Source organism: Stegostoma tigrinum, chromosome 2, assembly GCF_030684315.1.
Source record: "Stegostoma tigrinum isolate sSteTig4 chromosome 2, sSteTig4.hap1, whole genome shotgun sequence".
In the NCBI taxonomy this organism is placed as follows: Eukaryota; Metazoa; Chordata; class Chondrichthyes; order Orectolobiformes; family Stegostomatidae; genus Stegostoma; species Stegostoma tigrinum.
Window position 1 is genome coordinate 12,206,639 of NC_081355.1, and position 144,179 is coordinate 12,350,817.

General features: G+C 40.6%; 2 protein-coding genes across 9 annotated transcripts; one reads left to right on the forward strand and one right to left on the reverse strand.

The window, feature by feature from the left end:
• Positions 1-4,525: 4,525 nt before the first annotated feature.
• On the reverse strand, positions 4,526-53,619 carry prpf4bb (pre-mRNA processing factor 4Bb). 8 transcript variants are annotated; one of them, XR_007249887.2, is made up of 17 exons: positions 53,479-53,619; positions 41,763-42,989; positions 38,617-38,787; positions 35,594-35,755; positions 33,347-33,428; positions 32,028-32,238; positions 29,873-29,946; positions 27,909-27,999; positions 24,189-24,336; positions 21,025-21,162; positions 19,843-19,996; positions 18,041-18,155; positions 17,090-17,241; positions 15,259-15,345; positions 8,444-8,663; positions 6,164-8,043; positions 4,526-5,848 (listed from the first exon to the last, which is right to left on the reverse strand). XR_007249887.2 is itself a non-coding variant. In XM_048555190.2 (15 exons), exons 1-15 carry the CDS (start codon positions 53,577-53,579, stop codon positions 8,460-8,462), a joined length of 3,117 nt encoding a protein of 1,038 aa, XP_048411147.1. In that variant the 5' UTR covers positions 53,580-53,619; the 3' UTR covers positions 4,526-8,459. The 8 variants fall into 8 exon arrangements, 1 of the variants encoding a protein (XP_048411147.1); XR_007249884.2 differs by having other exon boundaries at positions 6,164-7,404; positions 7,915-8,663; XR_007249886.2 differs by having other exon boundaries at positions 4,526-4,989; positions 5,795-5,848; positions 6,164-8,663.
• An 11,885-nt stretch (positions 53,620-65,504) lies between these two features.
• Positions 65,505-105,398, forward strand: si:dkey-154p10.3 (oocyte zinc finger protein XlCOF6). The gene is made up of 7 exons (XM_048559514.2): positions 65,505-65,608; positions 70,352-71,512; positions 79,009-79,105; positions 81,749-81,991; positions 92,918-93,051; positions 94,542-94,665; positions 98,554-105,398. The coding sequence occupies exons 2-7, from the start codon at positions 70,372-70,374 to the stop codon at positions 98,789-98,791; spliced, it is 1,977 nt and encodes a 658-aa protein (XP_048415471.2). The 5' UTR covers positions 65,505-65,608; positions 70,352-70,371; the 3' UTR covers positions 98,792-105,398.
• The last annotated feature ends 38,781 nt before the right edge of the window (positions 105,399-144,179 follow it).

Genomic DNA, 144,179 nt, shown 5'->3' on the forward strand with positions numbered 1-144,179 from the left:
ATTGTGGGGAACCCTTTCTCCACTGTCCTGTGGGGGAGAACCTAAGGGAAGGTGACAGCATAGCACTATTATTACCAGACTATTAATCCAGAAACTCAGCCAACGATCGAGGGGACCTGGCTTCAAATCCTGCCATAGCAGATGGTGGAATTTGAATTCAATAAAAACCAAGAATTCAAAGTCTAATGACGACCATGAAATCATTGTCAGTTGCGGAGACAAACTCATCTGCCTTTTAGCGAAGGAAATTGCTATCCTTACCTGGCCTGGCTTATGTGTTATCCCAGACGGATAGCAATGTACTCTTGGGCCTGGCCAGTGATACCTGCATCCTGTGAATTAACTTTATTTTTTAAAAAATCAAGTCAGGATGCAGATCACATTGCTCCACAAATTCACATTCTTCCCAAGAGGACAGTGGGGGTCATTAAGTAGTTTTACGGTAAAGGAGGCAGATCCTTGACTAACTAAGGACTCCAAGATTGTTGGGAGTATCTAGGAAAGTGAAGTTGAGGCCACCATCAGATCAGCCATGATTTTATTGAACGGGGGAACAGGCTTATTACAACTCATTTGGGTGGCGAGATGTAAACTGAACACCATTATTCTCAGGATCATACCAGATGCTAATTTCTTTTTAGAAAATTATGTACAGTAGCCCATTTACATGTATTTCAGGCCAAAGTTGACAAACATGGACCATATTTTTGTACCAAACAAAAAGTAAACAAATAAAAGCCCCGGCATAAATCACTTAAACACACTTTTTAAAAAAAAACACACACACACGGGGGGGAAGCCTCCCAGTTCTGATGTTGAGATGTCCTTCTTTGGCGCCTGGTGTTTAGAGGTCTTTTTTTCTGGAAGCTTCCACCGATTTGTAAAACATACAGTGACAAATTCACTTGGAAAACATCTCCAATTTATTGATTCAAGCGCCACAGCAGCTTTCTAAGGGAAAGCTAACTGGTTTCTTTCAAGTTTCAACCAGGCTTTGTTTTACTGCAGAGAGCAGTCAGCTGTTGAGAATAATAGTACACTCCTCTATACCATTCTCTAGTTCTGTTTGCAGTTCCAACCCTGTCCAAATAGCTGAAAACCAATCAGCTTTACTTGTAAACAATTTCTTGGCAATTGTCTGTTAATTACACAAGCAGGATGCTTTCCAGATATGGAAATAAGGGTCTGACAAAGTTGTAGGTACCCAAGAACCAATGCAAATGTTTGGAACTGGTTCTGTCCAATGTATATCAGGTTGGCATAATAGTCCTCACAGAAATCATGAGTCACCACCCTACAAAAAGACCACCAACTTATCTTGTTACCTTTCTATGGGCCTAAAAGGAGCAAGAGTCCTGCTTCTGGATACTTGAAGATGCAGTGGCCGAGCGTTTGCCCAAGCTTGCTCCTTATGAAGTCAAACTTGGCTTTCCATTTCTGCCCGGACTGGCTAGTCAGCTTGGTGTAAGAGTGCCCAAGTAGTGAATGACAGGAGGGAGCCTACTTGTTGCCTGTAGCTCACCAGACACGTTCCAACGCAGCTCAAAGCTAGCAATGGTATGCGGCCTCCTAAGTCTGCCTCAGGCAGAAATGACAGTTGCGTCACCAACAGCCTACCAATTTCCAGTGAACACAAAAGATAACTCCCTCACAGTTCATCCAGTATTTCAGCATACAGAAGCCAATTTAATTACTGTTCACCGTAAGTTCACATTTATACAATTCAAACAACAGCTGCATTTTGCTTTTAATAAGAGCAAGGGCTAATTAATCTAGTCAAACTATATATAGCTTGAAGTGACTTTTGTCACTTGCTTGATAAATACATTGGAAACTGCCTCTACATCTGAGTTTGTGTGGTACAGTCTAAATTTTGTTGATGCTGTTCACTCATGTAAATAATTCAATTCATGAACAAACCGGTTTAAATAGTGGGTCTTGGCCTGAAACGTCAGCTTTTGTGCTCCTAAGATGCTGTTTGGCCTGCCGTGTTCATCCAACTCCACACTGTTATCTCTGGTTTAAGTAATCAGCTTTGTGTGACAGAGCAGCACACACATAAATCACACCATTTATGCTGGAGTATAAAACCAGAACAAAAGATGTGCAAGGTCATACAGGTGACATTTATGAATCACAGCCTCTTAACAGTAAGTGACATTTTGCATTGCAGTATTTTAGATCATTACTACCTGGAAAGTTGCACTAGAGGTAGTCACCCTATAATGCAATAGTTGCATTCTTGTGACTTCACGCTGTAGAAAATTGTGTTTATAGGGAAACTGCTGTGCCTGTACAGTAGAAAGCTTATGTTATCCAACAATGTCCACTATTCATTGTTACATCCAATTCACAGTAACAAAATGTGTTATAGCATAATTATCTATATTTCAGTTGGGATTGGTAGGTATCAATGGGCCATTTGCACAAATACCAAGTTAAAAATCGGGGAAAAACCTCACAGGCCCTGGCAGCATCTGAGTTTATACAGTTACTCACTTCACCTGTGGTTATAAATGACACAAATGTTTCTGCTAGAACCCTTGCAATTCCCTGCCTAACTTGCCACAACATCCTGAGATAAACCTCTGGTACCTGATTGAGTATCAACTTATGATTTAAGATCTCCAGCTCTTCCCCTTCTGTGATGTGAACTGATTCTAAAACATCAATATTTCTGAGCTCCCCAGCCACCATTTCTTTCTCCACAGGAGGAACTGACAAAATACTCATATCTTTCCCATTTCCCAAGATTCAACACAAAGATGACCTCATTGATCTTTAAGAGGCCCTACTATCCAGTTGCTCTTTTGCTTTTAATGTATTTATAGAATCGCTTTAGCTTACCTTAACCTTTCCTGCCGAGGTTATCTCATATCCAGTCTTTGCCTTCCCGATTTCTCTCAAGAATGTTCCTTCACTCTATTACCGTTCAGAAATGAGATCAAATGAGTCTCTTGTTTTTGTTTGTTTCCCATCTCCAGCATTTGCAGCTCTGTTTTATTTAAGCTAAAAATCTTCTGCTGCTTATACTTGGTCCATTATTGTAACTGCTATTCTTCCAGAGACATTCCACCAAATCCCTCCCCCCCCCGCCCACCCACTTCCTCAGTTACAGTTGAGGCAATAAAAGTTCAGTAGGAAAATTAACCATAGCTTCTGAAATCATTTGTGCAAGCAAAAATGCGAAAGCATGCATGTTCTAGTTGAATGCACTGTGACAGAATAGTTTAATTGCTTATGAAATCTGCTAAGGATATCATCCACCCTCACGTGCAACATAAAACACAACAATCCTGGTAAGAAACTCACTAAGATTTTCCCTCATGAAACAGGATGCAGCAACAATTTTTTTTTACAGCTGTGAAGTATGTTTTTTGAAGTATAGTCAAAAGGAATTATGGCTTCTACTGTTAAAGGGGTAGAATATTAAGGTAGGGAAGTGTCATTGCAATTTGTACAAGGTACTGCTGATTCTGCATCTGGAGCACTGAGTAATTTTGATCCCCTCACTTGAGGAAAGATGCAATTGCATTGGACAGTTCAGAGAAGGGTCATTAGGTTAATTTTGGAGATAAGACATGTCTTTGAGGAGATAACAAGTAATTTAGGCCTATACCCACTATATTTAGAAGGACAAGAGGAGATCTAACTGAAATAGAAGACATCACAGGGACTGACAGCAAAATAGAGCAGATGTTTCCCTTTGTGGGGCAATCTAGAATGAGAGGTCTTAGTGTTAGGCTAATGAGACATGAACAAAAATAACAACACTTTTCAAGGAGTAAATCTGTAGAATTCACTGCCCCAAAGTGTGGTGGATGCTGGGGCAGTGAATAAATATGCAGAGATAGATTTTTAACTAGTAATTGATTATAGTGAGCAAGCATTAAGATGGAGTGGAGAGCAACCACAATTGATTAAATAGCACAGCATGCTCAAGGGGCTGACTAACCTACACCTGCTCAGAGTTCTTTTGTAGACTTGAGGTGTAAGTAATTAAACTGTACTGAGAAACAGGCCAAAAGGGATAAAAAGCAGACTCTCCTTTCCCCAGTAATTAACATTAATACAGCAGTACAATGGCTCAGTGGTTAGCACTGCTGCCTCACAGTGCAGGAACCTGGGTTTGATTCTGTCCTCATGATTGTGCAAATTTTACAAATACATTCTCCCCTCGTCTGCATGGGCCCCTTCTGGATGCTCTGGTTTTCACCCCCAATTCAAAGGTGTGCAGGTTAGGTGGATTGGCCACACTAAATTGCCCATAGTGTCCAGGGATGTGCAGGCTAAGTGGGGAAATGCAGGGGTATGAAGGTAGGGGGTTACGTCTGAGTGGGACACTCTTCAGAAGGTTGATGTGGACTCTGAGCCAAATGGCCTGCTTCTACACTGTAGGGATTCTAATGATTGACAGAAGATAACTGAACATACTTTTCAAAAATGCCATAGGAAATTTCCTTCTTCAACTGGGAATTAAAAACTGCACATTTCTCATTGGTAAACTGTAAAAGGAAACAACCACTTTGATACCAAATTCTTTTAATGAAACAGACTCAAAGCAATTAACAAAATATTGTGTTGCCAAAGTGTCAAATTTACAATATTCCAGACAGACAATACAAAATGCACACATTACTGTGGTTTCAACACCTAGAAATGGGCATTCATGTTCACCAAGATGTCAAGTTTAAGATTTCTGGTTCAGTTTTTGGGGCTTGTTGTTTTAAAATGATCAGTTTCCCAAGATTAGTAAAACAGGTGAATTCTTGCAATACATACACATTTCTGCAATTTAAAGTGAATATTTCAACATCCAGCAATACAATTATACTCTTATGCATAACTGTATTGAAAAATAAGCTGCGAAACCAGCATCTTCACTTTCATTCAATACTGAAGAATTCTTTGCTGTCAGTAACTTGTGTTGAAGCTAAGATAATGAATCATCGTTCGCAGGAATAGGCATTTTACATTTGTCATCCCTACCTATGAAATAAAACACAGAATAAGAAGATAGTATTACATGATTCAAACATTAAACAAGTTTACTTATGAATCACCCCTCAACTTGCAACACAGCTTGGTTATAATAAATTCCCTGTACCGAAAAGTGCTTATAGTAAATATTTAACTGGGTCAATGAGAAATGGGGGTCAAAACTGGATATTTAATTTTAATTAGGTCATTCAGAATGATAATTGAAATGTGGATTAACTGCTGTATCAATTTTGATGTACACTAAAAAAATTATATAGACCTAAAAAGATCCTGCAAAAAGAATATCACTAGTGATGCCATGTTTGTCAGAATACAGAAGTCTTAAGCCAAAATTTACTAGAGATTGCATGCAATGTTAAAGTTGGGCTTACAGAATTTTAACTTCTAAAAATCTCAGTAAACTTGAAGTAAATAATTTCCTTCCCAATAAAAGGCAACATTAATAAGGAGTACTTTGGTTTCTGAAATCATTAATCATTGGTAAAGATCCAAATGTCAGGCTCCTTGATATTAAAAGGTAACTGTAGACCGAGCTTGCACTAGCATTCTTTGTCAAATGAACTACCTAAGAGCTAAATTTGATTTAAAGGCTGCACGATTCATTTAAACCTGTAAATAATTTGTCAATCTTTCACTTGAAGGGTAACAATAAAGATAAAATAATGGTCCTTGTCAGCTGAAATTTAGCACTGAAGGACTCCGAAGACACTACTTTAATTGAGAAATCACCAGTAAACAGTGATATTCCAGTTACTTAAAGTCACTGTAAGTGTTGTCTTTAGGGGACAGAAACCTTAATTCAGTCTTCATTTTCTTGCAACATGCATCGTCTCCCATCAGGGTGCACCTAAGAGACAGAGAACAAGTAAAGAAACACCTTGATCCCTTACGTTTTGCTGTGTTTTTTTTAAATGCCTGTGAAAAAATTCTGCATAACAATAAGGAACTTAAATAATTTTCTTGAAAAAACACCTCACGTCTGATGCTCACAAACTTAAAATTTTACATTTTTTTTAAACATACATCACAATTCAACTGCAGCAAAGCACAGAATCCTAAGAAGTGTCAGCTATTCAAAAAATTTCTTTAAAGATAATAGTTGCAAGAAATGCACTTTTCATCTGGTATGAAATGCTTATCTAGGCATGCCGTCAGAAATGACCTTGTGGAGAAGGTGAAGGAGGTGTCTCATTCAAAGTAGGCCCATGGAATAGGCGGCGTGGCCTGTTGCCTCCCAGCATAGCAACATAACTTGCTTTCCTTTCTCTCTCAGCACCATCGAAGGGAAGTAAGAAAACAGTACAAAACATTAGTTATTTGGCAGTAACAGGATAACTGGATCAGACTTCCAAACAGCTTTGTGAATTGTGGTGACCTTTAACTGGCATTACTGAGACACTGATTTCCAATATGCAACATCCACTTAACTGTTACTTCCACGGTAAGTTATAACATTAACTGAACTGATGTGAAGAAGAGACACTAGAAAACTGATCAACTACTCCTTTGCATAAATCCTTTTTTTAAAACCAGTTTTTATTTTTTTTGAAATAGTAAGTGAAAGGCTTACAGCAACTAAAGGCAATTTACGTTGAGTGCATTGATTTGTGACTTGATAATCTTACTTTTTTTACTTTGTACAAAAAAGGTAGTTGGATAAAAATGTCACATTTACATAGAAAATGACACTTGTTAAACATCTTATAAGACGACAACTGGGATAATAAAATAAAATTAAAACTGATTAGATCAGCAAGTCACCACTGTAGTTTTATAGTTGTAGAGAGACTTGACTGCACGTTTGGGCCACTGTGAAATGGCTACGCTTGTTCAAAATGAACACTATTTACCGATGTATTTATAAATGCACAACCAAAATCATTCAGTACTCTGCATGGGCAACTTTAGGTGTGGGAGGAGTGTGCTGCTGTATGACAAAATGCCCCAACTTACCTTTTCTACATATAAGCAAAGGCATTGTGTAATTATTTTAGCTCCTTCACTGGTCATTAAGTGTTAGAAGGCATTCGTACAACACTAAGCTCTGATCCACTAGCCATTAAAAGGTTCCATTTCTTTGTGGGTTGATTTCATAGAAAGAGATAGCAAACGTTTATGCCCATTTTATGAACGAATTGCCCCCAGAAGCACAATGGCTTTACTGAATCAATGACAAACTACCTTGCAATCAGCAACCCAAGGGTTCACAAATCCTGTCAGTCTGAAGCCAATGTTGACTTGCGCCAGTGAAGGGGCTAAGTGCAGAGCTACAATTCAAAGTCATCACAACTCATCTTAAAAAAAACTAAATGCCAAATTAAATGTACAAAAGAAAAAAGGTAAAGAAGCAATTACCGCTTTAAAAAGCAGCTTCTTTGCTCAAGAGTGGAAGATTATGTATGCCTGTATTGAGAGACAACATGATCACAAATAATGAAACCAATGCACATAACGTAGCAAAGGAAATTCTTACTGTAAAACAATTTCTTAACTTTAATTTTTAAAAATTCAGCAAGTGTCATATTTTAGCCATCTACAAAGAAATATAAAATCCCAATTTTTTCCATTTCAATGACTAAATGAAACTGTTTCTGTTTATTAATGGACTATAGGTACAGATTTACTAAAACAGAATTTTATGGCATTGACAAATTTCTACCACAATTCTATAACAGTGTCAAATGGTGAAAAACAGTACACTGAAGGTGCTATATCATCAAGCTTCCCTGCACTGAAGTCTATAAATTGGCATAGTTTCAGCACTACATTAGCAAATTCACAAGCTAGTTAATATCATCACATTCGCCAGCATGCAAGGCATTCTGCCATGATGCTAATACTTCCCATTCATGAGCTGTGTTTATTTGTGACAATGAATGCTAATACACCAGTAATGTTGATGGTTTAGCTTACCTTCAGTGTACTGAAAGTGGTACACAACCTGCTTTAAATGATGTGACCATCCCTGCGAGCAGGCACAGGTAGGGACAGACCCCTTCGGCACTGAGTACACCAAGGGCATGCTGGCCTGCGTACACACACCTAGGAAAATGTGAATATAAACATCATTTTACCTCGGCCATTGTTACACAGACAAGGATGGGCTAAGCCTGCACAAAAACAAAAAAAAAGGTGTATTTTGAAGAACTGCAGCCAAAATTCTTCTCCAAAATCACCAGTGCTTACAAGATCTTAAAATAACTTTTCTTTATAAACAGTTTGTGTGCAGCCTTAGCTGTTAAAACAATTCAACAAAACTACAGTGAAAGTATGAAGAAAACATCTGGAAAAAACAAATCAATATATTTACAGTGACTCATATTCCTACTAGAAATAACATTTCTCTTTTAACTTAACTTCATGCATATTTCATGGTAAACATCGTGTTTCACATATACTAAAATACTTTTGACTTTTCCAGTCTTTGTTTAATTGCTCAAACCCGTTAAATCCTCCGATTAAATCTTCTCCTGAATGAATGGGTGTTGCAGTGCCTGGTTAATGCTGACACGTTTAGCTGGGTCTAACATAAGAATCTGCTCCAGCAAGTCTTTGAGCTGGTGAACTTTTTTACGCTGGTCTTCTGGCAAACGCTGACAACCAATCATGTCAGACAACAGGTCCTTAGTAGAGTTAATAGTGCTCATAACAGTGACTTTCTCCTAAAGTAAAACAAAAGAAAACCAATCTTAGTTCAAATGCATATGGTGTGTCAATATTTGCAAACCTTTTCATGAATTAGGTGAAGCAGGATATTTTGGGACATTCAAAAAGATAGTGACCGGTTCTCCATTCGACCTTTGTGTCTCCCTCAATAACCTTCAAATGCCTTGTCAAATAAGAATCTGTCTGCCGCTGCTATAAAAATATTCAATGACTTCACTTCCATTGCCTGAGGTACAGGCTTCCAAAGCCACAGACCAGAGGAGAAATAACTGTTACTCGGTCTTAAAAAAGCAACATAATAAAATGTGAGGCTGGATGAACACAGCAGGACAAGCAGCATCTCAGGAGCACAAAAGCTGACATTTCGGGCCTAGACCCTTCATCAGGGAGGGGGATGGTGTGAGGGTTCTGGAATAAATAGGGAGAGAGGGGGAGGCGGACTGAAGATGGAGAGAAAAGATGATAGGTGGGGAGGACAGTATAGGTGGGGAGGTAGGGAGGGGATAGATCAGTCCAGGGAAGACGGACAGGTCAAGGACACCCATTTTTTAAAACAGCACTTCCTAGTGCTGGACACATCCACAAGAAATAGCCTTTCAAGATCCACCTTGTGAAAACCATTCTATATCTAGGATCATTATCCCTCAACTGTCCATAAACTCAAAGAAACAAGCCCATTCTGTCTATTCTTTGCATTCTAGGCGTCAATCCAGTCAACACCCATGAACCACGTCCAATGCATTTAATCCTTCCTTAAATAAGGATATTAAAATGTGTACAGTATTGAAGTTAGGGGCAGTATGGTGGCTTAGCGATTAGCACAGCTGCCTCACAGCGCTAGGGACTTGGGTTCGATTCCAGCCTCAGGCAACAGTCTGTGTGGCGTCTGCATGGGTTTCTGCTGCATGCTCCAGTTTCCTCCCACAGTCCAAAGATGTGCAGGTTAGATGCATTAAGTATGCTAACTTGCCCACAGTATCTAGGGACATGCAGTCTAGGTGGATTAGCATGGGAAATGCAGGGTTACGTGGACAGGATAGGCAGACGCTCTTCAGGGAGTCAGTGTGGACTCAATGGGTCAAGTAGCCTGCTTCTGCTCTGGTCGAGACTCTGATATCCAGTTACGTTCTATACAAGTTGAAGCACGATATCCTCACTTCATGTTCAATTCCTATTGAAACAAACAATAGCAATCTTTTAGCCTTCATTTACTTGCTATACCTGCATACTTCTCATGACTCAATACTCTCCATCTCAGAATTCTGGGGTCATTCCATTTAAGTAAAACTCTGCCAGTGTCATGACAGTTGCCCATGCATGCACAAATGGCAGTAATGAAAACACAGCAACATGACAAAACCTGTCATCCTGCAAATCCACACTGCCCCCTCCCCCCCCAACCCCGCCATTCCCGCAGGCATAGATAGCTAGCTGTACGGCTCATACTTCAGTTTTCGGCAGTCAGATTGCTAATGCCACCTCACTTGGGCATTTGATGAACAGCTGCTTTTCATATCCTGTTAAGGCGAACTTCTCGCATTATCCACCATCAGCCAGCTTTTTGATGGTCACTCAAACCATGTTGATCATCTGATTTTTCTGCATTGCCTCCACGACGTATTTTCCTACTTAGTTTTCTGTCATCTTGCAGTATATTGCTGTCAAACCTTTGCGCCCTTCATTGTAAAAAGTTAAAGCCCTAGCACATATCCTCATGGGACGCTACCTGTCACATCCTATGAATCAGAAGGGGACCCATTAATTCTTACTGATTTCTTCCAGCCAGCCAATCTTCCTTGCAAGTTAACATGCTTCTACTTGTGTTCCTTGTCATGCCTTCTAGAAAATCAAAGTACAACACAACTACAGCCTCATCTTTATACAAAGCACATTACCCCATCTCAAAAACAACTCCAATATAATTGTTAAATATGATTTCCCCTTCACAACACAACTATCTCTGGCCAATTACCGGAGGTTTTTTCCAAATACCCAATTACATCCTCCTTAGTTATTAATGTAACACTTTTCCTACAACAGGCAACAAAAGCTGACTGGCCTAGTTTCCTATTTTCTGCCTTACTCCCTTAGAATTGAGAATTTTAGAAAATTAACATCAACACATCTAATTCATTAACTACCTCAAGTCCAGAGGATGGAGTCCATCAGGACACAGGGACTTGCCACCCCACCACTACAGCAGTTTTCATCATTACTGATTATAATTAGTTTGCAGTTTTTAAAGCATTATGCTCAAAAGTGAACACAGTGAAAAGTTGAATACAGTTAGCCTGCAACACCGTAAAATTTAAAATAACCACTAGTTACACACTGATTTGTAAACTTAGCTGTACATAGGTCAGAGAGACAAGTATAATGTGCTCTGGATAACATAGCTGAATAATAATGAAGCAGAACATACTGAACTTAGGACAATCTGCTACCTTGCAGTAGATGCTTTTCCGCTGAACCTCTAAATTAAAGTCTCATTCATTTCATTACAAGGATACAGCAGCTCAAGTACCAACCCATGCTTATGCATTCTTCAGAGCATGCTGAATAGGGTACAGTGGCATTTGCTTTCTGCCAGTGTTCCAATTAAAAGGTTCATACTGTATTCTACATTTTCAACTTAAGGGGCCAAAACACCTTTTAATTATTGATAACAGGTAAAATCTATTTTCTTTGCAGATCCTACCATCTGCAGCGTATCATTCCACAAGTTTCTTTTGCTTACAATATGTTAAAATGTACAACAGGTCACAATCCGAATGATAACCATGAGAAATCACACTCAAATATGTTATAACTATTGTATTTTTGCCACAATAAAGCAACATTCATATGTACAAACATTAATGGATATGATCAGGACTAGTCAAGGCCTCATGGGAACCCATTGAGCAAGCAAATGTTCCTGGTTCAGATTCTGGGAAGATGGCACTTTGTGCTCTATTCAGAAGTGGAAAGGCAGTTTGTTTTATTTTAAAATTTTATTTCATGATACTTAATTTACCAATGTGGTAATTTAGCAATTTAAAATACTGTTCACAGCAGTATTTTTACAGAAATAATATTTTTCTGCTAAGGCAGGCCATATGGAACCTAACAGCAGTTTTAACATTCATTCTAATGTAAACTGATGCTTCATTTAAAGTCTTTCACTTAAAGTGGCTGTTTTCAGGAATGTAGCCACAACTTTACACGAAGACTCCCTGTATATTCGCTACGACAAGAGAATGGTCATCATTTAGTCAATAAACTCATTCAATGTCAATATAATTATGCCTTACACAGAGTACAGGAACAGTGGTGCATTTCCTCACTCAATCTAGTGATCAATACAAGTACACAAACCAATTTTATAGCATATTCCCATTTGTAATAACATCTACTTGACACTTACCTTACACAACTGCTACTGGCTCTGCTGTTACTTGTACCCTTCTGAAAACCACAGCTGCTACCCAAAAACACCCCCCACAAACAGATTCCAATCAGCATTAGTTGCATTTAAAAACTCCAAATTCAACCTCATGAGTTAGTGAAGATTTGGCATATTGACACGTTTTGAAACATTATGCATGCACAAAGCATTAGAATGCATTTCACAGTTTATTATTTTTGGATGAAGAAAGTAGAAAGGTCTCATACTCAGAAATCAGACAATAAATCATGTTAACATCTGCAGTTTCTGTAGCACTCGGCTCAAAAATAAGTTGTGAAGAACAAAAATGGAAACAAAATTTTCCTCTTTGTATAAAGGAGTCGTGGACTGCTTTAGCTACTGTTGTAAGCACACTAGTATTCTCCATTTAGCTTCATTTTTAGCTGACTACTGAGATTAACTTTCAACTTTAAAAAATTTCAGTCTTAAGTAGAAGAGACGTATTCATTTCTATTTATAATTTTTTTAAACTTAAAAATACTCATTTTTTAGTAATTTTTTGATAAAGTAATCTGACATTTTCAATATGTTGTGGCTGTGCATGAGACTGAACAGAAAATAAACTCCAATGTAACACAGTGCTAAATAAAATCTTAAGACCAGAAGACATAGGGATGGAAGTAAGGCCATTCTGCCCATCAAGTCCACTCTTCCATTTAATCATGGCTGATGGGCACTTGAACTCCACTTCCCTGCACTCTCCCCGTAGCCCTTGATTCCTTGCGAGATCAAGAATTCATCAATCTTCTCCTTGAAGACATTTAACGTCCCGGCCTCCACTGTGCATCATGGAAATGAATTCCACAGGCCCACCGCTCTCTGGCTTAAGAAATGTCTCATTTCAGTTTTAAATTTTCCCCCTCTAATTCTAAGGCTATGCCCACGTGTCCTAGTCTCCCCACCTAACAGAAACAACTTCCCAGCGTCCACCCTTTCTAAGCCATGCATTATCTTGTAAGTTTCTATTAGATTTCCCTTCAACCTTCTAAGCTCCAATGAATACAATCCCAGGATCCTCAACCATTCATCGTATGTTAGGCCTACCATTCCAGGGATCATCCGTGTGAATCTCCGCTGGACACACTCCAGCGCCAGTATGTCCTTCCTGAGGTATGGGGCCCAAAATTGGACACAGTATTCCAAATGGGGCTTAACTAGAGCTTTATAAAGCCTCAGAAGCACATCGCTGCTTTTATATTCCAATCCTCTTGAGATAAATGACAACAGTATATTCACTTTCTTAATCACAGACTCAACCTGCAAGTTAACCTTTAGAGAATCCTGGAGTAGCACTCCCAGATTCCTTTGTACTTCAGCTTTATGAATTTTCTCACCATTTATAAAACAGTCCATGCCTGAATTCTTTTTTCTCCCCCAGAGTGCAAGACCTCGCATTTGCTCACGCTGAATTTCATCAGCCATTTCCTGGACCACTCTCCTAAACTGTCTAAATCTTTCTGCAGCCTCCCCACCACTACCTGCCTATCCACTTATCTTCGTATCATCGGCAAACTTCGCCAGAATGCCCCCAGTCCCTTCATCCAGATCATTTATATATAAAGTGAACAGGCCCCAATACTGAACCTTGTGAGACACCACTTGCCATTCCGAGGAAGAGCCTTTTATCCCAACTCTCTGCCTTCTGTCAGACAGCCAATCCTCAATCCATGCCTGTAGCTCATCTCGAACACCATGGGCCCTCAGCTTATTCAGTAGCCTCCCATGAGGCTCCTTTTCAAAGGCCTTTTGGAAGTCTAGATAGATAACATCCACTGGGTTTCCCTCGTCTAACCTACTTGTTACCTCTTCAGAGAATTCTAACAGGTCTGTAGGCACAACCTCCCCTTACTAAATCCACGCTGACTTGTTCTAATCCGACCCTGCACTTGCAAGAATTTAGAAATCTCATCCTTAACGATGGATTCTAGAATTTTACCAACAGAGGTCAGGCTAATCAGCCTATAATTTTCCATCTTTTGTCTTGGTCCTTTCTTAAACAAGGGGGTTACAACAGCAATTTTCCAATCATCTGGGACTTTCCCTGACTCCAGTGACTTTTGAAAGATCACAACCAACGCCTCCGCTATTTCCTCAGCCACCTCCCACTAATCTTGCCACTATTCTAAATTTTCATACTAGCTGGAATGACCTGGAGAAGCTTAAATCACACACAAGACAACATGGAATGTTTTCATAACTTTCCAATTGGTAATTACTAACAGATGTTTCTAAAGACGAGTGAGTCACCTATCCACACGCATGACAGAAAATTTAAGGGATACAAACAGATGACAAAATATTACAAAAAGAACCTTCCAATTTTCCTTTTGTTAGTTTCCATGGATACAATTCTGAGTGCATTGCAAAATGAAGTGGCCCAAATGAGACTCAGAGCATCTCTCTCGTGTTTGCCCTACCTGATGTATCAATTGTTCATCTTTTTATATCACATCTTTGAATTCAGTGCTTATAGTGGTGTAACAGGCAACATAGTACTCAAGGTCTCCTACCATTTCAACTGAAAGGTTTGCCCGCAGTTAGCAACACAAGGAATACACTCATCTGAATTACATGTTTTATAGCTATAATAAAAGCAGCAAGTTTGTGCTACAGTCTAAGGTGAGGAATGTTTTTTCTTTATTCATTAATGGGATGAGGGCATTACTGACAAAGCAACATTTATTGCCCATCCCCAACTATCCAGAGCTAAGTTCACAGTCAACCACTTTGCTGTGGTTTGGAGTCTCATGTCAACCAGACCAGGAAAGGATGGCAATTTCCTTCCGTAAAAGGACATGAGTGAACCAGCTGGGTTTTTCCAACAATCAACAATGGATTTGTGGTCGTCATTAGATTCTGAAACCCAGATATTTTGTTGCACTCCAATTCCACCATCTGCCAAGCCAGGATTTGAACCTGGTTCCCCGGAATGTTATCTGGGTCTCTGGATTAACAGTCTAGCAATGACACCACTAGGTCATCACCTCCCACTATGGAGGGTACAATTGAAGCTGACAAGCTGAAAAAAACAATACTTTTAAATTCAGGGCTTCCTCGAGTCTTTTCCTTAAAAGATCAATCCTTTTGCTTGAAAATACCTAAAGAACTATGCTGAGACACATTAGAAGGTGTAGAATACAAACCCTTTCTGTCACTTTATCCACTTCAATGTACATGAAGTTCAGATTCTGATCGAAGTGTTGGTCCTTGAAAACACCTTTTCTAATCATCTGAAAATAATGAAGTATATTTCACATAATTGTACAAATGTGCAAGCAACCGAAGATACATTTTACCACTCAAAGCTGCTGATCTTTTACAGATTGTATAAAAATATAGCAGTGTCACTGCATAGGTCTATGCAAAGGTTTCCTTTCCCCACAGTCTTGTGCAAACCTATAGCAGTATGAATGGCAAAGGAGAAAGTTATAGAAAATAAAGACTAACACATTTAAAAAAGTTTAGCTAAAGATAATATGTCAAAGTAGAAACCATCTCACAGGAAACAAAAACTGATTCAAATGGTGTCATTGCATCAGTTTCAAAATCTGGCAAAATATATAAATTATAAATATACAAGTTTCCCTGATAGTGATTTTACAATTTTGATAAAGCTACAGCCCCAGAATGGAACTTTAAAAGCAAAACAAAATCTGAAGAGACTTGGTCAGTTCCAGTGAACATCACAAACTAGTAAAGAATTCAACAGGAAAATCACTAACATACCGACCTTGGGGCCAGCCTTCCAAACTCAGTGGATGTTGTCCAGCGTCCACCGAAAATTCAAAATTCCAAGCATGCAGAATCCTGCGCACCAGTATCCAAGTACCAATAAAGCTTTTAAAGTTAGCAATGAGCCAGTAAGACTTTTGGCTTTTTGACAATAAAAATAAAGATGGATTTCAGACAATCCAACTGTTTAAAGCACATTAATTGCTGGGTCAAACTCCTAGAACTTCCTAATAACATTGTGATTAAATTAGATTAGATTCCCTACAGTGTGGGGGAACAGGCCCTTCGGCCCAACAAGTCCACACCACTCCTTACAGCATCCCACCCAGAACCATCCCCCTATAACCCACACACCCCTGAACACTAGGGCAATTTAACATGGCCAATCCACCTAGCCTGCACATCTTTGGACTGTAGGAGAAAACCGGAGCACCCGGAGGAAACCCACACAGACACGGGGAGAATGTGCAAACTCCACACAGACAGTTACCAGAGTCTGGAATCGAACCCGGGTCCCTAGCGCTGAGAGGCTGCAGTGCTAACCACTGAGCCACCGTGCCACCGTGTAGTTGTATCTACATCATACAGACTGCAGCAGTTCAAGGTAGCAGAACAGCACTCTTCTAAACTGAAACTTGCCCCATCAAAGCCTCCCAGAACAGATACATCATAGGGTTAGAAGTAGCACAAAGGCTCCACTAATCTCAAATTCAAAGTAAAGCTGCCTTGACACCATCCTCAAAATACTCCCAGGACAGGGGCAGCACAGGGATACATCCAAAGTAAAGCTTCAGGGCAATAAAGCTGATCTTGAAGCAACATCCACATTCCATGAATGACTTAAAAATAAAACAGGTGCAGTGAAAGAATTTTCAGTTTTAAAAGCAAAAATATCAGTTTACTCCCCAAATCCTTCTACATGTTCTGTATCAGTCTGACAAACTGAAATACAGCAGATTCATTAAGGCACATGCATTTACCCATATGGTAGTGTCCATACAGAGAGCATGCACCAGCTCCTTGTCATTATAATTTAACAATATGAAGCTTAAACACTTTATCCCACGTAGAGTTTCTATTTTAAAATATAGCTTTCCTTATCAATTTGACATGATAATTAAAAGAATTCAGTACCAAAATATCAAATGTTAAGTTCAAATGATCAATAAAGTATAAAATACCAGCAAGTTAAAATTCTCATAACCGAATAAACAAATATAGGTCCAAGATTTATTCGCCTACCTTGTTTGGCATTTTGCCCTTTAGGTCCATCATAAGTTTCAGCATATGATTATTAGTTTTGCCAGGAAATAGAATTTTTCCTGTGTAAAGTTCATAAAGTGTGCAACCAACAGACCACAAGTCTATGGCATAATCATAAACCTTCCCAATAACTGTAAGAGATAAACAGAAAGTGCTTAAGTTTGGATATTTGTATGTACTGAAGTATTCCTGCTTATGTTCAGTGCATTTTGATTAAAGTATTAAAAGATAAGAGCAATTATGAAATTGTTTTAAGTGTACATAGTCATTGAACACAAATGACACAGCACCAAGTAACTTCAAAATAATGAGACTTTTGGATTATATGTATAATGCTTAAAGCAAATTAGTGATTCTAGCTAAATCACCAGAGCAAAACACAAGGCAGAGAGAAAAACAAATTTTAAAAGAAAATCAGCTCAGACTGTTCCCTTAAAGTGATAACAGACCAGCAGCAACTTAGATTTAAAGCTCTTTCATCAGTAAAATGTCCCAAGGTATTGGAAAATACTTTGTGGTGAGGACAGAGAAATTCAACAGATCAAAAGGAAGTACAGTTCTGTTAAAAGTTTAGTGGAGAGGTCAATTGTAAAGATGCACAATGAATTCCAGCACGTAACCACAGCATGCAAGCTTGCATCTATAAGTTACCAGAGTTATGCTGCTGAACTCTAATTTCTTGCTCTGTGGTGTTACAGCCTGCTTGGACTGCTCAACTACCAATAGGTTCTATTATCACAGCTATAGATTTTATTTTGAATACATGTGAGTGTGTTTGCGTTTCAGGAGGAGGGGTGGTGCTCTCAACAACTTAATTCTTGGCCACAGTAAATGCAGATCAAGAAACCAAAAGGGAAGAAATGCAAGTAGCACAGCTAGATGCGGAAATTCTTATCTGCTTCAGGTGTTAAATAAACATTTAGAACTTACTAATTTCAGGGGCTCGGTAAAATCTGCTGACGAGGTATGGCGTTATATCATTATCAGCTACATGTGAAGCTGAGCCAAAGTCACACAGCTTCAGGATGGTTTTGGATTCATTTACCTGTAAAGAAACAACAGTTACTGTATCTACTTAGCAATTAATTTGTAAGGGTGTCCAAAAATTTCAGATCCATTTTTGATAGCACAAATTGCAGTAACTTTTACAAGAAAAAATTTCAGTATTTAACAACATGATTACAGATGTTGGAACTATTCTAGTGACACTATTTTCAGAAGAAACAGCTTGCAATCTTACACAGCATTTATAATATACCTGTACACCACAAAAGTTTCAGTGCATTTCAATAAATTACTTTTGAAATGCCTACGGATTTCAGATGTTTACTTTATTTCTGCGAAAATCAGTTGTCACCTTGATCTGCTTGTGATCTTAAGGACATCAAATCAACGTAAACTGCTAGCTGATAGCTCCGTGGCAATGTACTTCAGGTGTAAAATGAAGACAAGATTTACTGAGTACAGGGATTCAGTAAAATCTGACAAGGACTGCTGTTAAATCTCAAAGTTACATAATGTTTACGTCATGGCAAACTTTTATAAAAGTCTCATTGGTACATAACAATTTCACAGTAGTATCAAGAATCTGCATCATTGAAAATCAATGTCCATACTACCAGAGATTATCTTTCTGGGTTTTCCATTATATTTTAGTTCTGTTGCCTCAGTGAACAAACACATTGGATAGAAGGATTATTTAGGCAAAGAGAATGATGAAAAAAAAATCAAGAACTCTCTCCATAGAAGAGGTCCATATCCTAATGTTCACTCACTAAAGACAAGGCCACAGTACAAACAAACTAAAACACTAAAAATGCAGTGAATCTGGAAAAGAAAGGCATGTTTGCAACTAAAATGCACACATCCCATAAACCTTAAATCCTCACGGTTTTGCCCCAAACTAATTTAGGCATTGTTATCCTGTTTCTCTTTTCCTATCCATGCATTTTGATTTCCACCACACAAGTATCTACGGAGGAATCCAAGAATTTAAAAGATTTTCTCTCCCTCCACACCCATTACCCAACATTACCAAGATATCCAAGATAACAAAGTGTAGAGCTAGATGAACACAGCAGAGGATCAGGAAGGCTGACGTTTCGGACCTAGACCCTTTTTCAGAATTTTTTTTCGCCCCTGGAGGGGGGGGGGGGGGGGGGGGGGAAGAGAGAGAGAGAATCTAGGTCCAAAACATCAGGCTTCCTGCTCGGCCTGCTGTGTTCATCCAGCTCTGCGCCTTATCTCAGGATTCTCCGGCATCTGCAGTTCCTACTATCTCTCTCATTATCAAGATATCACAGCCTTTTCACAATGACAACACCCGCAAACTGGTGCAGCAACACCTCCTATTCCGCCACAGAAGCCTATAGCCTGATGGCCTAAACATGGCATTTACCAGTTTTAAATTCTCCCCACCCCCATCGACCTGACCACCTGTCCATCTTCTGTCCCACCTATCCACACCACCCATCCCACTGACCAATGCCGACCACTGCCTACATGCACTCACCTATAACCATCTCCCTCCCTTCCCCAGCCCCACCCTTCCCCTCTATTTTCCAGTTCCTTCACCCTCCCCAATCCTGAAGGAGACCCCCGACCCGAAATACCAACTTTCCTACTCGACTGATGCTGCCTGGCCTGTGTTCCGCCAGCTCCATCCTGTGTTGTCTTTTCATGCAATACGCTATTTTAAGCTTGTATTAGCAAAAAAAAAATTTTCAATTTACCAAAATGTTGTCAGGTTTGATATCAGCATGAAGGATGTTACATCTCTTCAATAGTTTCAGAGCTAGGAAAAGCTGCTGACTGTATGATCTTACAGCCTTTATATGAAGGCCAACGTCCTTCCCATATTTTTTCAACACTTCACGTAAGTTCATACTGTGTGAAAGGAAAATAAAATATTTTAGTACTCAAACTGAATAAATGTAAATGAAAAAAATACTGGTGTCACTCAATAATTCAATTTTCTGAGCACAACTTATTTTGAACAAAATCAAATTTGAGGACTCTTTTTTTTAAACTTTTTTAATTTAGTGAATAAAAGGCCAAAACATTTTTTTTCCTAAAAATATGCTAAGTGATGCTCAAATGAAGCTGAAATACTACAACATACCCACTTGGGCTTTCTGTTCCAATTCACAGAATCCACAAGAGAATAAACTTTGATTCATAAGAGACAGATATCAAACAAGCCCTGTGTTACCATAATACCAACACTACATTCAATTGTAAATTGTGCACTGAAATTACAAAAGTAATTCCATTTTAATTTCTCCTACAGTAAAGACGGTCAAATTCCACTTTCACAATAGCTTTGTCATACAAACACCCAGCAACGGTGAACAGCATGCTTTTAAAAATTCACAGCTTCCTTTTGCTGGAGGAAGTTAAAGGATAAATGCACCAATATCAGCTTCTAAACAAGAATGGAGTTAGATTTGTTTTGAAACTGTAAAATGCTTAAGACCATTGATTTAGTAAATAATATGCTACACTATATTGGATGGCCTTTCAGTATCCACAGTGAGCACTGCCTTTCATTCCCCGAACTCTGAATTCACTCGTCAAGACCAGGAGGATGAAACCACATACTAAGTTCTTTAAATATAAAGCATCCTCCACTTACCACAAGGATCACCTCTAGCTACCACTAAGAAGAATGATGAAACAATGCTACTAAATTTTGGCTTCAATAGTACAATGCAAAATCCTGTTCAAACAAAACGGTCATCCAAGAACTGTGGCCATGTTTTGTGCTGACCACAAATTTGAACAACATTGATCACAGCTGTTTGCGTGCCTGCCTCCATTCCAATATCTGATATTTATTAAAAAGTATTTGTTATAGCAGTCAGTGGTGGGTGAAAAAGACATATTAGGCACAGGGTTATACAGCAACCAGTTACCTCAAAGGCTCAAAGACCAAGCAGAGATGTTGCTTGTGGTAGAAGTGTCTAAAAAGTCTCAGGCAGTGGAACTTATCATCAGGATCTGCATCATTCAATTTCTTCAGGAACTCTAGCTCCTTCAAACCAGTCTTTTGCCTGTCAACATAAGGATCAATCCCCATTTTATTTAACAAAAGAAAATGAACTGCAATGACGTGAAATATATTTTACAAGGAAGACAGAAAAATACAATACACTTGGAGATGCTAGTGTTACAGATGTCTACAGTTTCCCTAGGTTGGAAAGGAGACAGAAAGCAGTCAAAGGTTCTGCTGGGAATGCACAAAAAACGTTGAATTAGGATTGTATGGCACTGAACTGTGATATATTTTACAAGCAATATTAGTTAACACACACCAAAGCTCACATTGCAAGACCAGAACCATGTAACAATCTTATTTGTAAAATCTAAGTATTGCTGAAATAGAAAAGGGAAACAATAGAAAAGATCAAAAGGTATTTGATTTTCACTCATCAGGGTGAACGCGAGATTACCAAGTTCGAACAATCACAATTTACACTAGTGAACTACTATAGCCAGGGCTACCTGTGCCAACAAGAAGGCAAATAGCGTCCCAACGATTCAAATAAGACACAAAGCACAAACATATTAGCTTTGTTCATATAGAACAAGTCCTGTGCATCAATGCCTATTGCTTTTACCATGGCTCATTTTATGCGTGCTAGGAGAACAAAAGACTGTGTTAAACGGGCAGTTAGTGCAGCTATTAGTGTACATAGGATTATTTGATGAAGCCTACCTAACCACAGAATCACATCTAACTGTAGGCATTTTGTTTTAGGTTTTACAAATGCAGAAATTCCTTATAAAGTGGCTACAAGGGCAGGTGAGAAGTTAGGAATATGGCACTAAGTAACTCACCCCCCCCCACCACCGACTCCTCAACGCCTGTACAGCATTTACAAGGTCAGGAGTGTAATTAAATATTGCCTGTTTGCCTGGATGACTGCAACTCCAACAATGCTCGAGAAGCTGAAACCATCCAGGACAAAGTAGCCTGTTTGCAAAGGACCAAGACCATAAACGCCCACACCCTCCACCACCAATGCTCAGTAGCAATGTGTACTATCAGCAAGATGCAATGCAGGAATTTACCAACAATCCACAGCACCTTACAAACCCATGAACTGCACAGCAGATACACAGGGAAAATTATCACTTGCAAATTACCCTCTGGGCCACTCGCCCTCCTGACTTGGAAACATATCATTGTTCCTTCACTGGCACTGAATCAAATTCCTAGAATTCCCAGCCCAACAGCACTGTGCATCTCCCAACAGCACATGGACTACAGTTGTTCAAGGTAGCAGCTCACCACCTAAGGGGCACTATGGAATGGGCAGTAAATGCTGACCCTGTCTGTGACATCAACATCCCATGAGTGAATAAGTGAAAAAAATTTTTGATTGCTCTCTGCGATCACCTGAGAATTTTCAGGGTGTTCAGTAACCCTATGGTTAACTAAGACACCAGCAATTTTTAACAAATTTTAGGCTAGCCAGCTATCCTGCTATCCTCCCCACCATCAGCTTTGTTAAATAGTAATTGGCATGCACAACTTTCCAATCCAAAAGAAAAAGTGCTCAAGGCACGAGAAACTTGGAGGATGTTCCGAAGAGTCACTGGACTCAAAACCGCTTCCTGCTTTCTTCCTAGATGCTGCCGGATTTGCTGAGTTTCTCCAGTAATTTCAGTTTTTATTTGGAAATTCTTAGTTAGGGCATTTACAAAGTTCTATCCTACGATGCTTTTTAGACCGTGGACTGGAATCCACCTGGTTCTGAGGATCAGCCATTTGTTGGGGTCATTAATTTTGCAACTGCTGCTAATTTTGCACGGGTTAATTTTGATTTGTCCCTATCCCAAAAATAGCTTTCAAAGGTTATCAACCTTGTTGACCTCTTCTCCACAGCAAATATTAAGACAAATTATTCAGCATGTCTACAATTTCCTAATCACCAGTTTTCAATGGGCATATTGCTCCTTGTTATCCCTAATGCAATTGAGAACATTTTTGGCTACGGGGCGGGAGGTAGAGAATAGAGGATGGGATGCTTATCTAACTGGATTTCAGCGTGCAGTGAGGATGCCAGGGGTCTTTTTTTTTGTTTAAGTATACTTATCAATATATAAAATAGTGAGAAGGATATTTGCAGCATTCAGGAAGACAGACTGGGGAAATGGCCAGCTAGTACAGGTATAATTATTATTGTTAAGTATGTAATGAAACATTTGAAAAGAATCAATACGGGCAGGTAGTGTAATCTAAATTCTACGATGGAATGCAAAACTTAAAGGCCAGCGGGGGGGTGCAAATATTCACAATTGTCAAGGTGAAAACAAATTATTTTCTCCAGCAGGTGATTCAGAAATCAAGTTAAAGGTAAAAATAACTGGCAAAAGAACTAGTGGGGAAAATGAAACAAACCTCTTCAGAGGGGTGGGTCACAATGTGGAAAGGATGGTGAAAATTTCATCAGAATTTGCCAGAAGTAATCTGGCACGCACAGGAAGCAGACCTATTTGGGAGGGTTACGGGGTGTGTTGCAGTGAGACACCAAATTGGGAAAAAACCTCTTTTGAAGAGCCAGGACAGACCAAACAGTCCACATGTAGAAGATCCTATAACCTGCACAGTAAACTTTTCATTTAAGGTTAGTTACCCAATATTTCAAAAATAATTCGTTTACTATTACACCTAAACCCAATTCTTCCTTCTGTCAACAATGAATTCTAGTTTATTAGTCTGTACAGACTTTTTGGGGGGGGGGGGGAGGGGGGGGGGGGAAATCTATACAAACATTTGGATCATCCTGCTCTGCGTGGTTGACTGCCAGAGTGTTACATTTGTCTTTTGTAAACAAAATCCCTCGATATGAAAGAGGAATTAGCCAACAGATCGCTCCCGCCACACTTTACCCATCAAACTGTTCTCACGTTTTTGCATTATTCTTGTTTTTGATGCCTTCACTACACTAATGTTGGCTAGATATTGCCGCAATTAACACAGGTCACACTTGAGAATGTAATATGGCACTATATCTATCAGCACAAGGCAAGAGTTTGACAAGATCCAAACTTCCCATCAGAACAGACTTACATGAGTTCATTGTTCCTGATGATTTTGACTGCCACCTCCTGGCTAGCTCTTGCCATGTCTCTGGCACGTACGACATTACTGAAAACTCCTTGACCAGTGTAGCCATATACACTGTAACGTTTATCAAGAACTTCCCCAATATTTACACCTGCAAAACAAGATGAAATTTACAATTGGTCATAAATTAAGTAGTAATATTGGTGAAGGTGAGAACTTTTCTTCAAAGTGACTAACAAATGCCTGGTAAGGTTGACGAGATCAACAGCTTTCCTCTGAACAGACTGATTTATTTTTGAATGTGTCATAGCTTTTTGTTAATACTTCCTCCAACTGACTTATTTTGTGTTCTTTCTTCAGCAGCTTCTCTCCCCCTATGTCATTACTCACCATAGGAAGCACCTGAAACAGCTATGTTTCACAGGTGGATGAATTTCCCCCAAACCTTTCCTCCCTTTCAGGAAAAAACTCATTACCTAATGTCAACATGGCTAAGATCTAGTTTGAATTACGCAGAATGTCATGGAAAACATAGGTAGTCTTCCACTGTCAATAAACATAACCAATCAAAACACTTTAGCATCTACAAATGCCAATTTTAATGGTTTGATTAAAGGACTGTGGTTTGATATTTAGAGCAGATACTGTTGCTTTTCATAATATGATCAATTGAAATGATTGGTATGGTCTTAGTTCAGTTTAACCCAAGACCTATAGATCTGTTCTAATTCCTTAATATCATTCGCAGCACGGTTTTATACCACTTTAGAGCCTGAATGCTCATTACCAAAGTATGGTCAAATGTGGGGTTGTGCCAGAGAGAAGTCACCATGGGACTCTTCTTATGTGCCTCCTGGAGGCCAGCTTAATAGCAGTCCTGGCAGATGCCTGGAAGGTCTCTTACTTGCCCTCTCAGCTGGAACTGGTGTGAGACTTGGAGAGCTGAATATGGGAAGAGAAAATAATTTAAAATCAACAGCAGCTTGCAGCAACTACTCACATCCCATCCCAATAGAAAACTATTTGCTCCCTCACTGCTACAGCACTAATTAAGACAGCTAAAGACAGGCAAATGTAAATTCGTTAGCAGAGAAGTCTTAACTATCAGTAGTTCAACAAGAGTTTGCCCTTGCCCTGAAAATCTTCAAAAACAGATAGTTTGGTGGTGCAAGTCATGGAAGCTGACTTAATATCTATAACTGCAGAAGTAGTGAACCTGTAAAAGATCCATACAATGTAGGACTGCCAGACAACATAGCCTGCCTCAACTCTTAGCACAAATTAATTCTGATTTACAATGATAATTCTGAATTACTTGAAACAAATCCAAAATTTCACTGGCAGTAGATGAGAATGTATTTTGAGCAAAGCTGTTCAATTTTAAGAATTCAAATAGTAAGAACTGTAGGTGCTCTGATCAGAGAGACAGTATGCAGCTGGAAAAACACAGCAGGCCAGGGAGTATCAGAGGGGCAGGAAAGTTGACATTTTGGGTTGGGACCCTTCTTCAGAAACTTAAGCACTTCTATGTTCATCAGCACAGCATCAAGAAAACAAAATCTTTTCATTGAAATCATTGCCTGTTGAATAGTAACAAGGCAATTAGCAACAGAATCAGATACTTAACAACAGAGCTTAAATGTTTTGTTCATGTACAGAAGGAAACAAGTTTGAATTCGTGAAAACAAAAACACAACCTAAAGGACAGATCTCAAACTGGAGGAACATTTTTCTTTCAGTCTTCAATTAAGATGAATATAATACAAAAGGTTCAAGGAAAACTAGACAATAATGAGATGGAGAAACTCAGATCAGACAGAAAAGCAGTTATGGCGACTTAATGGGAATTAACAAAACTCAAAAGAATTACCTAGATCTTAACAGAGCTTGTCATTAAAACAGGCAATGAACAAGCCTGCATTAGTTTAGAATCTTTCAAAGATTATAATTCAGGGTGTCATAATCAGATGGTGGCAAGCATTAAATATAAGCAATAACAATAGAAAGTTCTAACAAACATCGTAAGATCTGGCAACATTTGTAGAGAAAGAGTCAATGTTTAAACCAGTCTAACTCCCCCTTTGTCAGACGTTGCCAGGCCTGCTGAGTTTCTCCAGCACTGTTTTTATTTCATATTTCAGCTATCCACAGTATTTTGCTTTTATTTTATTTAAAATATAGATAGCTACTACTCCAGAAGTCAGCAAAGGCTCATCAATATCACTTACACAAATTTTCCGAGGCTATTTGAATAAATTTGTAGAAGAAACTGACATTCTATTATTCAGGGCACTTGGACTGCAGCAAGCTTGTGGTATATATTTTCTAAGCAACCTGTTCGGAGATGTTATTACACCCCCGTGGAGCAGATGGGACTTCAACCTGAACCGCATGTCTAGAGGTGCATCTACTACCCTGCACTATAACTGCCCATAGCTGATCAGGAGCTAGTGGGTGGTCCTAGATTGAGAGAGAAGTGACATTGTCACACTGGCAGAAGTAGCACATAGTGTTCTCCCACAGACAACATTAATGGCCTCAGTTTTCATTGGTTAAGAATGACAGCAGGTGCAGATTAAGAAATTAGGAGGCAGCATATTTTATCAGAAAAATGGCAGATAGGACCGAAGGACAAATCAACAACCCTACATTCTAAGACTGAACTTCTGAGTGTGACTGTCTCTACACTCCAACAGATAGTCAGAGGATGACTACCAGCATAGTAACACTGAATTAACTGTACAATCCAAGTTTACATAGCATACAAAACAAAGTTGATAGAATGCAACCATGTTTCTCTGAATATATGAATAGTGAAAACAAAACTCTACGTAGCCAACACAATATCCAACTTGTGTCTGCTTGATCCTGACCAGCGAAATGCAGATGTGGAAAAAGATCAAGCATTCAATACTCTGTACCACTACAAAAGAAATTACACTGGAGATTAAGAATCTCTGAATATATTTATCAGGACTATTTTACTTGATTTGGAAAAATAAGATTATTGTACACACTAATTCAAAAATTGTTGTAGAAACGAAGCAGGTCTAACAGCATTTGTGGACAGAAAACAGAGTTAATGTTCTGAGTTCAGTGACCTTTCTTCAGCACAGGACTTGAAATGGTGGCTGCACTTTGTCTCCACAGCTACTGCCAGACAGACCTGCTGCATTTCTGCAGCAATTTCTGTTTGAATGTTTCAGATTTCCAGCATACCTAGTTCTTTGTATAGTATTCCTCAAATAAAACACACAGTCACTTTCACCCAAAGTTTACTTCCAAAGCAAAGGAATAAAAAAAAAGCAGGAAATGCAGTAAGTACTCAGGTCCGGCAACAAGAAATCAAGAACTTGCAATTTATTGCCTTCACGACCTCAGGATTTCCCAAAGTTTTCCTGTGAAATTATGTACTTTTGATCACAGTCACTAATGTAACAGAAGGAAATTAAACAATAGGATAAATTAACAGAAATCTTCTTTAGCAATGACAGTGTTTTGAGGGATAAAAAAATCAGAATACCAGAATTGTCTCGTCTTATACAGCTTTCACCTCCACCTGACAGGCCAGGTGGGGCCTCTGATTAACGTGGCAGCATTTCACCCAGTACAGCAATGAAGTGACAGCCAAAAATAGGTGGTTTGCACAGAGTGCACATCACTTCATTAACGTTTCTTAGTCACTTTCCAATACTTATAGGGAAATTACTTCTAAATACTCACGATAGTAGCCTTCTGCATCAGTCCAGTTATCCCGGAGATTGGGATTTTCTTTGAAATCCTTTCCAAATCCAGCAGCTCTCAGATGAGCACTCTGAAGACAAACATATATGCTTTAGGTTTCAAGGTTTTATTAATCATCTATGCTACCAAGCAGATACAATTGAGACTCATGAAATCTTTCCCCAATAATATGCATTCCCAGTACAAGATTATGTTAGTAAATACTTTGAAAAACAATGTTGAAAACAGTGTAGATTTCTGAAAGATGTATCATCTTGATCAAATGTATAGAACTTTTTCCCAGGAAGAGAAGAAATGCTTCATTTTCAAAAACTGATTTGCTGAAACAATGTCAAGGTGATACCTATGGAGTGTAACGATGAAGTAAAATTAAGATAATCTAATCGCTGTTCAAAAGAATCATGATCATTGATCTCAAAACATTTGTAGCAGAGAACTGTGTATCCTAACCACTTTTCTCTATTTCACACTCAAATCTGTTCCTTTTACCAGTGTAGCAGTCACTCCAGACAATCAAAATATTATCACAACTGTTCACATTCTTGAAGGATGTTAGTGGACAATTTCAACCCGAGTAGAAAAAACCCACCCTTAATTCTCTTCATGTGACCCCACATGTCTGGTAACATCTTAAGGAACTCAAAATGCAAATTTTTAATTGCCTTTATAGCTCTCGTGATAGAGTGCACAATACTACTGAAGGTTGAGAGAAATTATCTGCACAGTTTTGCACAAGTTTATTACCACCTTTTTTTGGTTTGTATGTTATCAAACAGCTGTACTCATTTCTTTTGCTATTTTTGATTTCACTGTGTATTTGCACATTAAGGACTATCTGTAACATTATTCCACTTAAAATCCCACGATTTAAGGATTGGTATTATTTCCAAAATGCATTGCTTTATTTTTAAACATATTGAACCACATATGCTTTCTCATGCTAGCCTTTCTACATTTGCCATGGTGCATGGAAGAGTTACCAAAATTGTCTATAGTGATTTTGTGAAGCTGCATGGACATTGCATTTTGTGGAGGATAATTTAGGATAAAATATTTAGGCTCTTTCAGAGGGGGGGAAAGATATAATCCAAGGACTACAAAGTGTTACTCATTGGCAGGTACATGACAGGAATTAAGGTATCTCTAAAACTTGTCAGAAACAGTGGGTACCTGATACTGCATAGTAAGTTAGCAAGTTTCTAAGTTAAATTTTAGTTCAATAACAAAAAATAAAGAAATGCCCCTAGATACATTTGAAGAAAGTTACTTTACTCAATGATGCATAAAACATGAATTTGTTTCTCTGATACATGTTACTTTGGCAGTTAATTAAAATTAAAACATTTGGGTTGTATTTACTGAGAAAACTGGGAGAGATTAAAATATAACAAATTCTGCCCCAACACTTCACAGATTTTGCTTCAAAATAAATTAGGTGCGAACATCTTTCGCACCAGACAAACGTAAAGACAGAAACCATGCGCAGGAGATTTAAAGAGGTAAGCCAAAAGGTCAAAACAACTGTGGAAGAAATCATTTTGGAAACACAAAAACCAGCCCAGTTACAAGCATAAAGTTTTATTTTGTACATTCTTGACCTACAACTTGGATGTGGCATTCTCTTGAAATTTCAAACATCAGGCATGACACCCACTCTAGCTTACCAACCAATAAAACAACAAGGTTTTTGCAGGGGTCACAACTTTAGATTTGGTAGCAACGAAGACTTAGGCTTTAAATGCGATGCTTACATTTGAAGTAAAATGGTCAGGTTGGAAATTCAAAAGATTCTGCTCAACATAATCTAAGAATCGATATTTGAAGCACTATAAACTATTAACTGCTAACATTCATCATTTACACTCAGAGGTGAACGGGAACTGGCTTGACCACAACACTAGGCAATGCATGAACACTTTAAAATAAAGGTAGAACATACATACATCAAAGTAAGCAGCAAACATGTCATCAGATTCAGTAAACATATCTGGAACCGTTGGCTTTTTCAAAGTAGCTCCTGCAAATAAAATTAAGTTCAGACAGGATCTTCAAATACAAATCTAACATGCCAAATAGTACAAATTCACTTGCACAGAGAGCAGAGAGAGAAAACACAATCTGTATATTTAAGCCGTCAGGAATAATACCAACTCAAAAAATATATGCGTCATACTTTAAAAATCAAATTGCTGGAAAACAGACTCAAAAAGGATGTTGGAGGTAAAATACAGATGCAAAGGACTTAAATTCTTCAACACAGGATTCACATCTCATTTCTTACTGCTGGGTACAGAAAACATACCATATTGCACTGATTGCAACTGGGTACACTTCCAGTGTCACTGCTTTAAGTCATGCACAAATTAGAAGTTCTGCACTATGACTTTCATTCGAAACCTTTTTAATGTGCTTCCTGGAATACTGTAAGAATGATTTTTCTTGCAATGAATATTTGATCAAAAGTAACAACTGTGATTTGAACAGGGAGGGATGAGTTTGTTACTAATTGAGGGTGGACCTTTCCTGTGCTGCTTCCTAGAAATTTCCAGCACAGATTTCAGCCAGCAAAATGCTTTGTGTCAACAACAGCCAACTCATTATTGTCTGTAGAACGTCAGACAGAAAACTATATACTACCAAGTAAAGTGGGCAGATCCTTAGATAGCTTTAATGGCCTGAGGGCATTCATGACTGATTACTGAACCAACTTCACTGACTGGCATGCTCACCATTTGTCTGCACCTGGTAAAATTCTTGGTCATGGCTAATTTTACTCAGTCACCTTGTTGAATAAATCATGTTAATTATGCTGGGTTTATTTGAAGCCACGTGCAGCAAGTGCTTTCTCAGATTAAATGGGAGCTGTCTCTTTGATGGATACTTCATCGACTCAGTGATGGCATAGTCTTAAATGACTAAACCCTCAGGTCGAGAACGAACCAAGTGATACAGGAAACAATGCTTACAGATCTGTTTCAGTCACTCGCTAGACTGCCAGACCGGAGGTAAAACCCTGAATGCAAGCTGAACCTCTAATTGCTGCAGAAATGATGACAGCCTCTCTGAGGTACCCTTCAAAGTTTCATTTACTGACATAGCTATAATGAAGTGGTCATGTAACTATTCCTGTCTATGATTCCCTAATAGACTAAGAAGGATTTCATGCCAGGCAGCAGTTTCCAGTTTCTGCACTAGGATCATCCAAACGTGGATGACAGTTTAGCAGCCAAGATGACCTTTCAGAGAAAGTAAGTGGTTATCTATGTCTGCACAGATGAGAACTTAATTTCACTGTAAAATCATAATTAAAGAAGAAAGATGCAATGGGAATCAGTAGCTTCAAAAAAGGTACACTGCACATGACGGATATTTTAAATCTGGAAACCAAAAATCAACCAGCTCTAAACTGGAGATCAACCTAATTAACTTCTTACGCCCTGGCTGACTATAAAGTAATTATATCATGAAAAATTATCAAAGAACCCAACACAGCCACAAATTAAAAACAAATAATCCAGGCTTTTCTCTCAACCCAGGAAGACAGTGGGAGAAGATATAGAATGGTTCACAGTAGTAACTGAAATAATTTTTGGTGCCAAATTCTATTCTTTGTCTGAACTGAAGTGCTGCTCTCAGCCAGGGCACGAACTTAGGAGTGCTGGTTTCAGTGCCCCTAGATTGGATGCCAGAAAATTGGGTCCCAGTCACAAGCAAACTATCAATCTATGCTGAACCAATATAACAAATGTCATCCAAGACAGTATTGGACTTGATTGGATAATCCCACAGTACAAAAACCAAATAAAGCTCAAACTTGAAGTACTATAAATTTGGGGAAGGTATGAAAAGGGACTTGGCCATCACGGAACTAGAGTTTGGTACGAAGCCAATATTGTTAGAGTGCAAAAGGGAACAACTGAGTTCAGAGGGGGAAAGTAAATAAGTTGTGCATGGCAGCTTTATTTGTCTCACTGTCGAAAACTGAGTTGACACTACAAACTTGAAGTGAAGCCAGATGTTAAATGGGGAATAACGCTCAGGCCGCAAAACGTTAAATAATACTGCAAATCCAATCCTAGTCTCATTTCTGAATCCCACCTTCTTTTTGTTCTAGTGCCATGAGGTTGCGTTTAGCATTTACAGAGGCCTCAAAGGTATCAACATTCTCCCTTTCATACTCCTTCACATCAGCTGCTGCTCGCTCAAAAATGTCGTCAGGAGAAGGAGAGCGGCTTCTAGTGCTGCTCTGAGGACTGTTTGGTTCAGACAATCCAGACATGTTGCTGTCTTCATTTGGGTTTCTGTATTTCTACAAAACAAGAGAAATGAGTTTCAATCGCAAATGTTGCCTCATCCTCAGGTCTTATCCTTTAAGGTTATGCTATAAAAGCAAGACAACCAGCAAAACTTGAACATGCAAGAAATGAAAAGAACTGCTTATCATCAACATAAAATATATATATATATAGTCTGTAGATTGAACTCATTACTTCTGCATATGATTAGATTCATAAAAACATAAGTAAATTTAGAACTTAAGAAATTTGGGAATAAACCTCCAACACCACAGTATAAAACTACCAAATGCGTTGTTTCATGGTGACAAGCTGTAAAGTTTTCAGATTCAGCTCTAGATGAGCTGAAATCAAGACATGTTGTAGGGGAGAAAGATTCTTAATTTTTAAAATGATTTTGGATAGATCACAGAAAGCAGTATCAAGTACAAGTCTGATCTCTATACTAGAAACAGGATGTTGAAGTACTGGAGAAAACACAAAAAAATTCAAAATTGCCATCAGAATTCAGAGGGTGCAAATATCATTAGAAAATAAGTTGGGAATCATTTTACTGGAGAAGAGATCAAGAGGAGACATGACAGAACTCAAACTATGAAAGGACTTGAAAGGGTGCCTGTGGAGAAACCACTTTTGCTTGTGGGGTTATAAGATACCAATTAATAGATCAAATTTTTAAAAAATGCTTTCACTCTTCAGGTAAATACAATGTAGAATTCATGAAGCAGGTAGTATTGATGCATAAAAAGTCATAATACATACAGATCAGAGAAAAATGAAATCAAGATGGAAGGAAGTAATTGGTGACTGAGGATGGTCACTCAAATGACATATCAAAATTAATTTTACCCCACTCCCAAGTTAAACCACTGACATTTTCACAAATGCACAGCTCACATCATCCATCAAAAAAGGATTTAACAAGACAAGATGCAACTATAAAAAGTGCCATCTCCTAGCTTTTAAAATTTAGAATTTTGAGCCATTCAATGCACAAAGTGTCTCTTTGAAGCCAAGAGAAGCAACAACACAATTTTTAAAAAAATTACTATTTCTAGCCAAGGAAACAGACGATAGATTCTGTTTTGATTTAAAAGTAGAAACTAAAACTTGATACCATACCTGAACAATTGCCAATCTCTGTTCACGCCTTTGTTGGATAACGGCTTCTTCGTCTTCCTCCTCTACATCAAAATCCTCAAGACTAAAGACAAAACACAAACTAGTGTTACATAAACAAAACAAAGCTAAACTCAAGTTTAAAACAAGACTTGGAAATCCCCATACGATTTATCTAATATTCAGTTTTGAAAGCAACATTCTTCCAACTCAGAATGGTGTAGGGTTGAGGGGAACTTTGAGATGGCTCCATGTTGCAAGTTTATTAACGATGTGTAACTTGCCACACCCTAGACACAATTAACTACATCTCCCAAATTCGGCATCAGTCATACAGCTTGGAATGGCATTTCTGATTTAGCGACCAAACATTGAGGAAATGGCGAACATATCAGCACAAATCCTCTGAGGCACCACCTTACAACGTTTTCCAATCTGAGCAGCGACTTTTAAACATCTACCCAGTTTTAAATTGTTCTCAGCTATTTATTCTGCTCCCTATCCTTTGATTCCACTTTTCAACCTTTGTGTTGAATCTATTAGGTGCTTCTTTAACAAACACCTTCTGAAAATTCAAATATATTATAACTACTACTCTAGTCTACTCTTATTTCTTCAAGTACCTCAAGAAGGTTGTTAAAGCATGATTAATCTCTTTTTGAAAATCTTTCCATACATTTAAAAATGTATTGGTGATGCTAGATGGTGGCAATACTGGGCAACGAAGATCTCATTGAAACTTGGCTTGATAGATTACAAAGTACAATTTTTGCAGTTGGTTAGTCACTGCATGTACTATACAAGGCTACCAATGTTCTTTAACCCCAGAACAAATTTATCACACCAAAGAAAGAAAAACAAAGCCATATTTATGGCAGTTTAGAGAGATCTTAAAATAAATTAGAAACAAAGTTGCAACTGTTTCCCAGGAATGTCTTTTTAACAGATACCCAATTCCAGAGCAATAAATCACTATCTCAACTCATTAATTTATAACTTGATTAATTCTTTCTATTTGTCCTTCCTGGACTGCTGAAACAGTTAGGACTTTACAGTTCTGCTAGCAAGAAGTCAGCTGAAAAGATCAGAACTGAAGGGAACAACGTGGCATCCTCTATACAAAATCTCTCAAATCAGATTTCTGTTAGAGTGACTGCTCTCCTGACTAAAACTCCTCTTTCTGAACTACACCCTAGGTAGAGCCCTGTGGTTCGTTCACTCATGAATTCAGAGAGACAGAGCTGGACAGCACGGAAACAGACCCTTCAGATCAACTCGACATGCCTATCAGTTCTCCTAAATTAATCCTTAGTCCCATTGGCCAGCATTTGTCCCATAACCCTCTAAACCTTTTCTATCCATATACCCATCTAGATGCCTTTCAAAAATGTTTAATTGTACCAGCTTCCACGACTTCCTCTGGCAGTTCATTCCATACACATACAAACCTCTGCATGGAAAAGTTGCCCCTTAGGCCACTTAAATCTTTCCCCTTTCACCTTAAACCTATGCCCTCTAGTTTTGGACTCCCCACCCCAGGGAAAAGATCTTAGCTGTTCACCCTATCCAGGCTCATGATATTAACAACCTTTATAAAATCAGCCATCAGCCTCTGAAGCTTTAGGAAAAATAGACCAGCCTATTCAACCTCTCCCTATATCAGCATTTTATCTGTTAACACCACAGATATCCTAAGCATTTGACTGAGCCACATGCTTTGTTGAAAATGTTTTCAGGTTGCTGTCCTAAACGATTGACATTTTAAAACAAAAACAGCTGCCCTCTCAGAACTGAAACCAATACCCACTTCTTTTTAAGAATCAAATGCCTAAAAATGATAACATCTTGTACATTTTAATCACAAAATCCATTCATAAAACCAAGTAAATAAGCAGAGGGATGCTACATTAAGCTACAAATACAAAAGCTAACTCAATCACAAAATCTTACTTTTCAGTTCTATTAAAATAAATTGATAGTGGAGGAAAGGCCCAATATTTCACTAATAGTCACTTATTTTGTGATTTGCGAGCTAAAATTTCTCATCCAATGGTACCACATTTAAGCTTCCCTGCAAATAACAGTTATCCTGCGTAACTGAACAGTGACCACCTTTTCCCAATTCAACCACTTACGTTCAGCCTGCATTACCCTGGGTGGAGTTACATTTTGGCCTGTCTTACATATATCCTCATATTGCATAGTGTTCTATTATTGTAGTACACTTTTAAACAAAGAAAAAGCGCTTACTTTTCGTCAGAGGATTCTTGTTCAACTTTCATTCCTTCAGAAAGACTTCCTTTAAATTTGTCTTCTTTGTCCCTGCTTCCACTTCTACGTCTGCGTCGATCTCGTGACCTCGATCGTCTTCTGCGAGATCTGCTTCTTCGATTCCAGTCTCTCTCTAGAGACCTATTAGAGAAAAAGGTAAATAGGTATGCAAACTTACCAAGTCTCGCGATGTAACGTGAAATTCCAGAAGCCATATATAAGTGCAATCATAACAGTAAAACAAAAGAAATTTTTAAATGCACAAATTCTCCAGTTAAAATGCATCACAAAGTAAATTCCCAAGAAAATAGCACAAACGTTGTTCCAAACTTTTTTTGAGCATGGCAGATTTATTTTTCACCAACTGCTGGATCTCCGTGAATTAAACTTTACCTTACTGCTTGTTCCCAAGTGTATCCACAAACATCCAAAAATTATGTTCAATGTAAGCAAATGTGCACTATCTGCTAGACGTACTGCAGGAGTTCAAAGATTTTGAGTACTTTCCAAACCCACAACGGCTTCCATCTAAAAGGATAATGACAGCAGGTACGTGGGAACACCACCACCTGTAAGTTCCACTCCAAGCCGCACCATCCTGCTGTGGAAATGTATAGCCATTCCTTCACTTTCAATGGTCAAAATTCTCCCTGACAGCATTGTAGATGTACCTTCAAGTAAGCAATTGACGACCACATTCTCAACAGCAACCAGGGACGAGCAATAAATACCGCTCAGCAAGCAAAGCTCACTTCCGAGAGTGAACAAAAATAAAAATATCTTTTCCACTGCTAGGTTTGGTTCTAGCAAGGATCATCACACCAACTGCGAAAGTCTTAATCTTTTGGTGGTAGTAAAAAGGTGGAATGCACTGTGTTGCCAAAGAGAAGAAAATGACTTTACACATTAGTTTCCTTAATGACCCAAGACTGTGCCTAGACACACGCCAATAAACTCCCCAAGTGTACAGCAAAGAATAAGCAGATGTCACGTACTTGTAAACAACATTTGACAAAGTGTCACAGGAATCTCAGTAAAACGGGTCAGTTTAGAGATCAACTCACCCAAAATCTAGACCTGCACACAGAAGATATTACACACACAAGGAAACATTGGCATTGAGAAAAGGGCCATAAATAATTAATGATTCAGGCAGATCAACAGTCCTGACAGATGAAGGATTGAAATTAACAGTGAATTGTGAAGAACTGGGAAAGATAAACAACAGAACTATGAGCAGAGTAAAATAGTGGTAAGGTAATTGCTCTTCTCAAGACCGCAAGAAACTACAGAGTTGTGAACACAGCCCAGTCCATCACAAACCAGCTTTCCATCCACTGACTCCATCCATACATGCTGCTGCCTCAAAAAGCATCCGACATAATCAAATATACCTCCCATCCCAGTTATACACACGTCCAAATTCTTCAGTCGGGCAGAAGTCAAGTTTTAATACACACGAAATGATTCAGGAACAGCTTCTTCCCTGTTGTTAACAGGCTTTTGAACGGACCTCTCAAGTATTGTTATCTCTCTCTCTGCACCTTCCCTCCGGCTGTAACAGTATTCTGCTACTCTAATGCACTTTGCATGGTACGATCTGCGAGTATGTCATGCAAAACTCCACTTTTCTCTGTATCTTGATAAATGCAACAATCAATTATGGTTCACATATGCCAGTAATTAAATGCAAGACAGCAAGAATTATTTTTAAAGAGAATGACAGTTTACAAAACCTTAGAATCTACAGTAAAAATAAAAATCCAGACAAGGCCAAACCAATACAACCTGTGGTTAGATCACAACAGCCTCCTTTTTCAATCCCACTCGAGGAAAGTTATCAAGTTACAGAACAGAGTTTTAGTTGGAAGAGAGTAGAAACTAAAGTTATGAGGCTGTCAGATGGAGTGTTAAGAAGAGCTTTGATCAGTTGAAAAATGCATAACCATTTTCACATACTGAATTGCAAGCAGAGAACAAACTCATCACCAAAATAACTAAAAGGAGTTGTTTTGTATGAAAGAATGTGCAGAACGTTATCAACGTACCTTGTAAGCAGCAAGCCAGAAGGTACCACATGTGCCACACCCTTTATGATACAACACATGCATGGCTGAGCACAAAGTTAAAAGGAACTGAGAATTCAGATATGCAAACTATGAACAGTAGAAAAATTTAAAGCAGTCAGAACTAGAATGCCTTGAGAGAACAGAATGAGAAGCAGCAGTAAACGAAATTAGACATTTTTAAAACAGGTAAGTTTAGTCTAGTGCATAAAACCAGATGAGGCTTCCAGAAAACTGCTGACATTATCTTCATTTATAAAATTCTGAGATTGCCATTTCAGCAACTACGACCAATTCAAACACCCATTTCCAAAGCATAGAAGGTAACAGGGTAGGTAATGCAGAAAACATTTCCATTGTGCAGAAAAGACAGACGTTCAACTAAAACAACATCTTTGCATGCTGGGAAACATTTTAACCAATTAACCTCAGGAAAGAATACAAAATGAAAATATCTCTAGAAAGAACTGTAGACAAAAAACAAACTTAAACTGAAATGTTTAGTCTATTATCCAACATGCACTGTATTCAGAAATTTCAGTACATTTCAAAAGAAAATTTAATTTGCACCTAATTCAAAAACATGCTTTTTGCATCAAGTGTGAATCAAAATTGATGAATCTGGTAAAAACAGGAAATGCGAACCATCCCCTCAGTGTACCCAACTAGGGAAGAGCTTGAACAGAAATGCTCAATTCTTTGGATTAATCAAGCTTTCATTCTGTAGTTTAAAGAATTAAATCTTGTAATCCAAGTGTCAGATGAAGCATTTCTGTTGTTGCAAAGCCGATTATTAAAATTGATTTTAACATGCTGGTTATGACAGAAAATTACTTTAAATCCAAATTATTCATCCATTCCTGTATCTTACAATCCCAAGGTACAATGTGTCCTCAAATACCCACAAGTTTATAATTTCCAGTAAAATTTAATTACCTCCTCCTTGATCGACTTCGTCTCCTTGGAGATCGACTTCGTCTGAGGAGTGAACGAGATCTCCTCCGGATAGGAGACCTGCTGGCTCTTCTCCGGGCCGGAGACCGCCGAGAGGAGCTTACATCTCTGGATCGCTCTAGTCTACTTGCTGGTTCATCTCGTGACCTTGTTCTAAAGTTGACAAACAAGAATACTTTAGTAACAAATGCTGAAAAATTGTTAAAATATGAACACAAATATTCTGTGTGGGCTGGCTCCAAAGCCACAATCAAACCTTTCTGTTACAAGGATATAACTTGAGAAACGCTCACGCAAGGCCACTTGCAGTCAATGTAAATGCTTCAAATTGTGGTAGTGTACTCTAACTTGAAAATGCATTAACAGCAACCATATTAAAACACCAATGGAATTTTTACAAAATTAGGCCCCAGAAAATAGAACTTATACAGTTAAAAATGCTAAGTTCCAAACTTCTAGAATTCCTGCAAAGAATGCAGGTTAACAAAATTCTCTCTCTAACACCAGAATGCTACGGACTGTTATTGATTTACATGTCATTGAATGGGAAGGTTTTTCAGAATTATAAGCGGTCAGAAATGGCACACTGTTGAGCAAAACAAAAATCAAAACATTAACACAACCCAATTCCTTGTAAGCTATAGCCAGTGTCTCTACGCTACTTATGAGCCTTCAGTAATCTGCATGCACAGTAACAGCTAGATCGTTTTGCTCAAACTCTTTCAGAACTGCTCCTTTTAAGTGACGTGTATTCAGCAAAGGAGCCATGCAACAACCATGACACCTTTTCCCCAAATTAAACAATTAACATTCTGCAACCCAACTTACTAATACATTTAAATACCTGCATGAAAATACATAGATTATATTTTTATTTCCTGATAGGTTCACCCTCCGCAGGTTGAAGTTAATCAAGTTGGCTTAGGAAAGGATGATCTCTCCTCTAACTCACTAGCAGAATATGGTCACGTGGAAGCTTATTTTCTATGCTACGTTGCTGTTTCACTAGTAATTAGAATTTAAAATGTCACGGTTTCTTTTCTCCCAGCAGAGTCCTCTGCACGACAAGTGAACCTGCGTAAACATTTGCAGGTACATTAACACTTACATCAAATTAAACCAGAAATAGTCAGATCCTTTTCTCCATAACTTACTAATTCAGTGTGGGGAGTTGATGGCCTAGTGGGTACTATCACTGGACTGTTAATCCAGAGACCCAGAAAACAGCCCAGGTTCAAATCCTGTCATGGCAAATGGTGGAACCTGAGTTCAATAAATACCTAGATTGAGAATCTAAATGATGACCGTGAATCTATTGTTGATCATCAGAAAAACCAAATCTGGTTCACTAATGTCCTTTAGGGAAGGAAGCTGCAATCCTTACTTGGTCTGGCCTACATGTGACTGTAAACTCTCAGCAAATGTGGTTGACTCCTAACTGCCCTCTGCTGCCTAGCCAGCGACTCCCTCATCCCATAAATAAAAGTACATGGCAAAGGGCACCATTTTAACATGATACAGGTTGCCAGTCAAACAGCATCTGGAGCACTGCCCTCTATTTTAGTCTACCCCCTTTCCACACCTTGATTAATGCTAGCTTGTCCTTGGAAAAGGTTCTGAGGAGTCACAAGAACAAAGGACAATTCTTGGATTAACTATTCAAGACAGGACCAAGATCAATGGTAATTTACAGCAGCAAAGCAGGAAGCAATCTGATCAAAAAGTATGACAATTCTGGGCCAGGATATTGTGCCCGTTGAGAAGGATTATTTCAGCTTAACAGATTGAGGATGACAAGGGATATAAATTTAGTCCATGAAAGAACAAGAATAGACTCTGTCAGGCAGGTCTCTTTTTCCTGAAGGATAACGAGTGTCTAGAATTCACCGTCACCAAGAGCATAGGTGTTGCATTTCTGCATGCCTTGAAGGACTGAACCAGTCCTTAAAAGTGGCAATAATCTCGATACAGAATTAAATTTTTTAAAGAGTTAAGTGTCATAGGTCAATGTGATCTGCTGGAACAGTTCTGATCGCTTGAGGGCCTGGAAACAATTTTTCAGAAGAATATTTTCCTTGGTATTCTGTGTTATGTCTATTTTCAGAAACTTTTATCTGAGAGGTGAGGACAGGGGATGAGAAAAGAAAGGAAGCATTTAGTCTGCACACACTGGCCAAACTGTGGGGCTGGCTCAATTAAACAGTTGGTCTCTCCTGCCTGGCAATTTTGTACATTCACGTGTTCCCTTCACTAACGGTGTCCAATCACTATGTATAGCCAGAAATTTCTGCCCAACTAACTGCAAATTAATGCTTTTATCTCAGAGAACTCAACATTTCCACTGTAATATTAGCTTGGTACAGTTTTCCAAATTCATCCGTATCATTCCTGACAACATCGATACCTGATAAATTCTAGCTAGATGTTCTGAGGAAGGGTTACTCGACCAGAAATATTAACCCTGATTTCTCTCCACAGATGGCACCAGACCTGCTGAGCTTTTCCTGCACTTTATATTTTTGTCTCAAACTCTAGCTAGACTTTGGACTACAGAATTAATCTCCTAAGCAAGCAGTTGTCTAATTTATCTCCTTGTTTGAGACATTTCAGACACACAAATGTTGACTTCATTACCCCGTCAGTATTTTCAAATTAATAGTTGCCGACAGGCAGGAAAAGACCAACAGTTTAAATCAAGCCAGCTCCAGTTTGATGGCCAGAGCATCCAAACTAAATGCTTCCTTTCTTCCCTCACCTGTCAGATACAAGTTTCTCACGATAAACAAAATATCTAGGAGGTAAGGAGAAGATTCCGCACGTTATTTAAATTAAATAGCATTTAAATCAGAATACTATTCTGCTACACTGGGCTTTTGCAGTAGATTCAAGGTCAAACACATGAGACCTCAGCGCAAACTGTCATAGATGCCGTACAATCCAACTGTCCCTGAATTTGTGCTGCTGTGTGAAAGTGTTAACCAAGTTGACAGCAACAATTCTGCAATGCCCTGCTCAATTATAACAGAAAACAGTAACAATGGAAATGGCTGCACATGATGAAAACTGATGTATTAGCAAGTTAACTACTATTGTACATGTGACCTTCCCAAATAAGGGTGCTGCATTACCTTGGAGACAAAGCTCTTGTGCGTTCACTCTCCCTCCGCCTCTGTTCTATAGATCTACTTTTAGCTCTTCTTGGTGGGGACATATTCCTTGAAGGAGATTGACTCTTTTTAGGCGCACGGTCATTAATAATGGGCGATCGGCTATGTTTGGATGATTTTTCTCTATGTTGTTTTGGAGAAAGGCTTTTCCTTTTGGGAGAAAGTGCATGTTTCTTGAGTGGCGATCGATTCTCCTTACCAGAAGGAACATCCTTGGATGGAGACTTCAGAGATTTTTTTTCCTTCTCCATTTCAGATTTTCTAGATCTCTTCTCGCGGTCTTTGGATTTGGATCTTTGACTTCTCTCTCCTGACTTGCTCCTTTTCACTGGAGGAGATTTTGATTTTTTAGTCCGTTCCTTAGTTTTGCTTTCATTTGTTATATTCTTACGATCCTTTGACTTTGTCCCATCTTCAGCTGGAGTTGATTTTTTACTCTTTTCTTGAGATCGTCTTTTCACAGACGTTGGAGACCTTGGTTTTTCTCCAGGCTTACTGCTTTTGATGGGACTCCTTGAACGCTTTCGCTCGTGTGATTTACTTCTTGTTTTCTCTTTTTCTTTTTTGTGTTCCGAACTCAGCCTATTTTTCTTTTTCTCAGATTTGGTATGCTTAGTCCTGTCTTTTGATCTGCTTTTACTTCGTCTCTTTGAAACAGGCTTGGATTCTACGGGCTCTCGTTTAACTTTGTTGTCCCTAACAGGCAAGATTTCAGAAACGTCACGATTGGATGCAATTCTTTCACCATTCCGAGTCTTCTCATGGATTTCCCCCTCTTCCTCAGAGTCAGAAACATAACCCTGCAGAATTAAACCCATACCAGATTGAACCTTCCCTCCCATTAGTTCACTGTCCAATTCGGCTTTTATCATCGCCCTTTGTTTTTCTAAGTCCTCCAAAAGAGCGTAATCATCTAATTTAGGTCTTTTTATTGTGTGATCACCATCCTTCTCAAAGCCTTCACTCTCTTTCCTTTTATGCTTTTTATGCTTGTGTTTGTGTTTATGTTTTCGCTCCTTGTCATCTTCTGAAGAATGCTTATGCTTCTTGTGTTTACTCCGATGCTTGTGTTTCTTCTTCTTGTGTTTAATAGATTTGCTTGCGGCTGTATTTGGATCTCGATTTTCATCCGACACTTCCCCATTCTCTTCATTTCCACTTTTTTCAGAAGAATCTGCAGCTTCCTGACTGCAAAAAAAAAGATGATGTTTAACCAAAGCAATGAGAAAGATGCTTAGCAGACAGAAAAATAAACCCAGACAGTTGGAGCTTACTTTTAAATCTAAACCATCCATTGCAATAGTTTGGCTGTGATTTTTTTTTAAAAAACCCCCGGACAAAAAAGCATCAACAGAACCTAAGGAACACTATTCCATAACCAGCCTGCACACCATCACAGCCAAACACTAGCAGCTCTCCAGTGGTTTCACAGCCCTGAACATGCCAATGGGGATTCATGTACAGCCAAGGAGGATCCCACATCCAATCTTCAAGGTTTCTTCAACATTTGCTAAGGGTCTTAACTTCTAGTTTGCAACAGCATACACCAGGAATTTTCTCAAAAATAATGAACATGCATCTACACTGCATTAGCAAATGAACTAGTAACTGAGAATGAACAGTACTTCCACATTCGCACTGAACACCTCAATGCACAAACAGCTTAAATAAACTGTGGGCGTTTTGAATTCAGTTCCTCTGCTGAGATTGAAACATGCACGAACTCTGTTTGGAAACAACCAGAATACCTTGCCTGTACCCCAATCCAAAAGCTGTTATTTATTTTTCTGCGTACTGTACTTAAAATTACACTGACATTTCTTTAGCATGTCTTGTGACACTGCCATGCCGTACGTGATTGACCTGAAATAGTACCATCAAGCGGACTTCATTTCTTTTCCTTGTAAGTTGTCAATTAATTACTATTGAAAATGAAATACTGAATTTTAATATGGGCTCATTTCTGAACAATTAAAATACAAATACAATAAAAGGTAAATCAAAGAAAAAAAACAGAAAACTAAACCCCAATAAGCTTGTGTCCTTTTCTGACAAAGTTAAAAATAAAGATACAGGAGCAGATTTCAGTCATTCAGCCCATCGAGTCTGCCCAGCCATTCAATCATTGCAGATGTTTACGGCTTCATAACCACCATGCTACAGTACAACAGAAAAAATTTCCAAGGCATACAGGAAAGAAAATAATTAGGACATAATGTAATTTCTTGAACTTGGACAAATGAATAAAAACAACCGTAAAGTTCAACTTAGAAAACAGAATGTGAAAAGCTTGATCTGCTTTGTGTGTGACTATTTTCTATTGGTGCAAATCTGGACTGAGCAGTTCATATTTTTGGTTAGTGATACAAAACCACAAAACTTTGGAACGAGACAAGTTCTGAAGCTTGTAAAACGAAAAAGAGATTTTTAAGAAGTGGCCGTAACCTTAAGCACACTTCAATTACACTGTTTAATTAGCTTGAACAGTAGACGATCAACATCAACTGATTTTCCTCATAACGTCAGGACGAAGGATAACTGCCGATTTAAACGGAAATTTACTGTAACCTGTATACACCTCTCTTCAGTTTTCCCACACATTCCAGGAACTTAATTTGTAGGACCATAGAAATAGGAAGAGTAGGCCATTCTGTCTCTTGAGCCTGCTCTGCCATTCAACAGGATTATGGCTGATCTGACATTCCTCTCATCCATTTTCCTGCCGTTTCCCTCATTACCCTTATTTCCCAAATGGTCAAGGATCTAAGCCTTAAAAAAGCAAGGTCTCTGCTACAACAGGTCTGTGGTAATGAGTTCCAAAGGCAACCTTCAGAGAACTCCAACTTATTGCAGTCTTCAATTGTCACCACATGATTCTAACACTATGCCCTCTGGTTCTAGCCTTTCTCAAGAGACGAAGCATTCTCTCAGAATTTACCCTGTCAAAGCCCTTAAGAATCCGACATGTTTCAATGAGATTGACTATAATCTTCTTTCCAATGTGGAACAGATCAGGGAACAGCTGTTTGGCAGGTACAGTGTTGTGGATCTTTAACTGCGGGATTAGTTTTTCATTTTAAAAAGGGAATTTAAAAGATTCATGGGATTCTGTGAGTTTTGCAGACTGGAACTGTGTAAACAGCAAGATGTTGAATTCGAAAAAAACAATTCACAGTTGCTCCAAATTTTAGGCACTCAGGAAGGATGCTAAAATACTTTAAGTACAGAAAAGATTCATAAGAATGCTACCAGAAATAAAAAGATTGTCAAAATATATAGGAAAACATTTGGAAAGGAGAGAAGACTGGGTATTGCATCTAGAAAACAAAATCGGTCCCACGAGCATATAGTGAACAAATTAGTTTTGAAGTAACTGATTCTATTAACACCTTTAAAATTAAGAGTCATACAGCATGGAAACAGGCCCTTTGGCCCAACTCGTCCATGCTGACTAGGTTTCCTAAAGCGAACTAGTTGCAGTTGCCTGTATTTAGTCCATACCCCTCTAAACTTTGCCTATTCACGTACCTGTCAAAATGTCTTTTGAATGGTGCAATTGTACTCACCCGTATTGCTTCATCTGACAGCTCATTCCATCTCTAGACCACCTACTATGAAAAAGCTGCCCCTCAGATCCCTTTTAAATGTTATGCTCTTACTTTAAACCTATGCCCTCTAGCTTTGAATGCTCTATCCTGGAGAAGACCTTGGCTATTCATTTTACCTATGCCCTCCATTTTTATAAACCTCAAAAAGGTTGCCCCTCAACTTCCTATGTTCTAGGGTAAAAGGTCCCAGCAGGTCCAGCCTCTCCATATAACTAAAGCCTTCCAATCTCTAACATCCTTGCAAATCTTGTTCATTTTACTTTGGTGTTAAAAGCTTGCCAGAACAGAAAAATTCAAGTGAAGAACCACAACCCAGAAGCGCAAATGTTTTTTATTGCACCAGACTCTTACTGAGAAACCAATACACGCTGTTGTTTTGCTTGGTCTTGAATATGGCCTGTCCTCTATCTTTTACACATTAGACTGCTTTAGATGTGGGAATACTGCTCATTCGTCTTTACAGATACTTTGAATGTAAGAACTGCCTATAGAAAAATACAAAAATGATGGTTAACAAGTAACTTTCAACACGATTAAAAAAGCATAGAAAAGAATGCTACTATGTATCTTAAACCACAGGGTTGAAATTGATGCAATTTCTTAACAATGCACTTGTCAGTCAAGACTTAAGATTGCTGTGTCCTGATCTGGTCACTTCCAATTTATTAATGTGCTTTGGGAAAATATAAACAAATTAAAAAGACAAATCATTCCCCATGCAAAGAGAATCAATGAAGACATATTAGAAAAACATGAAAAGATGAACTTGGAAAGACAACAACCTCACTGAAAACACAATAGTAAGTAGGTGCTTAAGGTAGCCTCAAAGCATGATTTCAAAGTAACTCAATGAAATAGGCAACAGGGTACATTAAATTGTCAAAATAAAACATACCAGGTGTACTTCTTAAAGACAATACAGCCGCCAAACAAAATCACAAAAAAGGGAGAAAGTATCCAAATGAAACAAAGACCAGTATTATGGCACTACAGCAATAAGTCCAAAGAAAACTAGACTCTCATGATTGCTTCTCCTTAGATTCTTATAAACTGGAAATAGATTTCAGATTTTTAAGAAAAATACTGATATCGTATCAGTGATCTTCATCAGTACCCCACGACTTTACTTATATTAAGACATTTATGCACATCAGACCAATCAAGGCTGCGCCAACATACAATGCTTTTCTAAACTAAAAACTACTTCTTGCCTCTGTTCCTATATCTGTATCTGCCAAGATGCATCAAACATCATTACTGTATACAGCTCAATCACCACCTCTGGCAATGCATTCCAGGCAAAAAAAAGGTGCAGGTCAGGTGGTGAAGCGGCCATGCTAAACTGCCCCTGTAGTATCCAAGGATGTGCAGGCTAGGTGGACTACATTAGGTTAGATTAGATTCCCTACAGTGTGGAAACAGGCCCTTCGGCCCAACAAGTCCACACCGCCCTTTCGAGCACCCCCCTATAACCCACGCACCTCTGAACACTACAGGCAATTTAGCATGGCCAATCCACCTAGCCCGCACATCTTTGGACTGTGGGAGGAAACTGGAGCACCCGGAGGAAACCCACAGAGACACAGGGAGAATGTGCAAACTCCACACAGACAGTTGACCGAGGCTGGAATCAAACCCAGGTCCCTGGTGCTGTGAGGCTGCAATGCTAACCACTGAGCCACCGTGCCGGTAAATGTGGGAGTTGGGTCTGGGTGGGTTGATCAGACAATCAGTGCAAACTCATTGGACCAAATGGGCCCAAATCTATACAGTGCGGATTCTAGGATCTCCTTTAAAGTTACTCACTTTTACCTTGAATCTATGTTCCCTTGCAAATGACATTTACACCCTAGAAAAAGACTAACTATCCATGCCTCTATTTTGTAAACTATCAGGTTACCCCTCATCCTTCAACATTCAAGTGAAAACAAACCTAGTTTTCCAATCTGTCCTCACAGCTAATAGCCCAAGCCAGGCAACATCCTGATAAGCCGTTTCTGTACCCACAGCAAAGCAGTCATATTCTTATCGAGTGGTAACCAAAGCTCTAAACATTATTTGGAACGTGGCCTAAATAAAACTGTGCAGCTGCAACATGACTTATCAGTCTTCATATTCAATGCAGCCCGCACCCCCAATGTTGGTTATTTCCCAATCCTCTCAGATCACTTGAGAGACTAAAGAGGATAGAAAAATTCCATGCAATTCCCTCACCTGTCTCCTCAGCATTTTGGGATGGATCTGATCAGGTCCTCAGGACTTGACTTCCTTAACTCTCTTCAAAAGACACCACCTTTTTGTACACTGACATGCCCAAAAATACAACATACCCCCTCCCGAGACTCACCATCCACCACGTCTTTCTCTTTTGTGAATACCAATACAAAGTATTTAGTAAGAACTTCACCTCCAGTCCCATAAATTCATTCATATCTTTGAGTGGACCCACCCTTTTCCGAACTACTCTCTTGATCCTTATACAAGACTAAAACACTTTGGGATTATCCCTAATCCTGTTTGCTGAAGATGCTTCATGGTCCCTTTTAAAAACTTCTAATTCCTGAGAGTTTTTCCTGCTCTTTGTATTCTTTGAGGGCTAGGCCTTCTATTTCCTAAATATTACATGCATTTTATTTTTTCCTTTGACGAAGCTCTCAATTTCTCAGATCATCCAAGGTTCCTGAATCTTGCCATACTTATCCTTTATTTTCACAGTAACATGCTAGTCCTGAACTCCAATCAACTAGCCTTTGAAAGATTTCCACATGCCAGATGTGAATTTACACTCAAACAGCTCCCATCTACATTCCCCCATTCCTGCCTAATATTGTGGTTGTTAGCCATCCCCCAATTTAGTAATTTTACTTGAAAACTACTCTTATCCTTATCCAAAAGTAACTTAAAACTAGTAGAATTATGATCACCATTCCAGAAATGCCCCCAACTGAAACTTCAAATACCTGACCAGGCTCATTCCTCAATATCAGGTAGAGTAGAGACCTTCCCTGGCTAGACAATTTACATATTGTTTCAAAAACCCATCCTGGACACACCTAACAAATTCTTCCTCATCCAAGCCACTAGCGCTAAGTGACTCCCAGACAATGGAGGGGAAGTCAACATGACCCACAACAACCCTGTTGTTTTCACATTTTTCCATTATCTGCACACTTCTGTTCCTGTATCATTCGCTGGCTATTGGAAGATGTAGTACAATCCCATGAAAGCAACTGCACCCTTCTTATTCCTGAGCTCTACTCATGTGACTTGCTGGATGAGCCCTCCAAGGTGTCCTCCCTCATTAGGGAGAATATCACAGCTGTAATCAGTAATCCAAACTACTTCCACCTCTTTGACATTCCTTTCTATCACACTTGAAACATCTAAATCCTGGTAGGTTAAACAACCAGTCTTGTCCCCCCTTCTCAACCAGATCTCTGTTACAGCTACCATATTATAAATTATGTGTATTAATCCGAGCTCCAATTTCATCTCCCTTATCCATCATAGCCGCACATTGAAACAAATACACTTCAGATTGCCAGTCCTGCGGTACTTGATAATCTCCCTGTATGTTGCTTCGCTTAGACTTAAAACCCTCAGTCTCAGACTCTTCGGTCATTGTATTGGCTGACCTAATGCTGTGGTCACAGGTAAGGACAGTGATTTCCTTCCAATAAAAGGACATTAGTGAGCCAGATGAACTTTTACAATAAATTGTCAGTGGTTACCAGACTAATTGCTGATTTGTAATCAAATCCAATGGCAGAATTTAAACCCACACCCTTAGTATATTAACCTGGGGTTCTGGATCACTCATCCAGCAACATCATTACGCTGCCATCTCCTCAGATGATCTGGATTTTAAAAAATCTTAATGCCAAGCTGGTTGCAATAACAAAATGCTTGATGCAAACCTCAACTGTAGACAAGTACTCAAATAAGAGAGAATCATAGCTTTGTGTTTCCTTTGAAATCCGATGGAGCTGTGCTTATATGCAAGAAACACTAAAACTTGACATTTCTAAATTTAATTGATTAACCTACACAAAAACTGTCCAAACTAAGAGCTTATTTCTGGCAGCCAGCATCATTTAAAAGTGTTTCCATTACAGTATTGTGGAGTTATTCACAACGTTATCCAAGTGAACTACTCAGTACTATAGTTAGAAACAGGGATTTGACTACCATTTTAAGGTAGATCTGAGTGCAAAAGCTACAGAAGCCTGAGATTACTTGCATAATCCATCTTTAGCTTCATCACATCCTCCATCCACATTTCTCTTAAGCACTTTATCATTCAACCTATTCCAATGATGTAAATAAACTTAATTTTCCATTTCCTCTGGCTGTCTAAATAGTGTGTACTGGTACTCCACTTGTTTTATAAATAAAATCTCAATTTCACATCTCAATTTTTGCATCTTTCAAGTACAGGATATGTTCTCGCCCCACTTCCCAAAAGTCACTCAACAGCATATAATCAGTAGCTAGGTTACTAATAATCAATAAGATTTGCCATATTGCTCCATGTCTATAAGCAGCACTAGAAGCAAGAGATGTTTGTAGCCTTTACATTTTTCCAGGGTACAGAAAAGCAGTCATATTATCTTGTTTTTTTTAAAAAAACATATCATCTCAACTAACAGGAATCAAGTGTAAACAGAAACTTTTGAAGCTCCAAAATTTTCACAATGTAACTAATTCAGCCAGCAGTATCCCTATGCTGCATGCCATAAAGGTGTGTTCATTTTGTAGCCTAAAGAAAATCAAGATCAGAACGTATCCCCACTTGTCTCTTGATGATCAAGTTCGGCCTAGTTCAAACTCCAAGGAATAGATAGAATGGGGTAGAAAAAAAACTTAAAATAAATGCTGCAGCTTCCAGCAAAATTCTCTATGCATCATGAAATCCTAAAATCAAATATTGGTTTTCCATATTAACACTAGTTAAATATTCACCAAAGTCACCCACCTTTCTAAGTAATGGAAGTTCATTAGGGCCTATTTCCAAGCAGGAATGACCTTTATTTCAAGGGTTCCAGATTCATGACTGTTTGCAATGAGAAAATGGCTTAAAAATTTACTGCCACTAAGATTTTGTATATTCACCAAACAATTCAAAAACAATCCACAAACTTTAATAAATTAAAGCCTAGGTAAGCTAACGACACAGGAAGTATCATAAGGTCGGAAATAATCTAACATTCTGCCCATTATTAAAAAGGGTGCAAACAAACAAGCAGACATGAAGCGTTGCTTCTATTTCAGTCAATGGAAGCATTCAGTTGTAAGCTTGAGCATCAACTCTACAACAATAAATTCAGTATCAATGTGCCAACATGGATTCATATTGGGAACATCCCATCTGTCCCAGCAATGTAGCTAAACTTTGTATTGGTTTCATTGTTTACCACTTTGCCTTAGTTGCACTACAGTAGTTCGTTACCTTCTCAAAGGCATTACATGGACAATAAATGCTCACATACCACGTAAGGATAATTTTTAAAAATCACTCAAGGATAATATCAGAGCTAGGAGAAAGTAAGAAATAGGTGAAAAATGGGGCCGCGAGGGGCAGAAGACAGTACTTAGGAAACTGGGTTGACTCAGTGTTCCATGTTGGGTCCACCACTTTAGCTTAAAATGAGCAGGAATCCTGGAGGAATGGAAAAGTGATTAAATTTTCAGACTGTCCCAATCCAGCAGGTAAATTAATTAGGAGGCTGCTCAGACACTATGGAATTAATCTAATGTCATTTGCAAATAGGCACAGTAATAAGTTTGAAACTCAATTGCATATTAACACACAGCACAGCGAATGGGGAAAAAAAATACACAATATATATTTACATCTACTGCATTTAGAATTATGATGGATAATTTGAGATTGATCAATTTCTTAAACATCAGTAATTATTTGGAGATGTTTTATAAACAAATCCTGAATCATGTCAAATATCAAGTACTGAGACACCTGGGGATATTAATTCACACAAAGAAACTGAAGCATCTCACCAATGAATTACAGATTATCTGACCAAAGTGTTAACCAATGTCAGTCAACGGAAGAACCTTGCATACCAATCATATTAAAATCAGCAACCTGTGTTATACGAGCAAATGGCCATTAAGTCCAAGTTTAATTTTCTTACTTTACACTAAGATTCCTGTAAAGTCAAGTTAAAAGAGGTTGAAGCAAATCTAAAAAAATTACATTCCACAGTAAAATGTTAAATTCATCATAATTAGTGTTTCTTGTATTCTGAATTTTAAAAATACATAGAATGTGGTTTAAAATGCAGAGTTTAAAAAAAAAGAGCTTCCATAATTGTAGAAGCAATGTTTGTAGTTGCTTAGTAGCAGTGAATGTATTGGTGAAAAGATAGATATATTTTTGATTTCTGGCCTGCACTCAAAAGCAAACTCAAATGCCAAATTTCAAACAAACAATCACAACAATTTATGCTGAAGAACAAAAACCAAACTAACTGACTCAACCCTGAATATTCCATTAGCAATGCCTCAGTCAAGCAACAAGGAACCATGCACTCAAATTCCAATGTTAAATAAAAAACACTGGAGGCTCATGCATGTACATTTCATTTATAGATTATGGTACCTCACTTCTAGCAAGTGTAATTGAACCACATTCCTAGTGTGGCCAATTATCTTAGTTTGGTTGTTAGTGCAGGTATTTCCCTATGGTATAAATTGTTGAGTTTTTTTTTTAAATTTGGCAATGGGTTTATCCCAACAAGTGCTACATTTGGCAGCATCTCTTCAGCAATATTGAAGCCGTTTCTACACACAAACTATATATGCCATGGTATAGCTAAACATTAAAAGTATTTGAGATATTTACAAACAAAAAGGGAGGTAAAGTAAAATCAAAAACTCAAATGCAAGTTGAAATTATTTCCAGTGGAAACTAGAGATTCACAGGCTTGTTTGTTAGAGTATTAAAATGTCAGCTTGACTTCTTCTGCAGTAGTCTTTGACCAAGGTTATGAACCCCAAACTGCAATTAAAATTAACAAGAGACTGTACAGTATACTACAGGAGGTGTCACCTGTCAGGTTAAACATCAACAAGGTTCTAATCAGCCACCTCCAATTGTTAGGAAAAAATACGAGAAATTCTTCCAGTGTTCTAGCAAATAATTGTCATTCAAACTACACGAGCAAAACAGATTATCTGCTCATCACTGCTTAAACAGCTGCCATCTTCACATACTAACAGCAACACCCAAACTTCAAAAATAATCCATTATTTGAAGTACACTGAAATATTCTCAGCATGTAATCTGGCAATATTTATCCAAATTGACTTGGTTCAATGCATGGATGATTATTCTGCTTTGTCAGTGTTCCCATTTATATAGGAAAAACGCTATAGAAAAAAATGTTACTCAGCATGGTTTAGTAGGCCAACTTGGCGATCCAATCGAAAGAGACAGCCAAGTCACTTTTTTTCTTGTTTAAACTTAAATTGGAAAATAGGTAGTAAGTCAAAGTAAACGGCAAGAATGATTAATTCAGATTAGCAGGTGGGAGGATTAGAAAACAATGATTTTGTTTAAACGCTGGAAACCCTCAGCACGTCCAGACAACGTCTGTGGAAGTGGGATTAACGAGGAGGAATCCATTAGTGGGAGGGATGGAGAGTAATGAGAGATCCGGGGAGAAGCGAAGGGCGGAGTCTCCCGTTCTCCCCACAGAACAAACCAACTCCGTCAGCAGTTGCTCACATGCTGAGCGAGGCCCCAACACAGTACCCGCTGGCTCTCAGCGGTGGAAGGGACGGGAAGGTGGAAACTTCGTGGCCTTAGAAACAAGGCGGAAGAGCGGCGCGGGAGTCCAGGAGCCTGCGGTGGGAGCCGAGAGAACGCCTGCCGCGGCCGTGTGTGTGTGTGGACACCGAGGCCGCTCGTTATTATTTAAACCACAAACAGCGCGGCCGCCGCGTACCGGCTCTCCCACTCACACACGAGGCTGACCGGAACGTCTCGTTGTAACGGCTGCCGCTAACTTAATTCTATCCGCATCAGTAACAAACGTTCCCCTTACTCATCCTCCAAAGTAGCCGTCAGTCGCTCATTCCGGCGCCAGTCCGCCTCTTCCTCCTGGCTATGAACGTCCGCCATTTCGCCAGGGCCGCCTTTCACCATCCGCTCGCTTCTAACACTATCCCACAATGCCGCCGCACACGTCCTCCACGTTCCCACAATCCCACAGTGTCAGTCCTCCACGTTCCCACAATCCCACAGTGTCAGTCCTCCACGTTCCCACAATGCCCCTGAGCACAATTGCTTTCCCTTGTTCAGAATGAACTCTTGGGGAGGCTGTTGTAGGATGAAGGAGTGGTTAAAATCTCATTTAATAATTACTATTTTTTTCCTTCTCCATGAATGCATAGGTTAATTTAGAGACTCCCATCACAATTAGATAAACTAAAACTTGGAAATGTGAAATTAATTGATAAATTGGGCCATGAGGGATGGAGCAAGCCTGTCAAAGGTTGTGAAAAGAAAAGACAAGCGACGTTTATATAAGAAAAACGCGAGCTATTTAATCGAACCAAACAAAAGCAAAGAAGGAAAATTGAGATTATTTTCATGAATAATAATGAAATAGATAAAGATAGCATTGGCAATTCTGTTTGGAGGTGTTATTGTTTATCTAGGCAGGTGACGTTAGTAAAGATTATTTTCATTTACTTCAACTGAGTTTGTAATGACAACTGAGACTCTCCAGGCTATCCCCTCATACCTTGTAGTATAATGCATGAGTAAGCTATCATCAGAGAGAGCTACAAGAAGCAATCAAAAAGAAAAACAACAAATCCTAAAGCTCACCTGAGGTCCTCAAATTTGGCAGTTGGACTACAATCCTATAGATTTGTTAGGAAATGCAAAGCACCCACCCTTTTCCAGGAATGCAACAATTGTAACTATCTTTTATGGGATAACACAAGATCAAATATATGCAATGAAACCTGCTGATACCACCTATCCATCTACAACCACACCCTACATACTTCAGCTCATATATACAAACATGCATTGGCATTCTTGTAATAGTACTGAAGATTTCTACCCTAATGTTTGCCAGCCAAACTTCCATTAAGATATAGTGCTGGCATCAACCTGATCATATGAAAAACTGCCCATGTAGATGCCTACAAAAAGCAGGATGTATCTAAACTGCCCAATTAATGTTCCATCAGATTACCAGTAAAACAATGTCAGGTCTCAGCTTTACTGCCAATACCAGCACTTACTGAGCAATAAGGTGTCCACTGGTGCTCAGTTTGAGTACCTCCAGAGTAACTCAGCTTCTTTTCTCATGGCAGCCTTGGTTCAAGCATGGATAAAACAGCTGCACTCAGGAGGTGAGTGTGGCTACCCTTGATATCAAGGCAGTATCCAATCAAGTGTGGCATCAGAGCCTTAGCTAAACTGAATGGGAATCCAGGAGAACTCTCCACTTTGAAAACATACCAAGCACCAAGAGTGATTGTGTGGTTTTGGTGGTCAGATATGTCAGTTGTGGACATCACCGCAGAAATTCATCAGAGTACAATCCTAGGCTTAGCTCCCTTAATCAATGCCTTTTCTTCCATCGTAATGTCAGAAGTGATGTTCACTGATGACTGCACAATGTATAGCATTATCCATAACCCCTCGGATACTTCAGCAATCTAAATCGATAAGGAACAAGGCCTGGACAATATTCACTGTTGAGGTGACAAGTGGTAACATTGGTGCCGTATGAATACTAGGCCAATTGAATCTCACATCTCTTGATGTTCAATCAATCCTCATCATCAACATCTTGGGAGTTTATCATTTACCAGAAACTGAAGTGGATTACCCATATAAATACTTCAGTTTGAAGAACATGCCAGAGGCTGAGAATTCTTTGAGCATTGGAGGCTGAAGGGTGACCTTACAGAGGTTTATAAAATCATGAAGGGTATGGCGAAGATAAATGGACAAGGTCCTTTCATTGGGACGGGACTACATTGCACAAGTTTAAGGTGAGAGGGGAAAGATTTAAAAGGGATCTAAGAGGCAACTTTTTCACACAGAGGGTGGTGCATGTATGGAATGAGCTGCGAGAGGAAATGATGGAGATTGCCACAATTACAACACTTAAAAGGCATCTGAATGGGTATATGAATAGGAAGGGTTTAAAGAGATACGAGTCAAACACTGGCAAATGGGACGAGGTTAATTTAGGATAACTGGTCAACATGGATGAGTTGGACTGAAGGGTTTGTTTCCATGCTGTACATCTCAATGACTCTACGACTCTAAGTAACTCAACCTAATGTGTCTCCAAATCTTGTCCACCACCTACAAGGCAGAAGTCAGGATGGAACATTCTCGACTTGTTTGAATGTGTGCAGCTCCAACAACACTCAAGAAATGAGGTCATCCACAATAAAACAGGCCACTTGTAAGACACCCCATCTACCATATTCAAGTTTCTTTTTCTCCGTCACCAACGCACAGTGACAGCAGTGTGTACCAACTATGAGGTGCACTGAAGCAAATCAACAAGGCTCCTTTGAAATCATCTAACAAACCCAAGACCTCGACCATCGAGAAGGAGAGGAGCAGCAGTCACACAGGAATACCACCACCTGCAAGCTCCTGTCCAAATAACACACCATTCTCACTTGGAACTATTTTTGCTATCACTTCATTATTGCTGGGTCAAAATCCTGGTACTCCCTGCCTAATAGACTAATATTGGATGTCCCATTCTAATTCTTCCAGTACTGATCCAACATTCATTAAACTGAAACATTCTCCATCCACTGATGCTGCCTGTCTGCTGAGCATTTCCAGCATTTTGTTTTCATTCCAGATTTCCAGTATTTGCAGTATTTTGCTTTTGGAATATATAACTCACTGACAGCCCACAAAAAAATCGTTAACAATAGGTGTAACAACCCAACATCATATCTGTAATTAGTAGCAATCGTATAGATTTTCATCGAGTAATTATAATCAGAATCCTCTTGTACTACACAAACAGTATTCAGGTTACTTAGTAAATGTGACATTTAATATGATTTATGACTTCTTGGACTTTGGTTTGAAATCAAATTCTATGTGAGGGTGAACACTCTTAAATGAAAGGCTACAGATTTGGAACATACGATGACACAGAGCAGCCTAAGCAAACTAAGAGATTACTGAAAGAGCAACAGGTTTAGCAGTTCAAACAAATTTTATACTGGATTAAACCCGAGACCAACGTTTGTAAACCAATACCTGAATTTAAATGTAATTGAACAAGAATTTTTATAGAAATTACAACACAGGAGAAGGCTATTCAGTCTCAGTACCAGTTTACTACTGGTATTCCCTGATATACTCTCTCTTCCCAAGATTATTTTACATTTCTCACTTACAACTATTTACACATTACATTTTAAATGATGTTGTCATCTCCGTCTCATAGTCCCAGATAGTTCTTATGTTAACCTTTTGTTCAAAAGAAATTGTCCCTCCTTGGTGCTTTAACCAACAGTTCTCTGTTCCCTTTTTCTCCATTTGCCTACAAATGCAAGAATATTTCACTATTTACCAACAACAAATTCCACAGGTTTATTCATCCCTTAACTGGCTGCTTCTCTCAGTAACACTCTTGCACTCATCACACTACTGTTGTTGCCTGCACACTGGAAACCCTGGGACCAATGTCAATATAATTCTTGTTGATCACCTCTCCGATCTTTTGCCCAGCCTCCATCAACCACTGCCCAATCTCCTTACCCCACTCACTCTCTCTCCCAAAGCCCACATTCTTGAAGTTTCTCCATTCTGCCCCTCTCTGCATAAGTCTCCAAACTCCCCTTTCCCCATCTCCATTTAGTCAATACCCTGGGTGGTCTTGCACCATTGTTCCACAGCTTCACAATTCTCTCCGTCCTCCCCTTGGCAACTTACACATCCTGTCTCCAGATACTTCGAAACAGGAAATGTTGTGAGTAACATCACCAAGACAGGGCTTTCTCTGTGCTAGGCTGTGGCCAGCTCGAAGCAGAGTGCAGTATGAAATTTAAAGGATGAAATTCGCCATTGGCCTGAGAGATTCCTGCTCTATTTTGGGACAATCTCAAGGATTAGCAATCCCTGTTAAAAATAATATAAATTCAAAACTTAATACATTTGACAAATGCACAGTCGCAACCAACAAAACCAATATAATGCTATACTGCAGAGTTGAAATGGTAGAAGGCAAGAATGAGGGCTTTGGGAGAGAGAGGGAGTGGGGTAAGGAGATTGGGCAGTGGTTGATGGAGACTGGGCAAAAGATCGGAGAGGTGATCAACAAGAATTATATTGACATTGGTCCCAGGGTCTCCAGTGTGCAGGCAACAACAGTAATGTGATGAGTGCAAGAGTGTTACTGAGAGAAGCAGCCAGTTAAGGGATGAATAAACCTGTGGAATTTGTTGGTGGTAAATAGTGAAATATTCTTGCATTTGTGCTAGAGGAAACTGCAGTCAAATTCTGTTGTGCTCTGGTGAGGGTGCATCTTTGGTCCTATCTCCAGTCTTCATCTTAGAGAAACAAGAGACTAGGTGCTGCACACGGCACAGAAATTTTTAACTGATTTGGAATGCATGATAAATACAACCCAACATTGATAAAACATCGAGCACTGTCTCACAATACAGCATTTTAATATTGAACCAAGTTAACTTATTTGTACCTAATTTACTTGTAAATTATCAGTATCAACACACTTGCTGTATTTTATTTCCAACATTGTTGGTTTTTATTTCATATTTCTCATTTATATTAAACTACCTAGTTGCCTGTTTTCCCCGGTGGCTCACCACATTAAATGAGTAAGCAGCTGAGCTTCATGTAGGAAGGATCTAAGTACTGTCCTCAGCAATTGTCTTAATATCTGTAAATTAGGAACAAGAAGAATTCTAACGATTCCAGGACAAAGTTAAATTTAACTGTGAGGCAATTTTTCAACACTTGTTAGGTTCAGACAATAATAACAGCAACAAGGATAAAAGAAGTCAGGGAAGCATTAACACCTTCAGCAGAGCAGAAAGGAAAGAGAGTTGCAGAAATAACTGCACTGTTGTTCTCATCTTAACAAATGTGTGAATGTTGCAAGAAGATTTATAACTAGAGAAGGGGAGAACTGATCTCTACTAGGTGTTATCGACTGACATAAGCTAGGTCTGCCATTGTATTGAGTTCCCTTTGGGGGTTTTAGAAAATATATTTATCATTTTGTGTGAGAATTGCACAATATTCAGGTTAATGCAAGCTAACATGACTTCCTGTTTGAAAAACACACCAATACAGCACTTTCTTTTCATTACTGATTATCAATGTAATATTAGTTTCACCATTAAAGTGTGTGTTATGCTAGGGCCCTTGGCGAACCAAAAATAACTTTAAAAATGTCAATATTGTTTAATATGCTGGAAAAAGTATTGGGGGAATTCAGCTTTAATTGGGATAACAGAAAAACAACTGTGTGTGCACAATCTCTTGGAGTGTGCAACTGTTTTAAAGTTGCATATCAATACTTTATTTCTGCCTTGAGTGCAGGATTGTGAACTGGTAGGTTCAGAAATGATGGTTGTCTCTGTTCCCTGAGCAACACAGGAGACATCACTGTCAATAGAATTGTTGACAAAAACTTTGATTGGTTGCTCAGGCTTCCTGATAAACATTAGTAGCTAATGTCCGTCCTCTGTTCGAGAAGAGAAATAGGGATAAACCAGAAAACTACAGACCAGTGAGTCTCACATCAGTGCTTGCGAACTTATTGGAGAGAACTTTTAGGAATAGGATTTATGTGCATTTTGAAAATCGTGGCCTAATTCGTCAGTCAGCACGGCTTTGCACAGGGCAGATCATGTCTTATTAACTTGATTGAATTTTTAGACATTGGGACAAAGGTGATCAGTGGATGTGATCTACGTGGATTTTAGAAAGGATTTCAACAAGGTTCCTCATGGTAGGCTCATTCAGAAGATTAAGATGCATGAGATCCACAGTGACTTGACCACATGGATCCAGAATTGGCTTGCCCATAGCAGGCAGAGGGTAGCGATGGAAAGGTGTTTTTCCTGCCTGGAGGTCGATGACTAGTGGTGTCTCACAGGGATCCATATTGGGGCCTTTGCTGTTTGTGATATATATAATATATATCATAGAATCCCCACAATGTGGAAATAGGCCCTTTGGCCCAACAAGTCCCACTCAGACCCATACCCCATAATCCATCTAATCTACTCATCCCTGAACACAATGGGCAATTTAGCATGGCCAATCTACCTAGCCTGCACATCTTTGGACTGTGGGAGGAAACTGGAGCACCCACGCAGACCTGAGGAGAATGCGCAAACTCTACACAGACAGTTGCCTGAGAGTGGAATCCAACCCAGGACCCTGTCAATATGAGGCAGCCACGCTAACCACTGAGCCACCATGCCATCCCTAGCCACCATGCTGCCGCTTGGATGAAAATGTAGATGGGTGGGACAGTAAGTTTGCAAACGATACAAACATTGGTGGAATTGTGGATAGTGTAGAAGGTCATCAAAGGATACAGTAGGATGTGGATCAGTTGCAGATATGGGTGAAGAAATGTCAGGTGGAGTTTAATCGGGGTAAATGTGAGGTGCGCACTTTGGGCAATCGAATGTTAAGGAAAAGTATACAGTTAATTGCAGGACCCTGAACAGCATGGGTGTACTCAGGGATCCTGGGGTACAATTCCATAGCTCCCTGAAAGTGGCCATCCAAGTGGATAGGGAGATAAAGAAGGCGTATGGCATCCTTGACTTTATTGGTCAGGGAATTGAGTACCAGGGTCAAAATGTCATGCTGCTGTTTTACAAGACTTTGGTTAGGCCAAACTTAAGGATTTGCACTCAATTCTGGTTGCCACATTACAGTAAGGATATGTAGGCATTAGAGAGGGTTCAGAAGAAGTTTACCAGGATGCTGCCTGGATTAGAGGGTATGAGCTATTAGGAGAGGCTAGAAAGGCTTGTGTTGTTTTCTCTGGAGCAGCAGAGGCTGAGAGGAAGCTTGATAGAAATCTATAAAATTATGAGATGCTTAGATAGGGTTGACGGTCAGAACCTTTTTTCCAGAGTTGAAATGTCTAATACTAGGGGCACGCATTTAAGGTCTGAGGGGGAAATTTCAAAGGAGATGTAAGGTGCAAGTTCCTTACACAGAGATTGGTAAGAATCTGGCTTGTGCTGCCAGGGTGGTGGTGGAGACAGATACGATAAGGGCTTTTGATGGACTTTTAGATAAGCACATGAATGTGCAAGGAATGCAGAGACACAGACCAACAGCAGGCATAAGGGATTAGTTTAATTTGGCACAACATTGTCAGCCAAAGGGCCCATTCCTGTGCTGTACTGTTCTGTGTTCTATGTTCTAACAATTATTTTGGGAAAAGGAAGATTCACACTTAACCATTTCAATGTAACATTCCAAGTTACCAAATTGGGACACATCTTGGAATCCGTCTACAATTGCTTAAATTCACTTAAATTTTGGAGGCTCCCGTGATACACTGCTAGTGTCCCTACCTGCAGGCTAGAAGGCTCAGGTCATAATGCATCTAAAATGGTTGATTAAGAAAGCTACAATTGTCCTCATTAACTTCTGCAATCGCTTAACCTGTGGAAATCAAACTTTTAACCTCCAATTAGATTAGAACTTTAAGTTAATATGAACAATGTTTAAGAAGAAACAGGGGTCAGAGCAGCTTGGAAAAACTGGAAATGCAAGTGACCCAAAGTTCCGGAAAATTTAACCATTATTTATGTGGTGTCTGTCTTGACTGCTGCAGCTGGTACCTCAGGGTATCTGTCACCTTTGTTAGTATAGGACACAGGTTAAGGTTTGTTTGCCATAGCTGACCTCTAATTATCATTTGAGGAGGAGAGATCACAGAGATGTCTCAGAGAAGAGCTGCATCCAAACTAACAAGATGGCTTATTGCATAATAGCAATAACTATATTCTGCATTACCAGTCAGGGATAATTTCTAAGGACTGTTGGGCTACCTAATAACATATCTGCTCCCTCGGAAGGTTAGTGTCAAACTCCCTGCCTCCAAACAAAGACCGTGTGTGACATCATCAAATAGGGCAGAACTAATGCAGCTTAAACATTAACTCTTTCAGAACCACTACCTCAGACAACGATTTAAGTATTTTTGTTTTCTGGCTGGTCATGCATGTGTAGGAAAGAGGGTATGAGCTATAAGGAGGGGCTAGAAAGACTCAGGTTGTTTTCTCTGGAGCAGTGGAGGCTGAAGGGAAACTTGATAGAAGCCTATAAAATTATGCGATGCTTAGATTGGGTTGACAGTCAGCCCTGAGAGAAGGGGGCTGGACAGACAGACATCAGAGGCCAGAAAGGGGTAGAGGATGGGTAATGGAGTTGGGCGTGGAAGAGATCCTTAACTCAAAAACATTTACCTCACCTCACTAAGTCATGAACTTTTACATTGCCTGTGGAACTGGAACTTGTCTTCAACTTGTTGAATCAGGAATTTTGGAACAGCAGGCATGTTCCTGGAATGCATATACTATTAGCATGAGATTGGATCATTTAATTAGTGGAAGGCAATGATCATAGCCATGTGGCACTGCTAAATATCACAAACCAGCAGCTCAGCTCAATACCTTTGTGATATTGGAATCAATGCCGATCAAGAGGCTAACTCATTGCTAGTTTAAGTCAAACTCTGCCACAATGGAAGATGGTAGTGTTGTTGGAAGTCAGTCATCTCAGCTCCATAACATCTCTGCAGGAAATCCTCAGGATAGTGTCCTAGGCCCAACCACCTTCAGCTGCTTCATCGACGACCTTCCCTCCATCATAATGTCAGGAGTGTGATGGAATTCTTCCCATTTTTGTGGATGAGTGCAGTTCGAACAACACTCACGAAGCTGGACACTATCCAGGAGAAAGCAACCCACTTGATTGTCACTTCATCCACAAACATCTACTCCCTTCATCATTCATGCTCAGCAGCAGCACTGTGTACAATCTACAAGAGGGACTGCAGAAATTCACCAAAGATCCTTAGATGTACTTCCAAACCCATGACCACTTCCATGGAAGGTTAAGGGCAGCAGATACATGGGAACAGCACTACCTGCATGTTCCCGTCCAAGCCATTCACCATCCTGACAAATTTATATCACCGTTCCTTCACTGTCCCTGGGTCAAAATCCTGGAATTCTCTCCCAAACAGCACTGTGGGTCAGCCTACAGCATAGGGACTGCGGCAGTTCAAGAAGGCAGCCCACCACCACCTTCTCCAGGGCAACTAGAGATGGTGAATACATGCTGGCCAGCCCGTAATGCCCTTATCCCATGAGTAAATTTTTAAAAATGCACCGTCTTGGATCTGTTATTGTCTCTGACCACCCTGTTGATCTTGAAACTCGTCTTTTCGATGATTCAGCTTTCTCCTCTCTACTGAGTGTTTTCTCTCCAAGATTTATTTCAGCCCTGCTTAGCTTCAATCATTAAGTTGTAGTCAGGAGGAAAGACGTAGCCAATTTTTCACCCAAAGATATGGACATCAAATTGCAATAAAAGTATTGTTTTCGTCAACTGGTTTCAGTAAAGACATTACACAAATATTAATTTTTGAGTATCGTCATTTCATTTGAGAGATTTAAAAGTATACACCGGAGTATTTGATCATGCACAGACATACCCACCCAGAAGGACAAGGACAATGGACAAATGGCAATACCATCATGTGCAACTTCTCCCAGCCACACACACTTCCTGGCTTTCAAGTATATCACTGTTTCTTTACTGTCTAGGGGTCAAAAACCTGGAACTCTCTAACAGTGCGAGTATACCTTCTTTTTCTTTGACAATCCCTCAGCATCCAGGACTACACGCTTTCACTCTGGAGGGGTGGGTTCTATGGTGGCTGAATAGTCCAATCCTGAAGCTACAAGTTTGGCCACAGGCGATGTTGAGGAGGCAGGTGGGTGAGACATTCTGGATTCTGCAAGCTCTTTCCACGGCTTGTTGTTTGGCCTCCAAATGCTCTACTTGGTGAAACTCACAGTGGTTGGCACCTTCCAGGATGCTTCTTCTCTAGTTTGTGTGTTCTAGGGCAAGTGATTTCCATGTGCCGGTAGAAATGTTGAATTTGTTTAGGGAAACTTTCAAGGTGTCCTTGTAGTGCTTCCTTTTCCCTCTTAGTGATCACTTACCATTGTAGTGCTCAGAGAAGAGTACTCATTTAGGATGTCTTGTGTTGGTCATGCAGACAATGTAGCCTGTCTATCTCAGCTAGTCGTGCATGATCAATACTGTGATATTGCCCTGGGAGAAGATGCTTACATTGGTATACCTGACCTGCCAGTGGAAACTATTATCAGGTTTCACAAGGGCAGCTCTGTTGATAACTCTCCAAGGATATGAGGTGTGTACTATATATGGTCCATGTTTACGATGTTTCTTCACTTCATGCCTATTGACAATAAATATGGCCAATCTCTAATCTCATCAATATTGTTTTGTTTTGCTGAATAATTAACTGCATTGCTGAAAAGAGAGACATGTCAACCAAAGATGTTCATTTTCCACTCATCATGCCAAACACAAGAATGACAAATTTAAAATGATTACAATTTACACTATGTGATAAAAGGGCACTGATTGGTTACTTAGATTCCAAAATGGCTCCAGTAGATTGGAAAGTAGCTAATGTAATGCTTTGCCTTCAAGGAAAGGAGGAGACAAAATGCAGGAAACCATAGATAACAAAGTGTGGAGCTGGATGAACACAGCAGGCCAAGCAGCATCTTAGGAGCACAAAAGCTGACGTTTCAGGCCTAGACCCTTCATCTGAAAATGATGAAGGATCTAGGACCGAAACGTCAGCTTTTGTGCTCCTAAGATGCTGCTTGGTCTGCTGTGTTCATCCAGCTCCACACTTTGTTATCTTGGATTCTCCAGCATCTGCAGTTCCCATTATCACTGCAGGAAACTATAGGCTAGTTAACATAACATCTGTCATAGGGAAATGGCTAGGATCTGATATTAAGGAAGCAAATCAGAATGCGATCAAGCAGAATAGGTTGGGCAGGCTTTGTGAAAGGGAAACTGTATTTATTGGAGCTTTCTGAAGAAGTGACAAGGAACAAGCATACATAATAAGGTGTAACTGGCCTTCCAAAGCATTTGATAACGTGCCACATCAGAGGTTACTACATAAGAGTACATGATATCGGAAGTAACATATTAGCATAGAGAAAAGATTGATTAGCTAACAGGACGCAGAGATTAAGGGTGATTTTTTTTCAGCTGACAAACAGAAACTAGTGAAGTGCCAGAGGGATCCGTGCTGGGGCCTCAATTATTTGTAATAGCATGTCAATGATTTACATGACAGGGCCAGATATGTGGAAGCTAATTTGCCAATGACACTAAGATAAATAGGAAGCTGTGCACTGCCTTAGTGAAGCAACCAATGTATGTAACTGGGCTGCAGCTAGCCACGCAATAGAACAGCCTTGAGTTGCTAAATTGAATACGCTGTTCCATTACTCGCAGAAGACAATTCCACATATTTTCCGAGTCATCCTGTTTGAAGAAACATTACTGTATTACTCATCTCTGGAGCAGACCGGATTATGAACCCAGATCTGCACTCTTAGAAGAAGTGATACTCCCACTGCACCGAACCCTCTAAAAGACAAATCCAAATTACTCTGCCACACTGGGCGCAACTGTATTTCTATAAATCATTCTTGAATAGCCTGGATAAATGTTGGGATTCTGAAGGAAAAGATCCTTTGTGAAAGGCCAACAAAAGCAAACCGTTTGCAGAAATCAATGCAATATTTGACTCGACCAAAATGCTGTAAACCAAGCTACTTGCAGAAACAAAGTCCCGTTGCGTCCTTGAGGAGGGGACGTGGAAAGGAAGATGGTGTGTGACGTCATACGGCAGGGCCCGACTGCCCTCTGGGAATTGAAGTCCTTGTCTTGGAGTCGGTGACGTTACAGGATTACAACCCACCAGAACGCATGCGCCAGGCTCGGCTTCCGGGAGTTCAGCGGGGAATGTTTCTGCACTCTGAGAGCAAGTGCTAATGTGAAAAGTTTTCATTTCGTGACCTTTGGCTCTACCTGAGGTTTGTAACCCATTAAATTGACTGTTGACAAGTTTATCGGCAAGAATTTAAACTGTTGTCGTATTTTCTCTCTTTATCCCTCTCTGGATGCGAGGGTCAGCATTTCCTGTTGCCCTGGTTACTGGTAGTTTTCCGCATGTTTTGTTGCTGGGAATACTGTTTAATATCTGCATCATTCTCTTACAATACTGTAAGCACAGCTATCTGCAGAATGGTTTTCTTTAAAATATGTTGGCATTGACGGACAGCTTTTTTCACTAAAGGTAAGAGACCTTTTTTCAGAAATCTATCAGACCAAGTCGTGCAGTAGAACTCCAGTCTCTTTGCAAAGGAGCCCTGTTTATTAAAACATATTTTTAATCAATCTGTTCAGACATTTTATGACACATTCTGTTCTGTTGTGTGGCACTATCACCATGATAAATGGGACGGATTTCAAAAAAATCCAGGACCTCAAGCCTGGGAATGCATGAGGCCCTGTGGGCCACCAGCAGCAGCAGCATTGTACTCCAGCACAATTTGCAACCTCACAGTCGAACGTATTCCCTGTTGAACCATTACCATTAAGCCAAGGGATCAACACTGGTTCAGTGGAGAGTGAGGAAGGACATGCCAGGAGCAGTACCAGGCATACCTAAAAATGAGGTATCAACATGGTGAAGCTGCCACACAGGACTACTTGCTTCCAAAATAGCATAAGCAGCAATTGATGGACAGGATAAATGATCACACAGCCAACAGATTCGATCGAAGCTCTGCGGTCCTGCCATATCTAGTTGTGAATGACAACTAAATAATTCACTGGAGGAGGAGGTGGCACAATATTGCCATCTTCAATGATGGAAGAGTCCAGCAAATCAATGCACATGCGGGGAAAGCATTGTGGTTCAGTGGCAAGCACTACTGCCTCAGCACCAGGGACCTGGGTCCGATTGTACCCTTGGGCAACTGTCTGTGTAGAGTTTGTACGTTCTCCCTGTCTTTCTGTGGGCTTCTTCTGGGTGCTTTGGTTTCCTCACACAGTCCAAAGATGTGCAAGTTACATAGATTGGCAATGCCAAATTACACATAGTGTCTAGGGATGTGTAGGTTAGGTGAGTTAGCCATGGGAAATGCCAGGATAAGGTCGGGTTATGGGTCTGGGTCTGGGTCTGGGTCGGATGCTCTTCAGAGGTTCAATGTGGACTTTTTGGGCTGAGTGGCTTGTTTCCACACTGTAGGGATTCTGTTCTATTCTTAGGGTTGAAGCATTCACAATAATCTTTAGCCAGAAATACCAAGAGAATGATCTATCTCTGTCTCCTGCAGTAGTCCCCGGCATTAGCGGCACAGTCGCTCGGTGTTGAGCAGTGCAGTCGCTCGGTGCCAGGGACCAGGGTTTGATTCCATCCTTGGATAACTGTGTACAGTTTACACATTCTCCGTGTGTCTGCATAGGTTTATGCTGGGTGCTCTGGTTTCCTCCCACAGTCCAAAGATATGCAGGTTAGGTGGATTTGTCATGGTAAATTGCCCATGTGTCCAGGGATATATGACTAAATCAATTAGCTGTGGTAAATGTAGGGTGACAGGGATGGGGGTGGTGCTGGGTCAGAGGGTTGATCCAGACTTGATGGGCTGAAAGGCCTCTTTCCACAGTGTAGGGATTCTATGATTGTAGATCCCAGTCCTCAGCCATTTTGATTCACTCAACACGATAGCAATGGTTGGAAACACTGAATACTGCGAAGGCTATGGGCCTTGACAACATTCCCGCAATAGTACTGAAGCCTTATGTTCCAGAACTGGCCGGTCCCCTAGCCAAGCTGCTCCAGTACAGTTACAATGCTGACATCTATTTGACAATGTGGAATATTGCCTAGGTATGTCCTGTATTCAAAATGCAAGACAAATCCAACCTGGGCCGGTTACTGCCTCATCAGTCTACGCTCTATCATCAGTAAAGTGGTGGAAGGCATCATCAACAACTTCCTGCTCAGATACGACCTGCTCGGTGGCACCCAGTTTGGGTTCTGCCAGCTCCTGACCTCATTTTAGCCTTAGTTCAAACATGGACAAAAGAGCTAAATTCCAGACATGAGGAGAGAGTGATAATCTTTGATATCAAGGCTGCATATGACCACGTGTGGCATCAAGGAGCCCTAGCAAAACTGGAATCAATGTGTATCGGGGGGCGGCAAACTGTCTGCTTGTCAGAGTCATACCTGGCATGTGGGAAGATGGTTGAAGTTGTTGGAGGCCAGTCATTTTAGCCCCAGGACATTTCTGCAGGAGTTCCTCAGGGTAGTGTCATAGGCTGCTTCATCAATGACCTGCCCTCCATATTAGAGATGTTTACTGAAAATTGCACAATGTGCATCACCATTTGCAACTCCTCAGATACGAATCAGTCCATGTTCAAATATAACAAGATCTGGACAATATCCAGGCTGGGCTGATAAGTTGCAAGTGACTTTCATGCCGCACAAATCCAGGCAATGGCCATCTCCAATAAGAGACAATCCAACCACTGCCTCTTGACATTCAGTGGTGTTACCATTACTGAACCTCCCTTATCAACATCCTTGGGATTAACTTTTACCAGAAGCTAATCTAGATTTGCCACATTTTTTTCCTCTATTCATTCACGGGATGAGGGTGTTGCTGCTTAGGCCAGCATTTATTGCCCAGAGGACAGTTATGAGTTAACCGCATTGCTGTGGGTCTGGAGTCGTACAGAGGCTAGATCAGGTCAGGATGACAGTTTCCTTCCCTAAAGGACATTAATGAACCAGATGGGTTTTTCTGACAATTGGCAATGGATTCACGGTCATCATTCGACTCTTAATTCCAGATATTTATTGAATTTAAATTCCACCATCTGCCATAGTGTGATTCGAATCCAGGTCCCTAGAACATTAGCTGGGCCTCTGGATTAACAGTCTAACAATAATACCACTAACCCATTGCCTCCTCCATAAACATAATAGCTACAAGAGCAGGTCAGAGGCTAGGATAACTGCGGTGACTAACTCATCTCCTGATTCCTCAAAGCCCGTTCACCATCAACAAGGCACAAGTCAGGAGTGTGATGGAATACTACCCTCTTGCATGGATGACTGCAGCTTCAACAACATTCAAGAAACTTGACATCTTTCAGGATAAAGCAGCCGACTTGAATAACAACACATCCACAGGCATCTACTGTGTCCGCCACCCACACTCGGTAGCAGCAGCGTGTACTATCTGCAACATGCACTGCAGAAATTCAGCAAAGATCCTCAGACAGTTCCTTCCAAAACCATAACCACTTCTATCTAGAAAGACAACTGCAGCTGATACGTGGAACATTACTATCTGCAAATTTTCCTCCAAATCACTCACCATCTTAACTTGGAAATACGTCACTGTCCCTTCACTGTGTCTGTGTCAAACTCCTGGAATTCCCTTTCTAAGGGCATTGTTGGTCTGCAACATAGTCATACAGCACAGAAACGGACCGTTCGATCCAATCAGTCCATGTTGAACATTATCCCAGACTGGACTAGTCCCACCTGCCTGCTCTGGCCCATATCCCTTTAAACCCTTCCTATTCATACATCCATCCAAATGTCTTTTAAACATTGTAATTGTACCTGCATCAAGATGGGAGCTCGGATACCACCTTCACAAAGGCAGTTAGAGACAGGTGGTGAATGCTGGCCCAGCCAGTGGTATCCACATCCCATGAATGAATAAAGGAAAAAGAACAGGTTGGACTTGAACCCACGTTAACAGATAGAACTATCACTGCCCACAAGGTCCCATCTGAGTCCCCTTATATGTTCACAGATCATATGACACCTTTTACAACAAGAAGTAAAATTAGAAGCTCAAGGGGAAGGGCAGAATACTTGAAATGGCTTATCTTGGGTAGTTCAATGACCAAAATATTATTTCTGTTTTAATTCTTTAAAACTTTATGTTCAATTTGTCCCTTGGAACAGCTATTGTAAAAATTATGTTATAAATCATAAACATTCTGTCATCTTCACCACAGGCCGAAAGCATGGGGTTGTATTGAAGTTATAAATTGAACTGTGAATCCTTTTATTAGTAATGGATCTTGTATACTGTTGCGAATGGTAATAAGAGCCTGGCAGTACCTAGACTCTAACAAGATTGGGCCTAGGCTGTGGCACTGGCCTTGAAGGAAATGTCTGCCAGTATCTTTTATGTACATGATTTTAGGTCAATCTGGGGATAAAAGTTTGTCTTGACAATGATGAACATACACAGGAGCAACCTGAGTAACCCACTTTTACTGAAAGTTTCATAAGCCGAGGAAATATACAGCATTGCACTGTGCACCATACTTTAACTGAGTGTGGGGTGAAAGAGAAACAAGGCCTGTTTAATCCTAATGATAAATTCTTTGTGATTAATAATGGAAAATCTCGTGCTGTAATCATGCCAGTATCCTTGCTGAAGTTATTGATGCAAGGAATTTTAATCCCTGATTCCTTTGTCATTTTGATTTATTTAATTGCCTCATTTTCAGCAGCTACTATAACTAATATCATACTTCATAATCTAAAATTGCGAAGTTAATTGTTTCTTTAGTATATTTTCTGTCATGAATTGTATTTTAAAAGCTATATTCTACAATTTGCCACATTGTAAACTTTGAAGAAGGATTTACACAGCTGTAAAAACTATACCTGTAGTTAATGAATTTCACCGTTTTTACAGTTTGCCATATCAATTTGTGATCTTTATTTGCAGATACTATCACTTTAAAGAAGATGAATGAAGCTAAATTTGTGTACCAGAACATTCCACCAGTGACTTTACATTTGTCAGAAGAGACTACCACATCCAGTGTATGTGTAAGCAATATGGAAAATGTTGAGAACCAGTTCAAAGATTTTGTGGAAATATTCCTTGTCGAAGTTTACAGATGTAAAATCTGCACATATGCCAGCAGCCTGAAGGTCAAAATGAACTCCCACATTGAAAATCTTCACAAACCCAAGAGCAATGATCGGCTTTCTAAGAAGGTAACGAGTACATGTCACACAGAACATGACTCCTCATACAGTACTGATATAGAAATTGACACTGAAAGTAAAGTGGCTGAGGACATTATTGTGGACAATCTAGAGAGGATGTCATTTCTTCTTCCTATGTACAGGATGCTTCACAACATCAGCCCAGTGTCCTGTGAAATGGGACTGAGAGGGCACAATGATAATCTTCACTCTGCTGATGCATGTGAGGTCAGCACACTGTTTGAAGTGGAGTCTACACCTTTTCAGGTAGATGGACCTCACTCTGTGGTATCAGGGCCTGTTGGAACTGCTGTGCCTGAAGATGATGAGGAAGCTCAGTCAGAACACCTTATGTCACTCGGCCTTTGCCGGATATCCAATAGTAATAAAACTCATACAATGAACATGGAAACCGGTGATGAAAGTATCATTCTAAAGAAGCAAAGGCATCTTAGTAAAAAAAAACGGAGTGTAAACCGATGCTCCAATAATACCGGAAACTCTCAAACTGGCTTGAAAAATGAATGCTATATTTGCAAGATGTGTAAACTAGACTTTAAGTCAAAAGACATTTATAACCTCCACTTGAACTGTCATGATAGTGACTCAGGTTTTAAATGCATGTACTGCAGCTCCTGCATGACTGAGTGGACCTCGATGGAACAGCATCTCAGGAGCCACAATGCCAAAGGGTTGAGTTACAGTTGCTCATTCTGTAAAAAGGTTTTTGCCAGGCGGAATGCTTGGAAACTGCATGAAGTCACTCATCAACAAAAGTCAGGCCCCTTCTACTGTTCAAAGTGCCCATCTTTTTATTCATCTGAGCATGTGAGAGACTTGCATTCTGCTTGCCATTATGAAGAGGCTTTTAAATGTACAGCATGTGACTTTACTGGTAAGTTTATTTATTCCTGACTCCTCATGAAATTGACAAGAAGTTCCTGACTCATTGCATTTTATTTGCTGTCAGCTTTCATCTAGATTTTATGTATTGACATGTTAAATATTTTTTATTCGTTGCTTCTGATGAAACAGTACTAAAATGTGTTCTTAAAAATAGGAACTTCCAATTTTTTAAGTAACAGTGCTTGGAGAATGTCTCTTCACAATAGTTTACTGCGTCAGTATGACTCAGGTGCTCTGAATTTCTTTATTATGTTTTTGAATAATTTTGAGTATTCACTGGGTAAACAGACTTTGAGATATCGTACTCAACTTGCTGGTCAGATACTCCCTCATTTGATGCCTTCATTGTGTCCAATCACTTACCTCAGATACTGTAGTAGTTAGGTAACTACAGTTGACCTTAGCATTTGAGAGGAGCAAAATCACCTAGCATTTCCTCTGTTGCTTGCTTTCTAGTAACTCTTGTTGAGAAATGCACATATGTGGACACAGGGCTGGGTTTCTTGACTGTGATTTTTGCAGCTGTCTTTTTCCTCTTCAGTACCTCAACACATGATCCAGATTCCCAGATGAAGCTTAGTCATGTGGCAGCACAACCAGAAAACAATGAAGATCTGTAGGGCCACAGCGTAGCATGTCCTGCTGCATTGGTGAGGGGTATGGGAATGGTGAAGAGAATGGTTGTGTATCTATCTCAGACATCATAAGGTTCTTCATAAAAGCAATAAGACAAGTCATAATGCCCATATGCTGGATCTGCAGCCTTAATCACTGATGAAAAGTATTGCAGAAGCTGAGAATACAGAGTTGAAACAGACAAAGCTGGAAACAAAAGACAACAGACAAATTTAATGTTTGTGTTTCTGGTAAGGATCTAAATCAAAGCTGAAAATTGTTATTAATGAATAGCTTTTGGAATGAAACAGGACATGGAGGAGGAGCTGAGGAAAAGAACTCGACATATCAACACACGATGAGCTGAAAGGCCATTTTCTGTGTTGTAGCCACAGCTGGATTTTATTCAATTTTGATTTATTCATACAGTGAAACATGACAAATGCATGCTTCCTAACACAACTACAGAAGAGTCAGGAATTGTCTCCTTATATGTATTTAAGTAACAACCAATGTGTTCACCATCTGCATATAGATGACCACAACTGACAAGCAATTAACATATCTGTTCAACCACAATGTGCTTTGGTACTCGCCTTACCTGTATAAGTTAATTTAATAGCCCATGCTACAAAAGTTGTCTATTGTAATATGGCCAACAACATGAAAACATGACTGTTGACCTTGCCTCTGCTGGTAACACTTCCACCTAAATCATAAGGTCACAGATGCAAGATCATTCCAGAGACCCGAGTATAATCTACACTCGAGTGTGGTGCTGATCGAATGCTACACTGTCAGAGGTGTTGACTTCTTTTGGGCTTCTTAAGCAGAAGCTTTGTCTGCTGTCTCGAATGTAAAAGATCTCGTGCCACTATTTGAAGAGAAATAGGCATCTGATCAATATTTATCTCTCAACCAACATCGCTAAAAAGAAATTTTCTGGTCAGTTTTTATTTATCCGTGGGATGTGGGCTTTGCTGCCTGGACCAGCATTTATTGCCCATTTCTCATTGCCCAGAGGGCATCAAAGAGTCAACAACATTGCTTTGGTCTGGAGTCATATGTAGGCCAGACCAGGTAAGGATGGCAGATTTCCTTCCCTGTGGGACTTCGCTACATCTGTCTAGATTCCAACAGTATCTTAATTGGGTGAGGAAGTTTTAAGAAAATCCTGCCCTTGTGAAATAAATCATACGAATGAATATTTCTTCTTTAAATTTTACACCATCAGAATACTTGATTCTTGTTTATAATCAATTACAATTGCTTAATGTACAATAAGAGTGCACAACTATTGTCACAGCTTGTGATTATTTTATTGGACCTTTAATTCAGAGCCTTTTGACTAATAATCCAGTGAGCATGAGCTCAAATGCCGCCCTTTGAGTTTCAGAATTTCAATTCAGTTTTAAGATTTGGAAATAAGAAGTCATGATGCTGTCAGATTGTCATAAAAATCCAATTGTCTCAATAATATAAGGAGTGACAATAATTTGCATTCCTTACCGAATCTAACCCATTTCTGACTCCAATCTCGCAATAGCATTTTTGAATTTTAACTGATCTTTGAAGTGACCTAAAAAGTGTAAAGGTTTCAGATGGTGTCACTGCTGGACAAATTGGATCCCAGAATGAGATCTGGCTTGATAGCTCATATATATTTGCTTAAAATGGGAGATGAGCCGAATGAAGAGGTGAGCAAGTTGTGAGGTGACATCAGCAAGGTAGGCCCAGCAGCGGACCATGGCGCCTGAGGATCAGCGACTTTGATACTAGCTGGGATTAGCACTGGTGGAGGTGAAACTGTGGCGGAAGGGCGCAATGATAAAGGCGAATCAGCTCAGCAGCAAATGATGGCCCCTGAGGATTGGCAACTTCAATGTTAGTTGGGTCTGGCAAGGAGGTGGTGGCTCTGTAATGGCTTGGAACTTGCATTTAGACGGACTTCTCTTGAAGCTGGTTCTTTTCATTTTCTCTTGGTCTTAAAATATCAAAATGCCACCAGATTATGATGACAGATAAAAGCTTTTCACTGTATTTTATTTTATTTCACTATAAAATGCTCATGACAATAAATCATCCCATTCCATCTCCTTTCCTTCCCTTGTCGTATTTTTTTGAATAATGAAGCAAATGTTTATTGCAGAAAAGGAAATAGAAAACCAGCTAAGGCATCTAATATAGACTATAGTTTGAAAAATCTTAAAGCAGATCTCAAATAAAGTTTCACCTTTTCCCCAGTGCCATCACTTTTCAGCTGTTCAAATCCAGCGAAATTACCCTTCTGTATAATATCTTTAAGTTGGACTTAACTAATTGTCCTAGGTTCTGACCTATCACTCATGAAGTCTTTCACATGAATACTGACAAAATTTAGACTGCCCTTAGTCTTTTAATAATTTCCTTACTTCTAGCCAGACACCTTTGTCTGGAAGTTTCACAAGTTAAACTTTTATACCAAGGTGACTGAACTTTCCCTGAATTGTCTCTCACTCTATTCTAGGAGAGGAACTATGTTAACTTCAACCCCAGTCAGGTCTTATCAAAAAGTATCAGAGATAATGGGAACTGCAGATGCTGGAGAATTCCAAGATAATAAAATGTGAGGCTGGATGAACACAGCAGGCCAAGCAGCATCTCAGGAGCACAAAAGCTGACGTTTCGGGCCTAGACCCTTCATCAGAGAGGGGGATGGGGAGAGGGAACTGGAATAAATAGGGAGAGAGGGGGAGGCGGACCGAAGATGGAGAGAAAAGAAGATAGGTGGAGAGAGTGTAGGTGGGGAGGTAGGGAGGGGATAGGTCAGCCCAGGGAAGACGGACAGGTCAAGGAGGTGGGATGAGGTTAATAGGTAGCTGGGGGTGCGGCTTGGGGTGGGAGGAAGGGATGGGTGAGAGGAAGAACCGGTTAGGGAGGCAGAGACAGGTTGGACTGGTTTTGGGATGCAGTGGGTGGGGGGGAAGAGCTGGGCTGGTTGTGTGGTGCAGTGGGGGGAGGGGACGAACTGGGCTGGTTTAGGGATGCAGTAGGAGAAGGGGAGATTTTGAAACTGGTGAAGTCCACATTAATACCATATGGCTGCAGGGTTCCCAGGCGGAATATGAGTTGCTGTTCCTGCAACCTTCGGGTGGCATCATTGTGGCACTGCAGGAGGCCCATGATGGACATGTCCTCTAGAGAATGGGAGGGGGAGTGGAAATGGTTGGCGACTGGGAGGTGCAGTTGTTTGTTGCGGACTGAGCGGAGGTGTTCTGCAAAGCGGTCCCCAAGCCTCCGCTTGGTTTCCCCAATGTAGAGGAAGCCGCACCGGGTACAATGGATGCAGTATACCACATTGGCAGATGTGCAGGTGAACCTCTGCTTAATGTGGAATGTCATCTTGGGGCCTGGGATGGGGGTGAGGGAGGAGGTGTGGGGACAAGTGTAGCATTTCCTGCGGTTGCAGGGGAAGGTGCCGGGTGTGGTGGGGTTGGCGGGCAGTGTGGAGCGAACAAGGGAGTCACAGAGAGAGTGGTCTGTCCGGAAAGCTGACAGGGGAGGGGATGGAAAAATGTCTTGGGTGGTGGGGTCGGATTGTAAATGGCGGAAGTGTCGGAGGATAATGCGTTGTATCCGGAGGTTGGTAGGGTGGTGTGTGAGAACGAGGGGGATCCTCTTGGGGCGGTTGTGGCGGGGGCGGGTGTGAGGGATGTGTTGCGGGAAATGCAGGAGACGCGGTCAAGGGCGTTCTCGATCACTGTGGGGGGAAAGTTGCGGTCCTTAAAGAACTTGGACATCTGGGATGTGCGGGAGTGGAATGTCTTATTGTGGGAGCAGATGCGGCGGAGGCGGAGGAATTGGGAATAGGGGATGGAATTTTTGCAGGAGGGTGGGTGGGAGGAGGTGTATTCCAGGTAGCTGTGGGAGTCGGTGGGCTTGAAATGGACATCAGTTACAAGCTGGTTGCCTGAGATGGAGACTGAGAGGTCCAGGAAGGTGAGGGATGTGCTGGAGATGGCCCAGGTGAACTGAAGGTTGGGGTGGAAGGTGTTGGTGAAGTGGATGAACTGTTCGAGCTCCTCTGGGGAGCAAGAGGCGGCGCCGATACAGTCATCAATGTACCGGAGGAAGAGGTGGGGTTTGGGGCCTGTGTAGGTGCGGAAGAGGGACTGTTCCACGTAACCTACAAAGAGGCAGGCATAGCTGGGGCCCATACGGGTGCCCATGGCCACCCCCTTAGTCTGTAGGAAGTGGGAGGAGTCAAAAGAGAAGTTGTTGAGTGTGAGGACGAGTTCAGCTAGGCGGATGAGAGTGTCGGTGGAGGGGGACTGGTCGGGCCTGCGGGACAGGAAGAAGCGGAGGGCCTTGAGGCCATCTCCATGCGGAATGCAGGTGTACAGGGACTGGACGTCCATGGTGAATATGAGATGTTGGGGGCCAGGGAATTGGAAGTCCTGGAGGAGGTGGAGGGCGTGGGTGGTGTCACGGACGTAGGTGGGGAGTTCCTGGACCAAAGGGGAGAAAATGGAGTCCAGATAGGTGGAGATGAGTTCGGTGGGGCAGGAGCAGGCTGAGACGATGGGTCGACCAGGGCAGGCCGGTTTGTGGATTTTGGGAAGAAGATAGAAACGGGCCGTGCGGGGTTGGGGAACAATGAGGTTGGAGGCTGTGGGTGGGAGGTCCCCTGTGGTGATGAGGTCGTGAATGGTGTTGGAGATGATGGTTTGGTGCTCGGGTGTGGGGTCATGATCGAGGAGGCGGTAGGAGGTGGTGTCGGAGAGTTGGCGTCTGGCCTCGGCGATGTAGAGGTCATTGCGCCATACTACCACTGTGCCACCCTTGTCTGCGGGTTTGATGGTGAGGTTGGGGTTGGAGCGGAGGGAGCGGAGGGCTGCCCGTTCTGCGGGGGAGAGGTTGGAGTGGGTGAGAGGGGTGGAGAGGTTGAGGCGGTTGATGTCTCGACGGCAGTTGGAGATGAAGAGGTCGAGGGAGGGTAGGAGGCCTGGGGGTGGTGTCCAGGAGGAGGACTTGTGTTGGAAGCGGGTGAAGGGGTCAGTGGAAGGAGGGTTGGGTTCCCGGTTGAAGAAGTAGGCATGGAGGCGAAGACGGCGGAAAAACTGCTCTATGTCCAACCGTGACTGGTATTCGTTGATGTGTGGTTGTAGGGGGACAAAGGTGAGCCCCTTGCTAAGGACTGACCGTTCGTCCTCAGTCAGTGGGAGGTCTGGGGGGATGGTTCATCCAGCCTCACATTTTATTATTAAGGTCTTATCAAAAACCTACCATACAAACTTTCAATCTCTAAATTTCTGAGCTAAAATCAATCCTTGATTTTTTTTTTGAAAAAACAAGCTAATGCCATTTAATGTTTATTCCCTGTATCATAAACCTCACAATATCAACAATCTTCCATTAACACTCCAGGGTACCTGCCCTCTGATACATTCTGGATTAGGTCATGTTTCTGCAAGAAACCCTTCTTTTAAAAGCCTTCACAAAATTAACCACTATCTATATTCAACTAGTTTGAAATTTAAATCTAAAAATGATAATATATATAAATCCACAAGCCACCCACTTCTATCCACTCGCTTACTTGCTTATCATGGCATCTAGAGATGGCTAAAATGTAAAAATTAAAAGTAATGATACATTTACCAAGGGTTTTGGGAGAAATAGAGGGTTTAATAATCATTAACACTTTGAGCAGAACGATCAGTTGTATTTACATTTTAGGTCAGCCCTAAGGAATCTGCTTAAACAGTGATGTACTGAAACCTGTACAGAGTATTTTTAATCATCGTCCTTTGGCTTCATGTGAGTAATGTCACTGGTGATCTGTGAGTGTAGTCTGTTACGTTTTGAAGTATCAGATATATTTGTATAAGGAAACTATTTTAGTTTTATTTGGGCTTGTAAATTTACATACACCTATTTATACAGAAATTGTCTTTACCAACATTAATAAATATCCAGATAACCTCAGCTGTTTTTTTTTAAATGAATAAGTAGTAGTTAAATAATATGGCCAGATTAACTATAACCATACAGTATCTTCATGCTGTGTATAAAATTGATTCATAGCTGGAATATTACGTAATGTCTGGCTTACCAGAAGTAATGCCACGGTGGTTTTGCTGAGTATCTATATATTGAAAGAAATACTGGACATTTCAGTGTGGTGGTGTGATCATCAGAACCAGATTTACTATCAGGCAGGTCTTTTGTCACTGCCTCCATGAAGTTATTGGAGCTATTCTGAATAGTGTGGGTGTTCTCTCAGTCAGTGACGTTGGTGATCTTGGCAACAAAGAGAGATGATTGTGCAGCCATCTGTTTCATTAAAAAGTCATATCTACCTTTTCAAGTTTATTCAATAATATTTGAAATGCTTTGGGATATTTTTATATATGCTGACGGTGTTAGAAATGAAAATTGTTTTTTTCTCCCTATTTCTATTATGTGAATTCATTGACACTTTCCATAATTGTGCAGGTTATAGCAATCCTGCAGTACTACGTTCAAGTTATTATAACTCATTGATGAGATATGACAAAGACAGACAGATTGTCGCCCTATATTAACAAATCCAGTGGGGATTGCCAGACAGTGAGTTGCCCAGGAATCATGGATACCTTCCTCCACTAAACTGTAACACCACATAGAAGTATACCTTTTATTTGCCTGCCCTAGCTGAGAACTGTTCAGCACAAATGTTTTAGGGAAAATCAGATGTAAATATTTCTATCACCATATACGTTTTCCATATGCAAAGCAGGAATACTTTTCTCCTATCTCTCAAAAAAGCACTGCCTTCACCTTTGGGGTATTGATTGAAGCATAAGCACTGTAATGATTTACAACAAACAATATTTTCTTTTTTTTTAGATGAAGCATGGAGTAAGGTTTATAAACATCTGTGTAACCATGACAATAGTATTAAGCCACATGGATGTACCGACTGTGGCAAGAGATTCTTCAGAACGTAAGTGTTTCATTTATTTAGTGGTGTAACTAACTAGACTCAGCATACGTAACTTGCTGGATGTATAGTCTGGATTTTTCTTACCCTTGAGCCAGGAACAGAATGGGAATTGTGGAAAAATTGAATACATGGTTAAGCTGCTTGTTTTAATAAAACATCTGCGAAAACTTGCCACTTTCCTAATAATGTTAAGTTCCCCCAAAAGCAGGGTATTTGCAATGAAAAATCACGTGTTCCTGTTTGTTTAACAGTGCAGTTCGAATACTGCACGAACTCTGAAAAGATCTGACATAACGTGTGCTCTGCATTTCATTTCTGGCATTTAAACTTCTTTGCACAATGTCAAGACTTAACTGGGAAGAGTATGTTTATAACTGTGCCCCACTTCACAAACTGTCACAAATGTATAAATCTATAAACTTATAATGAGACCAACCCAAATGACCAATTTGCCTGACTGCTGTACAGGACAAATACATGCTAGATTTTGTCAGTAATACAATAAAGTTATTTTTCTAACACACTTTAATTTGATCAAGAGCAGCGAAAATAAAAGATTGCTAATCTACAATGCAAATTAAACTGTAGTTGAACTTCATAACCCCAAATACACACGCACTCATTCACGATTAAGATAGACAAAAGACAAGCCATTTAACGCTTATGTATTGTTTTTGCCATTCATAGTATACAGGGTTAACAAAATTCTGAAGATCACAATTTCAGACCACACGGTAGGATGTTATCTTCTCACAATCCTTTGATTTTAGCGATGACGATCCACTGTTGTCTGAAGGGTGAATATCATCCTTTGATTCAACGGTTGATCTGCTGGACTTAAGTCTTTTCTTGTATGAATTCTTCCATCGAAACTTTCTTGGTTTGTCTGTCTTTTTGCCACATGGTGTGAGAGTGGGAGGGATGGATGTTTTCTGTCTTCAGGCTGAATGTGTCTCCCCCTCTCTTGCTCCTGGCTGCTCTTAATAAATTGCAGCTCAACCAATCAGATGGTGTTGCCATGCAGAATTTCCTTAACTCACAAGATTTTTGCAGCTGCTCAGTTTCAAATTTGCCTTGTTATAGCTCAATGTATGCAGCATTTTTTTTTAAATTGTCCTGGTATTTCAGTTGTAGCAGTACAACTTCCATTTCAATTTATAGCCCAATAAAACTAATTATTGGCCTGTTACAACTACTTCAAGGTACACAATACCCATTTGTTAATTGCAGTAAAAATCAGCTTAACATACTGCTGATGACAAGGCAATGAACACAATGTGAGCCATCACCCAAGACCTACAGCCAGAAAGGCAGTCAATACTACTTTGTGCATGTCAGATCATATGTCAGGGAAGACATTATTATCCATGAAAATACACCTATTTCTGTGGCTCACAAAATGCATTCTGAACATCTGTAAAACACAATCCCTGTTTTAAATAAAACCAAAAAATGCTGGAAACACTCAACGGGTCATGGTGCATCTGTAGAAAAAGAAAGACAGGGCTAATATTACACACCAATGACCTTATATCAAAAGTAGAAAGAACTCAGAAAAGAGGGAAGTTTTAAGAGGAAGGATAAAAGTGGGGAAACCAAAGGAGAAGCCTCTAATTGGCTAGAAGACAACTGTTTGTATTTAATTTATTTATGTTCAGCGGTGCATTTCATCTTGTGATTTGCTTCAGTTGGGACTGCACAGAGTGATTCATTTTTGGTAACCCATTTGAACTTGCTTTTTGGGTAGGAAGTTTCCCAAGTCTGACATGCACATTGGCTCACTGTTTCCAAAGAAAGCCCAAAAAAGATGTGATTTTCAGGAATGCATCCACAACATTAAGTGAAGACTTGTAGTAAAACATGTATCCAGCAAGGAAGTATTTCAGAGTAGCGTAATCATCACAAAAAATCACTGCCCAAAAACCAGAACAAAATTGGGACAAAGGTTATGACCAGAAACTGTTGGATTCGGTGTCAAATCTTGAGGGCTTTAAACTGCTGTTTTGGACAAGAAGTCCTAGACTGAAATTTAAGTAAAGCCCCATGAACTCCATAAAGCCCACACAGAGATTATTTAAGAGATCAACTTCTTTGGGCCTCAACTGATTTTGACTCTTCCACAGATTTGACCTCTTGAGAAAGCTACAATGGCTTCCCAGCTCACGAACACTGTTAAAATAGCAGTCAGATCCTAATACAGCCATATGGAGTAGAATCTGTATATTTAACAAAGAGTCACCTCTCTCCCACTGTTTTTGACCTCATCAGAAGGGCAGGTACGATTGGAGCATTGGCGACCTTGTTGCCTTGATGATTTCATCTGTCTGCCTAACCTTAACTGTCTCAGATAATATTAATTTCTTGCCAATGTCCACAAACTGATATGAGGGGTAATAGATTCTCTGTGGAACCACTCCAGAGCAAGGATATATGTCTTTAGGTGGAACAAAGACAAAAAACTGAAGGGAAAATTAATGTTTTCATTGAAGTGAATCCAATTTTTAATGAGCTTAATGTTTAATCATTGGACCTGTTACTTCAATGAACTGTAAGTCTGTTCAAAATACAGCAATTTAAGTATGAGCAGGGTGATGTGCTTCTTTTTTTGCAGCATGAGATGGAATTATTTTCTGCTTTTGTCAGAGTTGAATTGAAGGAACATATGGCGAGGCATAATGAGGCAAGACCTTATCTCTGCCAGTTTTGTGGACGGTCATTCAAGTATAGAAGGCAGATGAATAAACATCGCAGACATGTCCATCAGACGGCAAAAGAAGAAAGGAGAGAAAATGAAAATGATCCAACAAGTAAACAGCATGTGGAGAAGGAGCCTCAACATAAGTCAAAAAAGCCAAACAAAGAATTTCACTGCAGTATTTGTACCAGGTATTCTCACCATACTATGCAATACTAAATGCTTTTAAATAGCATCTATTGCCTCTTGAAACAGAGGGAATATTAGCAAAGGAAGTTCTGACATACTCACCTGCATTTTTATTACCTTGGGTCACAGTTCCTCTCATCGTTCCTCCTGACCTCCAGTTCTTTTGCTACATAGAATCCAACAATTGCAAATCTAAGCTGCCCTCATGTCCTCCTCCAAGTCCTACCAACCCATTTCCACTGACATATGTCATTCTACAATACATTCGATTTAAAATTTTTAGGCTTAAACTCCCAAGTCTCTCACACGATGCCCTGCAAATTTCAGTATTTGCTTTTGAATCATAAGTTCTGTTGATACTGTTTTCCTTCTCGTCCTCCCTTTACCTATCACTTGTATTCGAGCTGTTGACTGCCTAGGTTTTCATCTATGGAACTCCTCCCTAAGTCCCTCTGCTTCTCCTCCTTCTCAAACTGCATCTTTTTGGCTGCTGCATGTGCAATGCTTCTTGATAAGCGCGATTGTTACTGCATGTGAAGTAATAGCCCATGGTGATATCTGTAGTGCTTTTTGGTGAGCATGTGCACCGAAAAATCATCATCAGAGTTCATAGTCCATGCTAAAATATATTATTTAATAAAGTCCTTCAGCATGCAATCCTTATTAAATGGGAGATACCTGTACCAACATTTGAAATTATAATTTAAATGGCTATCTCAAATACATAATTTTAATCACGATAATATTAATTTCTCAAAATGGCATGCTTTGCATTGTTTCACTATGGCATCCCTCAAGATTTGTTTTTATTATTCTCTTCCTATTTTCATCTGCAAGCTGCTGTTTGGGAATGCCATCTGAAAGCATTTCAGGTTTTCACATGTGTGTAGAATTCCAACCGAGGAATTATCCATTGTCCATGTTATTAATCAATCATATGACTGTATCCATGAAGAAGCACTTTGACCCGCAGTTTTGAAAACATTGTGAGCAATTTCTATTTCCAGACATCAGATGTGTTATCACCCATTTTGTACCTTAGTGCAAAGTTAACATTACCCCCTTTTTAACAGTGAGATCATTTTGTCCTTCTCTGTATCTGACCAGTTGGAGGAATTGAGGCCAAAAACGCCTTTTGAAAGTGGCCAGACCTTGTACATTTTTTGTGCACAAACTTGAGGAGGAACTGCACTGCAGTGATATCACCAACTAGCACAGTTACAGTTCAGAAATCATTTTCTCTCGCAAGATATGTAGATAAAAATTGTTTGAATGTTCAAACTGCCCCAGATTAATTAGCCTGAATGAGTCAGGTTCTAAATCAGGCCTGTTAAACAAGAATCAAGATTTGCACTTGCAAGATTTGGTGGCCTTATTTCAGCTAATTGGTGCAGGGTCGTTACTGTGTCTGCTGTCAAAAGATAATATACATTTTTTCATGTCGTTAAGTCAAAGATTCTGATTCTGACTCAGACATAATGAACTGCCGGCAAATTAGCCTCTCTTTTCTGGAGATGTTAATTATTCAAATAATTAGTCTACAGAACTTCTGAAATTATTGATTTAATAATTTTACCTTTAAGTTAACATTATCTTAACTTGTTGAATAATTGCTAGAGATAAAATTTATAATTTACTCCCTGTCGGCCATGCTTCTCTCCAGTGCTTCAGTTTCCAGGAAAGGAAAGGCATCATTGTTCTTGGTGACTAAAAACAGTGCAGTCAATTACAGCAACACTTCGAGTTGTCATTTCCTACTGAGATACACTAGCAGTTTCTCTCAGAATTCGGTCAGATACACGGAGGTGCTCAGTGATGGTGATGTGCTCCCCTTGGTGTGGGAGCTGGATGTCACCTGGAGCAGCTGCATCACGGCAGTGTTGGCCAATTCTCTGGAGTATGATGCTTGTTTATCTTCTGAACTCTTATTTCTTTGATCGTGTTCTTCTCCAACAATCTGATTACGTACCTCTTAAAGGTAAAAGTTTTATCATTTTAAAAAATGGCAAAGCCTAAATGAATCAATGTATTCAAACATACCGATAAGTTGCCCTCATCCTTTCAGAAACTGTTCACCCCAATTCTGTCATTAAAATCCAATGTCTGTCAAGGTTACTAGTTTTTCTTGTTCTGTATTTTGTGGGGTTGGACTTTCTGGGTGTTTTTTCAGGTTCTTCACCATGCAAATCCTTTTAGGCCCTCTAGTGATTAGGAGTAACAGTCGCTCGTTCACATTCCCCTGCTATTGACAGCATCACAATCCAGTGAGTGAGAGGAAAAGAGCCTGTGGACTTCCAATAAAAGTCACTGGCAATCCTTCAAGGAACATTTTGGTAAATAAGAACCAGGTCAGGAAAAATTATAAACTACGCTGTGCCCTCAAAAGGTTACAATTCCACTGTAATGATTCTCCTAGTTTAGACACAATTATGCAACTCAGCCTGGCATGCTGGGTGTGGCCATGTCTTTTGTAAATTTTACGCAATAAATGGTCAATGTGAAGTAAAGTTGCTGTGAGTGGTGCTATTTAGTTCAATCTCAGGATGCAATTTTACCTCACTTCCAGCTTTTGTTCATTTATCTGGGTCTCGTAGTACTTCGTAGGTACGCAGGGTCACACAGGGAGGAAGGTTAGTCACATATTGTAATGCCGGTTTGGATAAGCACTGCAGTAACTTGAATTCAGAAACGCAAGACCATAAGACATAGGAACAGAAGAAGGCTATTCAGCCCATCGAGCCTGCTGTGCCATTCAGTGAGACTATGATTGATCTGATAATTCTCAATTCCACTTTCCTGTATTTTCTCCACAACCTTTGAATTCCTTACTGAGTAAAAACTATTTATGTCAGCTTTAAATATATTTAATGACCCAGCCCCTCCAGCGTCTAAAAAAAATCCACAGATTCGCAATCCCCTGAGAGCAGATCTCCTAATGTGTATCACTGTTGCTGATCAGAAATGCCACTCTTAATGTTTTTCACTATACAGCCCTCTGCTTTTAAAAAATTCCACAAATTTGCTACCCCCGAGAGAAGATATTTTTCTAATGTGCATCACTCTTGCTGATCAGAAATGTCACTCCTAACACTTATGATTATGTTGATAGATGAAAATCGAGCTGAATTTAATGACCATTTAACAATTAGTACAGAAATGTATCGGAAGAAGCAATACTTTTGAAATTATTAAGGCATAAGTACAGTAAATCTTAAATTTTATCCCTTACAAGCTCACACTCAAAGATTACTATTAATTTTTCTAAAGTTATTGTGTTATTTAAAAGAATTCTAATTCACCATCATGGCATACGTTGTAGAAAAATGTCTAAGCACTGCATGGAATGAATTCTACAGTATTACTAAAAACATACACAATGAATCATAATAAGAAATTTAGGAGAGGGCACAAAACCTGGTTGAAAGAATGAATTTTACAACAGACAGGTTGGGTTGAGTGGTCTGTTTCTGTGCCATATATCCCTATGTAAAGAAGTAGGAAGGCAGAAGGATTTCAAAAGAAAGAGATCTGTGAATGTTGATTCAAAAATGACGTGAGGGGTAGACCAAACAACTACAATCAGGTCAGTCTGACCGTGCCGGTGGCTATGTATCAGAATCAATGTTGAGAAATAGGATTAACTGTTACCTGGATTGGCACAAATTAGTCAGGGAAGGTTGTCTCTTACAAACTTAATCGAATTTTTCAAGTAGCAAGGAGGATTGATGAGAGTAGTGCATGTTGTCTGCGTGGACTTTAGTAAGGTATTTGGCAAGACATGACAGACTGTAAAGAAAAATTAAACCTTTGAAACAAGGAAATGTGGAAATTTGAATCCAAAATTGGCTCAGATAGAGGAACCAAAGGGTAATGGTTATGGATGTTTCTGCAAATGAAAAGTGGTTTTCAATTTTGTTCCACGGGGCTGCTTGTTAGGTGATTATTGTAGTCTAAATTACTGAAGAATATCACAACAATGTGGAAGACATGATTGGCAAATTTGCAGATGATACTTAATTTGGTTGGGTAATTGATGGTGTAAAGGATGACTGCAGAATAATATAAATGGTTTGGTTGAGTAGGCAGTTAAGTGGAAAATGGGTATCGTCTTGAAGTGCAAAGTTATGCATTTGGGTGAGGGCAGGTGAGACAAATGAAGCAAGGGAATACAGTGTAAAGAGGTGGGCATTTAGAGAGTTGGAGGAAATGACAGACCTTAGAGTGCCTGCCCACAGGCCCCTGAAGGTTGCAGAGTAGTTGGTTAAGATGATAAATAAAGCATGTGGGATACTTAGCTTCATGTCAGGTCATGTCACAGTTGTATAAGACTTTGGATCGCCCAAATTTAGAGTACTGTGTACAGTTCCGGTTGCCACATTAGCAAAAGGATGCAGATGCTTTGGAGAGGGTGCAGAGGAGGTTCACCAGGATGTTGGCTGGTATGGAGGGTGCTAGCTATGAAGAGAGGTTGAGTAGATTAGGATTATTTTCATTAGAAAGACTGAGATTGAGGGGGGACCTGATTGAGGTCTACAAAATCATGAGGGGTATAGACAGGGTGGATAGTAAGAAGCTTTTTCCCAGAGTGGGGGACTCAATTACTAGGGGTCATGAGTTCAAAGTGAGAGGAGGAAAGTTTAAGGGAGATATGCGTGGAAAGTTCTTTACGCAGAGGGTGATGGGTGCCTGGAACGCGTTGTCAGCAGAGGTGGTAGACACAGACGCATTAGCGTCTTTTAAGATGTATCTGGAATGGTACATGGATGGGCATGGAGCAAAGGGATACAGACCCTTAGAACATAGATGACAGGCTTAGACAGAGGATCTCGATCGGCACAGTCTTGGAGGGCTGAAGGGCTTGTTCCTGTGCTGTAATTTTCTTTGTTCTTGCTCTTTGTTCATTGGGTGAGATATTGAATACAAAAGCAGGAATGCAATACTGGAACCATGTAAGACACTGCCGAGGCCACAAATGGAGTTTTGTGTACAAGTTCTGGCCACCACATAACGTGAAGGACATGCACTCGAGACCACACAGAGGAGATTTACTAGAACATTGTCAGCACTTGAAATTGTAGGTATGAGGAAAGATTGAATAGGCTGAATTGTTTTCTTTAGAACACAGGAGGCTCAGAGGTGACTTAAATGACGTGCACAGAATAGTGAGGGACCTGGATGGAGTGAACAAGTCAGATCTGTTTCCTCAAGCAGAGAGGTCAATTACAGGGTGCATAGATTTAAGGACATGAAGATGGTAGCTACCTAGAATTTAGCACCCACTGTGGTGGTTGAGGCAGAAACATTCAATGCACCGAGAAAGAGCCTGGATCCACACTTCAAGTTCTGTAACCGGAAAGGCTAAAGACCATGTACTGGAAAATGGGACTAGACTGGGCAGCTAGTTAATTTAGCCAGTGCAGACATGAGGGCTTGAACGGCCTCTTTCAATGCTGTAACTTTCTATGAATTCTTTCTACTCTGAAACGAATGACCTGTTCGATTGCTATTTCTTTATTTCAAATTATCCATTCTCCAGACTCACTTTGTTAGCTTTTATTTTTCCTTTTCTTTTTAATGTAGAAACTCTGGCCATTTGTTGTTATGTTTCTGAATTACTTTCTCTTGTACTTTAAATTTTCCCTCCATATTGATTTTTTTGCTTTCTAAATGGATGTAAGTTTGCTCGCTGAGCTGGAAGGTTCATTTTCAGACGTTTCGTCACCATTCTAGGTAACATCATCAGTGAGCCTCCGGTGAAGCGCTGGTGTTATGTCCCGCTTTTTATTTCTGTGTTTAGGTTTCCTTGGGTTGGTGATGTCATTTCCTGTTCTTTTTCTCAGAGGGTGGTAGATGGGCTCCAAATCAATGTGTTTGTTGATGGAATTCCGGTTGGAATGCCATGCTTCTAGGAATTCTCGTGCGTGTCTCTGTTTAGCTTGTCCTAGGATGGATGTGTTGTCCCAATCAAAGTGGTGTCCTTCCTCATCTGTATGTAAGGATACGAGTGATAGTGGGTCATGTCGTTTTGTGGCTAGTTGATGTTCATGTATCCTGGTGGCTAGCTTTCTGCCTGTTTGTCCAATGTAGTGTTTGTCACAGTTCTTGCAAGGTATTTTGTAGATGACGTTTGTTTTGTTTCTTGTCTGTATAGGGTCTTTTAAGTTAATTAGCTGCTGTTTTAGTGTGTTGGTGGGTTTGTGGGCTACCATGATGCCAAGAGGCCTGAGTAGTCTGGCAGTCATTTCGGAAATGTCTTTGATGTAGGGGAGAGTGGTTATGGTTTCTGAGCCCGTTTTGTCTGTTTGTTTGGGTTTGTTGCTGAGAACTCGGCGGACTGTGTTCATTGGGTACCCGTTCTTTTTGAATACGCTGTTTAGGTGATTTTGTTCTGCTCTGCTTAGTTCCTCTGTGCTGCAGTGTGTGGTGGCTCGTTGGAATAATGTTCTAATGCAGCTTCGTTTGTGGGTGTTGGGATGGTTGCTCCTGTAGTTCAGTATTTGGTCTGTATGTGTTGTTTTCCTGTAGACGCTGGTTTGAAGTTCCCCATTGGCTGTTCGCTCTACTGTGACATCTAGGAATGGCCGTTTGTTGTTGTTTTCCTCCTCTTTTGTGAATGTTATGCCAGTAAAGGGTGTTATTGATGGTCTTGAAGGATTCCTCTAATTTGTTTTGTTTGGTGATGACAAAGGTGTCATCCACATAGCGGACCCACAGTTTGGGTTGGATGATTGGCAGAGCTGTTTGTTCGAGTCTCTGCGTTACTGCCTCTGCTAAGAACCCTGATATCGGAGATCCCATGGGTGTTCCATTGGTTTGTCTGTAGGTTTTGTTATTGAAAGTGAAGTGGGTGGTAAGGGCATAGGTCCTCTAGCTTGATGATGTTGTCCTTGCTGATGAGGTTGGTGGTGTCATCACCCTCCCAACCTGATCATTATCAACTCTTTGCCCAACTGGTCTTCTCTCTTTAGGCTCTATCCCATTGTTTACTCCCTACCCCATCCCCCTCCCCTTCTTGCTGCATATAAACTGACGTTTTCCCAGCCACCATCAGCTCTGAGGAAGGGTAGCGGATCTGAAACATTAACTCTGTTTTTCCCTGCATAGATGCTGCCAGACATGCTGAGCTTTTCCAGCAACTTTGTTTTTGTTGCAAAGGATTGAAGATCTTCCAGAACACCTAGTAAATAATTACGTTTCTGTAAGAATGTCCCAGTGATTGATCCACACAGGTCACATAGGAGAATACCTGTATTCGTTGAAGAAACTGCTGCTTAATGTAGCATGTCATCTCATTTGAGTTGAGGCATGCAGCAGCTATTTTTGTTGTTTAGTGCATTCCAGTAGAGGGCAGCAAAGGATAACGTTTTCGTGCTCTCTTCATTCGTCCCTCCCAATTCAATATGAACGCAAATAACAAGGTGTAGAGCTGGATGAACACAGAAGGCGAGCAGAAAGGCTGACGTTTCGGGCCTAGACCCTTCTTCAGAAAAATGAGCGCAATCACTTTTGTCGTAAAATTAAAAGTTGCCGGCTGCCTAGTTACCTGAATGGTTGGTTCCACTCCATAAAAAGTGGTAACAAATCCATTAGAGTAGTGAGAATGTGGAGATATGCATTTAAGGGGAAGTTAGGTGAGTAAAGAAGAATAAATGATGTTAATTGGGCAAAAGTTTTGCACCCAACCAGTTGAATTAATCAAGTGCAAGAAAGAGATAGGCATAGATGGGACTGCCAGTAGGTGGGATTGGGTGGGAGAAGACGTGTAGATCATAAATGCATGAGCTGAATGGTCTGTTTCTGTGCTGAATTTGGGAACATTTTTCATGAACTTCAATTATTGTTTAAGTTTTGAAGTGGACGTAACCAAAACCTGTTAAAACTTTTTTTTTAATGGATAGATTTCAAAGTTCGTCTGTCCCAGAAAAGTGTCTCCGTGTCAAAACAAATTGTGCTTTCAAATTCTGATGCTGAGACTGATTTTTGACACAGTTATAGAAAATAGCTTATATATTGTAGCTCACAGTTGGTTTGACGTTGAATTTGTGTATATAGAATTAGTCCTCAATAACAAGACTAGACACATTTACCTCACACATGTTGTCAATAAAGATGTACTCCTTCATCCCCTCCTAATCTTTTCTGCCTTTTTGGAAGATGCTTACAATAACAGTTCATCAATGTTAACAAAGACTCATTTTCATCAATTAGTTCTGCCCCTAGCTAGGAGCCAAGATGCTGGTACCTACTGTCAAAATGGAAAATTGGCCCAGTGTGTCCAGTCCTGTATAAACAGGAAAACAGAACAAATCTGGCTAATTGCCACCTGATCAGTCTGCTCTTGATCATCAGCAAAGTGATGCACAGGGTTTTAATAGTGCTACCAAGTGGAACTTGCAAAGGAACAACATGCTAAATGATAATAAAACATGACGCTGGATGAACACAGCAGGCCCAGCAGCATCTCAGGAGCACAAAAGCTGATGTTTCGGGCCTAGACCCTTCTTGAGATGCTGCTGGGCCTGCTGTGTTCATCCAGCCTCACATTTTATTATCTTGGATTCTCCAGCATCTGCAGTTCCCATTATCACTGATACAACATGCTAAATGAGGCTGATTCTGCTACCTCGATGATGTATGTCATGTTTGACTCATATCTTAATTTGTTTTCCTCTTATCGTAATTTGTTTTCCTCTTGGTCCTAATTGAATTACTGTCTTCTGATCTCACTATTTCACTTTATAAAGTAGCAATTACGTGGCTGATGCATAGGGACTTCTGCCAGATTTCTTTTGGCTATATGTTTTATTTTAAAAAAAAGTTGTTTCAATTACACAGGTGAAGTAGTGTGTTTGGGCTCCTTGATCTTTGCCTCCATACTGGTTATTCATCAAACTTCTATTTACTTAATAGATCTGATGATCAAGATACATCACCTACAGGACAGTTTGCATTGCAGAGTTAGTACAAAGGGAGCCAGCCTTGGCTCAAAGTTTGTACTCTTGTTTTGGAATCAGATAGCCATAAATATAAGACCCCGTTCCAAAGACTGGAGCACCTATCCTAGACTGCACCTCAGTCCAGAGGGACTATTGCACTGTTGGTGGTACCATCTTTCTGACGAGATACAAATCAAAGCCGTGGTGACTATCATTTAGACATATCAGATCCCATTGTCGCATTGAAGAAAAGTAGGGCACTCTGCAGATATTCTGGACAATAACTTATTTTAATCATGTCTATCTGGCTGTTATTACATTGATATTTGTGGGATCTTACCGTTTGCAAATTGGTTATCATGTTTCCTTCACTGGAGGATGTCTGATTCAAAAATATTTAAGAAGGTATGATAGAGGTACTCCAATCATGAGGATACTGGACTGAATGGATAGGGAGCAACTGTTCCCATTGTTAACAGAATTGAGAACTAGTGGGCACGCCCTTGAGGCGATTGACAAAACAAGCAATGGATACGTACTTCCATGCAGCATGTGGTTAGGATTTGGAATATATTGGCTGAACATGTGGTGGAGATGCGTTCAGTTGAGGCTTTTGTGAGGGAATTAGACAGTTACCTGAAAAGGAAGAATCTGCAGTGCTACAGGGAGCAGGCTGAGAATTGTACTAAGTGGATTGATTGTTGGAGAGCTGACATGGTCACAATGGATGGAATCATCATCTTCTGCACTATAATAGTTCTGTGAAATGACTGTACCAAATCATCCACTTTTATCACTTTTATTTCACCCTTTTACTTCTTCCCTCACCTTTCCCAAAGCCTGCACATACTCTTACAGTTCTTTGAATGCTATTCGTCCTCTGATCGAGTGCCTTATTTGGGAGGTAAATGCGGGAGTTTGAAAGATTGTTTGATCATCATAGAATGGTAGAATCATAGAATCTCTATAGTGTAGAAACAGGCTCTTCAGCCCAACAAGTCCACACTGAACCTCTGAGCATCCCACCCAGACCCATCCCCCTATAACTCACCTAATCGACACCTCCCTGAACACTGTGGTTAATTTAGCTTGGCCAATCCACCTAACCTGCAATATGGGGGGAAAACTGGAGCACCCCGAGGAAACCCTCACAGACACAAGGAGAATGTGCAAACTCCATACAGACAGTCGCCCGAGGCTGGAATCGAACCAAGTCCCTGGTGCTGTGAGGCAGCAGTGCATACCAAGATGCATACTCCCATGTCATCTCTGAAATTTAGCTCTTTTGTTCATGTTTAAACCAAGACTGTAATGAGGTCAGGGCCAAGTGCCCCTTGCAGAATCCAAATTGAGCATCACTGTGCAGGTTATTGATGAGTAGGTGCTGCTTGATAGCACCTTCTATCACTTTACTGATGATCGAGAATATGCTGATGGGGTGATAATTAACCATGAACAAAAACAGAAGTTGCTGGAAATGCTGAACAAGTCAGGAAGCATCCAGGAAGAAAGAGGTCAGAGTTAACATTTCAGGTCTGGTGACCCTTCCTCATTAACCATGTTGGATTTGTCCTGTGTTTTATGTACAAGATGAAGCTGGGCAATTTTCCACACTGTTGGGTAGATGCAAGTGTTGAGCCATTGTATGCAGTGATAAAAAGATTAAATCCAAATATTATTGGATAGGAAAGCATATTAACTTAGCAAGCTATTTACAGATAGGATGTGGGAAAGTTGATTGGCAATGATATTTGCATGTATATTTTTGAATTATTTAAGTATTTCGAGGCATAGAGATGCTTTATAAATGCAAGTTGTTTATGTAGTGCTGTTTTTGTTAGTGCTAATAATTTAATTGTTTTATCCAGTAGGGTAAGAGTTAAATAAAGCCATGCACATTAATGGCACTAAACAATAGTAATCCATGAAATGTGAATGAGGAGTGCAGCAAAGTGCTTTGTGATGGTGACAAGTCTGTTTCCTGTTGGACAGGAAATGCTCCTCCAAGTTGGCACTACAGAGACACATGGGAACACACACTGGTATAAAACCATTTCATTGTCAGCACTGTGATTATAAAACCAGGCTAAAGGCATCACTGATACAGCACATGAGAGTTCACACAGGTAAGAATCACAAGTGTTTTCTGTTGCTGAATACATGCTGTAAAATTTTGTCAACATTTGTTCAAGGAAAAAAAATGAAATGATTTGAAGTGTGCTATTCTGTTTTGTTAAGGTGTGAGGTGCTATCAGTATTGTCTCTCTAGTTTCCCTTATGTTTTCTATGGATCTGGAAGCCCAAGCAGCAGGACCAATATGCTGTCAACTGTGGTGTGGCATATTCAGGAACTGACCTGTAAATAACTACAATTACCCCTCTCATAATGATTAGACATTACTCCCCACTCCCTCTCCTTTCAGAGTGTCAGAGGTGTGGAAATGGTTGAGCCAATGAACAATGGCAAGTGGAAGGTCAAACGTATGACACTTAGCGGTTTAAAAGTGTAGCTGCAGGTACCTTGGGGACTGTTATTTACCGGAATGGATGTAGAAGGAAGTGCAGTTTGAAAAGAATGGTGCGTACACAGGTGACAAGGACACAAAGAAATTGTAAAGAGTGGCCTTGGTATTAATTGTTTTGAAAGACGACAAAGTTGATGGAGAATAGGTAACGAGTCAATTCAAAAACAGTATGAAATTTGAGTACTTTTTCGGAAACAATTTTTTTTCTCTTTGTTTTATTCATGCAAATCAAGAAAGGTGCAATTAACAGTTCTTCACGTTGTGATTTGCCTCAGTAACAATGATTGCAATTCAGAAAGTAGTGTTTTAGTTATAAAGTGCTGTGAAAGCTCAGCTGCTCTCAGTTGTGGGTGGGAGCTTGTAGGTTAGGGTTCCTTTGTGCCTACTACTTTTGTTCTCAATCTAGCCATTTAAGATCGAGCATTTGGAGGGTGCTATCAAAGAAATTACAGGGAGTTGCCATAGTGTTACTTGTGGATATTACATGTTGCAATCATGTGGTGCCCCAGTGCTGGAGGGAGTGACTGTTTAAAATGGCGATATCAATGAAGTGGCTATTTTGTCCTGAATGGTATTTACTCCTAGAGTGTTATAACTGCCCGCATTCAGAAAAATTTGAAGGATTGCTATATTTGCAAATTACATTCCATAACTGTGATGCATTTCTTTCAGGAAGTGACATCTGCTGTGTGTGAGCTGTGGAGTTACTGCTCATATATTTCTTGTAAATATTCGGGTATGTCAGTGCCAGATCTTTGCTGAGCAGTGAATATTCAGGTTCTGAGAGGTTACTTCTGCAGTTTGATGCTTGATCAGGGATGGTCATCAGGGAGGTGAACATATTGAGTACAGTGTGATTGGTTACTGTAATACTTAGTCTGGTCAAAGCTCAGGAGAGCACAGAACAATAAAAATGAAGTCAACAATAATGAAATGCAAGAAGCTGAGTCTACATGTCAAAATCTGCTGAGATTGAAAGTTCTATGTGTGTGAGGGAGAAGAAATGGAAGAAATTATACTTTTAAATTGCACAAGCACATCTGAATGAGGTTGTTCTATAAGCCAAGTTATTTTTTTCTCCCTTTCCAAAGGTGAGAAGCCCTTCAAGTGTACAATCTGCCAATATGCCTCCATTGATGCCAGCTCTTTAAGGCGACATTCCCGCACACATTCTACTGAGAAACCTTACAAATGCCAGCTCTGTTCTTATAGTTGGTGAGTAGATCCATTATCATAATTCATTCCTGACCTTATTTACCTTTCCCATTTCAATTGCCCTAGGATCAAGAACAGGGACATCAAGTCGAGTGATGGAATAGAAACCGTAGCCTTGAATGAATATTGGATTGTAATGGCCGATGAAATCGAAGACTGAAGAACATTTTGACCCTTAACATTGTTGAAAATTTACATTTCCTTAGAGGGCATCAACTGATCAGAAATTCTGTGTGGGACAATCTTTGATAGTCCATGGTGAGAGTGTAGCAAGAAAATATATCAGTTTCTACAAAGAGACGTAACAAACCCTGGCCATTAGGGTGGCAGTTTCAGAAATCAACTGCATCATTCTCTGAGATAATGGGAACTGCAGATGCTGGAGAATCCAAGATAACAGAGTGTGGAGCTGGATGAACACAGCAGGCCAAGCAGCATCTCAGGAGCACAAAAGCTGATGTTTCGGGCCTAGACACTTCATCAGAGAGGGGGATGGGGAGAGGGTTCTGGAATAAATAGGGAGAGAGGGGGAGACAGACCGAAGATGGAGAGAAAAGAAGATAGGTGGAGAGGAGAGTATAGGTGGGGAGGTAGGCAGGGGATAGGTCAGTCCGGGGAGGACGAATAGGTCAAGGAGGCGGGATCATTCTCCGTTTGGGTGGAATCCACCCCAGCTGCTGTAGGGAGCTTCCTTTCTCATTACAAGATTGCTTTGCTTTAATGGTCAAACATAAGTGTTGTTTCTCTTCCCCTCCCTTCTGGTTTCAGTTTACATAGCTTTTCCTTCACTGTATTCAGTTTTCGTGTTCATTTCTAAAACTGAGAATGACTTGACTTTCTTACAAAAATTAAGAAAAGTCAGGCAGCTGTATGATTAACATTGAAGCAAGAAGGAAACAAGAGGCCAGATTCTGGCATTCAGTTCCTGCAGATCTCAGCAATAGTATTGATACATTGCAGGAAAATGGTTAGATCAACAACACTTAATATTTTCCTGGATAGTTTAATTTATACTTTGTTTGAGAGGTGTTTATTAAATTTGCAAATTAAATACCATCCTGTAGTTAACTATATTGTGTGGAATGTCATTGACCTCTGTGGATCAATGTTCAGACATTGGCCTGTGTTGAGTTGGCTGATCACAGTTGGGTGTCAGTGGAGGTATTTTATTCAACATTGTTGTTAGAAAGAAGTTAGGAAACATTTATGGACTCTGATTTGCCACTATTCAATAGCTTGAACTAGAGTGTATTTGCCCTGCTAATACTCTGCTGATGAATTGGCATACTCTTCCAATTGTTAAACTGATTTAAAATGAGACTGGTTACTGTCAATACTACAGACATAAAACTCAGGTCTAAAAATTGCATATTTAAAATTATTGTTATTTTTTTAAAAAATGCTGAGGAAAGTAGTTCTGGAACTCTTCAGCTTTCAGTTTGATTCTTTATTCAACAGTAAGATTTATTTTCACAAAGGCCTAAAGATCTTTGTCTCTAACAAGTGGATTGGATTTATCTTTTTAATTGGAAGAAGCAGCTTCAAGTTTGATCCTGGGTCCCCCTTCCAGGTATATTTTTAATCTGGGCAGCACATAAAATAGGTCAGCTGCCTAATCTACCACATTTCCGCCCTCAAACTAATCTTCATAATACACAAGGTGGCCTGTCATAAAAATTGGCTCTAAGGAGGGGTCACCAGACCATAAATGTTAACTTTGATTTTTCCTTCACAGATGCTGCCAGACCTGTTGAGCTTTTCCAGCAACTTCTGTCTTTATTCATAAAAATTAGCAGCCTGCCTGCAGTAAGGAGATAAAAAATTGTGCTAAATGAATAAGTAAAAGACAATTAGGCTTGTTGGTGAGTCTTTTAACTAGGATAATACACTGTCCTCTCCATAATATGGTTGGCAGGCTATTTTTTAATGGCCTGGCTGAAAAAAGGGGAAAGGGAGCAGATTAGGGGTGTGTCCTGTGCACATTGGGAAATGTCTCTCGCCCCCTTCCAAACAATAACCCCAAACTCCCTCCCTGTTGCAAAATCCCAACTGCCCCAAAACTTCTTTCTGAGAAAGGCACCTTCTCCTCTTACTCCTTCCTTCACTACTGGGTTCTGATGTTACCAAGTCCGTTGTAGCTCCTGATCGTGGGATTTCCTGTCATCTGAAGGATTGGAGTCCACTGTCAACCACTTTAGCCCACGCCCACCCTGTTGTGACTGTGGAATGGAGTTGCAAAACAGTAGCACCAAAAATATGCAATTATCAGTTAGTAAATGGGAAGTTACATTTTCCCCCAGATACAAGGACCCTTGCTGTTTGCATTTTGACTCTTTTTGCGTAACCATCTCTTGTTTATGTACTCTGTCCTTTGTCAATTCTGATTTAAGTTGCACTCTTGACCTCGTGAGCATTTGCTGCAATGTTTTACTTTCTGTTTACTTTGCTGTCTGTTTTTGTTCTCATATTTCTTTGTTTGATATTCATTTTTCTCACTCTAACTCTGTAGCCCTCTTCTGTGTTGATTTTGTTTAGTGTGTCTTTTCCATTCTGTTCTCCAAATAGAAGATCTTCTTTTATCTTCTGCTCCGGAAGCACCAGCAAAATGAGAGGCAATAAAAATGAATATATTATAGAAATGGTTGTTAATAAAACAAGATTTATATTGGGGGAAACAACCATATAACCCGAAGCATCTTTGGAATGAGACCACGTTGTTGCTTAGCAACTGCAGAATTTTTTTTTACTGTTACTTCTGAATTTACTTTAATGATTCTCCTATTTTTTTTTATACACTGCTGATTACAGCCTTCATTTTCAACTTCCCTGACAGAATCCTTACTGGTGAGAGTGAATTTTTATATGGTTTTTGACATGTTGGTGCGCAATTCTGTCTTTGGACTTCAACGAGCTCTCTCAAAACAAAAATTGCTCATGTCTTAAGACAGAAAATAGCGGATTTGTCTCTTCTTGAGGTTTTCTTTCCAATCTTACTTTCAAGCTTACCTGTGACTTTTATATGTGGAGGTGGATTAAAATGAAAAAAAAAGCGAAAAGTGACCGATCAAATGATAAGTAATGCTAGAAATTATTTGAACTGAAGAATAAGCCAGCATTTTGAATTCAAAAGGGAGAGGGTTTGTTTAAAGTTTTTCAAAATGGAGCTGCTTCTATTTAACTCTGAGGTTTGGATTTTAAAACTGTTTAATTTCAATTATAAATTTTATGGGGTGTAGCATCCCTACATTCATTCAAAATGCTTATTTGCTTTTATAGTAGCAAATAAAAATGAGTCCAAAACTTTGTGAATCTTTGGAATTCTGCACCCCATAGGGCTGTGGAGGTTGAATCATTGGGCATGTTCAAGTCAGAGACCAATAGATTTTGGAATCTGATGGCAGAAGGGATATGAAGATATTACCGTTTTCCTGTGCTGAGGGTAGGTAATCAATAGGATCTAATCAAATGCTGGGGAGAACTCAGTGCACTGAATCACCTTGCTTGTTCTCATGTTCACAAAAAGCAATAGAACGTATGAAAAAACTGACCTTGTTATCCACAACGTGGCTAGTAGTATAAGCTGCCATTTTTCGGGTTGCCGTGGACTGACCATTCAGCCCACCAATGCTGTTCTTTCATTGTCCAGGTGCACAGAGCTTTCCAAACAAGCAGACTTGGGAACAGGCTTGCTCACGAGTGCAGGGCAATTTTGAGTTGCCATGGAGCTTTGGAATGTACCCCAAATACTGTCAGTGGGGAAGATTACAAAAACCAGGCAAAATGGCATTGCTTCTGTCCAAAGTTCCTCCGTATAACATAAATTATATAGTACAAATAACTGTTGAAATGATAAATTTAATCAGTTTCGATTCTCCTTCTGTTGTGCAGCATCCAAAAGAAGAGCTTGGATCTTCATGTGCGCCGGCATCACACAGGTGAGACCTTTGGATGCCATTTATGTGTCTACTCCTCACCTGACAAACAGCTTTTGCAAAAGCATCTGAAGAAACATCAGAAGGAGATGGAAGAAACTTTAAGGAGCATTCAAACAACCCCTCGAGGGGAGCCATTTACAACAGAAAATTTTGTGGGAGCCCATGACATCCTGCAAACTAGCAAACCTTAAGAAACTGTGTTCACATATCTGTAAACGAGAAGTTTCTCCCAACTGTTTTTAATAGGCTAGCTGGGCTAGCTGTTACCATCTCAGGAACTGGCAATACTAACTAAATTCACTGATGGCTTGGAGTGTGTTCCAAGATTGTTCGCATTCTGAAAGGAGCGTTGGTATGTTAAGAGTTAGAATCTGCCAGTGAATTGTGAGAAAGTTAACTGTACAGTCTCTTATGCTAACAAAAAAATAGTGTCTCTGTTTTCCAGCCGTTTAGACCTTTTCTATTCAAGCATGCTCAACCCCAGCATTGCCCCACTACTTATTTACTTTTCAAGGAAGAGTCAAAGCGGTGGGTTTAGTTTTATAAGGACTGTATTTGCACAAAGGCTGCCCCAAAAAATTAAAGAATAAATTAAAATTTAAAACACAGACCAAAGAATGAAGAAACCTCTTGATCAAAACCACTGCTCTATACGTTTAGCATGTTGTTAATAAACAGTGTGTGCCAATGCACGTGCTCTTCAAAAGAAAGAAGACATGGTTAGGAGCAATTTTGACCTTCTCTGCAGCTTTTCCGCCACATTTGATTTCATCATGCATTCTGATAGTCGAACTGTTAAACTTTGCACTGTTACAATCAGCCAGAGCTGTGAAATGTTTCCACCAACACACAGCCTGCAATTGAATATGGATGAGTTGCATGAATGAAATTGCATGATTGCTTTTAGGTTTTGCTAATCTCATTATTACCCAAACCATCAAATGCAGTGAAGTTATTAATTTAAGAAAATAAACTTATACAGGCACTTGGAGTTACAAAGCAATGTACAATGATGTGCTAGTAATGCATTTTTACCTGAAGAAGAATAGCTGGAAATTACATTTAGAAATATTATTTGAGCGCTTAATGCATTGGTATAGTGGTATCAGTCTTGATTTGGTAGTAGCTTAGACCTCTGACCTCTGAGTTAGAATGTCCTGTGTTCAGGTTTCGCCAAAGACACTTAAACATATAATCTAGCATGACACTTCAGGACGCTACTGAGAGAACACTGTCCTGTGCTGTCTTTGATGGATCAGTTCCTTGAAGAATAGGATTGCAAACAGATGCAAAATTCAGTGTTGGATGTGATATTGAACTGTTTGACCTCAATATGAAACTTGGCCCATACTTCCAAAGAGGATCAACCTGTAGTACAGTTGATCCTTAATACTTGGCTTGCAATCCAGAGAAGTGCACAGGGAAATGGTAAGAAATGTGGAAGTTGAAAACCATAGAGTTGTAGATCAGGATGAAATGTGGAGATCTGATGTCATATTTCAGATAAAGAGATGTAAAAATCCAGTGGCAAATGATATAGTGGTCTGAGTCAATGTCTTAAATCAATGTGCCCACGAACACTACCATGCAAAACCATTGTGTTTTCTCCTTTTAAAAGTTTTAGAAATGTTTCATGTATTTGTATAGGTTGGTTTTGTTTGAAGCTTGGCTTTCAGTTCTGTAAGACAGTATTTAGTATTCTGAAGGCAAGTTATATTTGCATACTAATTTGCTGATTTCAGCATCTTCTTTGGAATACAGAAAGAAACAAACTTCATCTCCTGAGAGTCCGTGAATTTGGAGTTGGCGAAGACCCAGCTCTTTTGTTGTTTCTCATTTCTGAAACAACTGAAGCCTCTTGTCTTACATTAGTTCTCTCTGCTCTCAGTGCACAGTTGACAGCACAGAAGAAACAAAATTATGGTGGTCTCTACATGACTGCAAGCCTCCTGATCTATCACCGGAGTCTCTCCTAGTGGTCTTCAGAATGTGCTAAACGGGATGATTGTGCCTGTTCCCTATGGCCTTTCTGATCCATGTGGCTAGATACCACACGAGGCAGTGAATTCACCCATAGAGCCATCTAGGCAGGCTGGTGCTTATTGTAAATTTTCCCCAGTCAGCCTTCAGCTGCTCAACTAAGTCAGCAGAGGAGAGGGATAGAACCAGTAGCAATCTGTATTTTACAGATTAATGTTCCCAAAAGAGGCTATTTAGTCAAATGAGATATTAGAAGTTAATTCCTTCTGTTTTTGGGAAATGATGCCTGGTGAGAATATTTTGTCTACAAAGCTGGAAAAAGATATACAACAAGCAGTTATTGTTGCAATGTTCAATATCTTTCATAATATATTCTGAATGTATTAACTACTTTCTATAAAATTTGGAGCTAAATAGTGTATGGATTGCATGGTATACTGCTAATACACTGTGATAAGAAGGTCCTAGTTCAGTATTTACCTTGAGTTGCACAATTTGATCTTATCTGGAATGAGTTTATTTTTTCATGCAACAAAACAGATGCTGGGAAAGCCACATGTATTTTCCATTCCTAAATGGGTGCTCAAGAAATGGGAAACACACTTATAAAGTGACTTTCAGAAAATCCTAACTGCTTTACAATTAATCTTAAAATGATTTTGAAGTTTATGGTGGTTTATTATGCACTCGCTACTATAAAATAGGAAGCATTATAGCCTACTTGCGCAAAGCAAGCTCCATGCAAATGATTATCAAATAAGTAACCAGATATTCAATTTTAGATATTGACTGAGGAATAAATTATTTTCCAGAACACAAGGAGAATCCTACTTCAGACACTACCATGGAATCCTCCATGTCAACTTCGGTGCAGAAGTTTAGGCTAATGTTCATATACGTACTGAGGGTAGCTGCACAGTCTCGGGTGCCATCTTTTGTATCAGACATTAAACAACCTCACCACCAGTTAAGAGGAGAGCAGGATTGTTAACCCTGATAGCTAGCTGACCATCTGTGCATCGGAATGACAGATTATCTATTCACTATCACTTTATTGCTAGTCAGAGTTTGCTGTGGGCAAATTGGCTGCAGTTTCTACTACATCATAACAATGACGACACTTCAAAAGCATTTTCTTGGGTCTGAAGCATTTCAGGATGTCCTGAGGTGTTTTACAAACGGAAGCCTTTTACTTTTTCTTTTACTAAAGAGGGCTGACAGTATCTCAAAAAAATGTTTTTTTTAAATAGCCTGAATAGCTTTGATGGGCAATTCAAAGGACACTGTGATACTGGTGACCTCTTCTCCCTGAAGATTTTGACTTCTGTTGGTGTACAATTCCATAGGCATTAAGTATTAATTTTCCTAAAAAAATTTTGTTTTCCAAAAAAACTTGAAGGATTTCTCAGATATGACAATTCTAAGGAGGTGGATCACATACCTGCTTTGTCAACCATTCACTTAAATGGAAGTAAAATTGTGTTGGATCTCATTCCTGAGAATTCTGTGTTGTTGTGATTTCGGGTAGAGTCTCTGGTTGTTTCTGCTGCTTAGATCCCCAACGAGGTAAGATATCACAGAATCCATACAGTGTGGAAACAGGACATTCGGTCCAACAGGTCCACACTGCCCCTCCAAACAGCATTCCACCCAGACCCGTTCCCCTAACCCTGCATTTCTCATGTGTAACACACCTAACCTAACCTAAACATCCCTGGGCACTATTAGCAATTTAGCATGGCCAATCCACCTACCTTGCACTTCTTTGGACTATGTGAGGAAATTGGAGCACCTGGAGAACACCCACGCAGACACTGGGAGAACATGCAAACTCCACACAGACAGTTGCCCAAGGTCAGAATCACATCTGGGTTCCTGGCGCTGTGAGGTAGCAGTGTTAGCCACTGAGCCACCGTGCTACCCCCGTAAGATGCTGAGTTTTAGTAAACTTCAAATTAAACAAAGAACTGGAGATCTGAAACAAAGAATAAATACCTGGAAAAACTCAGCAGATTTGGCAGCACCTGCAGGGAGGAAGCAGAGCTAATGCTTCTAGTCCAGTGACCTTTCTTCAGAACTGATAGTAGTCTACTATGCTTATGCATCATAGTGTGTCAATGGTTAGCAGGGACCCAGGTTCGATTCCACTGTAGGGACCATGTGGGGTTTGCACATTCTCCCCACGTACGCACAGGTTTCCTCTGGGTGCTCTGATTTCCTCCCACAGTCCAAGGATATTCAGATTAGGTGGATTGGCCATGCCAAACTGCCCAGTTGTATCCAGGGATCATTAGCCATAGGAAATGCAGTGTTACAGAGACAGAGTGGAGGTTGGTTCTGATAGGGATGCTCTTTGGAGGGTTGGTGTGAACTCAATGGGACGAATGACCTCTTCCACATAGTAGAGATTTCTGTAATTCTATGACAAGGTTTTTGGGTTAGCTGAAAATAGGTTGGTTGCGCTGAAAGCACCTCTAGGCTTGATAGGGCCTGCATTGTGGAGTGGGTAAAAGACACGCAGGGAGGTATTCATGTACCAAAATTATTGAACGCAATGTTGAATCCTAAAGTCTGAAAGGTCCTCAAGCAGAAGTTGAGGTTTTGTCTTCCAACTTGCACTGAGTCTTGCTAGAGCACTGCAGTAAACCTGAGACAGAAATGTTGGCAATGAGAACACTCTGGTGTGTTGAAGAGGCAGACAACCGGAAACTTGGGGCCATTTTTACTGACAGAATATAGATGTTCCACAAAGCAGCCACTGTCCACGTTTCGTCTCCTCAGTGAAGAAAGTACTGCATTACGAGTGGTGAATAGAGTAGATTAGATTGAGTGAAGTGCAGATAAGTCATTGCTTCACCTGCTGTGGGGCCTTGGGCAGTAAGGCCGTAGGAGATAATGTGATGCGACTTTTACAATTGCATGTGCCATGGGGCTGTGGGAAGATATTCAGAGTGAAGGAGGAGTCCAACCTGAGTGTCCTGGAGGGAGTGATCCCTGTGGAATACTGAGAGGGGAGGTGAGGGTTACATGTGTCTAGCCATCTTAATGCTGTTTGGCCATGAAATATTAGCAAAAGTCAAACCGGAAGAGGGGAGAGACAGTTGGATCAGATTGAATATCACCCTGTGATGCATTAGCAGGCAAGTTGTCAAGAAATTATCTAACTTTGGTCAGGATATTTTAATTTCCTTTCTTCTAGCCTTAAGAATTATTGAAGAGAGGCTGGCTACTAACTTTTCTAAGATTAGTTTATCCATGGTAATAGACAAAATGGTTCTGATGAAAAGTCATGTCAATTTGAAGTATTAACTCTGTCAATCTGCACAGATTCTGTCTGATCTGTTGACTAGTTCCTGCAGCTTTTATTTCCTTTTCAGATTTCCAGCATGCACAGTATTTTGCTGTTTGTACGTTATATAATTATGCAATTCTTACGTATCTGCACGCCTTTCTTTCACAGTTGAACAGGAATGCCCATAATCTGAAATTGTGGTCAGTTTACAAGGGAGGTTAGCAGAGTTACCCCTGGGTAAGAAGTAGCAGGGGTAGTGGTAGTGCCACTGGACTACTAATCCAGAACTCTAGGCAAATGGTCTGGGGGTATGGTCGATGGTGAAATTTGAATTAAATATAAATCAAGAATAAAAAGCCATCCTAAAGATCACTATGAAACCACTGTCAATTGTCATTTTTCTAAAAAAAAATCCACCTGGTTCACTCATGTCCTTTAGGGAGGGAAATCTGCTGTCCCCATCCAGTGTGTCCTTCATGTGGACTCCAGACCACATCCCTTGAATGAATAATGAGTTCCTGTTCCCTTGGTGTTCTGTCTTATCCCTCACTACCACCACAACCACTGTCCATAAATTTACCCCCACCTGGATCCCTGAGACAGTAACAAAGTCAGGAATAAATAAATCCAATTAGTAATCATCAGAAGCGAAATGTGTGAGCATCTGGTTTCTGAAAAAATGGAAATATCTAACAGGCCACAACATAGCTAGAACTTAACATTGCCCAATGTGTTTCAATTGCATGTTAATTATGTGGTATCAGCAGTGTTTGTGTTTGAAGTAGGGGTAATTCATCACCCTAATTGATCAGCAATGTTCATGAAGATTTGTGACTACAATTGTTTGTTTTCTATTGAATGGGTACATTAGGAAGCTAACGACTTGATCTGATTAACAATTTATGTGAAAATGATTTCTACCGATCGATAGTGTTTCTAGAAATCAAATCTCGTGATGATATTTCAACTTGATATATTGTATTAATACCCTGTAACTGGCAGGAAAAGCACGTTTGGAATCAAGTGAATATTTTGAACTACTCTGTATGTCTGAAAATGTACAATCTAACTAAAGTGATGTTTGACAGAATTTCTCATTTTCAACTGAACAAGGTGATTTTTTTAATCAGGAGAGACAAGGTAAAACCCAAGTTAGGCAGTTTTTGTTTGAATTCCTTGTTTGCACAAGTTGCTGTATTGTTTAAACAGCGCAAAGAGCCCTTGGTGAATTTGTACTGATGTGCAGCAAGGAACATTGTACAACAGCAGTGTTGACTGACTGGAAAGTAATCCAGCTCTTAATAAATAGGTCTCAGGCACTTAGTGTAAAAGTTGGGAGTATGAAGTTTGCGGAACTTGTGAACTGTAAGCAGAAGGAGCTGTTCAAGGAAAATCAGGGAGCTACAGAAACAAAAATGAATTTTAAAAAAAGGGACTACAGGAAGTTTTAGACCACTATCTTTCAAAACGCTCTTCCACGTCATACCCAATATTTGCCATGAATGTAATGCGCTTTTGGCGATTTTGAAGGCTGTGTACATAAACTATATCTTTCTAATAATTTTGTTGTGTTTTTTGTTCACATTATGTCAGCTGGACCGTTTCAGCATTTCTGTTCTTTAATCATTTTTCAGTCACTTCACATTTCCTATTTAATAAGATTCCATTAAAGCATTTCTTCCCAATTTTTTTCCACATTCCACCAAAAGAAAATAGGCCTCCAACATATAGCATTCTATTCCCCCAATACCCTTTCAAACCTATCTGATGTATAATGAGTAGAATGTATTGTAAAATTGCCAATAAATCCAACTCCAATGATGTTCGCTTCATTCTACAATTCGTGGAATGTACCCTGGGAAAATGCTGTACTCTGGGTTTAGCCTTTTGGTCAGCTGCCTACCTCTGTTTAGGGTCTGAGTGCAAACAGGCAAAATGCATGGATTCATCCCTCTTCTGAAGTTCTGAAGAAGTCATCCCAGACTGGAAACAGTAACTCTGTTTCCCTTTCCACAGATGATGTGTTTCTCCATTCTCTGAGCCTGTCTCCCATCTGTCATACTGTCTGAATAATTCAGTGGTGCTTTCAGACAAAAGAAGGAAGCAGCGAACAGAAAATAGAAACAAATATAAAATGAAAAGAACCCAGGAGGGAATAAAACAAAACCAATAAAGTGAAATTTACTCCATGTAACTGTTGTGTAAATCTAACTTCGGGCTGAATGTTCTTTACTTTGAAATTAATTTCACTGCACTCCCTGAGCAGATTGGCAAATGTACAGGCACCTGACTATAGTTGTAGGCTGTGATATCCAAAGATTGACAGCTTTTAGTAGCCTGCTGTTCACAATTAAAAATGAGCCATATGATTTTTGAAAAAAACAGATATTTCCTGATAACTAGGATAGGGAAGATGTTGTAAAGGATAAGGATAAATTGTTTGATGTTGTTATGTTACCCACTCATTTGAGTTTGTCTTTTTATCTTTGGCTGACTGCATTCTATTCCATTGAAGAAAATAATGTCACTATTTGAGATCACTCCCCAAGTAGCTTTTCTTGGGCATTTTTCTTCCAGCCTGTGCTAAATTATGCCATTTCCTGAATTCACCTTCAAGGAGTCCTTGAGCTTTAATCTTTCTCTGTTGCCCAGGTAGTGCCAAAGTGGCCTAAAAGCCCTCCCCTTCTTCCTCTCCTACAGGCCCAACCAGTCCCCCTCCACTGACACACTCACCAGCATAACTGAACTCGTCCAAACCCATAACAATTTCTCCTTCAACTCCTCCCACTTTCTACAGACTAACAGGGTGGCCATGGGAACCAAGCTATGCCTGCCTCTTTGTAGGTTATGTGGAACAGTACTTCTTCTATAGCTACGCTGGCCACAACCCCCACCTCTTCCTCTGTTACATCGATGACTGTATTGGCACTGCCTCGTGCTCCCACAAGGAGCTTGAACAGTTCATCAACTTTACTAACAGATTTCACCCCAACCTCAAGTTCACTTGGCCCACTCTCTCCTTCCTGGACCTCTGTCTTCATCTCTGGTGATGACCTCGAAACTGATAACTATTTCAAGCCCACCGACTCCCACAGCTATCTAAAATACACCTCCTCTCACCCACCTTGCCGCAAGAATGCAATTCCCTACTCACAATTCCTCTGCCTCCATCACATCTCCACCCAAGATGGGGCATTCCATTCCCAAACGTCCCAGATGTCCTCATAGTTCAAGGACCACAACTTAGCCCCTTCGATGGTTGAAAACACCCTTGACTATATCTCTTGTGTTTCCCACACCTCTGCCCTCACACCCCCTCCCCACAATAACAGCAAGACAGAATCCCCCTTGTCCTCACATATCACCCCACTAACCTCCGGATTCAGCGCATCATTCACCGCCACCTGCAATCTGACCCCATTACAAAGGATATCTATTCTCTCCCCACCCTTATCTGCCTTCCATAGGGACCGCTTTCTCCATGACTCCCTCGTCCACTCCACACTTCCCACGAGCCCCACCACCCCCGGGCATCTTTCCCTGCAACCACAGGAGGTGCTATAACTGGCCCTACACCTTCCCCCTCACCCCCACCCCAGGCCCCAAATAAACTTTCCACATCGGACAGATGTTCACCTGCACTTCTGCTAATGTTGTCTATTGTATCTGCTGGTCCCGATGTGGCCTCTGCTACATCAGTGAGACCGAGCGGAGGCTCAGAGACCACTTTGTAGAGTACGTGTGCTTGATTCACGACAAACAACAACACGTTCCAGTTGCAAGCCACTTTAACTCCCCCTCCCACTCCCTGGGTGACATGTCCATTCTGGGCCTCCTGCAGTGTCACAATGATGCCACCCGGAAACTGGAAGAACAGCACCTCATATTCTACCTTGGAAGCCTACAACCCAATAGCCTCAACGTGGACTTTACTAGCTTCAAAATCTCCCCACCCCCGACCTTATCCCACGACCGATCCTCTCTCTCTTCCCCACCTCCTTGACCTGTCCATTTTCTCTCCCACCTATCCGCTCGTCCTACCTCACTGACCAATCCCTGCCACTACCTTCCTGCTATCACCTACTACCATCCCACCTACCTTCCCCAGCCCGACTCCAACCCTCTCTATTTATTTCAGAGCCCACCACTTCTCCCCAATTTCTGAAGAAGGGTCCTGACCGGAAATATCAGCCTTCCTGCTCCCCTGATGCTGCCTGGCCTGCTGTGTTCCTCCTGCTCCACGCTGTGTTCTGCCAAAGTATGTTTTGTGAGCGCTTAACTGCCCTAGGGATTTTATTGTCATTCTGAGCTTGAAACAAAGAAGTCTTACTGCTGTCTGGACCTTTCATGAAAATGCACTTGGAGTGCCATGTACAGTTTTGTCTCGTTCCCCAGGAAGAATATACTTGCCATTGAGGGAATGCAAGATTCACCAGACTGATTCCTGGGATTACATGATTATTCTATGAGGACAGATGGAGGAGATTGGGCCTATAATTTCCATATTTTAGAAGAATAAGAGAAGATTTAATTGAAGCATACAAAATTCTTATATGTTCAACAAAGCAGGTACAGGAACAATATTTTCCTCAAATTGGGAGTACCCAGAAGCTTGGGGTACAGTCTCAGAATAGTGGATGTGCGTTTGCTCGCTGAGCTGGAAGGTTAGTTTTCAGATGTTTCGTCACCATTCTAGGTAACATCATCAGTGAGCCTCCGACGAAGCGCTAGTGTTATGTCCCGCTTTCTATTTATCTGTTTAGGTTTCCTTGGGGTGGTGATGCCATTTCCTGTTCTTTTTCTCAGAGGATGGTAGATTGATTTGGAGCCAATATGTTTGTTGATGGAGTTCCGGTTGGAATGCCATGCTTCTAGGAATTCTCGTGCGTGTCTCTGTTTGGCTTGTCCTAGGATGGATGTCCATCCTAGGACAAGCCAAACAGAGACATGCCCGAGAATTCCTAAAAGCATGGCATTCCAACCGGAACTCCATGAACAAACACATTGATTTGGAGCCAATCTACCATCCTCTGAGAAAAAGAACAGGAAATGACATCACCAACACACGAAATGACATCACCAACCCAAGGAAACCAAAACAGATAAATAGAAAGCCGGACATAACACCAGCGCTTTGTCAGAGGCTCACTGATGATGTTACCTAGAATGGTGACGAAACGTCTGAAAACGAACCTTCCAGCTCAGCGAGCAAACTCACATCCAGAACCTCAACCTGAGCTACAAGTCTTCTCAAAACTCACTCGTCTCAGAATAAGAGGTAGGCTATGTAGCACTAAGATAAGGAGTGATTACTTCATTCTGAGGGAGATGAATCTTTGGAAACTTCCGTACTAGATGTCTATGGAGGTTCAGCCATCAAGTTTATTCTAGACAGAAATTGATAGATTTCCAGATATTGGTGATATCAAGGGATATGGGAATAATAGAAGAAAAATGGTGTCAAGGAATGTGATCAACTATAATCTAGTTAATTGGTGGGGCAACATCAATGGACTGATGGCCTACCTGTGCTCCCATTCCGCATGTTCCTATGAGTACACCATCTCAGTTGGGCCGTGATGCTGAGTACTTCGATTCCAGATAATTCTGCTCTCTGGAGCACCTTGGGTTGTGATTATAACTAGACTGGATGCCAAACCACACCAGTTTTCCTCGCCTGGTTACAAAATACTGGGGTATTGATTTTCCACAGAGATCCCTGGCTGTGGTGAGGTCACATGGTCAGCAGTAAGGGAAACACAGGAATCGGTGGAGACATTGAATATTTCTCACAAAGCAAAGCCATAGAAGATGTAGGATCAGAAGTGGGACATTTTGCTCATTGAGTCTGCTTTGCCATTCAATGAGATCATTGTTGATTTGATAATTCTCAACTTCACTTTCCTGCCTTTTCCCCATATTGCTTTAATGATTAATTTATTGATTATTGATTTTTGATTACCTTGACAGCTTTCTGCAGTATGAATTCAATAATACCTTCTGAAATAAATGAATTCCTGTGTTCATCCAGCTCCACACTTTGTTATCTCGGATTCTCCAGCATCTGCAGTTCCCATTATCTCTCCTTGTCATCTCTATCTGAAACGGATGATGCCTTTATGCTGACCTTATGCCCTCTGGTTGTGGATTCTCTCACACAGAGAAGTGTATTTCTTATTATGGCCCTTATACACTCATGACTGGGAGGCCCAATTCAGCACTAACTCTATTTCCAAATTTGCTGATGACATGATCGTGGTGTGTCAGATCTCAAACAATGATAAGGCAGAGTACAAGAAAGAGACAGAGTTTAATGGCACAGTGAGAAGATGACAATCTCTTTTTCAATGTCAGCGAAACAAAGCAACTGGCCATCAACTTCAGGAAGTGTAGTGGAGGCCACATCCCTGTCTGTATCAATGGTGCTGAGGTGGAGATGGTTGAGATCTTCAAATTTATAATCACCAATAATCATCCTGTCCATTCTCACATCAAAACTGCAGTCAAGAAAGCGCACCGACACCTCTACTTGCTCAGAAAGCTAAGGAAGTTTGGTATGTCCGCAATGGCTCTTACCAATTTTTATGGATGCACCATAGAAAGCCTCCTAGCCAGATGCATCATAGCTTGGTACAGCATCTGCTCTGCCTAGGACTGCAAGAAATTACAGAGAGTTGTGAACACAGCCCGGTCCATCACGAAAACCAGCCTTCCACCCATTGACTCCGTCTACTCTTCCCGCTGCCTCAGGAAAGCAGCCGACATAATCACTCCCACCCCAGTTATACTCTCTTCCAACGAACAGAAGATACAAAAGCTTGAAAGCACATACTAACAGATTCAAGAACAGCTTCTTCCCCACTGTTGTCAGGATTATGGATGGACATCACAAATATTAGAGTTGATCTTCCTCTCTGCAGCTGTAGCACTATATTCTGCGTTCTGTTCTATAACCCTGATGTACTTAAGTAAGATACGATTTGTTGGAGAGCACGCAAAATAATACTTTTCACTGTATCTTGGTATGTCACAGTAAGAAATCAAGTCAAGGGGAAACAACATCTCTACCTCTACCATGTCAAGCTCCTGAAAAATCTTTTATTTTTCAGTGACTTTCCCTCTGCCTCCATACCTAGGATCAACTGAGTGAGCCTTCTCTGGACTATCTCCAACAAGGGGATGTTCCAATAACTCCATTCCAATGAATTGGCATATACCACAAAGTGGGTGGGTTGAGGTAGCTGATGGGTTGCCAGAAGTTGGACTGCCATCTCATTTCATAGCACAAGGATTCACGAGATCACTTTCTTATTGGCAGATACTATCGCTCAACAACGAGCCACCTAGCCTTCTTTATCTAGAGGTGAGTCATTGCTAATCCATGCTGCGTTCTAAGGACATGCCCCTAATGTTTTCTTAAAATGCCAAGACTGATGTAGAGCAGAAGGCATGAGTGTGTTATAGGCCACGTTTTTTGGACTTATGTGGATATTACTATTATGCATTGGACAGACTAGCACTTAAGGAAGATTTAGCCCTGTGTCTGCCAAATGTTGGATGAGTTAAGTGCACTGCTGATTGCCAATGTGGAAAAAAAAATTACTTGAAACAATCCAGTAGCAGAGAAAATGATGCAGCCCCTTTAAAAAAAATTACTGAACACATTCCTCTCTTTGTACACATGTAGAAGTTTGGTATAAATTATTGTGTCTGTGTCCCGAATTCCGTAAAGGAAGGATTAAGACACAGCCAAGTAGGTGCTTTTTTGATCTGTAGATGTAAATGGCCAGTCAATAGAGAAATAAATTCAGTGGGATGTCCATTGAAATTGTGGATTGACTAAAACTCCAATAAGTAACAAGCTGCAGCCAGAGTCCAAATCAGCTCCAGAGAAAAGCAAAGTACTACATATGCCAATATCGTAAACTATAAAATGTCTGAAGGATATTCAAAGGACACCAAACATCCAAGTCGCAATGCATGCTTTAAATTAAAGTAAGATTTTCAAAGGTTTAATTAGAATATCTGGAAAAGGGAAATTACTGCTTTGAAACCATAGCCTGGCTGCAGAATGGGAGCCTGTTGAACATCTTCTGAAATCAGCTTCAGGCTGACTCACCCTACTGTAATCCCTACTTCTCCTACTGAAGTGCACAGTCATGTAACTTCTCCCATAACATTTTATATAAATATATATGAAAGTAATTGCCTGTAAAAGTTAGTTCATGGCTGTTATGGCATTACGGTGAACTCGTTCCTCAGCTTCATTTGAAAAAAGATACAAAATTATACAATTTACAATTCTCACACACCATCTTGCAAACTTAGATGGGTCAGAGTAAAAATATTTTGTGATTGATTTGAAAGCAGCATTTTACCTTATTGGAGAAGGAATATTAGGTACAGAATGGGCTGTTGACTATGTCATTGCTGCTGACATGGCAATTGTGGTTTTAGTTATAATTCCATGTTGTCTGCAACGCACCTCGTTCCAGAAAGCTATCTCAGCTTCAGTAGCACAAAGAAAAATTGGTCTATATTTATAAATATATATTTCTATATTTGTCCAAATTGGTAGAGTATGCATCCAATTCTATTGTCCAGGCATAAACAATGAGTGGTTTGACCAGAAACTGTAAAACTGACTTGTGAAATGTTCTTTGGTCTTAATGAAGCCCACGTAATCCTACTATTAATTTATTTCAATCTTATGCTCCTTCTCCTGAACATTAAGAGAAAACAAGCAAGACTAGACTATTCACCACAGCCTACCTTCTGACTTAACACTTTCTGAGCCACTCAACGTAGAACTCTTACAGTGTGGAAGCAGGCCATTCAGCCCACACCAACCCTCTGAAGAGCATCCAACCCAGACTGACCCCTCTATCCCTGCATTTCCCATGGATAACCTCCCCTGCCTGAACATTCCAGGACACTATGGGCAATTTATCACAGCCAATCTCCTGAACTCGCACATCTTTGGATGGTGGGAGGAATCCTGCCCAGCAACAAGGAGAGCATGCAAACTCCACACTCCACTCAGTTTTGAATGTATGCAGTGATCGTCAGTCTGCCAGAATTAAGAATGCCAATAATTCATGATCCTCGAAATAAAAACGTTTGTCTTCATCTCAGTCCCAAATGATCAGCCCCTTTTATGAGTCAGCCTTTATGTTCTGGGTTACTCACCCTGGAGGAGCAATCTCTCACTTTCGGCTCCAACAAGCTCCTTCAGAATCTCAATCAGATCATCTCCTCTCCTTTTAAGCTCCAGTTGGAGCAGCAACAGGAGAGGAGCAGAGCAAATCATCAAGTTTATGGACATTAGCAACTTGGATGTGAATGGGGAAGGTATAATTAGTTAGTTGACAGATGACGCACAAATTGATAGTGAGGAAGATGGTCGCAGGCTACAGTTTGATGTCGATCAGCTGGTGAATGTTGCAGAGCAATGATAGATGGAATTTAATCCTAGGCTGGATTTGTTTAATCCTGGAGCAGAGGAGGCTGAGGAGGGATCTGATTGAGGCATACAAAATTATGTAAGGCATAGATAGAGTACATTGTGAGAATCTCATCTGTGTGGCAGACATATCTAAAACCAGAGGGCATAAGATTAAGATGAGGAGCAAGTGGCTTAGAGGAGATCTAAGAAAACAGTTTTTCACTCAGACAATGGTAGAAATATGGAATGTGCTGTCTGAGGAGAGGGTAGAGATGATTAAGAAGCATCTGGATGAGCAGTTACAATTTCATGGCATAGTAAGCTTTGGGCAGAGTACAGGTAAATGGGATGAGTGTAGTTTGGTGTTTGTTGGTCAGGATAGACATAATGGGCCAAAGAGCCTGTATCTATACTGTATGGCTCTGTCTCTATGGTAATAAATGCAGATGTATGCTAGGATTACTTCATGCAAAATTAAACATATGATCTATCAGGTCACATTTCATTCTAGGATCTGAGTTGTCCAGCATTATCATCAAGTTAGATAATAACAAGTGCTCTGATGAAGGGTCACTGAACCCAAAACCCTAACTCTGATTTCTCTTCACTGATGCCGCCAGAGATGCTGAACTTTTCCAGCCATGTCTGTTGTGCACCTAATTAACTAATCGTACAGCTGCCACAAGTTAATTTGTTTCAGTCTCTCTGGCAAACAAAGTTAAACACTATAAAGAAAATCTGACTAGATTTTAGAAAAATATCATTCACCAAGTTGCCCAAATAAAATAAGTATACTTTTATAGTGATTTTCCATCGAGCTTAAGGAGGAAAATGAGGTACAAGGTGTTTCTGTCCTGACAGTTTAAACAGTGAAGGGAGTTCTGCAGACACCAAACAGCAATAGCATTCAGAGTTATTATTCTGTTAGACTTTGTTGTTCCTATAGCATGATGATGGTTTCCGTGAGAAATTCACTTTAATGAATGGGCTGTACTTGCAAATCATATCGTTCATTTGGCTGAGTTATTCTGATACTGAGCCCTTGCAGTTGGATAGTCCCCAGCACATCTCTGTGTCTGGCTGCATGAGCTGATCTTAGCAGGAGGAGTGAGAGTCTGATACTGTTGACCTTGATGTCTTGTAAATAGGAAAGGGCAAACCAGCCAGGGATCTCCCCTCTGACATTTGTACAAATGCTCATAGACACTGGCTGTGCAAATGATTGAGCTGGGCTCTGATAACTTCCATGTCAAACCATCCACATTCACTCACCAGACTCATACGTGAGGACTGACCAATTTGGAAAAGTATCAGAGGACACCCAGTACTTATACCCAGCTAGGGGTCTATGCTTTCAGAAAAGGAAGAGGGTCAAAAGAGAATAGAACAAATAAATCACTTTGTGACGTCAGTATTGTCATGTAGAACCCCCCGTTAGTTGTAAAGACCAAAAATGTATTACATTCCAGTGGAACATCAGTCACACTAAACATTCCTTCAGGGGAAGTCAGTAGGCCCGATGGACAAAAGAAGGTTACCTGCAATATCAGCCAGAGAGAACTGCTGCAGTCTCTTAACAACATTGCTCATTTAATTTCTTAACGTATCTTACTGCCTGGGGCTGGAAGTTTCTTGCTGTGGAGACATCTATGGTGGAGTTGGAGTGAGCAGAGATAGGGCCTGAGACATGCGATGGGTGTATAGGGTGCTAGTAAGCAGGGCCTGCTGTGCTCAGCTCAGAGTCGGAAATTGGTGTTGGGGGTGGAGCACGGGGGATGGGGTCCCGGAGCAGCACTGGGCCCCATGGTTTCTGTCCCTGTCCTTGGACGCAGAATGTACTTCATTGTGTTGCTGCCTCTCTGGTGTATCTCTTGAATTGCCTTGTTGTACTAATCACATCTCAATTTCTTTGAGTTGTTGCACTGGCTGAACGTTGGGGCTACATTTCACTGCCCCGATCATCCTATAAAGGGAGGGTTGGCAAGCAAAGAGGCAGGCTTACACCAAGCATGGGCTCAAATCCCATGGCAACTGATAGAATTTAAACACCAATGAACAAATCTGCAATTGAAAGTGACTCTCATGACAGTGACCATGACAGTTATCGGCAATTATTGGAAAAACTCAATTTGCACACGAGCGTGCTTTCGAGAAGGAAATCTGCCAGCTTCATATGTGATTGCAGCAACCCACAGCAATATGGTTATCTATTAGCTACCCTCTGAAATGGTCGGGCATGCCATTTAGTGGCTTTGGTGATGATACCCACATCCAATGAAAGAGTAATAAAACATTGTGAGACCAACAGAAGCTGCACTAGGGGTGAGGAGAGCCCAAATAAGGTTGAGAGTGTTTTTAGGCGAACATTTTCTTTAAAGACACAAATCTCCAGCGACTCTTAGACGTGTGCAATTCTCTGGCGGAAGGCCAGGGGCATGTGTCTCTAATATAAGTGTTGTCAGGCCCATTTATTAAGAGCAATGCTCATCTCTGCTGTCTGGGATGAACAAGTCCTGCCTTGTTGGAAATTAACCCCTGGTTATGCAGGGGAAAGCAGAAAGGTCTTGTAATCTAATAATTTTGCCCATTTCCAATACAATTGGACATCCTTCCAGTGCTGGATTGACATGTCACCTAATTCTAACAGACTATCCCACAAAGTACGTATTTAGTCTGTCTCCAAACAAAGGCCAGCTTCCAGAAGAAAACACAAAAAGGAAATATTTGAAACTGTTATTAAAAACAGTGTCTGTCTCGTATGGTTTCCAAAAAGACAAGACTTTCAAAACAACAAAAGTTCCAAAAGAGACTTTCTTATCTGAGCCAGGCTTTTAGGTGAATAGAGGAAGGTTCATTATTGAATTTGTTAATTCCCACTATCGGATTAGTTAACGCTGGTGCATTTTTGAATAAATCTCTGAAAGTCTTCTTTCAGTTGGTTGAATTAATTAATTCTGAACATGCTTCCAGTTAATGAAAGAAGCAGCACTGACCTAACATGGAGATCTGTAACAGCACAGTTGACAAAATTGAAACAGTTTTGTCTCTGTGTCAGCAAACTGGTTTCGTTTCTGAATGTCAATACAAAGTGAGTCTTATCCTGTATAATATTTCACTCACACAGAGGGGCCTAGTTTATCCTGATGTACGGGGAGTATTTTCCGCTGAAGTGACACCAGTTTTGCAGCATAACTTTAGCTAGGAATGGAAATTTGGAGAAGGACCCAGCCCGAATGGGGTATTGTTCTCCCTTGGACATAGGGCAGCGTTCATCAAAGATTGGGATTCAGGCGCCTGAGCTGAAGCTTTGGGGCTACAAGTTCTCAAGCATCAATAGCTGCTATGAAGCCTGTTCTAACAAGCTCCTACTCTTCCAATCCTCATCAAAGGGTTTGTGATGATTTTCAAGTCTGTAAATGGGGTCCCAGTGGGGAAAGTGTGGGCAACGTTGACTTAGGGTGTAAACCAAAACTCTAGTAAAAATGTGACCTAAAATAAAGCAGCAATGGCATATTTTCTGTCAGTATCACTGTAGCAACTTTGTATTTAAGGAACAGTTATATGCAAATGAAGTTTTCAAAAACTTAAAAGCTGTTCACATCGATTGCCATTCATATCGTTTGCAGGGTGATTTATTTATGGTTCCCAGTGACACTTCAAAGGGTTCTGCAAGAGATTTTGGGCTCTCGGAAAACAAGGGATTTTATCTTCTGTTGCAGATCAAGGAATCCTCCACACTTCTTCCACATGATACCCTCCCAGAATATTCCGAAACCCTGCCGGCAGCTCAATTACTCAGATCAGCTGAGGGTCAGAGGTGGATAAGTGAGACAGATGGAAATCTTGCTCTGCCACATTTACAGTGGCACAACTCCCAGACAGAAAAAGTCTCGGCTACAAAGGGCAAGCCATTCAAATCTAATGTGGGCTTTGCTGAAATATGTATTTGTTTGGTAGCTCTTGAAGTTAAGAGATCTTATTGAAACATAAAGAAGAAAACAAATCTGCAAATGTGGCCAATCTGAAATTAAAATGCTGAGAGACCCAACAAGTCAGTCCCAGGAAAAAGAAAAGGTTACTTAACAATTTGGATCATAGGGTTGAAGATTGGCATGAGTAAACATTTGTTTATGGATGAAATGAAGATAAATTAAAATTGAAAGATACTGTGTTGAGACGAAATCAATCATCAGAACGAGGTGTACATTTGAAGACTGTGTGACCCTGACCCAACTCATTACTTTAACAACATCAATTCAGAAAGGGCCTTTAGTGTAATACCATATTGCAGGACCAATTGTACGCTAAGGCGCATAAAGAGGTAATAGGACAGATGACCCAATGTTTGATCGGTGAGGTAGTTGTTGAGGAGTGTCTTAATAGACAATAGACAATAGGTGCTGGAGTAGGCCCTTTGGCCCTTCGAGCCAGCACCACCATTCATTATGATCATGGCTGATCATCCACAATCAGTATCCTGTTCCTGCCTTATCCCCATAACCCTTGATTCCACTATCTTTAAAAGCTCTATCTATCTCTTTCTTGAAAGTATCCAGAGAGTTGGCCTCCACTGCCTTCTGGGACAGAGCATTCCATGTATCCACTTTCTTTAAGGAGGAAAATGAGATACAAGGGGGAGATGGATGGAATTCTAGTATTTAGCGAGGTACAAAAATGGTTAGGGATAGAATTCCAGTTTTTAGTGAGGTACAGAGGTGGAGAAGTATTGGGACAGAATATTTAAAAATTCATCCGTGGGATGTGGGCATCGCTTGCTAGCCCAGTACTTGATGCCCAGATGGCAGTTAGGTCCCACTCCCATTGCTGTGGGTCTGAAGCCACATGTTAGCCAGACCAGGTAAAGATGGTAATTTTCTTCCCTAAAGAACATTAGTGAACCAGATGGATTATAGCATTTAAGGCCTAGGTAGCTGATTCTTCATCCCATTCCCAGCTTGACCTCTGTCTTTGGCCTCCTATACTGCATACTCACTTCAGGAATTGTATTAATACTGGATTCTGTGCAGCCTTCTGGTCTGAATATTGACTTTAGTACCATAAGACCATGAGTCCAAAAGATATAGGAGAGAAATTAAGCCCCTCAGCCCATTGAGTCTGCTCTGCCATTCTATCATGGCTGATAAGTTTCTCAACCTCATTTTCCCGCTTTGTCCCCGTAACCCTTGATCCCCTTGATAATCAACAGCCTACCTATCCCCGTCTTAAATATACCCAATGACCCGGCCTCCACATCCTTCTGTGGCAGAGTATTCCATAGATTCACCACTCTCTGGATGAAGAAGTTTCTCCTTATCTCCGTTCTAAAAGGTCTTCCTTTTACTCTAAGGCTGTGCCCCCAGGTCCTAGATGCTCCTTCCAATGAAAACATCTTCCCCAACATCCACTCTGTCCAGGCCATTCAGTATCCTGTAGGTTTCAATTAGATCCCCCACCACCCCCCACCCCACATCACCCTTCTAAACTCCATCGAGTATAGATCCAGAATCCTTAAACATTACTCATGTGTTAAGCTTTTCATTCTTGGGACCATTCTCGTGAATCTCATCTGAACCCGTTCTAGGGCCAGTATATCCTTCCTGAGATATGGGGCCCAAAACTGTGCAAAATACTCCAAATGTGGCCTGACCAGAGCCTTATAGAGCCTCAGAAGTACACTCCTGCTTTTATATTCAAGTCCTCTCAAAATAAATGCCAAAGTTGCATTTGCCTTCCTGACCACTGACTCAACCTGTAAGTTTACTTCGAGAGAATCCTGGACTAGAACCCTTAAGTCTCTTTGCACTTCAGATTTCTGAATTTCCTCTCCATTTTGAAAATAGTCCATGCTTCTATTCTTCTTACCAAAGTGCATGACCTCGCACATTCCCACGTTGTACTCCATCTGCCACTTCTTTGCCTTCTCTCTGAACCTGTCCAAGTCCTTCCGAAGTCTTGCCACCTTCTCAATACTACCTGTCCGTCCACCTATCATCGTATCGTCTGCAGCCTTAGCTGGAATACCCTCAGTTCCTTCATATAGATCATGAATATATAAAGTGAAAAGTTGTGGTCCCACCAATGATCCTTGTGAAACACCACTTGTCACCAGCTGCCATCCTGAGAAAGACCCCTTTCACCCCACTCTCTGCTTTCTGCCAGATGACCACACTTCTATCCTTTACACCTTTATCACCTGCTCCAGTTCCTCTGCAGTAGTGATGCAGTGGGGTGGGCTTGGGAGTGGATTAGATAGTCCAGCAAAAATACAGAGTTGCTCTTGAACCTGTTGGTGTGTGTGTTCTCCCTGATGGAAGAGGTTGGAAGAGAACAATTTCCCATGGTTTTTTGACTTTTTCTTTGTGTGAGCTTTTTTGTGCTCTTTTTGCATTTTTAGTCTTCCATTCCCGCACTGTCAGTTGTTTACACAATCAAGTTGCTAGTTATGATCGTCTCGACGGTTGGACAATGTGTTATTTCATTCCCCCTGTCCCTCCCCCCTCCCATTTTCTGGTAATTCATGAATAATTGTTCAGTAAAGATCAGTGAAGAAATTGTCACTAAACCTAGTTATTGCTGACAATGCTCCCGTCCTCTCCCACAGTAACAAAGACACAACATTACGTTGCTTCTTTCTGTGTGAGAGAAAGCAATTGGATGTTACTCTTTCTAAACAGATATTTCAGCTTTGCTTTCCAGCACACACCCACCAACTAGGACACTCATCCCACAGACTATTTCCAGTGCAGCTTGATCAAAAACACACATTATCATTTAAATGCCAGGTTGTGCTCACTTTATTCACATACTGTTATGGTTCAATATAGCCTGATTTATTTTCTTGTGCTATTTGTCTCTTTCTTCTTTAGTGTGTTCAATTCATTTCAACATTTCCGTTTTGTTGGATTTGAGTATATGAGATGAACAAAAATCTTTCTTGCATTTGTATAGTGCCTGTCACCATCTTAGGATGTTCCAAAGTGCTCCACAACCAATTAAACACTCGTTGAAGTGTAGTCACTGCTTCAACACAGGAAACATGTATTCAGAGCCAGTTCTCACCTGCAGTCAGGTGATAATCAGTAGGACATCTTATTTTATGAGATGTTTTGAAGAATAAATATTAGTCGGGGCAAAGGGGGTAACTCACCACTCTTCTTCAAAGCAGAGAAATGGATCCCATGGTGTAGCAGCCACATAAACATCAAATAAAGTGCCTCTTTTCATTAAGTCTGGTAGCATTTCTACGCGTGTGTGTGTGTGTGTGTGTGTGTGTGTGTTTGTGTGTGTGTGCGTGTGTGTGTGTGTATCTGTGTGTGTGTGTCTTTGTCTGTGTGTGTCTTTGTCTGTGTGTATGCATAGATGTGTGCATGTGTGTATACATGTGTGTATATGTGTGCACGCGCGTGTATGTGTATGTGTGTGTGCGTGTCTGTCTGGGTGTATACGTATATGTGTGTAGTGATATTGCAAATAAGCATTTTCTTGTGAAATCATACTGTGATTGTAACCACAAAACTATCATGACATTGCTGTTTCTTTGCAAGATCAAATCATTTAGTCACACTCCTCTGCCCTATCGCTGCAACATTAAGATGGAAATATATGCTTCCCTTAAAGGGCATCCATGACTGAGTCACAGATCTTCCAATGGCAATGGCTGCCCCCATACTAAGGTGGCATTGCCATAGCAATTCCTTTGCCTTGTCAACCAGGACCTGTTGGCCAGGCCCTAGCCGCTTCAATTGTACAAATTATTGAAGGACTTTTGTTGTTGAGGAGCCACTGTCCTGGAGGTGCAGTCCCAGCAATGGCCACCACTAGTAGTGGCACTGCTGAGCTGCTGGTCCTTTAGTTGAGCCAGCAGTTCTTGGGGACCTTCACCATCCAATGGATGGCGATGCTCACTGATCCTGGTGGCCTATTAATTATCTACTGCTGGCAGAATTGGGGGCTGCTCTCACTTTCGGTCCCAGTGCGGGATTTCAACCTCTCCCCACCCTGAAAAATGCAGTCCCTTGTGTCAGATTTTCCTCACCTTATTCCCAATCCTTTCATGGGAATACAGCTCCTTTAGCTGTGAGGGACCAGTCATTATTTCTGTGAGCAAATTAGAAAATGGAAGCTAAGCAGTGCTATATCACTACAATATACCAGGGCAATTTTTTTTGTCTGCAACTTGAAAATTAAGTGAGATAACATGGTGTGAGGCTGGATGAACACAGCAGGCCAAGCAGCATCAGAGGAGCAGGAAAGCTTGTCGGGACCAAAACGTCAAACTTTCCTGCTCCTCTGATGTTGCTTGGCCTGCTGTGTTCATCCAGCTCTACATCTTGTTATCTCAGACTCTCCAGCCTCGGCGGTTCATACTATCTCTGAAAATTAAGTGAGATTGTTTGGAGTATGATTTTGCAGGAGAAGACCACACTGTATGAAAAACCAGCATCACTGTCCCCTCTGTGTCTAAGTACACTGCCTCCAATCCCCACAATTAACTTCCTAATTTCCAACCACAACACCGGCTTCTAATACATGCCCCCACTCCTTGACTTTCATTGAGCAGACCCCTCAGACTGACTGCTACCCACTCACCATGACTTGGACAGTTTCTTGTGACTCCCAGGATTGAAGAGATGCAGAATCTCTCACTCTGGCCTCCCGAGGAGGCCAACTGACCATGTCCAAGCCGTGGCCTGAGATCACACGCTGCTCTCAGTTGACTGTGGTGTCACCACCTGACCAGTGACCTTTGACCTGACTGAACACTATTGGAGACATGGCCATTTGCCTGAAGCACATGCCGTGTTTCCATGTGAGCTGCTGGCACACGGCGTAGATGAGAGATTGATGTGGCACGGTGCCCTCTAGCAACATATCCACCCCCTTGAGTGCTCACTGCTGATAAACCAGGACAAACTGCCCAATTTTGTGCCTGCATTAAACAGCAAAGCAAGACAGAAGAACTGTGAGCTTTTAAGTTCAGAATGAGGTGGCAAAGGGCAGGCAGAGATACTAAGAGGGTAAGCAAAGAACCCTGGGCTGCAGCCAGGTCCAACGTGTGAAACGGGACCTTGTCCCTGTACACAAAGCAGGTTTGCAATGTAAGGTGACAGTAACCTCCAAAGTGAAGCCCTGATTTGGAGAGCTATAATCCAACTTCGTAAAAATGTACCATAATGATATGTTGAGGCCAGTGCGTGTCTCTGCAGAAAATTGCTCTTGACAGCCCTTGCCCAAGGGGAATGCCTAGAGATGCTGATGACTGCTAGAGTGGGCTACAAGATGGAGCTGCTAGGTACCTACTCTGACTTCAATGTCATTTCTGTCTGGTTTCCCTCTGCCACGTGGGAGAATAGCAAATGAGACAAGATTAGGTGCCAATGAGATGTAAATGCTTGCAAATAGAATGCTGAAATATAGCAAAGAACCAGAAATCCGAAACAAAATCAGAAATTGCAGAAGAAACTCGGTAGGTCTGGCAGCATCTGTGGGAAGAAAGCAGAGTTAACATTTTGAGTCCAGTGACCATTCTGAAGAAGACGACAGATGCTGCCAGACCTGTTGAGTTTCTCCAGAAATTTCTGTTTTTGTTTTAAATTGATCTCTCATGGATCACTTAGAGAGACTCACATCTCACTGCCCGAATGTTGAATGTAAAATCATACTTTTCTCATCAATGTTGAGAGCATCATTTTTTGCTATCTCGCCATATTTTCCCAATCAACTCATCATCACCCACTTCATTTCAGGGACCAGGAAAATTCAGACCCTCTGTTACTTTTCAGAGCAGTAAGAGGTGAATACTTTATCAGATAGAATTGTGGCACCAAGAACTTCTGAGTTAAGTAATGAGTGTCTTCAAATTTTTCATGTGACACACTTTTGAGGAATGTTATAGGTCGTTGAATAAAAACAACATCTATATGGCTAAGTGATGGGAAACAGCATAATGTTCAATGGATTCTTTTGGGGCTGGGACAAGGTTTGTAGTGGAGTTCCCTAGGGATAAGTATTATGACCCTAGCTTTGTCTGATACATAAGAATGAGTTGGATCTTGGTGTACGATTTCAAAGTTTGCAGATGACACAAAACTGTGCTGAAGACAATGGAACTTCAAAAAGATATCAAAAGTGGAATGAGAGTATGTGGCAGATGAGGTTCACTGCAGAGAAGTGTGAGGTTATGTATTTTGCTGGAAAAGCATTGACAGAGAATATAAATTACTGGGTAAAATTGTGAGAGCACAGGGATCTGGGTGCATATGTGTGCAGATCATTGAAGGTGGTAGGGCAGGTGGGGAGAGTAATTAATGAAGCAGACAGTATCCTCAGCTTTATTAATAGAAGCATGGAGTACAATAGTAAAGAGATGTTGAACTTGTATAAGAAGCTTGTGAGATGTCAAGTGGGGTATTCTATTCTATACAGTTCTGGGCACTACATTATAGCAGGGATGTAAACTTATTGGAGAGAATCCAGAAATGATTCGCAAGGATAGCTCCAAATATGAGAAACTTCAGTTATCAGGATAGATTGAAGAATTTGGGACTCGTCTACTTGGAGAGAAGAAGGCTAAATAGAGGTTTGATAGGAGTTTTCAAAATCATGCATAGGCTATATAGAGAAGATAGGGGGAGAAACTGTTCCTGCTTGTAAAAGGAACAAACATAAGAAGACGTAGATTTAAAGTGACTTGCAAAAAGCACAACAGTGATAAGAGAAAAACCTCTCTCAATCAGCATGTATTTAGGGCATGGAGGGCACTGCCTGGAAATGTGGTGGAGTCAGATTCAACTGAGGCATTCAAGATGATATTGCCAAGACAGTTGATGTTGGCAAAGTCCTTCCACAAGACCTGGGTGTGGCCTCCTGCTCTGTTCCGTCTTCCACCTATCATGCTTCAGCTCTGCCTTGTCTTCCAGCAGAGCCTAGTTTGCTTAATCCATAACTGCGATAAAACTGCTCAGCATTCAGCCTATACGAAATCCAGGACAAGGGAGTAGACGTTCTGCAAGGGATGTTCCTCAAGGTTAGGTGTTGAATCCCTGCTGTTTGTCTTATTCATTAACAAATTGGACTTGAATGTGGTGCACACTTGGGAAATTTGGAGATAACACAAAAATTGTCCGAGTAGCGGATAGTGCAGAGGATAGCTGTAAGCCCCAGAATGATTTGGATGGGTTGGTGGAATTGGCAGGGAAGTGGCAGATGGAGGTTAACACTGCTGAGGTCACACATTTAGGGACGTTGGACAGTAAAAAGGAATACACACTAAATGGGAGGTGTTGATGAATTGAGAGATCTTGCAGGCAAGTGCACAGGTCTCTAATGGCATAGGTAGATAAGGTTTTGAAGAAGGCATATGAAATCTTTTTCATCATCGGCAGAGGTATAGAATACAAAGTAGGGATATAATGATGAAGCTGTATAAGACACTGGTGAGACCACAGCTGGAGTATCGTATGCGGTCCCGGTCACCACAGCACAGGAAGGACATAATTGCTGTGGAGAGAATGCAGGCAAGAGTGTTTACTAGAATGTTGCCAGGGCTGAAGAACTGTAGCCATGAGGAAAGATTGGGGAGACCAGGGTTGTATTCCTTGGAACAGTGAAGGCTGAGGGTTGATATGATTAAGGTACACAAAATAGTGAGGGATAAAAATACAGTACAAAGGAGGTTCCTGTTTCACTTGGCAGAGAGTTCAAAAACCAAGGGTCATAGCTTCGAGTTGGATGGCAGAAGAATGAGACTGAACGTGAGGAGAAGCTTTTCTCGCAGAGAGTGGTGGGTATCAGGAATTTGCTGCATGAGTTGGTGGTGGACGCAAAGACCCTAAACTCCTTTAAAAAGTACCTGGAACTGCACCTTAGGTGCTGTAATCTGCAGGGCTAGGGCTGTATGCAGGAAGGTGGGACTGGGGTTGGCATCAACCAACAGGGCCAAATGGCTCCCTTCTGTGCTCTTTCATTTCTATGGTTCTATGGCTCGAAGGAGTCTGTAATCAGTCCTCTGTTTGAAAACTAGCCAAAAGACACTTGGAGGTCAGCCAGCATGTCAAATGACAGACCAGTAACTGACCTGCAATTAGTGGATGAGCCCTTAAAATAGCAAATGCTGAAGGCCCCTCCTGTCTGTTTGTGCCATTGGTTTATGGGTGAGTCAGCTCTTCGCCAGCCCAGTTTTACCGGATCCTATAATAAGTGTAGATTCCTAACTTGAAAATATTAATCAGTGATTGAAACAATTCTGAATACTCATGCCTTAGCTTGATCCAATATGGAAAGTAATACATACAGTCACTTTATCAGAGTGTGACCTGCCTGCAATATTCGATACTTCAGTGTTTCATTGCCTTTGACTGCTCACTGTGCGTGATTAATTACGCATGAGAGCAGGATTTTAAAGCATAGTGTCAAGCGCCTGTTCAGATATTTAACCTACTGTGTACCTTCTTTACATATTTCTGAGGCATAAAACGAAATTCAGCCGACTGTACTTCGGTGTGTTTCTTGCACCTGCAAAATGAATGCGGAACATTTGAATTTCTGCAGGTTTAAGCCCTTCAGCTCACCCAGGTTGTGCTAATACTTCCGCAATATTCCTGCTGAGTCTGGAAATGTTGGTAATTCAATTCTGTTTTTGGAGCATTTCTAGACTCTGTTTCATTTGCAGCTTGCAGCAGAGAAGTTCACATCCTGACCTTCCTCTGGTAAAGTGCGCGTTTCTGAATTTCCAGCAAGCTGCTGAAACTTTGATGAGAGATCAGTAGAAGTCATAGATGAATGGCTGATTTCAGATATTTAAGCTCTATTGTTATGGACCAGACCAGGCCAGGCCCCCTCAAAATATACTAAGAAGGTAGCTATGACCCTAACATTTTCTTATTTCAAAGGCAAATGTTCAGTCTGGTCAATGTTAAGCAAAACATAATTTACTCAAACAATATAGTTAAAATACAACAAAAAAGAAAGAAAGAACTGGAATCACTCAACTCTATTGGAAAATTTAACAGAATAACAGATATAGTAACTATTACTAATTAACTGTTTCAATATAGCAATATGCCATAAATACACTCTTGGCAAAAAGACAAATCCAGAAAACAGAATTGTCTCACATGACACTCCCAGGAGGAAAAACATTCAGAGAAAAGTGAGTATAGCCAAGAGAGATTCAATGCCTTGTAACTCTGCTGAGACCCCAGCAACAACTGCTGAAAGCTAACTAAAAATCCTGGAACTGTGACAGTTTGACCACATTACTCACACTGCTCCTATTGTTCCAACTCTTTAAAAAACCCAAAGCCTCACAGGTTCATTATCACATTCTCAGAGACTGCTCCACACTTTATCCCAGTCTTTCTCTAAAAAATAACAGGACAAAACACATGTTTTAAAGCTTCCAAACTTTCCATTGATACCCATAAAAAATAAGCCAGCTTGGGAAAATTCATGGAACCTGTATGAAAGAAGAGCCAACAACAGATGTGAGGGAAATGCTCAGGAAACATAAACGTTCCACCGAACAGAAAGGCACTGAACCGAGGTTTGAGTTGGTGAGTCTTAGGTTGAGACTTGTGTAAGAAAACTCAAACAGACTTTTAAATGAAAAAGTAAAAATAGTTTTAAAACAGCTTGGAAAATGGCACATAACAGTCAGGCTGAAATGTCACACTTAAAAAAATGACAATCTTAACAGGGCCATGACACAGGACAGGGGGATCAAAACATGACATTGTCTGTTATTCGCATAAGAATAAGTAGTTCAGAATATCTTGGGAAATGACAGTTTATAATGCTACTGGAAGCATAAGGAAAAATAAGATTAATCTTTTAGAAGTTCAGTAAAGCTATTAAAGCATTCACAGCATTTTGAGTGATGAATATGATCTAACAGTGACAGTCTAAATGAAACGAAAATTGAGAGCCAAAGTGAGGCTCAGAAACAAGGAAGAAGTTCCATTTCAACAAAGCCAAATAAAAAAGAAGCAATTTTAAAAAAAGAAAAATGGAATAAATTTGTAGGAAGATTTAAATGCCATAATGCACCAAATCTGACATAAGATTGGGCATTGAGGAGAAAGTGATTCTTGAGATATAATTCTGCTTCAAGACATCAAATCCTTGCTAGGTGTTAACACACAGCCTTATTCTATTGGAGATAAAGCATATAATATGCTTACAATTCAAGCAAGCATCAGACAAATTGAAGGAAGCTTTCAAAGCCTTTGATAATTATTTCAGCCTCAGAACAAATAGGATTTTGGAAAGGCACAAGTTTAATGGAAGAATTCAGCACCCAGGTGAATCAATAATAGATGTTAATCAATGATTTTAAAAGATCATTTAAGGGAAAGCAACTATGGAGATTTGAAAAACAATTGATTAGCAACTGCATTATTGTTTGAATAGCTGATGCATCTCTATGAGATTTATTATAGTCAAAAGAATATCTCACTCTGATAAACAACCAGTGGGGCAATCAGAGATTCAAAAGCAAAATAGAAATTTCTCTGAGTCTAAATGTCCAAGATTATCAAAGTGTGCAATACAGAGAGAAATTTTCCAGACCTCACCAAGCTAAAAACTACAAAAGGAGATACCATGCTAGAAATCTATCAAAACTAAATGAAGGCCAAAGACTATGGATCAGAAATCAAATCAGAGAAGAACCTATTGTCCAGAGAAATTTAAATCAACAGCAATCTTGCTTGGAGCAAACAAGTGGTATTATAAGAAGTAATAGGTGAAATATTACTCCAATATTTCAGAACATAGCAAACATGAACCAGATGTTGAACCTAAAAACAGGAAGAATCATATGCTATAGATTCCAATGAAAACCTTCAAACCAGGAAGAAAAGAATTATGAGGAAATATTATTGATCATCTGGGCACATCAAAAACACAATCAGGGAGACTCCAGAAACTTCCTGATGGATCAAATCTGTGAAATCAGAGACTTGGAGGAGATGGTGCAATATTTAAATGTAATCACAAAAAGTAAATATATGCAGAATAACAATCAGAATGAAGACTTGGGGGTAGATGTAGTGTAAGAAGATGTGAAATTGATGGAATGCGAGTGAAATCACCCTCTGTGATGTTTTCAGAGATGACATGGTAGACTTCTTACACAGCCTTCAACGGAGACCCACATGTTTCCAGTCCCTTCTGTAAATAATTAACAGTTGGAAACAAAATAATTCCTGTTTAAAATACAGAAGTTTTAACATTTTTACTAGTCTGATCTGACTAATTATTAAGGGAACAAAACTTTGAGCCAAACCTTTCAACAAACATTTAATATATGCTTCAATTTTTCATTTAAGGGTGCAAATTCCAGCAATGATATCTGAAAGGCAGCAACAGTGTTCATGCCCTTCAACTGGTGTAATGTATATCACCCCTGCTATCTTTGCTATGTTCCTCCAGAGTTTCTCAGCATCTGTGAACCCAAACGGCATTCCCATATCTCAGCCAATCATGCAGTTTACCAGTTTGATAGATCATGTGGGTGAGGGCGTCCTATATCCTTCATTCTCTCCGGGGATCTAATATGCTTCATCGCCCTCAACTCTACGCTGACAAAACTGGCTAGAATCAGAGACTCGCTGCTTAAGGAGTCATTGGCACATCCCATGCATCTCGCTATCACTCTGTAGCCTTTAAAATCGCAAACTGTGGGTGCCATTTAGTCACTTGAAAATGAATACCATGCCAAACATGTAGTAAGCTTCTAAGTTACATTGATTGCAAGTGGATCTGCCCAGAATATATTTGAAAGGGATCACTGTCCAAGAAATTGTAATGAAACTTTTTGGCAGAAAGGATATATGTTGATGAAATACATTATATTTTTGATGGCTTAGAGTTAGAAGGTTTGGGAATATATCTGCATTGTATATGTTGTGTATTATACAGGTTCTTGATTTATTCATCAGATTGTTTGTTCTCTTGGTAACAGTTCTGATAAGATTGATAATTGTTTCGGATGGCAAAGTTTGCATGGACATGCATTCAGTCTGAAAATACACAAGGAGATTAAGAACAGGCGCTGTTTGAAGGTCATGATCGAGTCTGCAGTCTGTTCGGAGATCTTGGGACTTGCTTTGTAAATAAGCAACAACTGCAGGAATATTGACAAACTATCCACAGCAATATAATGATTCCAGCCACTGTTTCTTTCTGACAATAGGAGCAAGATTACAATATAGTGGTTTCACTCTTGAACAAATGAGGCTTTCCCCAGAGAAATTAGTTGTGAAAAACAATTTTACGATGCAACAACTTGCTGTGCTGGAGAGAATTTTTCTCTTTGCAGAAAAGCTGAACATATTTGCATCTGGCTGGTGCAGGACAAGGGATGGAGAGTGGGAGCTGTATGTGGGTGGAAAATGGTGAATGGAAATAGATAACGATATCAATCATTATGGACTGAATAGCCTGTTTTGGTGCTGTGGAACTCTGAATCTTTGACTGTAATAAGTCAGATCTCAGACTTAAAAACATCAATGGGAATCCACTAAAAACTGAAGACTTTACAAAGAATATAATTTATTCACAGAATAAACATCTGGCCTAGGTTATTAAAGCTGGGAGCACTGTTTCCTCTGAGGTTTTAAGACACCCTCCCCACCCCCAAAGTGATTATTTTGACAGGCTCTTCAGAACTAGGCCTGATTTCAACCATTTTCAAGTTGATGGGTTTTCATTGAGTTACCACCATACCCAGTGTGCCACCCAGAGCAAAAAACCATAAATATTGTCATTTAAAGCAGAGACTTCTGTCTATTAATGCTCGTACTCGGAATATCAACATCACCGACAAAGCCAGCATTTGCTGCTTATAAGATAACAAGATGTAGAGCTGGACGAACACAGCAGGCCAAGCAGCATCAGAGGAGCAGGAAAGCGGACGTTTTGGGTCTAGACCCTTCTTCAGGCCTGAAACGTCAGCTTTCCTGCTCCTCTGATGCTGCTTGACCTGCTGTATTCATCCAGCTCTACACCTTGTTATCTCAGATACTCCAGCATCTGCAGTTCCTACTATATTGCTGCTTATCCTTAATTTCATTAGAGAATGTAGTATGTGCTACTATCATGAACCATCGCAGTCCATAAGTACACCACAGTGACATTAGGAAGAGAGTTCCAGAATGTTGATCCATCTAGAGTGTTTATTTGGTATGATATGATTTCATTTATTACTGTCACATGTACCTAAGTACAGTAAAAAGTTTTGTTTTGCATGCAGTACAGGCAGATCATAATAGACAAAGACTATAGTGTGATAGAACCGAGTAAGGAATCCAAAGTTACAGCTGCAAAGAGGGTGCACAAAAAGGAAGATCAATATTAGATTTGAAATTTGAGAGGTCCATTCAGAAGTCTAATAATTTAGTGCTAAAGTATTTGTGGAGAAGTGACAAAGTGATGCTGTGTTGTGCAAACCACGAAACCATCAACTACAGAACAGACCTCGAAAACTTACAAGAATGTTTTTGCAGGCTTTGGGTGATTCCTGGTGAATGTCACAGGAGAGTGTGTGATCAACCCGTTATCTTACAAGGTGAATTCCTGCTTCCCTCACATCCAGCTTGGAAGATGGGACAAAAGTTTGGGAAAGAAAGCAGTAGTCAAGAAAATGACAACTTCCAGAAACTGAATCAGCAGCATGATCACAATGAGGAAAGAAAACCTGGAAGACTGAGATTGTGCACTGTTTTAAAGGATCTCAATAAAACTTTGAAGAGATCTCACTATCCTATCCTATCCTAACCATTGGAAAAACCCTGTCTCCCATTTTGCAACAACAAGCCACTAATCTTGTTGAAGACCAAATTGTCTGAAATAGTTTTTTGGGCATTGAAAAATTCAACAATGGGGAAATGGTTTGAATCCATGTGAAAGGTAGAAAGAGATAGTACAAGGGTGAAGGAAAATATCTGCAGCTGGGACCATGGCTGTATGTAACAACAGAGTCTGCTGGAGAAGGAGTGTATTTGTTTTATTATTTATTAACTGTTTTTGAGCAATGCAAGGTTGAGATGTGTGGCCATACCCAAATGCCTGTTGATGATATTACCCCTCTCCCGGTGTGGGTCAACCCTGCAACTCACCCACCTCCACCACTCATTGGTTGCCTTCCACCAAGACATTCCTAATTGGCTGTCCTCCTTTAATTTGAAAAGGTGAGTCAGCAGGGATGGAGGTAAGTGGACCCCTCAGTTTCCTTTCTGTTTCTATCATCTCACTAAAATCGTAAAATAGTCCACCAGAAACTTATTCAGCCCATTTAGTCCATGACAGCCTTCTGCAGAGCAATCCAGTCAGGTGCCATTCCCTGTGCTCTGTCTCCAGAGCCCTGCAAATTTAGTTTCATCAAACATCCATCCAAATTTCTCCATTGTGAGAGGATTACAGGTGGAAATAGGAGAAGGGAAGTTTTAAAAAAGGACACTACACCACATTTTCTGCTGCTGTTACTGCAGCCTAGATGCTGGACAGAAATTTGTCCAGACACAATGCCAACCCTGAGTAAACTAACTTCTTCATGTTTCTTTTCCCTTCATTCACAGCCGAGCCAGTGATATTGAGTCTGGGATGAGATTAAGTTCCTTTGTTCCAAATTTTGCTCCTCTGACCAAGAGAGGGAAAGCAATCACATCACACTGGCTTCCAAACAACTGTGGAAGATCCATACTTCAACAGAAGCATTTAATAAAACCGTAGGACCTATCACTGATTTTACTTCTCATGAGACGTTTACTCAAAGTAGGAAAGAACACTCAGTGACAAATCTCAGCTGTGCTAACCGAGCCCCCTCATCGCCTAGAGCAGAATATTACTGAGAGTGGCCTTTGAAAACCTCCACCCTAAAAAAGTTTAGGAGTGCTGTGCTCCATATTATAGAATCATGGAAAATAGATGCAGGAATAGGCCATTCGGCCCTTTCAACTGCATCGTGGAGCTAGGTGACTTGTGCTCTATTGACATGTTGTGCTGAAGTATTTGAAGTAACATTAAAAAAGCACATAACACTGCACTGGCCCTTTAATTTTTTTTCTGCATTTAACATTAATGTTGATCCTATTTTCAGCATCAGTTACTTTTTCCATGGGTACTGTGTCTGAAATGGCATGGGAATGACTCGTGGCCCCTACATGAGATGGGCATCAAGTCACCCATTCGTAAGAAATGTCTTTGGCAAAGAGTGGTGAGAATATAAAATATGTTAGCACAGGGGGCGGGTGAAGCAAATATTATCGGTGTATTTAAATGGAATAAAACAAAGAGCGAAGAACAATACAGCACAGGAACAGGCCCTTCAGCCCTCCAAGCCTGCGCCAACAAGTCACTCACCACCCTTTGTGTGAAAAGCCTGCCTCGCACATCTCTTTTAAACTTCCCCCCTTGCACCTTGAACCTATGCTCCGTAGTAATTGACTACCTCCATCCTGGGAAAAAGCCTCATACTTTCCACTCTATCCATGCCACTCACAATCTTGTAAACTTCTATTAGGTTGCCCCTCAATCTCCTGTATTCCAGTGAAAACAATCCAACCTTTTTTTAATAGCTAAAATCCTCCATACCACGCAGCATCCTCGTACACCTTTTCTGTATCCTTTCCAAAATATCCACATCCTTCTGGTACATGTAGTAAGCACTGCCGATGCTGGAGTCAGGGATAACACCGTGGAGCTGGTGACCAGAGCTGTACGCAATATTCCAAATGTGGTCTATTTAAAGCTCTATAAAGCTGCAGGACAACATGTCTATCTTTAAACTCAATGCATCTTCTAATGTAGGAAAGCATGCCATAGGCCTTTTTTACTGCCTTATCTACCTGCGCTACCACCTTCAGTGATCTGTAGACCTGCACATCCAGATCCCTCTGCATATCAATACTCCTAAGGGTTCTGACATTCACTGTATAATTTCCACCTGTACCTGACCTTCCAAAACGCATCACCTCACATTTTTCTGGATTAAACTCCATCTGCCATTTTTCTGCCCATGTCTCCAACTGATCTATATCTTGCTGTATCCTCTGACAATCCTCCTTACTACGCACAGCTCCACCAATCCTTTGTACTATCTGCAAACTTACGAATCAGACCAGCTGCATTTTCCACCAAATCATGTATAAAGATCATGAACAGCTAAGGTCCCAGCACTGATCGCTGTGGAACACCTCTAGTCACAGTCCTCCATTCTGAAAAGCATCCTTCCACCACTACCCTCTGTCACCTATAACTAAGCCAGTTCTGTATCTAACTTGCCAACTCACACTTGATACCATTTGGCTTCACCTTTTGGCCCAACTTGCAATGAGGGGCCTTGTCAAAGGCTTTACTGAAGTCTGTGTAGACAACATCAACTACCTTTCCCTTATCAATCATCTTTGGCACCTCCTCAAAAAAACTCAAGCAAGTTGGTGAGGCAAGACTGCCACTGCATAAAACCATGCTGTCCATCGCTAATCAGTCCATTTGCTTCTAAACGCTTATAGATCTTTAATGCTTAAAGAACTTTTTTTCCAATAATTTCCCTTCCACCGATGTGAGACTCACAGACCTGTAGTTACCAGGATTATCCCTGTCACCCTTTTTAAACACTGGGCCAATACTGGCTATTCTCCAGTCCTGTGGGACCTCACCTGTGGCCAAAGAGGACACAAAGATATCTGTCAATGCTCCAGCAATTTATTCTCTTGCTTCTCTCAATATTCCAGGACAGATCCCATCAGGACCCAGGGACTTATCTACCCTAATACTTTTTAAGGCAGACAACCCCTCTTCCTTTTGAATAGTGAATTGGCTTAGAAACTTGACACTCCCTTGCCTGAGATCATCCTCCACCAAGTCCTTCTCTTTGGCAAATACTGACACAAAGTACTTGTTTAGGACCTCACCTACCTCTTCTGGCTCAATGCATAGACTGCCTACCTTGTCCTTGAGTCGGACAAGCCTTTCCCTGGGTACCCTCTTGTTTTCAATATATGTATAAAAAGCCTTAGGATTCTCCATAGTCCTGTTTGTGAACAACTTTTTTATGGCCCCTTTTAGCCCTTCTAATTCCTTGCTTAAGTTTTCCTACTTTCCTTATATACTTCAAGCGTTTTGTCAGTTCTCTTCCTCCTAGACCTTACGTATGCTTCCTTTTTCTTTTTGGCCAATGTCAAAATCTAGAATCTAGATAAGCATCTGAGAGAATAGAATGTAAAAGGTTATAATGGTGGGTTGAGATGAGGAAAGATTAAAGGACAGTTTACGTGGAGTATAAACACCAGTATGGAACGAATTGGGCTAAACAGTCTGCTCCTATGTCATATATTATATACAGTCTTACATTTTTCAAATGAAGTACTGATGGCATGAGGACAACACTTTCCATGCAGTGGATGGTCATGATCTGGAATCTACTGCCTGAGATTGTGGTGGAGACAGATTGAATTGAGGCATTTCAGAAGAAGTCAGATTCTGAAGAATGTGCAGGGTTATAGGGAAAGGAGGCGAATAGCTCTATTGGAGACTCAGTGCACACACAATGGGCTGGATAACCTCCTTCTGTGCTGGAACCATGTTGTGATTCTGCGATGACCCCCACTTAAAAATGTGAGAAGGTAGCAAAGGGCCCTTTCCTCTAACCATGGGAGACTTTGTGATGATGGACTTCTCACAGTAGAGATGGAATTTCAGGATATTGACTGAGTCTGATAACCATGAAGAAATAATAATGTATGTCCAACGCCAGGTAGCCTGTGACCTCAATGTGATGGTCCTCCAATGCCAATCCTGCTCATGTTCTTCATGTAGACAGTAACTGTGACAGAGTAAATATTGTCAAAGTAGTCTTGATGATTGCTGTAATGCCCACATTGTACCCAAATGTTATGTTGGTTGGATGTTGAGCGCAGAGGCGGGGGAGCAGGTGAAGCAGGTGAAGCAAATTGCTTGTCTGTGGTTGAAAAATGCAGCCATATTCCTAACTTGAGCCTTGCAGAAGGTGGAAAGGGTTTGAGGGACCAGCTTGTCACCGAATCATTGGTTAGTCCTCTAACCCCATTGTTCATGCATCCAGTTGCTGAAAGCAATAGTTTTCTGGGCACCCACCCTCCCATTCCCTGAAACCCCACATTTTACATGGCTAATCCACCTCGCCTACACATCCTTGGGCACTAAGGGGAATTTAGCATGGCCAATCCATCCAACCCGCACATCTTTGGACTGTGGGAGGAAACCGGAGCACCCAGCAGAGAGAACGTGCAAATGGACCCAGTTCTGAAGAAGGGTCTAGACCCAAAACGTCAGCTTTCCTCCTCCTCTCATGCTGCTTGGCCTGCTGTGTTCATCCATTTATTTCTCATCTACCTAGCTAGCTTTTCCTTAAATTTGCTCATGGTATTTTTCTCAATGAATGTCTCTCTCTATGCTAGAGAGTTCCATATTCTCACTGGGTAACAAGGTGTCCCCTCAATTCCCTGTCAGAATCGTCAGTGATTATTTAATATTTGCAGCCAGTGGTTCTCACCTCATGGGCTACCTAGTTGATCATAATCTTAAAGGTGTCATCGAGGCAGCCTAGAATGACTGAGCTGAGGATATTGACTGGTGGAAGCCGTGTCACAAGGTCCTGGGGCTGTGACGATTGGCATCTAACCAGCAAATAAACTTCCTGCTTTGTGTCAGCTATGATCCAGCCATTGGAGGGTTTTCCCTGTGACCTCTATTGATCTCAGTTTTGCTTGCTTTATCCACTCTGCTTCATTATAAATCGCCTACTGACCTGTCATGTGACTTATCCCTAATTCCTTGCTGTCTATGTCCCACTACGATAAACAGGGAAAGAGTACATTGTATGCATCGTACAAAACAACAGATGGTCTGGGGATAAATTACAAATTAGGGGAGGCAGGGATTGGGTGGGAATGTGTCTGAGTGACAATCAAACCTAACTCAGTGTCACATCCTCAGAAAGTGCCTCCGCTCCCTTGTTACTCAGATATAACCTCAACGCATGTGGTGAGCTTCTCTATTAATCTGACAGCGAAACATCCATTGACTTAAAAACAAAGGGATCTGAACTAATCTGTGGTTGTGAGACCCTCCTTTCGAAAGCATATGTCAATGGATCATCACTGAGTTCAAGTCTACAGTGGTCAGTTTAGGGTTTATCGTGAATCAGGAGGTTATGACCTGACAGCTGGGGATACAGACAGATGTTCTTTGTGTCCCAGCAGATGTAGCCTTTGTTCGTTTTGGCTGGTTTATTGTCCGAAACTGAAAAGCAGAAGCAGAGAGCAGCTGGCATGTGTAGGAACCTGTGAAGTGCTGTACTTTTTCAGGATTTCTATAACCTCAATGAGAGATTAAACAGTATTCCTGGGCCTCTCGACACTTTTTGTTCACTTTTTTCTTCTTTTGGTACAGGTTGAGGACTTTGCCACACCAGCCAGAAATCTGTGTTTCATACCAAAGTCACGCTGTGAAGGAAAGATCTTTACGTTCTAACTCAAAGGGGACATCTGGGAAGGGAGTGAACGAAGCTGAAAGAAGAAGTGACCAAAGCTAAAGTTGAGTGCATTGTCGGACACGTAGTGAAACTCCAGCCAATGCAATGGGTGGTACAGCTCAAAATGGAAACAGTATCTAACATGGTGATTATGTGCTCAACTTGGCAACTGCCTCACAGATTTAATTACAAATCTTCCAACACTTTATTTCCATTACCCTCTATTAAAAATGGACGTGCTAAATCCAGAGATGAATGATTAATGTGTTTGTGTGCCAGTTCTCTGCCATCTATTTCAGCCAGCATGCAAACTGATTTAAACATTCTGTACTGAAATATTGAACAGAAGATTATCTTTTCTCAGTGATGTCAGAAACACTGATTTCGGGGCCTTTGGGTTCTCCAGAGACTGTCTTCAAACATTCGTAAAGCTGGGGTAATATTTCTGACTTCACTGTTTTTCTTATATGCCTTATCTTAGCATTTATGTTACTTGTTATTATCTCATCCACTTTCTCCTACGTCTACCTATTAGTCCCATGGCTTGTTTGCATGGACTCATTGGACCACACGGCCTCCGTCTGTACCCTAGTGACAACTGTGGCACTTTCAGGTCTCGCTCTATCATGTATACATTGCTGGCTAAGAGGGAGAGTGGTCTTCACTCAGGCTCCTGCCAGCTCCCTCTTTTCCTACGACTGATTAAAGACGTCAGCCAGTTGCACAGATGGGCTCACCCAGTGGTTTTACCCCCCTCCCCTGGTTATTGCAGGCTCTGACCCTGATTCTGCTTCTTTCAGGCCAAACATTGTTGCATCTTACATTGTGCTGTATAGCTTGGTGAATGTGGCACCAGGGTATCCCATGCCTCCTGTTATTCTGGCTTAAAATGTTGAGGCGACTCAAACTATAACCCTTCACTGCTCACTTAGTGCCAGCTTTAGCATTGGACGCAGTTGATTCAGACAGAAGTGTTTACTGGAGCTCTGAACGGCTCAGGAAATGAATATTTATAGAACTCGAGTTATATGTCCTTGTACAGGCCAATAGTAGAGCAACACGTGGATCTGGCAGGGTGGTCAGTTAGCTCAGTTGGTTGTATGGCCGATTTGAGATGCAGTGTGATATCAAAAGTGCAGGGTCAGTTCCCATGCAGTCTTCCAACCTCTCCCCTCACCTCGGGAGTGATGACTCTCAGACTAAACCAATGCCAGTTATCTCTCTCCCTCCGTCTAACAAAAGAGCTGCACTACGGTGACTTTACCTTTTTAGAGTTGGCTGCAGTAAGAGACACGTCTAATACAAACACAAGGCTCCTTTATAATAAAATGTGAGGCTGGATGAACACAGCAGGCCAAGCAGCATCTCAGGAGCACAAAAGCTGACGTTTCGGGCCTAGACCCTTCATCAGAGAGGGGGATGGGGAGAGGGAACTGGAATAAATAGGGAGAGAGGGGGAGGCGGACCGAAGATGGAGAGTAAAGAAGATAGGTGGAGAGAGTATAGGTGGGGAGGTAGGGAGGGGATAGGTCAGTCCAGGGAAGACGGACAGGTCAAGGAGGTGGGATGAGGTTAGTAGGTAGATGGGGGTGCGGCTTGGGGTGGGAGGAAGGGATGGGTGAGAGGAAGAACCGGTTAGGGAGGCAGAGACAGGTTGGACTGGTTTTGGGATGCAGTGGGTGGGGGGGAAGAGCTGGGCTGGTTGTGTGGTGCAGTGGGGGGAGGGGACGAACTGGGCTGGTTTAGGGATGCAGTGAGGGAAGGGGAGATTTTGAAACTGGTGAAGTCTACATTGATACCATATGGCTGCAGGGTTCCCAGGTGAAATATGAGTTGCTGTTCCTGCAACCTTCAGGTGGCATCATTGTGGCAGTGCAGGAGGCCCATGATGGACATGTCATCTAGAGAATGGGAGGGGGAGTGGAAATGGTTTGCGACTGGGAGGTGCAGTTGTTTGTTGCGAACTGAGCGGAGGTGTTCTGCAAAGCGGTCCCCAAGCCTCCGCTTGGTTTCCCCAATGCAGAGGAAGCCGCACCGGGTACAGTGGATGCAGTATACCACGTTGGCAGATGTGCAGGTGAACCTCTGCTTAATGTGGAATGTCAAGGCTCCTTTAGACCTATTTCGTGAGGAACCAAGCTGCACATTCAAGATGATGAAATTTGGATAGAAAGCATGTATGTTCCCAGATGTCCTGCCATTTTTAATCATGGCCATCCTTTAAATGTTCTCTCCATGCTGATGGGCAGACAGAGTGTTAGCCAATCCAGAAATCCTACAGCAAACATGAAGTGGTGTTTAGTGGTGTGAATGGTGACTGGTTGGGGTTGCAGTGGAGGAGGTGGTGGCATGGGGAGGATGTTTGTTGATGGAGGGGAGAATGTGGTTGGGAGGGGGGTAGGTGGTGGCTAGGGGTAGGGGAGATGATAGTTAGGAGAGGATGGATGTTTGGGTAGGGGGAGGATGAGTGGAGAGGGGGAGATGGTAGTGGGGGGATGCTTGTCGGCAATGGGGGAGATATCACTAAATGGGAGGGTCTGATTTAACTAAATCTGTACTAAATCCTGCCTGCCAACCAGCTGAATTGATGATCTTGAAATTTTGGGATTGGGTCACATTGGGGATCAATGTGAACCAGTCTCACCTGTCAATGACTAGGCCAAAGGCAGTGGGCATGATTGGCAATTGGGGCAGAGGGCTGGGCTGGGTGAAAATCTGCCCAATCAGTTCAGGAGGGCCTTGTGGTGATGAACCTGGGGAGCAGTCCCAACACACTCTTGACCACCTCGAAAACCTAAAAGAACACCCTAAACTTATCACGTGGCCATCTTTTGGTTTTCGCTGACAAAGAAATCAACATCTCCCTTCACCCTTCACCCCTCCAAGCCCAGTCTCCAGATTTTCCTTATAAATGAGGTCTCTCATACGTGGAACATTCTCGTAAACTTCTGCTGCACAGTCATTGCATTCACATCCTTCCTGAAGTGTGGCACCCAGAACTGTACATAATACTCCGGCTGAGGTCTAACCTGTATCACTTATAGGTTTACCATAGTCTCATTATGCCTACTTCTTTACTCTCTGCCCGTTTTATAGAACCCTAGAAAACTGTGTGCTTTATTAACAGCATTTTCTGCCTGTCCACCCACCTTTAATGACTTATGCACATGTACAGCCAGGTCTCTCTACTTCTGCATATCTTTTAGGATAGTTTACTTTATACTCGCTTCCTGTTCCTTGTGCAACTAGTGTATCATCTCACACTTCCTCACATTGACTATTGTCCATATAAATGCTCCATTAAAATCAGCTATGGCTTATTGTTAGGAGCAATACCTACAAAGAGATTTGTTGCATGAAAGTGGATTTTTGGCCATTGATTTCATCAGAACACCCTTGACAAAAGCAAGTTATTAATTCCATTGTCAGCCTATCAGTAAATTCCCTTGACAGGGGAACTCAGGTTATCTGAGTGAGATAACCCACTGGTGAATGCTGGCTTTAGATAGTTGCTGTGCTGTACTTGATAGATTGCTCAATTAAAACAACCTAGTTTACAAACAGCATATCATAAAGTGCTCACTCCTAGTTCAATTAATAACAATGAACAGGTGAATTTGCTAAGTCTTCAAGTCCTGAAATTTGTTGACCATTATAATTTATTCTGTACCTTATTAGCCCTCAATAACCTCCATTAATATCTGTAAACTTTGAAAACACCATAATTGACTCTCAAAATGTTTGTCAGTGTTTTTTTCTTTGAAACTAACATTGCAATTCATTTTCTCCCTTCCGTCTTTCAAATCATTGAATCATGGTTGTGGAGGTATGTTCTGCTACCTCGCTAGGACGCCATTCATCATGTGTCAGCCTGGAGGTTTGAATGGTCATTGCGTTCACTGCAGTTTGTAAATGATCACAGGTCAGGCATAAGAGATCAGTAACCTGAATGGAAAACAGCCCAGAGATAATGGGAACTGCAGATGCTGGAGATTCCAAGATAATAAAATGTGAGGCTGGATGAACACAGCAGGCCAAGCAGCATCTCAGGAGCACAAAAGCTGACGTTTCGGGCCTAGACCCTTCATCAGAGAGGGAAAACAGCCCAACCTGGCTTTACAATCTTTGGAAAAAGCTTTGAATTTGAATGATATTGTAAAATGGGTGATGCTGATTTTGTTATTTAAAAGTAAAGTGCAACCTTATAATTTACAAGTTTAGTGTTCCATACTAAGGAGCACCTCCAGTGGGAAATGGACAGAGTCTTTCACACCTGTAGTGTTTGGTTTACCCGTTATTACCAGGAAGGCAAATGACTTTATCCAGATTTTGCCATAGCACTGTCTATCAATATTGACAATGTGACAGTAGGAAGTTTCACATATGTAGACTGCACAATTACCAGCAATCGGTCACATAGGTGAAATTAACACATACATCACAATAGCTCCAGCTGTTCTGTCCAAGCTAAGTAAGAGATTGTGGATCAACAGCAACCTAATGGGAACAGCCAACTGCGAATCTACCAGGCCTGTATTGCCCACGCACACCTCTGCAGTGATGATACCTGGCCACCATATGCCAAGCATGACACCTTCACTGTCCCAATGGCATCACTTGGCAGGACAAGGTGACCAACTTAGGGATCATGGAGCATACAGTCACAAGAGTCGTACAACATGGAAACAGACCCTTCGGTCCAACCAGCCCACACCAACCATATTCCCAAACTAAACTAGTCCCACATGCCTGCATTTGGCCCATATCCCTCCAAATCTTTCCTATTCATGTACTTTATCCAAATCTCTTAAATGCTGTAACTGTACTTGCATCCACCACTTTCTCTGGCAGTTCATTGCACACATGAACAACTGTCTATGTAAAAAAAGTTGCCCCTCATGTCTTTCTAGAAACTTTCTCCTCTCACCTTAAAAATATGCTCTCCAGTTTTGAACTCTCCCACCCTGGGGAATGACCTTTGCTATTCAACTAATCTATGCCCCTCATGATTTTATACATCTCTTTAAGGTCAACCCTCAACCTTTTACATTCCAGTGAAAAAAAAATTCTATATCTATCAACATACAACAATTTCTAAACATCTAATTTCTGCGTTGCCTTGGCCATTTTCTTTGAATGGATTATGGAAGTGTACCCGAAGACCTTCCATTGGTCACAACCACCTGTGTGTCCATAGTCCAACTACAGGGACTGCTACAATTGAGATATGAAAAGAGCAGACTGTAATATTGACAGCTGGGACACAGTCCCTGACGGCTGTGAGGCTGGCTCTTTGGTAGGGCATTGGAAGTGACAAGTACAAATCAAAATCTCAACTAGCTGAAGAGCCAGCCCAGAGGGAGCAAGGCCAATGCACCTTCTCAGCCCACTCTCTTTCTGTGTAGTAGGAAGACAACAGAGATGGTCATTGTCAGAGTGGAGTTTCTGAGCTATGCCAACCAATGGTTAACAGAACTGACCACCAAGGCATCAACCAGCAACAGGATGGAAAGGTTGCCACAATACATTGTTTAACACCAGCAAGAAAGACACTTGGTAGATAATTTTATTGTGGAAAGGTACAAATATCACCTGGGAAAAGCTTGGTGCTCTGGCATATCATCAATAATTATGTGTTGAAAATATTACTCCATGTAACTGTATATTACAGAAGATTGTAAGAGCCCAGGTATTTTTGTAAAACTTTGCATTTCCATTGGCCACAGGGAATAGGAAATGATGAGCTTTCAGAGAGATTTGTGTCAATAGATTAAATGTCAGGAGTGAATAGTTGCTCTGTAAATTATGCTGGACAAATCTTTCCATTCTGACCAGCTCTGTGACACCAGACATAAATCCTCACACAGTTGCAGGCTCTCTTTCTTTGAACAGTATCTGCTATTTTGCTCTTTTTCTTAATGCACTCATTTTAAAGTTATTCAGACAATTTTAGCTTTGACTTTGTATGATAGCAAATGATAACCCATTTTACATCTCTGTGTTAAGATTTACACCAGAAACTAATTTAAGATTATCTGTATCTGTTCTGGGGAAGGGTCCTGGGACCCGAGATGTTATCTGTGATGTCTGTCCGCTCTGCTGAGCTTTTCCAGCAATTTCTGTTTTTATCTAAGATTATCTGCTGGGATCTCAGAAAGATGCAATTGTATGTACTAAAGGTACATATGTTAATACACAGGACTCTGTTATAGGCAAGCAAAATGGAATTTGTACATACATAACACCTTTCTTGTTAGGATAAAAGGGCTCATGGAGAGCGCCAATCCTTGCTGTGTTCCCATGTTAACACCCTGACCATTCAGAATCTACCTGCATGGTCTAAGAACTAAGATTGACAGTAACTTATCTTGTTGTATCTCTGTGCCAATGATGACCCAATCAATCAGCACACTCTTCGCACATTGTATAAATTACTGTTCCTTTCATTAAATATGTTCCTTGCATCCTAGTCCTGACGAGTACAAGGTGAAACCCATCCACTTCATGTCTCCTCTTATGAAGGTTTAAAAGCTTGGCGTTACTGAGCAATTATTTTTGCATCTCTTCTGATTTGTACTGCCAACACTATTTCACACTGTTGTACAAATTCATAACTGTCCCTGTTTTCTTTCTTCTATTAGGCTGTCTTCTTATTTATTTTTCAAATTAACTACCATGTTGTATTTGTTGCATTTGTGGGATTCTTAGCCAAACCATAGGAAAATGGGTCTGCCAAGTCTCACCTTTGGTTCTGTGGGAAGTTGGGCTGTCACTATTCCTGGATGCCTGGGAATTCTGGGGGTGGAGAATGAATCCCTGGGCACTAACAATCTCAGAGATATAGCTTTACCATTATTTTTTGCTCCTCCATGCACACCATCTATCTTGGCTCAGACATTCTTCCTTTATTCTTTGCTATTTCATGTGATGCTTGTCCATTTCTAATTGGCTTTGAACAGAATGATGTGCTTGGTAATTTGTAGAAGGCAGTTAAGAGTCAACCACTTTGCTGTGGGTCAGATGTAGGCCAGACCACGTAAGGAGGGCAGATTTCCTTCCCTAAAGTGAACTTGATGGGTAGCTGTCATTGTCACCATGGGTTGGCATTGTAGTCAGGAAACACAAAAGAATAGTGAAATTAATTTATCTATTGAAAATGTATGAATAAGTTGAAATTATTTACCATTTTAAAAAAGTCCTCTTGAGCTTGAAATCCCACATGAAGTGTCACTTTTGCAGGTGATCAATAATCGGTATGTGGGTTTAACTCATGTGCTTCTTTGGTCCAAGTTTCAGTTTATTTAATTAATTACTGGAATTGGTTCCTCATTTCCTGCTCTGAAGGTG

What these genes read in the sequence shown, in the direction of transcription:
- prpf4bb (XM_048555190.2), bottom strand. Translation starts at nt 53,579, where the DNA reads ATGGTGAAAGGCGGCCCTGGCGAAATGGCGGACGTTCATAGCCAGGAG. An exon ending in ACAAGAGCTTTGTCTCCAAG is followed by an intron (nt 38,788 to 41,762) that starts GTAATGCAGCAC and finishes TGTCAACTTTAG; the next exon opens with AACAAGGTCACGAGATGAAC. An exon ending in TGTTTGCTGCTTACTTTGAT is followed by an intron (nt 28,000 to 29,872) that starts GTATGTATGTTC and finishes GTTTGTCTTCAG; the next exon opens with AGTGCTCATCTGAGAGCTGC.
- si:dkey-154p10.3 (XM_048559514.2), top strand. Translation starts at nt 70,372, where the DNA reads ATGAATGAAGCTAAATTTGTGTACCAGAACATTCCACCAGTGACTTTA. An exon ending in TACAGCATGTGACTTTACTG is followed by an intron (nt 71,513 to 79,008) that starts GTAAGTTTATTT and finishes CTTTTTTTTTAG; the next exon opens with ATGAAGCATGGAGTAAGGTT. An exon ending in CAGCTCTGTTCTTATAGTTG is followed by an intron (nt 94,666 to 98,553) that starts GTGAGTAGATCC and finishes TCTGTTGTGCAG; the next exon opens with CATCCAAAAGAAGAGCTTGG.